Raw genomic sequence first — 144179 nt, 5'->3', positions numbered from 1 at the left:
CAGACCAGCTTTCAGATTAATTTCATTTTTTTCATTTGGGACTGTACTGCAATTTAGTGAGATCAATTCAAATTATGAAACTGTCCACCAAGAGCTGCAACTCTTTCCACCTTCACATCATCTGCAAGCTTTGTAAGCATACCCTGTTTCACTGTTCAATTCATTAATGAAAAGCTGCATAGAAGTTGGTCCGAGGTAAACTTCATTTAATTGGAAAAAAATCTGTGATGATGAGTTCTTGGGAGTGCAGAATGCCCATAAAGTGCAGAGAACTGAACCAGAAACTGGGTTTCTCTCAGGGGTGAGCTACTACATAGTTGTGATGTATTCAATAGTATCACTGGGTGCCCATCTCCATGGAGAACTGTAACAGTGACAGAAATTTCCATCCAGCTGAAAGAGGCATAACGTAGCTTAACGAGTTCCAATTAGACAGGCTTAAACTAGAAAATGAAGAATCAAACTGAAATGCCCAGCAATTTGAGTATGAGAAGAAGTCAAAGAGAAGAAGTATTTGTTTTAGCTTTATGACATTTAAAGCATGTTCATGTTTTCCTTTTAAAAATTGTTTACCAAAAAACCTATTAAGATGGGCTGTCTCACTTCCAAAACACCCTGGAGCAACAAAATTCAGTTACACCACAAGACATAACTTACATTATAGAAACAACAGACACCAAGATGAATTTATACCATTTTCTGCAATTACATACTTACAGTATTTAAGTCCAAGCAATTTTCTTGTATCTCTTTTAAAGCCATTCATTGTACCAAGCAACTTTAATTACTTGGATAATTCATTGCATGCACTTGAATTCAGCTACAGCATATGCAAAGATTTCCCCTGTTCCTAATTCCACTTTAAGCGTATTTAACTAGAATTTTTCATGTAACTAATGTAAGACATGTTGTACCAGAGTACTATTAGCTAGCTGTATGCTTCTTGTACACTTATTTTGACCAGCTTACCACAATATTAAAAACTAGTTGGAATGCCTGGGAATACAGTTTTTCTACTGTTATACAAAGATCTAGAGCTGATGGCCAGTTTAATTAGCTAAGCGTGAGGATGTTTTGCTAACTCTACCCCATGTCACACTGTGCAAAATAATAAATTCCATGCCATTCTCTTTTACAGTTAATAACTTCATTCTCATTATAAACAAAACTGAGAAAGATTAAAACTTAACCAAGTTACATGCTGAGAATTTAGTTAATTTTAATACCACCTTGATTTTTCCCTGCAAACGCGGAGATGAGTGTTAAACACTCCTCTTTAGGACGTACTCGCTCTCTTCTAGGCTACCAAAGGATGATTCTTCACCCTTAGGCAGACATGTTCTGAATCTTTCCATGAAATTATGTGCTTAAAAAAAACTCTTTTCAGAGGATTTTTAAGCAGCAGTCCATCCTTCCATTTGAAATACTGCCACAGGTCAAGTGCTAATGCCTCTCCCCATCAGACATATTTTAAACTACTAACTCATTCATGAACACTCTTGCATTGTATTTAGGACAGCTAGATTTATGCAAAAGGAGAAAAACAAATCCAGGTACCCCAAACCGCATAAAGGTTCCAATTCAGCTACTGAATTACTGGCTATAAGGTAGGGGTTGTATATAACTATTACTTGGTCTTTCTATCACTTTGTGTGAAGCATAATTCATAAGGCATCTTTTCAGACCATCTACCAAATGAAATATATCAAGAAGAAGAGGTAACACAATATCTACTTCATAGAGCTCACTGGGGTTTAAGTATGATCTACCTACCAACTTGTTCACTCTCGAGACTGCAGCGTTTTTAGATATGTCCTTAAAATAAATCTTCATAGACCTGAAAATCCTCATTAAGCAGTACAATTAAGTACCTTTACAGTTTAAGAAACAACTATGCAGGAGCTTAGAAGAATGCAGTTTCTAACTGAAACACCTGAAGCAGGAGTTTGGAAGCACCTCAGCATTCAAGTCCTTTTACAACTTCAGCTTTTTGTTTCTCCTGCAAAAATTAAGGCTTCTTTCCTCCCCCAGTGTCACATAGCTTAAACAGGTGGGGAAAAGCTTCTAGCATAGTGGAAAACTTTTATTCTTTTAACAGACTCATTGCATTAAACTAAGTTTGCCAACAACATTTGTCTTTCAGCAAAATGTAGCCATGTTTTCAATATACAGGAAATTTTAAAACCTCAGCCTAACACAGGGATTGAGTATTTAAAGTACAAAACTATTTAAACTCCGCAAAGAAAAACCTTGCCTATCTGTAAAAACTACATTGAATCAAAATCCACATTGAGTGTGGTTTCATACACCAAAGTTAAACCACAAACATCATAAATGCCGAAACAGTAAAACCTCAAAAAAAAAAAAGAAAAAAAAAAAAGAAATCACAGTAGGGTTAAACAGAAAGAAAAATCTAAATAACTATGTTAAGGACGTGCATAATTAAGGAACCAGAACAACCTTAATTCCACCCACAAAAGCAATTCTGTGGACTTCAAAAGAACCAAACATTTCTTTAAAACTTCGCTTAATCTAAGACGGCAGCTACCAATGTGCTCTCTTACAGTGACACAGCCCTTTCACAATGTAGGAACATTAACGGCAATGATACTAGTATCTTTTCCAGGAAACAAATCATATCCTCCAGTGGTGAATCTCCCCTGTACCACAGTGCCGGGGTATTGCAGCTGCAGAGCTATTTAACCCAGATAGAACAGATAGCACAGCCTACTGCCGACAAGAACTATTGCCGTTTACATTCTGCCTAGCTGCAATGGCTGGCAAAGGGTGTACACAGCTGAAGGAAACTCTGTGCTTCGGTTTTCAGATTTCAAAGTAGGCAACTCAAAAAAAGCTGCAAAACTTCAATATCTTCTTATAGAAAAATCACACATTATATACTAGTTGTGTTTTTATAAAAGTAGGAACAACCACATTAGAAAAAACAGCATAGGATAATACACTTGAGCATCAAGGACAGCCAGTTACAAACAATAAGATAGATACTTCCCCCAAATTTGACAGAACAACAACATGCTTAAATAATGTACACTGTGGAAAACCAGTCATAGTATATTTAAATACTCAATGTTGAGCAAATGTTTTATAAAACTAAGATAAAATTTAAGTGATTGCCCTGGAAATCTCCAGAGATAAGACTGTCCTGAGACCGACTCCTCTTGCTGCTGTTGCTTTAGCTGAATGAGCTCTAATCTGACACTCAAAAGTAACAATCCTGTTTAAGACATACATGAGGATAAACATTATGGCACAGCTCTCTACATCAGCAGCTAACCTAAAGGACTGGTAGCAGAACTAACAAGACAGCTACAAGTGCACGGGATTGGCTACAGACATTTAAAATCCTTCAGCCCTTTACTTACAGCATGCTTTTCATAAAGACTCAGACTTAGCACTCAATTTTATTCTTCATCTTCTGTGACGATTGTTCAAGTTAATACTCTCACGTTCTTGCCTGTCTGCAGTCAACTACTATCAGTGAATTTTGGGACAGATTTTCAGCTAACAGTCTCAATTAATGAGCAGTTAGCATCGCTCAATTAATGCCAACTACATTGCGTCAACATACACCAGATCAGTATATGGCTCTGTCAAACGGTACAACCTCCTCTATAAAACAGAGAAAGGGATTCACTGACTAGAAAAGTAATTCAGCAATTTCTTGTTTAAATAAAGTAGACAGCATATAGTCCATTATCATTGGGGGACATTTTGTAAAGAATGTGCATCAGGCATTTACGTATTTTAAACCATTCCTTTATTCCAAATATAAGAAAGTTTGAATACACAAGAAGAAATTCAAAAACATTTCAGAGCATGGCAAGTTTTCTTCAGCTTCTCCCAAACACTCCAGGATACCTCGGTTCTCTCATTTACAACACATTTGGAAAGCAGTGATGCTATCTTTCTTTGCAACAGCTTAGTCCTCAATTTAAAGCCCTACAGCGTTTGTTTGCATTTAGTTTCTTCAAAATCATTTCTTCTTTTCTCTCCACCGATAGAAGAGCTCTGAAGGCCCTGAGACTCTAAAACATCTTCACATGTGCTTAAGTAATGATTTAAAGCTGTCATGAGTCAAGCCTTCCTTGAGCCCTATGTCACAGGCAGTTTGAATGTAAACTAAAAGGGAGTCCAGAAGAAAACCTTCTTCCCTTCCATTACAGTAAACATAGTAAGATCAAGTAAGTGAACAAAAGTTCTGTGGAATTGGAATTGAAAAGCATTAGCCTACTTGTGTTACATATTTCTGGCCTTGCATACACTGATGGATTACTTATGGACTGTATAACAGCAGAAACCAACTCGGATTTTGTAAGCACGAACGTATTATATCACTAAAAGTGTGTATTACTTTTACAGCTGTGTTCAGGTTTTTCTTTTCCCCCCACCACATTGTTCTCAAACTTTCATGTTGCTTTCTGAATTGCAGCAAACATCTATTGGGTTCTTATAAATAGACAGATGCCCCATTTGCAGAGTGAAGCGAGTTAATTTTCAGACTATGTCTGGATTTTTTTAGAAATATTTCTATTTTCTTTTAATATAAAATGGGTAAGAGACTCGTACAAAATCATTCCTTGATAAACTAGTAGCTGGAAGAGCAATTTCTTTTCCATATATGGTATTATGATATTGTAAGTAAAAATCCAACTTCCAATGAATAGGAAGTTTTTTATTTATACAGTTGGGTTCTTCTTGGGAAGGATCAATAATTTTATATAACCTTCATCAAGTAAAAGCAACAGCTTTTTAAATTAATTCTGCAGTCCAGAAAATACGAAACCTTCAACTAAAACATTCTTGGCGCTAAATGTAAATGAAAAAATACTTTCTGGCCTCTCACTTAAGGGCAGTAGAGCCACTAGTTCAGGAGTTTGCATTTAACTCAACCATGAGAAAGTTCATCTGCAACATCTGATCATCATCCAAATCATACTTGATTTTAATTTATTTTTAATGCAGAAGTAGTAAAAGTATCACAAAAATATTCTTCCAGGTAGAAGACGTTAACTCCCTTCAAACCCTTTTTGCTTTGAAAACAAAACTGTACATTTTTCCTGGATCAAGGGTAAACGTGAGCTGTAGCTAAAAAGGAAGAAAATGAGAAAAACCTTAAGAGCAGAACCCTGACACAATACAAATACTTTTTTTTCCAAATGCAACATGTAATCTACATAAAATGCAACTGAAGTCCAGTTTTACTATAGAGGAGAGTTGTGAAAAGGTTAAGCACTCAAGAACTTGCAACAAATCATCTTTATAATCCAAAATAGACTCTCATCCCAACTGCTGCATCTCAGCAAACAGACTAGGTGGTTTTTGATTTTTGGGACCCAAGAGAACTACATATAAATGGAAGAGAGACTTGTCTCCTAGACATCACTAGATTTATTTCAACTTGGAAGACCCAAATCCCAGTGACAGTGAATCAGATCTTATTCAACACTTCCTCAGAAAAGGAGTGAAGCAGATTCAAATGTGCTAAAGATAAAGTGATGAAGAATTTGGAGTTACACTAGCTCCTTTTCAGGTTGAAATATTGCAACAATGATGTGTGATTTAGGGAAGAATCTTTTGCAGCTAAGATTGTCGTTGCCTGTGCTGGTGGTTTAAGGGTACAACATGCAAGAGATCTTCCACATGGAGTGATGGCAGCCATATGCAAAACATCACATCATTAACAAACTCATACTTTTCAGAGCCCAAAAAGCACTATGCATCCTCTATCAGGATTGCTTGGCCACAATCCCTCTGCTTCAATATGGATATTTAGGATAAAAATCTTGGAGACGCGTTATTCAAGTTGCTCCAAATGCAAGTTTTCAAGCAAATAAAGCACTAAGATATTTTTAAGAGATTAAATTTAAAAAGAGCAATTTGCATGAAATACTAATGCTGCATTTGTTCCTGTGTGTTTGCATGCACATGGTAGTGGCACATACTGATATTTTTCATTGAAAAGTTTGATGTTATATGAAAGATATATCCTGCCTCTCCCTTTGTGTGTAAATTGGACAAACGTGTTTTTCTTGGAGCCATGAACCACAGAAAAAGCCAATGAAAACGAAATAGGATGACTAATGCATTGGTTCTGTTTTTCATCTAACCAACTTAAATATGCACTCGTTACACATTACGCTTCTTTGCGACATACTGTTCTGGGCAAGGCAAAGTTATTCTTAACAATAAGTGCATTGCCATTGTCACTGACAACTCAAAATATTTTGTTTCATCTGAAGGGAGCACAACACTAAACAAATATGGAAAAGCATCCTTAAATTGATGGGATTATAAAGATCTGTCACTCATTGTTCTTGTAAAAAATTTAAAATGCATCATTTGAAGCAAAGAAAGCTAAATTCGTAACTGAAGATGCTGCAAGCAAACAAAAATATGGAACAGTGACTATGTCAGGCACATACATTACAAATATTCTGTGATAAAAGCCACAAAGTTGCAGTCAGATCTGGTATCTACTCTAGTTGTACTGTCCAAAGATGCCCACCAACTCACTTTAAAATGCAATTACACAAGACATGAACAAAGCTTGGACTTCAGTCCTTTCAGCTCTGTTAAAACTTAGACATTGATAATTATCTCAGCTATCCAAAGGCACAGTCTAGCAGCAGATTCAAACCCACATTTCCTATCCTTTATGTTGTGGAGGTGCTACTATCCAATATAAATATTGCAATAACAGCCAACCGTTCCAGTCTGGAATGAACCCTATTGTGAGATGCAGCATACTAAATACAAAGCCAAGATCCTTAACATGTCCCATGATAAGACCTTGTTTTAGTTGTGTAAAGGCAATTCCCACCAACCATTAAATGTCCGCCCCTAAAATATACATGGAGACGACTACCCTGAAAAACTGTTGTTTTGAAATAGGTTAGATATTCTTAAAGAAGCTTCATTAAAACATAGGGGGAGACAAAATCAAAACTGAAATTTAATACTAAACTGCACAGATCATCCCAATCAAGATTTTCTTTTCAGTTGCTAGGTTATGTAAATACAAACAGGTCCTATTAGGTGCCTGAATAGATAAACAGTGGCCAGGGATTAGAGTGAAGGGAAGAGAAGGAGAATCGGAGAAAAGAACTGAATTTTCAGCAAAATCCCACGTTTATCTTTCATATCTACTCCTTGCATTAGATGTACATCAGCGACCAAAAATCCCAGTCAAAAGGATTCAGACATGCATCTTCCACTTCAACTAATCCCAAAGCTCTGTTTAAACAATATACACTCCTTTAAGAGGGGGGAAAAGTCTCAGGCTTCATGTTTCATCTTGCCTTCCTTTATTATTAAGTGATAGGATCATGCTCCTACCAAATCCCAAACAAATTTTTCCCGAATATTTTTTTAAAGTGTATTGTATCAGTCAAATGGACATTATCAGAGTGGTATTTTACCAATACTAAAATCATTTGCAGAAATTAACACAACTAGGCATATCTTAGCACCACATCTGCAACTGAAGATTACTCTCTCTGAACTTTTTATTCTCAGTGTTTCTTCAAGCATAGAATAAATCCATGTTTTCTTTTGATTGTCTTTAAAAATGACAGTGTGGCTTCTTGCAAGTCAGCCAGTTTTCCTAACACAAATCAATTATTGTATTTAAAAAAAAAAATCAGAATTTAGCATTTGGCTTTATAATATAATGCTTAAAGAGAATTTATTAGAGAGTTTATTTTTCTGTTTGCATATAATTTTTTCCTTTGTAACAGACAACATATCACAGGGGAAGATAGGCATCTGAATACACAGCAACTCGGCACACAACTTCACATTTTCTAGACAAAAATAACCTTTCCACCTAAAAGCGCATCTACGTGTCTTATTACCAAGTCAAGTCAAACAAAGAGTTGTACACATTTTAAAAGAAACCTGAGCTAGCAACTTTGTCTCAAAATGACCAGAACTCATTTTAGTGTGACTCATATTCCTAGTTTTAGTTAAAAACCTAAATTACTCTATTCAGAATTACATATGTTTATATTCATAAGGGATAAAAAAATATTTTGTTAGAGTACAGTTACATTAATACACTACTTCTATTTTGATTGCAAAATAAACACTTCCAAAGTAAACATTTAACTGAAATCTAGAGTAGCAGAAAACAATAAATCTGCCCGCAATGTAAGTCAACATCAAACCAGCATCTCAATGAAATCTAGATCAGACCTGAGTGGTCAAATTTGACATAACACTTAAGGCACACTATTTCCCAGTAAGTAATCATTTCTGAATGTTTAGTCACTATGGGATAAGTGACCAGTTTTTTTATTTAAATAAAGCCAGTCTATTTATAAGTACCATTACTTGAATACGTTATTAAGCAAATAAATAACAACACTTTTGTGCATGCTACTGTAGCTTTATCGCTATTTTATAGCAAAGCTAAGGCAAGCTAAAGAGAAGCAGTGGCAACAAAACTTACAACAGTCACACACACACAAAAAAATATCATTACAGATTTACCTAACATCAGTAGCAAGTATCAAAGGCCAACAATAAAGAGACTCCAGTTTCTAGCTCATCTACACACCCTTGAAGGGTTTGTGTTCTGGAAAAGTGCCAGCGTAAGAGCATTCATAACTGCATTTAAAAAAAGTCTGATCGGATATTCAGTATCAACTAGGTTTTGAAAGCTGTTTCGAGGGGCATATTTTTTTTTTCAACTCATCCTCAAAACTTTGGGGCTTTTCCCCCCCCTTATTGTTGCTATTTTTAAACACACCTTCTTAGACAAGCTTACTCAAGTGACCGGAAAAAAGCCCAGCGAATTTAAAATTCATCTTTGACTGTCTCTTAGGCTTTTTTTTTTAATCAGATATTTAAAAAAAAAGTTCCAAGTTCTGAGAATTGCGGTTGGCAAAATCTCCTTTCTAAAGCTGCTCTTTGCATCAGCAGTAGCTTTAGGCAACACAACAGCTTTTCCCACCAAAGCAAAAATGGAGAAAAAAAGCCAGAAGTTGTCTAGTTTCTTTTAAAGTACACTTCTGTTCTTCTGTAAGCTAACGGTATCATAGGTTTCTATACTGCTGAGCTGAGCCCTAATTAAACATAACAAAAAAATTAGTTGCATGTTTTGAATCTCCTTTTGGCAAGTACAACAGTGCAATGTTAATAAAAGAAGTAAATTTAATAAAGAGGAACACTTCATCCAAGGCAGAATAATTAAAAGACATACTGTGCAGTCAGCTAAAGTGCTAGATCCTCCAAGTTTTAATCTGCAAGTTATTTCATGAGAAATACTCAGTGTTATGCAAAGATACCAAGAAAGTACTACAACATAAATTGGACCAAATTTTTTCTTAAAACAAACTTGATATTTATTTGTATCAGTTACACAAACAGTGAAAGATTTTAAAATGTATACTAGACATTTTACAGATAAATAATAAAACAAGGTTCTGTCCTAAAGAACTCACAATTTAGGTTACAAAAAAAGATATCTTAGAGAATCAAACATACACAGCTAGGTCCTGTTCTAAAGAGCTCACAGTTTGTGTCTTGGGGGAAAGGAATAGATGAGCAGACCGAAAATTAAAACAATGCTACTTGATTTCTGGCAGTCACTACCCACCTTTGCCTTTGGGCAACATGAGATAAGACAATTTGTTTAGTTAAGCAGCAGAGGAAGATTTAATACAAGAGTCATTTCAGGATCCTGTGAAAAAGAACTGAATATGGGGAAGGTGTAGTTCATTGTTCTTTCTAGTGCAAGCAAATAAAAACAGCAGATGAGAGACAGCTACCAAAGGGCAAGATAACAAGACGTGGAAGTTTGGGAATTTATACAGTCCTGGGTTACCTCCTTAAATTCTAGTTTTTCTGGATTAGATGGTATTCAGGATGGATACCAACCTCCCAAGGTTCAAAACTGGCAAACCTTTTGGGCGTACTTTAAACTACGAAGGAAAGAGGGAGATGGGAAGCTGTTATGTAACTCAAATGATCCATCATGTGGTTCCGACATACAAAGTAGGGCAGGAGATGGAGTTCTGAAACAAAAGATGAAGAATAAGAACAGTATTAACAAAAAGTGTCTGTACACAAAAGCAAGAAGAATGGAAAACAAGCAAGAATCAGAAGTCATTAAATTATAATGTAAGGCCATGGGCAAAAAAAAAAAAAAAAATCAAAGACCCTCTTTACTGCACTTTCAAGAGGGGCAAGAAAACATACCATGCATCTTCTCACACCAAAACTAATGTATATTTTTTTAGATGACATTTAAGGTCTACCTGCTAACAGCTGGAATACCAGCAACCCACCCAACAGCTCAATGACAAAATCTTCCTAAGCAAATGACCGATTACAGCTGCATGTTCTATACCAATTTTTTTCATCTTCCAAGAAGTTAGACCTTGCCAGTTTGGGGAAGGGGATGTTAAATCCAGAAATATATATGCCTACAAAACTTTACATCTGTAAAATAGGAAAAACTATAGGTGAACAAGCATACTAAACCTTTTCTAAAACCTACCGGTTTTGTGACAATATTGTACTCCAAAATCTTGAGTCACAATTACTGTGAATTAGGTAAAAAGCATTACTTCTACTGATAGTCAGAATCTAGTGTTGAATAGTTCACTCAAGATCACACAGAAATCAGGCCGTACGATTCCTGATCTCATATTCAGTTTGCCTTGCCCATGACAAGTTCCCCAGCAAAATGACCAAATCTTAGTTTGTGTGCATCCAGTCTAGTAAGTGATATTTATTCATCAAATTACATCATACACCATTATGAAGCATATCTCTGCCTTACATTCTAGATATGTAATTTTTGTTTTGCAAGAGGCAACTGTTTAAAGTACCAGATACAAAGAACAGAATCAGGAAGTCTAGGTCTCTACTCCTTTGACCACAGATTAGATTCAGAAACAGATACAGTAAGATACCTTCTCACAGATCACAATCTTCATTCACTCAGGATGCCAGAAGTGTGCTGCCAAGTAGGTCATGCACATTTTTATCTACTCTTCATTGCCTTCTTAGTAAGGCACAAAATAGTCCAAATTTACCTTCAGAGTTAAAAATCCTTCAACAAGAATAAGATTTATACCCCTCAGTAACTGCTCGCAGCTGGACACAGACCCAAACAAATAAAGCACTTTTTGGAAAAGCCTTATTTACACATTTCTAGTTGCCATATTTTCTACTCTTAATATATCTTAATTACTCCTTCTGCTAAAGAATTAGAATAGCTTTCAGAGGAGTATACTTTTTATCCTGTGACAGAACAATTCAACTCCCACTTTAAATTGGAATATGGACATGGACATAATCTGTAAACTTAGGTCAGTTACTGCAGGCATATGTTGCTCCATATGTAAAACAAGACTAATCACCCATTTCTCAAAATCTTAAGTAGCATAGTTAATGTCCATAACATACAAATGTATAGAAGCAAGAAATGCTGCTCATGCTTACCACTGGCAGAAGAGGAACATAACCAGAACCTCTCTCAGTTCATGGATCTCTGAATACCCAAGATAATATTCTTTTCTTCAAATTGGTTGTGTTAGAGGACAACTACAGATCCTCCTCACAAACTTTTAAACAGTGAACTTTTGCACAAAGGCAGCTTTTTGACTAACCATCATGAGAGGAAAATGCCCCATAAGTTTTATGAACTTGAGTTTAGATACAAAAATAAAGGAAACCTAATTAGAGACCGTGCTGATAAAGCTACTTGGATAAAGAATAAATCATGAGAAGGCAACAAACATACCTTCTACAAAGATAAGGTAACCTGGAAAAAATGAAAAATTTCTAAGCAACACTCATTTTTCTAAACTTCAAGTCACAGCGCATGCAAAAGATTTAAATAAATACATCCAAGACTGAACTGTGACAGTTCCTTGTTCACACAGATATTATTACTATCAAGAAAGTATGACAACAACCAGGAAACCTAACTTCAATAGTTTTTTAGTATAAAGGAGACACTAAGAATAGGAACTTAGAAACAGTGACCAAGGTAACTATACTTAAATGAAGGAAAGGAAACGTACAGCGTATTACTACAAAACTATTTAGATTTGAAGACAGCTGGTTTGTAGGGAGCTTTCTGACACAACAGCTAAAGCACTAAAAGCCACCATGTAAAAGTACAGCAAGAAATCAAAACCAGCTAGATGTTACAGAAACGAAAAAACTAAGGTTAGCTGAACAGAAGGCTACAAAGATCTCACATATTAAAAAGAAAAGCCTATAGAAGAAATGGAAAAAGGAGAAAAAACAAAACAAAAAAATCTTTCACTCGCAGAAGAAAAATAAAAACCAACAGGAAGGCATAAGACTGTGTGCGTGGTCAATAACAGAACTAAGAACTGCAAATATCATCAATTAAAAAAAACATCACAGAAGACAAAACTACTTTTGTTTTTGATGGTCTTCCCTTGAGAATTATTAAAGGAGTGTGACATTTGATGTATTTATTTTCTTAAGTCACACACCGTCTTTTAGAAACGTTTGCATATCATAGACTTTAGGATGATTAGAAGATCAATCTCTTTCTCACAGTACTATTCCTATTCTATAATTCAGGCAAAACTCCAGCCTAACTAATTCTGAAGTCAGTAGCAAGACTCCTGTTAATCAGGTCAGGATTTCGATCTTTATCTTCCCAAGCTCCTTTCACTTCCTTCTTGGTAGGGATTTACTGTTTCAGACTTGAGTTTCAAAACCTTATAAATCCTCGACACAGTCAAGCATGAGCAGTTTGAAACGGACACAAGATACTGAAATCCTTTCTTCTTGTGACCCTACTGCTTAGCATAGGTATAGTCACCAAGAAATTTTCTGCTGGTAAGCCACAAATATCATGTCCGTTAATGTACATCTTTAGGCTGTAACTAGAGTTGACAGTTGAAAAGTCACTAGATGTCTCAGAAGATACTGTAATTAGAAAACAGTATACACTTATCAACCTACTCTGTCCCCACCATCTACCAAGCATTCCAAAAAAATACAAATGTACAGCTGAAACTATTCAAACAACTCTTGCCACACAGTTAGCTTTCAAAACATGAAGACACAAGATGATGCAGGGAGTAAGTTCTGTGTTACAGACATGACTGAATCACGCAAAAGGTCTTTTCATCTCTGGACTATGCAATATGCATAAAATAATGAGAAAAAAACTTTGTGAAATTAAATATTTCAAAAGACAGAAAAACAATCAAGTTATCTTGCGGCCCACTGAAAAGTCTTTTTAACTCTTAGGTAACAGACAAGAAAGAAAGTACCACATATGAAGGCTCCTGTTCTACAAATACGTTATCCGCCTGTAAAAGGAGTACCAGAAAGTACAACACAGGCATATAGCTCAATCCCATCCTTTGTGAAAACATTCCATTCCAAGTAGTAATCATTATTGAACCTTTTAGCCCAGATGTAATTTCTTACATGTTACAACAAGTTTCACATGCATTGTGAATTTCAGCCAAGGTTGATGAAGTTCAATAACTTGGCTAACCAACCATGTGTACTACTCATTATAGAAGTAATAAATAGATTCATCAAAACGGACATGAAAAAGCAGTATGAACATCTGACACCATTTTCAGCTTACTCAGTAAGAAAAGTAAGTTACAGAAGTCCAAGAGGACCTTTTAATATTTACAATATGTAACAAGTAGACAGTTGGAGCCTTACGTAAAGCAGAGCGATATTAGTATTGTACAATATTAAGCCAGAGTTAAAACAGAGTGATGGTACTCATGGAAAACTCAACCGCTATGACCTATCACAAATTTTCAGAATACAGCACTGTAAATTAAAGAGAACCCTTTTGTATTAACATTATTCAAAGTTTGAAAATAATAACTTTTAGTAGTTTTTTAATGGTTCAAAAACATCAGTACTAATCCCTGACTGACAGCTACTAACATCCTGCAACAGAATGAGTTAAAAGTTCCACCCCACAGGCATGTTGCCCTCCATAAACTGTGCTTTTCTACATCAATTACCCAGATAATATACTCTGGCCAAAAATACACTTCCTGCAAGATCCAGGCTCTCCTGGAAAAGCACTGTACTCCCACTCCCCAAAAACACTGGTACAATAAACTTCATGCCTCCTACAAAGTTTTGGACTTCCACAAAGAAAATACCTGAAAAAAAAAATCAGTGAAGCGTAAGTTTGTTTTTTAAGGCATGTTTAAGAAAGAAGCAAACAACAAAACTTCTATACAGACATCAACATTTTTATGGTAGGGCTACTCATGTGGTTTAAGATAATCCATACTAAGTTTGGTCCACAGCACATGGATCACAGGACATTAAAAAGTCAGCTTCTAATTTTTCCCATTAATTCTTCATTAAGCAAGCAGTTTTTCCTCAGGAGAATGAATAAGTCTGTTGAAGCCAGAGTAACAACATGAAACTAAAATACATAGCTGTATATACAATACCAAACTGTACTAGGCTGAAGGATGATTATTTTTTCCCCTCACCTTCGTCACCCAACCACATTTTAAAAGGGCTTAACACCAAACCTTCATTGCCACTGTTTTGCTGGCGAAAGATGGCAAGAAAACAGACCCTAAACAACACAGCTGTGTTGGCAGAAGACCCTGCTGTAAAAGTTACATCTGCAAAACGACGTTTTTATTAGGTAACTTATTTTTCTCATGAGAGGTTATTCTATTCTACCAGGGCAAAGCATACACACACTGGCTGCACCCAGGCCAGCCGTGCTTTCTGTTAACATACTGTGGTGCTTATAATAGTGAAACACGTGATACATGGAGCCTAGAATTCACAAAAAAATTAAAACATACATCAAGGAATAACTCTTCCATGCTTTTAAAAGCCCAATAAATACAAAAGTATCCCATGAAAACAATCTCAGGGACAGCTAGGACTTGGCCAAGAAAAATAATCCAAGGTTATATATTGCTGATCTTTCTGTCTGCCTCACAATAAGCTTTGAATCCAAATCTCCATGAATAATATCCACTTGAGTTCTCCACACGTGAAACACTTCCAGCATGAAAACATACAACTGTGCAAAGGCTGTAATAGTTCGTTCACCGCAAGTTATGCTGGTGTAGTGAGAACGTAAGATGCATCTCCTTAGCAAAATCCCTGTATTTCCCTTCTCTCTGCACCATCACGCTACAACAGAATTACATACAGAAATTCTTCTTGATAAAAGCAGGCAGAAGTTTCAACTTACTAATCCACAGGAATTCATGCATTTATGAAAAATAATTTTGACTTAGACAACAAATTCTCTTCACTAAATTGGGGAAAAGACCATTCAGAAGGCATTGTCACAAGCTTGCTCCCTCATGTCGCATCCCTTTTTTCTGCTCTCATAAGAAAAAAGGATGCAAATAATAGACAATTACTGTAAAGCAAACACCTTGCTGTTTATTCATCATAATAAAATATACAAAAAAGAAGTTTACACTTAGAAATCTTTGAGAAAAGTTAACGTATGAATAGAATTGAGAAAAATAACAATACAGACCAAAACCAGGCAGATATATTTTCTCTTAAAGATTGGTTTTTCCAAAACAAACTATCTAACAAAAACTGACTGATTTTTTTCAGGGCTGACAAAATTCAGGCGTTACAGCATAAGAAAAATTCCAAAACCATACAAGAAATCATGAAGTGAATCTGAAACAGAGGACTATCTTGAACAGATCCTTTGTAGAAGTCCTTCCAGTTGTATAACCTTTAAATACTATTTCATCTGGAAACAGACAAGAGAAATTAGAAAATAAACTTTGTGCTTTTAAAGAAAAACGTGCACATTTTTAAAGGAAAATTTGCAATCTAGCTCAAAAATAGAGCTGAATAATTCCTTACTGACAGATTCAGACAAACATCTGTGGGCTTAGACCACCAAACTCCATGCAATACAGTGAAAGACAATGAACATATTTAAGACAGTCAGACTAATACTATTAAAATGAGAGTCCTCAATGGTATTTGTAAGGGTCTGTTTTATTCCTCCCATATGATCTGAGTTCGATTTAAATGAGACCATTCACTGGTCTAATTAGGATTCAGCAAATGTTATCTTCTTTGTGAAGGCCAATAAAGCCAGCTTCAGTAAAAACGCTATGTCACCCACAAATAATCTCAGTAACTTCTGCAAGTAGAATAGTTCCCCATATTCACAAAATTCTCTTCTCTGCAGGTACAGAGCAGTCAATTTTTTATTTCTTAAGAAGTGTTCTTTTTCATCATACTTTTCATAGCTCTCCATTGCCAATAGATTTAGGGCATAGTGGTGAACGCTAGCCAGCACCTATTAAAGACCTTAAATGATCTTCACGAGAAATTTAGAGAAGTTTTAAAAGTTTAATTTTGCTTCTCTTATGGGTAGCAGCTTAAATAGCCATTACTTGATTAGCTATTACTCAATTGGCACAAGAAATGCAACAAAGGTTAACCACACCTACCTCTATCAAGGCTATGAAGGTAGATTCTGGTTTTTAACTACAAGAAAGATTCAGAACAATACTAATACAGGAAATGCTCAAACACTACTACACGACATACAGAAACAATAGCTCAGAAATCAGGAACTCAGAAATTCTGAAGCTATGCAATATGTCACTCCCCCAATAAAACAAACTTTCATTAGCTTCTGCCAGTGTGAAGTACAAAAGCACACAGTCACAGCACAGCAGTCTGGCCATGTGTTTTGTATCGTTTATGTACAGGTCTATTTATTTTTTATATTATTTTGAGAAAAAAGTAAAAAGCTACCAGAAAAAACGTCTTTTTTTTTAATACAATAAAATGATGACAGCAAAATACCTTGGGATCCTGAATTAATGTAAGCACTGTATGCTTACTGAAAAGAGAGATTCCTAGCTTTCCAATAGTTTAAAGTTCTATTTCCACTGAGAGTATCAGATCTTAGATGCTATTGGTCCCAGAATTAACACAGTTAATCCCACATCCCAGACTATTGAAACTTCATTGGTTTTTTCCAGTAAGAGAGACAGAAAAGTTTCTAGTATTTTTAAGAGGGGTAGCCATTCTACATTGCTCACAGATGTAAAGTGTTCAAAGAACATCCCATATGAGAGACACTTCTGAATTAAGTGCAGGTGATACAGTGAAAGGCACATGATAAATTGCAGAGCTACCTAATTTGTATTTATCACAAAAGCACCACCATGTGTGAACAAAATCTAATCATCTACATGTTACCATGATGATTAATACTAAGTAAATTATCAAGTTACCCATTGTCAAAATGTTACCTTCTACAGTTTCACAATGTTAGTTATGTTTGTGTATATATACAAAACCTCACTGCAATTAACTATGACATTTGATGCTGGGAATACAGCTCATTAAATATACAATGCATTTCAAAAGCTGCATAGGCTCTATTCTGATAGTTGAGCTCAAAGCAGAGTTTTAGCGCTAAGTCTCTTCCCCTGTTTTCATATACCTGATCCTCAAGTATTGGCTGCATTTGTTTAAGGGGATGCAAATCAGCCACGGGTGTAGCATAAATCAATTTAAAAAGAAAGAATGAAGGAATATAGCTGCTAACTGTATTTTAGTAGTTAAGAGAAAAAAAAGTAGGTTGCTTTGCATTTCCTTTGTTTGTAAAAACATGTTTTAATAAAACACGTCATCTTCTGCTAAAATTTACTAATCATTTTTAGCTGTAACTTAATCAGACTTTTAGAGTTTAAAAGCCTAAGTGATATGCTACAATGTAACTTGCACAAGTTTTGCAATAACCATTTTTTATTATGGTTACTATGTCAAGCTAGCTCTCCACACTTAAAACATAATACGCCCATAGTTATCAGAAGAAAAAAAAGCTATGAGAGAAAGGAATAAAAAGGAAAAACTTCTGTTTATCATTTATAAATTAAAGGGCCAGTTATTTAAAACAACTTTTTAAATCATTAAGCAGATGTTTAATTGCAATAACTTATAAGCATGTTTCCCAACCTTTTGCATCGGTATGACAAAAGTTGCTAATACTGAAGTTCTGTACAAGAAATAAAAGAAATACGATAACTTCTCACACCAGCAGTATATGCAGACCAAAAGCTCACCGGAGCAGTGACTTTTCTTTTAAGTACTGATTAAAAGTACCTAACATATAACTTTTCTCCTGGCTTAGGTCTCTTCATTGCATAGCAATAAAAGTGTCAGAAAAAAAAGATAATTCCATTTAATCAAACATTAACCAACAATTATTTTGAAGAAATAATCTAAAACATTTCCACAATTATAAAATTACATGCTTCACTCTGGTAAAACATAATCAAGAAAAGCAATATAGGAAGCCACATTATGACTAAAGCTTTTGGATTTTCTTCAGTATTTGAAAAAAATTAAGCTGCTCAAAGCCAAAAGTGGTTTTCATTTGCTTGAGATAATTTGTGCTTGTTCTGGGCATCCCTTACAAAAGCAATTAACAGATTTCTTTTGACCTTCATATAGCAGAAAAATTAGAATTGCAGTTCGAGCAATGGTTTGGTTGTGATTATCAATACAGTTTTGTGATGAAATCCTGGAAAAGCGTTAAGAAAAACCCTACTTTGTGGAATCTGCCTTACTGCACAGAACGTACACATTTTGCCCTTCCATAACATACTGCAATACTACTTACATTTCGCTACTCATGCATACTCTAGCAGTCACAATAGGTTAGATGCAACTGCACCCGATACAGAAAACAGAACATGTAGTTTCAAGGTCATATAGCTATATGAATCTTAAAAACAGATAGCAGTATTTGTACAAGTCATAGAAAAAAATCACATTAGCTACACAACTGTGCCCCTGATATTAAAACAAAGTAATATTCTTTTAAAAAAAATTGTTTAATTTGAGGAGATTCCTTAGAGATGCAGTTGAAAATATCACATCTTTTTATAAAATTAAACCTAGATGAACAGCTGACATGCTTTTTAAAATTTCGGATTCTAGACCCAATTAAGAACACAAACAACAAAATTACAGGAGCATTTACCACAAACAGGAAAAAGCACTAGGGCTCTTTTGTTTAGTATTTTCAAAGAGCAACACAGCCCTCTAGTGGAAAAATTAGAAAGTATGACTTTATTCTATATTATACAAGAAGCATGCTAGGGAAGTATTTTCTCTGTAACCTAATTAATGTTGAGACCTTTAAAACAAAAAAAAAAAAAAAAAAAGAACAATGCACACACAAAATTGCATGGTATCTTTAATTCCTCACAGTAGAATAAGTCTTACTGACTTTAAGAGAACAAACTGACAATTTACACTACTCATGTTTAAACGTACATAGAACAGTAAGTTTTTAAAACCAGAAGGACTGACGCAACAAGACTAAACTGTTCAGTAAGTCAGTCTTAGTTCTTTTTACTACACCAGCTTTACTATGACCAAAAGTTACCTCAACTTCTAATGTGATACTTAGACTAAAATTCTGATTGAGCTTAAAAAATAGATGAAAAAAAAATCCGAAGAATATTTGGACTGCACTGCCAGAAGAAAAAGTTTCCAAAGTAAAAAAAATAAGAAAACATTTTACTAATAACTCTTGATCTGCTATGATCTTTTTATATTGTAAGAACAGAATAATTCATTAACCTTTTCCAAGTTGCTAACGAAAATTAATGAAGTGTTTATAAATCTAATTTTTTTCAGTAATTTTTTCCCCCCCCACACACTTTTTGCAGCAATTTTAAGGACTAAGTTAAGAAAGAGGGTATGTAACATAGGAAATTCTTACAGTCCATGTTCCTAATCAGTAATGAAAAGAACAACCACAGCGCAGACAGTCTCCCCATTTCACAGACACATTAAGGGAAGTTAATGGCAGCGAAGTAATATTTGAGAAGCCAGTACGTGCGATACCACTAAAACTCTACCATCGCTGAAGCCATCCAAAGTACTCCCCTCAGTACTTAAGTAAGCATCTCTATTTTTCAGAGGATGAGGAGATTTTTCAACTGGGAGGGGGGGCAAAACAAACGTTCCTGGCAAGCTACTTTGGATTCCCTGTATTAGATTCACAAATAAAGTCAATTAACATATAATCTCATCTTTGTTTATCTGGTTTTGACTTTGCTATCTTAAAGTGGTGTATATGGATGAACAAAAAAATAACTTCTATGTTCATCCTTCAAGGGATTCACAGCATTTTCCAAGCATCCAGCAATTTTCCAAGCATCCACATTTTTCTGCATTTTGATAGACTGCAGTCTACCAACTTGATCTTTGTCCTACCCATCTTGAAATGAAAAATTTCTCAACAAATGTACAGATACCATAAATTGATATACCATTGAAACTGATTTTGACAACAATGAAAGGGCTGAGTGATTTTTTTTCTTACATTATTAAGTACAAATGCTCAACAAGTAATCCATTCTTTCTCAATCACTTTCTACTTAATGGACAGCAATATTTCCTTGGAAATATTTACACTTACCTCTTAAAGAAAGCATGTTACTGTTCTGAAAACACAGTAATTGTTTACTTCTCAAAATACTCAGGGAGGGAAATACCAGCTCCAAAATACACAGAGAGTTTAAAAGGAGTATCTACAACACAAAGAAGAGCACAGCACTGAAATTCTAAAATAACTAGGGAATAATCTCCAAAACTGGTAAGACTCTGCTTCAGCTAGCTAATCAGTATTTCCACATGGAGTCCCAAAGAATTGTGTAGACATACTAAAGCTCACAGTGATCTCTATATTGCAATCCATTACGACACTGACATGTTGCAAGCAATTTGCCAAGAGTCACAAAGCATGGCTAAGAGTTAAGCTAAGACTGATACATTTTAAAGACTCAGACCACAGAGTTTCAAGAAGACTTCAAATTCTGCCAATTATGTCCAAATTAATTGGACAAGAACACTATCAGCCAACCCCAAAGGGGGAGCATTCCCTTCACACAACACCAAGGAGTTTGAACCTTGCTTTTCTCCATCAGACAGGTCCATCAGAAGTCATAACCAGCACAAGGCCAGCTCAGAGTATATCCTCTCTCAGAAGCCCTTAGAGCTAGGAAAAAATTAGATTACATAAGAAGCATAAACCCTAGAACTGCTTTCTCCTTAATCCATGCTCCATGGCAATTGGAACACAAAGCCTAGTACTATAGCAATATTAAATGCAACATGGTATGCAAGAGTTTTGAGTTATTTAGGCCATACCACCACCTTAATCACATATTTGCTACATCACCTTCATATTTTTGGACTCCTTATGTCCTAACCTTATATAGCAGCACAAGCCCAAGGCTTATTTCACTAATGCTCCTACTCTTCTTGGTGCCTTCTGACCAGGGGTGATATCCTGCCCTCACCTACTAATAGAAACCAAGAAAGCATCTATGTGTATGTGTATATGTATCTGCACATATATGCCACAAGCAAAGAAGATCTGGTGCAAGGATATGCTTGCTTACTTATGACCAATCCAGCTTATAAGCTAAGGGAGAAACAGGAGAAAAAAGTCTTGACAAAAGCATCATACATCTTGGATTAATCTTTTGCCATATATGAAACACTTTCAGCTCATTCAGCAAGTCTGAATGGTAGCTCTTCTCCTGCTGAAGGCAAATCATTTGAGCCCAGGTAATTCTTAAATGTTCTGAGACTGCACAGTTGCATACAAAGCAAATTCTACTGCTCGATGCAATATAAAGTCATGCTGTACTAAGAATCTGGAATGTAAACCTCACTAGAAAACACAAATTCCTCATTGAGACAGGTAAGCACAACACTTGCTGCCCTAACTGCAATACCAGCTGTAGTAGCATATCATGTAATGACTGCAGGACATGTGCTGTTCATGCCTAAATTGCAAGCTACAATAAAGCTCTAAATTCTTCATCTGACTCCTGTGGGATAATACTCCCTTAAATAATTAAGAGGTAAAGACCAAGAGAATTCAGAGTGATAAGTCCTGCTATTAACCCATTTTCCAGAACATCTCCAAGGTTTTCCGATGTCCTCATAAATGCATTTAAGTAAAGATTCTGCACTAAAAAAAGACACCAAATAAGGACTCTTTCAATATTGATGTAATCCCACCATAAAGAAAAATGCAAACCACAAAAGGGAACAAAAGATTAACAGTCATCTAGGATTTAGGTAGATCCCCTCTCTTACCAAAAAAATTCAAATCTAACACCAGTTTTGTAGTATTTGTGGCTTCTCCACAAATTTAAGCCACAGAAAAAAATGCATCCTGTGCAGGTTGCTTAGTGAAACTTCAAACAGCCTAGCAAATTAAGTTGGAGAAGAAATTCTGTCTTCTGAGAAGAAAGGCAAAGCCCCTAAGCACCAAAGCTTCATTATAAAATGAAACAAAAGCAGCAGCTAATTAGAATCTCTCAAATACTCACCGGCTATAGAAGTAATACTATGTAACAGATACCTAAACAAGCTGAGTGTCTAAAAGGATTTATGAACCTGCTAGAAAATACAACTAACAGGGATTTCAAAAGGTCATTTTTTTTGCCCTAAAGGAGCATCGAGTATGACATTCTGACATAAATTCATCATCAAGTTGGCTTGAAAATACCTTCAGAGATAAAGATTCCACAGCCTCCTTCGAAAATCTTTACCTGAGTTTGTTTGCTGCCATTAGAAAGTTTTTCTGAATACTTTATATGACCTTCCCTGCAGCCATACAAACCTTACTCCTTGTCCTAGCCACCAAGGCCATAAAGAGAAACTTCCCTTCCCTTTCACAGCCATCCTTTATATACTTACGTAATGTCAAATGCCTCCATCAACATTTTTCTAGACAAAAATAAATTGTTTCAGACTTGATGTCTTTCCTGTGGCTCTCCACGCTCCAAATTCTCCACATTTTTTTAAAAAGCAGTACACAAACTTGAAAAAAGTTTTCTAACTAGGGGTTTTATATGGATATAATGCAAACCAAGTTTGAATACCAAAAGCACACAGATATTTAAACAACAACTGATGTCAAAGTAGCCTGTAAGATAAAGGTTGCCATATTTTAACTTATGTGTAATGTTAACCTACCTATTCCTGAATTTGCTCCCGTGATTATAACCACTTTTCCACTCAAGTCACGACCCTGGAGTATTTCCATTGCAGTACTGTTTCCATCATATTTTTGTCTAGTAGTCGGTTTTACTGGATTATCTTCAACTGTAAAGGCCAGTCTTGGGTCAAGGTAGGTAGTCCTTTTGTTTATGTGGCTGCAAAAGAACACAAAAATTCAACTGCTTTGACCCTTCTGTACTCTGCATTTAGATTTTAAATGTATTTCAACCACTGTTGTGTACAATTCCAGTGGATTTTTAAATTCCCAGAAATCAAATTTTTTTTTTCAGTTTTGTTAAAATGATCGTAATTACTTTTTTTATCAACCATTTTTCCAATTGTGACAGCGTCCATTATTAATTGTATTCACTTACTTCACAACGCCATTCTGAACTTCATGTGAACCCCTGACATAGAAAGCAGAATTTTGTCACAGGAAAAACCTCATTATATTAGGGAAGATCATGTTCTCTTAGGAGCTCTATAAAAGGAGCCTACACTACTCCCTTGAAACAATATCCCAATGAGAAATGTAGCTCAGTACTTTTTTCTCAAACAACTGAAAACAAATAGCTTCACATCAACTCAGCAAATGGCACAATTTGGGTCAGGCTCACCTTTCTAAAATGGAGTTTTAGTTTTCTTCAGACAGTTATCAGAAAGAGACACTAAGCAACAACTTTCAGTTCTTCAACCCTTAATTATAGGACAGAGAGGCTACACTTACTATTTTGGCCTGTGAATATTTTTCATTCTGCCAAGTCAATTTAGGATAACTACCCAATTTTGACCCTGCCATTGAAAAGATACAAAAGGAAATGTTCCCAGAAATCTCCTTCTGCTTCTATGAACTTCCTTCTCCCTTACCCTTCCAAAGATCTTTGCTACTCTGTCCTTTTTTCTTTCTGTGCTTTAGATTGCAAGTGAGTCAGAGCTGCAGCAATTTTGTTTTCATCTTGTATGTTTAAAGCACTACTGCAATGTTAACAATCAGCCATGAAGTTCTGGATATGTTTTTAAAGTTATATGTACAGAGTTTATCTATAAAGGTATAAAAACAAAATGAGCCTACCCTGCCTGAGGGTCAGCTCACATTTTGAGATATGGCTATGCAAGTCACTTCAATCTGCCACCCACGTTAGTATTTCTGTGCACATGGAAGAATTCAGAAAACCACAAATGGGTGTTTAGACACTGCTACAACTGTAATATCTGCATATGGATTCTGAAGTTGTACTTATAAATTTGTCTTTCCAGCTGATAGTGTCATAGTATCATAACTCAAAAAGGCTACCCAACATGAAATACAGTTGTGCTACTTGTCCGTATTCTACACTTCACATACTTACTCTACAAAATAGACTTGTCCATTTTCATCAGTCTCCTGCTCCCATCCATACGGCAGACCTAGGAAACACATAAAACATTATCTTTTTGCAGGCATTAGAGTACACTCAGATTTGAAGTTTGAGTGATTTCTCAGACAGACATGGCAAAATTCTGCATTATTTCCGTAGGTAATGCAGCTACCTGCTGCACTTGAATATTCGAACTTGAAAGAAGGATTGCTTCCCTAACCACACGCAATTGCTCTCTAATAAGAGGACAATGTACAGGAGATCTGGTACAACTGTAGTGACTAGCATATCAAGTGTAATCTAAAAATTCTTTATAAAGATTATTTCATGTTATAGCACAAACTGGCAAAATGCAACCATGCTTCCTAGTACATACACATGTCTATATTGCGCACAGTTTAGTATCTATCCCTGATAAAATAAACTGCAAAAACATTAAACTAAATGTAGGAAAAGTTACATGTAACACATAGCAAAAGTTGGAAGATCCCTCAAATTGGTATGTGATACATTAAATCGAAGTTGGAAGGACAGATAAAAGAACAAAAATGACAAATCTTTACAAAATAAATTCTTATATAAAAGACCCTATGGAAGTACTTGACAGATAGCATTCCCCGTATTTCTAATCCTGGCTGAAAAGTATTCAATTATAATTCAATTGGCTCAAAATCTACTGAAAACATTCCCATCAGTTATAGTCACATTACCAATGCCAAAAGAAATCGGTTTGCCAAAGTATAATACCCCTGGGTACGTCATATAGAAGCTTCTGGGAAGATCTAATTCATGGCACTGATCCAAGGTCCTTAAAAAGTCATATACCTTTGGAAGTGTCCTGCAACACTGGCTGTCTTCTGTTCTGGCACAAACATTCAATTGGTTTAGGGAAAACAAGTAAAATGAAAACTAATGATGCTTCCTTCTGTGCCAGGGATATTCTTTGATCAAATATATTCTTTGAAGAATATAATCCAACTACAAATATTATCTCATGGACACCAGGATATCAGAACCCAATCAGAGAATTCCAGTCTTTGACTATATGCTTTACAAGCCACAGTAAAACAATCCCTTTATCCTGGAATTTGGCTTTATGGAGCAATACAAGAAAGCCATAAAACTGCAAAGTGATCACTCTACACAGACACAATCACATAGGTAAAACCCACTGAAATCAGCTGTATTTTGCAAGCTCAGTTTGCCTAGGTGATTAGAGTCAACTAGAAGATCAAAACAAGATCTAGTTCCTGCACGAACTCCACCTGATGTTTGTAACATAATTTCAGTTCATTACAAAAGCTTAACACAAACCTCCTGCAACACGTTTCCTCTTCCCAGACTTAGGATGTTCCCACTGTGTTTTTTCTTCCAGGTGACTGTATGAAAAGAAAAGTTTAAGATTTTTAAAAATTGCCTAATAATTTCTCTGATGCAATCCAGAATTTTTTTTCATGCAGTAAATACAGTTTAACTACTTTTTTTTTAAATACGGTTCAGAAAATGGCTTGTGTTCCACAAAAAAAAAGAAACATGTTGATCCCTCATTTAAGAAAAGTCAAAACTGCTGTTAGAAGTTATCAGGCTTCCATATTGCCACAGTTCTGAAGGAAAAGTAACTAACCAGAGAGCATAGGAGTCTACAAAAATTGAAAAAATGTTTGACTTCCAATCTAAGTTTTGTTGCTTACGATGAGAAGAAAGAAAACCCAAAAGTCGTTAAACAATAACATTAACAGACTCAGAAAATGTGTCAAAAAGATGATGATCCTTGGTAGGAAAAAGGAAGAAAGAAGGAAGAAAATAATTTATCAGAAACTAGTAGAAATAATATTAGAAAGTTTTCAAATAACAAAAGCACCTTTCTAAAACTCTTGTCTAATAATATTGATTTGCAAGCTCTAAGGTAAGTAAGACCGGATTTCTACACAAGCAATTGCAGCTTTGGACAGATAAGTTTATCCAAAGGCCTTGACTAGCAGACTGTTTATTTAACATGGGTGATAATAGTATCACATTTCTTCTTCTAATTCAGAGATTTTATTCACTTAAATCACTATAACAGAATTAATACACTCTACCATAAGGTATTCTGCACTACAGACTAATAATAAGCAAAGTGACGTACACATAAACAAAGTCTTGAAATACCCAAAGTGCTGAAATCAGGTTCGATATTAAAAATCTCATCTTTCATTAAATATTTTAAAATAATAACCAAGTTCTTATATTAAAAGTCAGACAGGGATTACTTGAAAGAGTAGTGAGAGCAGTGATAGCTGCCCAAGTACGAAATAAAGACTGACAGCATTATTGAATAACATACACAGGTAATCACTAAACTACAGCTCTCGTACTAATAGCAATTTACACACAACATAAGCAACTTTTCCTTCTTATAATAATCACACAATTAGCCCACAGTGACAGCATACTGTATTACAAGAATCACAGCTGGTGGTCTGAGACTAAATGAGTACATGTGTGTGACCTGCAGTAGCACTTGAACTTCAGGACACTCATACACTAAAGATACAAGATCCTGAGTTACTCCTGTCTGATGCGAGATACATAACCAAATTACCATTGCTTGACAAATGCATGCCGACCAAGCTTCGGTAACTGACTGTGTTCATACCTGACTCATCACAAAGGCCTTTAAAGGACTTAGACTAAAGTAACCCTACTCCTGCTAAGTTTAAAGTTCATATTGTTGATAAGGTTTAAAAACAAATTTCCAGAATATGCAGAGGTATCACAGATATAGAGCTTATGTTAAAGGTAGCAGTAGTGTAACACTCTTCATGTCACATATTTCTAGACACACTGGGCAAGACTTTCAACTGGTAAAGATATATTAACGTCATGTCATTAAATTAAACGGAATTAGTTCTGTTTCACAACAGTTAAAAAACAGAACTATTCAATTAATTGTTTGTGTAAAAACTACTCTCAGTACTACCTTATTGTTTTGTAGGTTTGCTACTTTCACCAAGTGATTCCTTTTTGAAAGGGCTTTTGAAGTCAAACGAAATATACAGAAACTTGACCCAAGAAAAACAAACATCTAGCGAGAATTTACAGTGTTTATAAACCAAGTGCGGATAAGCCAAAGCATTCCGTCCAGTGTTTATAAAACAGAACTTGGGAGGAAGATGTCAACTCACCACAGGTGAAAATGCACTATACTTTTCCCCTTTTTTGTTGAAGGGAATAAACCTTGCAGCTTTAACCAGACTGAAACAGATTCCAAGATTAGCATGGTTACAGAAACCACAAGAGAGGAGAAAATATATAAATATATATTCCACTAAGTTAGTTAGCCCTGTAGCACATCCCCTTTTGTAACGGGTGAGGATGCAAACATTTTTAGAGTGGCACATGCACATGTGCCACAAATGCAAATTTTTACCTCTTGTCAATGCTGTGGTATACCGAGGGGCTGAGGGAGAGCATTTATAACTTTTAACTTCCACGGTACCTGTTTCTTCCCTATTCCTACAAGGAGGAAAACTAAGAAAACTACAATACTGTGTAAGGCTCAACTGCCCATATGTATAAAGATCACCCACAGGACCACGAAGCGTACTGCACAGCAACAGCTGTGTGACAGCTCACTCCTGCACGCAGCAGTGTCCAGAGCTGCTCCAGCACCACTCCCACGCGAGGCAGGAGGCTCTGCCCGGCGGCGGTCAGCACCGCAGAGACCTCCCTGCCCGCGGACACCCGCGGGGCTCAGCACAGGGAGGCTGTCGCTGGGAGAGGCCCAGCCCACACTCGACGCTCCCACGAGTCAGGGGGGCACCGCACGCGGAAACCGAGTCAGACGGAGACCGGTCCCGCCACCACGCCCGGCTCCGGCCCCAGCCGCCCCACGGCGGCAGCTCGCCCCTGTGGTAAAGGGCGGGAAATGGTGGCTCCTGCCCCCCCACCCCCCGCCCCCGCGCTGAGGGGGCAGCAGCGGCGGCTCCACGGATGCTGCCCCAAGGCAAAGAGGCGGGTGGTCAGCGGGCTCCAGGCATGCTCGCCCCCCTCCCTTACTTCGCGTAGTAAACCCAGCCGTCCTTGGTGGTGCGCTCCTCCCAGCCCGGCGGCAGCTCCTCCTCGCTGTCCGTGTCCTCCAGCCCCGCGTACTTCAGCGCCGCCATTGGGACGGGCGCTCCGCGCAGCCCCGCACTGCCGCCGCCGCCGGCCAGCGGCGGCGCGCCACACCGCCCCTTCCGGCCGGCCCAGCCAATGGCGCGGCGGGGCGGCCCGGGGGCACCATGGGAAGTGTAGTCCGGCGCCGCGAGGCGGTGGGGGGGAGGGAGGCGTTCTCCTCAGCGCGCGGGGGCCGTGGCTGAACAGCGACTTCGCCCTCAATCGCGTGGTTTTTACGTGTGTCACCGAGTTTTTTAACCCCAAAGGGGCCCCGGAGTGAGTTGTAATCGTCATGGATGGCACAAGAATCTCAGATTTTGGGGGCATTAAGTGTTTCCAGCCTTCTGTTTTCAGAGACGGGCGTGAATACGACGAGGCCCTGGAAAGCGATGAAAAATGAACTGTTCTTCAAGCTTTTTGCCGTTAGTTGTCACCTCCTGATCTCTGGGACAAGATTCTCCTTGTAGCTGCGTTAGTCAGAGCTCCTCCACATTGCTTTGCTTGGTGAGGAAGGCCTGGCTGGAGAGAAGTACCTCGCTGAGCTGAATGCCCGCCCGGGAGGCTGCAGGTGCCTCACCCACCCGGCAGCGCAGGCCCCTTTGCCAAGTCTGTGTCACCTGGCGACGTAAATACAGCCAGCTGCAAAGACTGAAGCGCTACAGGTCAGTGAACTGACAGTAACCTATAGTAACTCCCGTCCTGGTAGCTGAAGCCCAGGCAGCCCACTTTGCAGCTGTGACAGATGAAGAAGTACCTTGTCTGGTAACATTACTCAGCTGACATGGCATATGCCCCCTGACCTACCTCAGTGCTTTTGATCCTGTACCCGTATGCTGACATATTCATATCTATTTATATAACCAAACCCAACTGTCAGCATTTGTAACAGCATCTTCCCATTGTAGTCCTTTGGCAGGTGTTTTAAGCAAAAAAAAAGCCAAACCCAGTGTTGGACAGAGACTGTAATCACTTAGGACTGCACCAGGTGGCAGTGCAACCCCACAAATGCAGTAGAGTGCTCTGACTCCTTTGGGTAACATTTTTATGCACTATTTGAGGCACTAACCTATATGGCTTACTCGCTCCCCACTAATGGCATGCATATCTGTCTAGAAAAAGCAGCCTGAACTTTTTTCTGCTCTGCTGCTCCCATCACTTTGCAGGTTCCCCTGAGGAATTACACCTACTAAATTATCTCCTCCTGCTGGAAATAAAAACTCATGCATCAACAAGAGCCAGTTTTCATGTGACTGTTACTGGGAGTATTAAAAAAGGCTGTGACCATACTCTCTTGGGTAAACATATGGGAAGGGAAGCTTCAGTGACATGCTCACTTCTGGTCCAGGAAGCTGCTGAAATACTCCATAGGTGACTGAGTGGACAGATGTGCTAGGTCTCAAGAAAATAGATTATTTAAGTCAGTATTTGAAGTACAGAAAAATAGTATTAATCTAGCAGTAGTACTGTAAGAAAAGGTAGTTGTTAGTTTTCTTCCTGTTGCAGTCTGTTAGTATTCAGCATCCAGTGTTCCATGAATTGTGTTCGGTGGGAATATGGAAATCATTTGTCTGACAGTTATCCTATCCCAACCATCTGTGTTGCATAAAGTATGCATTATGTCCTAAATGTAAACAGCAGCACTACAGTATTTCAGTGCTAAGGGTGTACAGTGTACTTTAGATTAGAAAGAGAAATAGAATCTTAAAATTATGCGTATATATGTGTATGTGCATATACTCATTAAATAGAACCACTGCCTTTCATGTAAAAATATGTTGAATGAAAAAGCAAAGGCTTTGTTTGACAGAGCAACGCGGATATTGACAAATTATCTTGAAGTCCTTGGTACACGAGTAATATGATACCACAGAAGTCCTATGGGTTTATATTGTTTTCAGTGCAATTTCAGTTTCTACAAAAATATTTAAGAAACTCCACAGTTCCCTTTTTGAAAATTCAGAATCAACAGCGACTCCAACAGTTATGACACTTTTCACAAATATCTCTTCCCCTCTACTTTTAACTACCTCCTACTTTTCTGGAAGTTTTCACTGGGAAAAAAAAGATCACAAATTTGATAATTTGGTGACTTATGTTACTTACTTAATTGTTTCAAAGAATGTTGAAATTCAACCATGTATTTCAATTTCAAATTCTGGCAAATGGAAGATTAATTCTCTTTCAGAGGGTCAGAGAAATCCTTTGCCATCTTTTCCAGCTTTTTCTTTTTACATCAATTACCTAGATATCTTACCTACGTAATCCGAATTACATCAAGAAACTTCATGCAAACATATGAGATTTAGGTATGATTTCAGTGGGGGTCCATGCAAGTTCAGGTTTCTGTCCATTTATATCAAATTGCAGAACTAGTTCTGTTAGGTTTCTCAAATGCCAGAAAGCAATAGCCATGATTTCCTTAAGAGCAGGACTGTATCTTATCCCCTTTAGGACACAAACTGAGGTCTGTAACAGTTTTACGACAAATGAAGACACTTTTTCAGATCCTAAAATGATAGCAGCCTTCCTCCTTATCACTTCTTCCCCATCAGCTCTGTGTTAGGAAAGCAAGAAATTGTATATAAATTGATTGAGTGTACGCACTTATCTTTGAGGTATACAGTATATGCATTGTTCTGGTTGGTTTTCTAGGTTTTGGGTTTTGTTTGGTTTTTTTGGTAATAGCAGTTGTGCAAAGTTACTACTTGTTTTCTTGCACTGCAGAAAAAGAATGGGTCTCTGTATTATTACAGTGATCTCAGTCATCACGTTCATTGAGGCAAGGTAGTAAATAATCCATTCTGCTTAAAATCTTCTGTCACTTGCTTTCAGGGTCATATTTTAGCAAATAGGACTTCAAAGATATCATTCTGATCCATTGCTGCAGCAATCCTGTAAATTAATTCTTCTGATGATTCTAAGCCTCACAGACCAAGATTAATTCCACAGCCTGCCAGAAAGTGCATAAATTAAAACGAGAAGACATTTAGAAATGGTTGTTGATTTCACAATAACACAATAACACAAATGTCAATTAGAATCTTAATCTCATTTTCTGTTAGCCATACTTTAAACCATCAAAATGAAATGTATGTCTAGCTTCTCCATGAGAAACATTGACAAATATTGGGTCATATAATTACACTGGCAAGCCTAAGGCAGCAAAATCTTAACATTTCCTTAACGTTAGTCACAGGCTTATGTGCTTTGCTGAATCATGGCCATTGTCTGTCAAAGATCTGAGTATGATTTATCTGACAAGGATTTGGGCACTGAGAGTTATCTGGACAAGAGAAAAATAATCGTGACATATTGCAAAAGCATCCAGATGACACAGCAAAAGGTTGATTCACCCTTTTGATAGAGCATGTGTCTATTTGTTAGAAACCATGATTCAGGAATATGACAAAAATCTGAATAGCCCTCAGATCATAATTTTTCAGCAGCTGCCAAAACATGTTTACATAGGCTACAGCTGTTTCTTTTCAGGTGAAAATTCCGCCTCCATGACTCATGCCTTTCTTACCTCAGCATTAGACTGAAGCAGTGTAGTCTGCATAAGGCTATGACTTTAATCCACTGGGACATAATAAATGAATATTTGAGCTACTGCCTAGAGTGAACGTGCCATGTCCTTCAAGTGAACAAATTAATGTGTTTTTTTTTGATTGAGTTAAACTCAGCTTTCCATAAAAATGTTTACAAGGTCACTTTTGACTTACTTTCATAACTGTTTAAACTTTTTAAATCCCTGAGTTTTTACCCAAGTTTATTTTTAGAAATGTCAAGAATTTTATCCTCCTTCCTTACATATAATAACATCATTTTCAACATAATTTCAAAGTTAATAGGATTCAAATAGACCTTGTTGTTGATGATCCTCCAGTTTCCTCTGAAAACAACATAAAGAACATTTTGCATATGGAATATGTCTATGAAACCTTTGTGGAAGCTGCAGAGTTGGAATCCCAGTCATAAGAGTTTCTGTGTCCATTTTTTTTTTTATTATATTTCCAGAGAAAACAACATACTAGTGACATGCAAAAAACTGTGGAATACAATTGTGCCTTGAAATGCTTGTGGCATCAGTAACCTCCGATAGGCCGTACTTTAATAGTGTAAAGTCTACCTTTTGTATTTAATTTAACAGTCATTTGTTAAGAACATGCACAGTGTGGAAATTAATGTGCAGGGTCATATTAGATGTCCTTACCTGCAAATTCTGATACGTTATTAATAGAAATATTAAACTTGTTCAGTATGATTTAAAAAATAATGATAGGAAGTGATATTTAACAGTTTTGGCATAAATGCTAAAAAGAACAAGATTTTGGCTTTTTATTCATCATTCAGGCAACAACTTTATGTCACTCTCCAGGAGCAAACCATACCCACTGCAGAAAAGTCAAATAATCTAAAAAATGAGGCAGTGTTCAGCCAAACTTTCAGCCTATGTGTATGCTATTTCAAGAGCTTGTAAGTTTTTGTCTTATACACTAGTAATTTTTCATGCTATTTTTTTCTTTTTAAGCTTTAAGTATCCTTAGTCTTGAGTGCTCTGGTTCCACCAGTGGCATTTATAGGGACAAACACACTGATAATAAAGCATTTCCTTTCTTGCATGTTGCATGATCAAGAAGTTTCTTTTTTTTTCCATATCTTTATATGTACATCAGCATGCATAAAAGCCTGTAAGATAAATTCCAAACTTACCAGTGTCAGAATTCGTCATTCTGGGAACTACTTCTCCTGCAATGACATTGACCCCCTCATTGAAGGCAGTTGTAAACCTCCTGTGAGACACCGTATCTCAGTTAGTCTCCTGCTACATTGGATGTGATGCAAAGCCAGTTCATTCGCCCTGGATTCTATATCCATCTTGGAGGCATTGAAAGATTGATGGAATATTCTTCACAAGCTGGTTAAAAAAAAGAACCAACAACAGTCAAGCCTCCCTAGGTACAAAACCCATATTTGAACATACAGAGAAGTATTTAGTCACACCTACTAAGTAATTATTCATCTTCCAGCTGCAAAATTGGACACTGATAAGCTAGGAGAAAAAAGAAGTGGAAGTCAGGTATCTACACTCCTTTAAACATTTGGCTTTAATTGCTTTGCACAGACAAGAAAGAGAGAGGTAAATAAAATTAATTAGTGAAAGAACAGATTAATGGTAAAGTTCTTATACCACAGTGTGATGAACACTTTTATTCACTCTTGGTTTTGCAATCTCTCTCTGAGTTCAGGGATACCACTCACACACCTAAAGTTAAAAATGGAAATGTTTGCAGCATCAGACCTGAAGGGTATAGGAGAACATCTGGTTCATTTTTCGTTATTAGTCCAGCTCCTACCTCAGGCAACAGTGAGAAAGCTAGAATATGCATATGTGACATTACTGGCAATGGAAGAAGAAGGGGCAATACAGTATATTTTAAAATGAAGACGAGAGTTGATATTTGACCACAGACATGAAAAAGATGAAGTTTTCATTCTGAGAGATTTAAAAACATTCAGATGTTTTTTCTATAATTACTCAGGAGAAATCAAAGAGATGGAGCGTAACTAAAAGAAAATAGAAAAATCATTATAACTGTTTATAAATATTAATCGTGAGTACCCTTTCTTAATCAAATTAGCTATCATTCCTGATTAATCTCAACTTTAATGAGCTTCTTCACACTTATAACAATGGATGCAGTCCATGCACAATGAATACAGTTCAAACACAGTTGTTGTTTAGATTACAATCTAGCATTTTTCTTAGAAAAATGGTTCTTTCCTAAAAACTGTTCTCTCCTAAAATTATTTCAGCACAATAGCCCATTGTAACTAAGTAATTGCATGCTCCTTTCCTTGATCTAGCAGGTTAGTGACCAGGAATGCCTTATTTATGAAAGCAACTTGTTAGGATAAGTATTGAGCACTGATGATATGCAATGATTTTACAGCACTATGGAAGAAAAGGTATTATTTAGATACAGGGTCAAGAAGATCAAATGGAAAATACTTTATCTCTGCTAAACAAAGCTTCTAATCCATATCAAACTGCTAGGAAAAAACAGAACTGCTACAAAGAAAAACAATATTTCTGATAAATTTTACAAAAATATTGTGGTGGACATTTTTTTTTTTCATAGGACTAATATGTCAGAGAAGTTAGTGCAGTATGGACTGCAGTAAACTTATTTTGGAAATACTCTGAAAAATCTTGAGCTGATTCTGATCTTGCTTGTCTCTAGCTGACCTAGAGACATTTCACTTGTGAGAGATTTGATCCAGCGTATATTTTAAAGGAACTTTAGTGTTGTCGCGGTTTAACCTGGCAGGCAGCCAAATACCACGCAGCCGCTCACTCACTCCCCCCACCCCCAGCGGGACGGGGAGAGAATCGGAAGGGTACGAGTGAGAAAAAACTCGTGGGTTGAGATAAAGACAGTTTAATAGAACAGGGAAAAAAAGGAAAATAATAATGATAATGATAAAATATACAAAATTAGTGATGCACAATGCAATTTCTCACCACCCGCGCTGACCGATAACCAAGTAGCGATCGGTACTTCCTGGATCACGCCTACCCTTCATATACTGAGCATGACGTCACATGGTATGGAATACCCCATTAGCCAGCTGGGCTGGCTGTCCTGATTATGTTCCCTCCCATCTCGTGTACCTAGCTCAGTCAGTAGGCACGGGAGCTGTCCTTGGACTAGGAGGGCACTTAGCAACAACTGAAAACATCAGTGTGTTATCAACATTCTCCTCGTACTAAATCCAAAACACAGCACTAGGAAGAAATTTAACCCTATCCCAGCCGAAACCAGGACAGTATCCACCCCTTATTCCATACCATTTACGTCGTGCTTAGGTCTCACATCTTTTTTAATACATTTCAATTAACCACCACTATCTTTCTTTATATATATACACATATATATATATGCACGCACAGGTATCATTCCCTCGGTCTATGGACTATCCCTCTAAAATGTCCACTGAGTTCATTTAGTCCATGACTTTGGGCTCCATCTGTTATAACAGTCTTTCAGGGCCGAAGAGATGGTGTGCGGTGCTGGGCCGTTGCATCCTGAAGCCAGTTCTCATTTCGGTACTGCTGCGCTCGTCCAGTTCTATCATCGTTGCACTTCGCTCGGTTTCATTGGAGTTAGTTCATTCTTCACTAATCTGGGTGATTTTCACTGCTATACCACTGCTATATCATAGAAATAATGACATACAATATCATGTAACAGTTGACATCAAAATTCAGTTCACTGGCTATTTTCACCCAAAATCAAATCCCCTTGAGGTACACACCGGACCTCCCCATCCTTTCGCATCACCCACCAAGTGTACCCAGGTCCTTGAGCAAAAGCAATCCCACAGATCGGTTTTCCCTTGCCAGAGGCAGGAGTAACCCAGACTGTCTTCCCCAGCATATTTCTCATATGCACGACAGGGACTTTATCTCCATCTACAGTACGTAAGAGTCTTGATTGGGCAGGGCCAGCTCGATTGGCAGATCCCCTGGTATTGACTAACCAGGTGGCCTTTGCTAAATGTGTGTCCCAATGTTTGAATGTCCCACCACCCATTGCTCTCAGCGTAGTTTTTAGCAGTCCATTGTATCGTTCGATTTTCCCGGAGGCTGGTGCATGGTAGGGGATGTGATAGACCCACTCAATGCCATGCTCTTTGGCCCAGGTGTCTATGAGGGCGTTTCGGAAGTGAGTCCCGTTGTCTGACTCAATTCTTTCTGGGGTGCCATGTCGCCACAGGACTTGCTTTTCAAGGCCCAGGATGGTGTTCCGGGCAGTGGCATGGGGCACAGGATATGTTTCCAGCCATCCGGTGGTTGCTTCCACCATGGTGAGCACATAGCGCTTACCGTGTCGGGTTTGTGGGAGTGTGATATAATCAATCTGCCAGGCCTCCCCATATTTATATTTCAACCATCGTCCTCCATACCAAAGAGGCTTTACTCGCTTGGCTTGTTTGATTGCAGCGCACGTTTCACATTCGTGGATAACCTGTGCAATAGCGTCCATGGTCAAGTCCACCCCTCGATCACGAGCCCATCTATATGTTGCATCTCTTCCTTGATGGCCTGACGCGTCATGGGCCCACCGAGCTATAAATAGTTCACCCTTATGTTGCCAGTCCAAATCCACCTGAGCCACTTCAATCTTTGCAGCCTGGTCCACCTGCTCGTTATTTTGATGTTCCTCAGTAGCCCGACTCTTGGGTACGTGAGCATCTACGTGACGTACTTTTACAGTCAGGTTCTCTACCCGGGCAGCAATATCTTGCCACAACGCGGCAGCCCAGATGGGTTTACCTCTGCGCTGCCAGTTGTTCTGCTTCCACTGCTGCAACCACCCCCACAGGGCATTTGCCACCATCCATGAGTCAGTATAGAGATAAAGTACTGGCCATTTTTCTCGTTCAGCAATGTCCAAGGCCAGCTGGATGGCTTTCACCTCTGCAAACTGGCTCGATTCACCTTCTCCTTCAGCAGTTTCTGCAACTTGGCGTATAGGACTCCATACAGCAGCTTTCCATCTCCGATGTTTTCCCACAAGGCGACAGGACCCATCAGTGAACAGAGCATATTGCTTCTCGTTTTCTGGTAGTTTATTATACAGTGGGGCTTCTTCAGCACGTGTCACCTCCTCCTCTGTGGATATGTCAAAATCTTTGCCTTCTGGCCAGTTCGTGATCACCTCCAAGATTCCTGGGCGACTGGGGTTTCCTATTCGGGCCCGTTGTGTGATCAGTGCGACCCACTTACTCCACGTAGCATCGGTTGCATGATGTGTGGAGGAGACCCTCCCTTTGAACATCCAGCCCAGCACCGGCAGTCGGGGTGCCAGGAGGAGCTGTGCTTCAGTACCAACCACTTCCGAAGCAGCTTGAACCCCTTCATATGCTGCCAATATCTCCTTCTCAGTTGGAGTGTAGCGGGCCTCGGATCCTCTGTATCCCCGACTCCAGAATCCCAGGGGTCGACCTCGAGTCTCCCCTGGTGCTTTCTGCCAGAGGCTCCAGGTAGGACCATTCTCCCCGGCTGCGGTGTAGAGCACATTCTTTACATCTTGTCCTGCCCGGACTGGCCCAAGGGCTACTGCATGAACTATCTCCTGTTTAATTTGTTCAAAGGCTTGTTGTTGCTCAGGGCCCCATTTGAAGTCGTTCTTCTTCCTGGTCACTTGATAGAGAGGGCTTACGATCTGACTGTAATTTGGAATATGCATTCTCCAAAAACCCACAACGCCTAAGAAAGCTTGCGTTTCCTTTTTGTTAGTTGGTGGAGACATGGCTGTTATTTTATTGATCACATCTGTTGGGATCTGACGACGTCCATCTTGCCATTTTATTCCTAAAAACTGGATCTCCTGTGCAGGTCCCTTGACCTTACTTTGTCAATACCTGCTTCCCTAGCAAGGGATCCCAGTTGTTTGGCCTCCTTCCCCTCTAATTCCAGGCTACTGGCCCCATTATCCCAGCATCGGAGCAGCCAGGTAACAATATGCTCGCCTGGACGACGGCCGAAATCTTTCCGCATATCTCGCAACTCATTCAGGGATAAGGATCGGGTGGTTTCCGTCTCATTTATGAGTTCTTCCTCTTCCTCCTCCCCTCCTCGTGATGGCCCTGGTTTTCCATCATCCTTTTCTACACGACCTGACTTCCGCTTCAAAGATTTCTTCTTCTGTACAGGGGCGACGGATACCAGCGACGGTTGGTCCTCTGGTTCAGCTGTAGTACCCGTCGTGAGGGTTTGGGTAGCTGCAGTGCCTGTTGCAGGGGTTGGGGTAACTGTAGTGACTGTTGCCGGGGTCTGAGTAGCCATAGTGGTTGTTGTGGGGGTTGAAGTAGCCACGGTGCCTGTTGCAGGGGTTTGAGTAGCCACAGTGGTTGTCGTGCGGGTTGAAGGAGCTACAGTGCCTGTCGTGGGGGTTTGAGTAGTCACTGTATCTGTTGCTGGGGTTGATCTCTGGACAGTATTCCTGAATAGTTGTTTAACTCTAAACAAGGCCTGAACCACATTCAGAAGACATAGCAATATGAACATGCTCGTTTGAACATCCCAAGGATATTCAAAATTCTCAGGGAATATTGTAGACGTCTTCATGAAGAGGATAGAAGAAAAAGGAGTTTCTGAAGATATGGAGGGGAAGGTGAACAAGTGGGAGAAAGTGTCCCATCCTGTCTCCGCCCTAAATTCATCCTCTGAGGTGAAGACGTAAAAAGTGTAATTATTAATAGTTTCCAAAAGATAGCTCCTGAAGAACAGGAATGATGGCAGTGCTGAGTACAGGCTCGTGACCAATAATTTTATCATAACATAAAGCCAGGTCACACAGTATAGCAAAGCAATGACCTTAATCCATTTCCCAGAGATGACCAACCCCACATACAAACTGATAATCAGCAGTATAGACAGCCAGTAAGGTGCTATATACCACAACTGCAAGAACAGATCCAAAAACTCTGAGAGCAAATAAATCAACATTGTGAACATCGAGTACTAAATTGATATAATGAATGCTTATAACAAATTTGTTTTAACCCGTTCGGGTCAGATGTGTCGTTATCTCAACCCTTCGTGCCCCACGTTGGGCGCCAAAAAGGACTGTCGCGGTTTAACCTGGCAGGCAGCCAAATACCACGCAGCCGCTCACTCACTCCCCCCACCCCCAGCGGGACGGGGAGAGAATCGGAAGGGTACGAGTGAGAAAAAACTCGTGGGTTGAGATAAAGACAGTTTAATAGAACAGGGAAAAAAAGGAAAATAATAATGATAATGATAAAATATACAAAATTAGTGATGCACAATGCAATTTCTCACCACCCGCGCTGACCGATAACCAAGTAGCGATCGGTACTTCCTGGATCACGCCTACCCTTCATATACTGAGCATGACGTCACATGGTATGGAATACCCCATTAGCCAGCTGGGCTGGCTGTCCTGATTATGTTCCCTCCCATCTTGTGTACCTAGCTCAGTCAGTAGGCACGGGAGCTGTCCTTGGACTAGGAGGGCACTTAGCAACAACTGAAAACATCAGTGTGTTATCAACATTCTCCTCGTACTAAATCCAAAACACAGCACTAGGAAGAAATTTAACCCTATCCCAGCCGAAACCAGGACAAGTGTGTACTACAGTTGCATAAAGAAGTATCATAAGTCCTTCTACACCCCCCTCTCAGTTACCTTTGGATGACTGTACACTGTTTGTTTATCTATTTAAAAATGTTGCTTTTGTTTCCTTCTCTCTCTGAATCTCTTAACGGCCATCCCAGTGAAGTGCATCACATCTGGTTTGCGGTAATAACTTTATTTCCTTGATAAGACTGTGGGAATTCTTCCTCAATATATGTTACATACAACCCTGTCACAGCATTTCAAGCTGTCTGATAGAACTCAATTTTAAAGATGCTTCATCAACTGGTTCAGAATATCCATATGCTTGGCGTGAGTGATACTGTACCTCTTAGAAAAATATCCACGAATGCAGGGGAAAGGGACCAACTATCTAAATTCAGCTGGATTTCATTCATACTGCACATGACCTTCTGCAAAAAACGTATCATGCAAATTTTGGTGTAAGGCCTATAACACAAAATCATGGCAAAACAATTCTTAGGGCACGTGTGGGTTATGACGGGCTAGCCCAATAGAAAAGGGCTCCTCATATAAGGCTTACTGAGTGTGAGAAGGAATAGAGAGAAGCCTGGCAACACAGACTAGTGACAAACACCTTGTTTTTGTAAAATTTCTGTGTCAATCATTAGTTATGTTTCTTTGTTTGAAGTTACATGGTCTACAGTCTCACAGAGCTGAAAATGTGTCCTGTAGAGTCAGCCTTGTCATCTAAATAAAATGAATTAAATAGCGTGAGGCCTAATGCGTGTCCCTGAGGCATTTCACTGGGTACTTCTCCTCAGTGGTCTATTATCTTCTGTTTATGGTCCTTCAGCCAATTTTCGTTCTGCCTGAAAATCAATTTGAATTCAGTAAAAGGCTAGCAGTACATTCATTTACATTCCTGACATCTACTGATTCTGTAATTCAGTAACAAAAAAGCAGTCACAGTTGCTTAATCTACTAACTTAGTGTTAAGATGATCTAATGAGAACAAAAGCATTTATGGAAGTGCAAATTAATGGATACATTGGATTTCATTTCAAGTGTTACATAATGACCTGGAAAACACAGTGCGTTTCACTGAATTGTATGTCCCTATCGGAGGAAAAATTTCAAATGGCTAAAATTTCATGTTGGAACCAAGTAGCTGGATTTTCAAAAGGGCTTAAGTTATTGAGTGTTGAATGCTGTTGAACGTTGGGTCTTGAGTCTGAATGTACTCTTAAAAACCTGGTCATGAGTTCCCTTGAAAGTCTAGCTTTTATTGTACAAGATGTTTGAATTAAGGTATTCATCTTTCCTTACTGAATGAGAATATATGTTCTGTGGATTTGAAGAGGGACCAAAGGGAAAGCTACTTCCAAAAATAGTCTGTGCTTGTGCAGCCTTTAAAAATGAAAAATAGATCTTTAAAGAGTAATGGTTAACAATGTGCCCTCATTACTCATGTTTAAATTGCTTTTCTTGGCATGAAACATTTCTATGCTGGAGCCTCTATTCTGTAGTTGGAGAGAATCCAGCATTTTAAATCTCTGATGAAACTCACAAAACTCTTCACAATTACTTTATCTTTGGTGGTAGAATGAAACCCTGAAAATGTGTTAATAAAAATCTTCAAAAACACACTTTTGTATCGCTAAGCCAGACACAAGACTCTTGGGGATCTTCTGCTACAAATATTCAACAAATGTAGCATATGACAGTATTAAAAAGCAGTTCTCAGTCCTCTCAGATAAAGATCATATTCCTGAATGTTTTTCACATTATACATTAGCTTCTAATAACAAGTGTGATTCCTTTGGGAGCAGAGCTTGATAACATACTATTTAACTTTTTCCTCAATAAAAGTCAATTGTATCTTGATCTTACACAAGAATGTGAGGACCTGTCCTAGTTGACACAAGAAGGGGAGCAGAGATGCCTACGCAGTATACATACCACTATTGAGCAAGAAGGTCGGAAGAAGCACAAGAGAAGCAGAGGCTCTTACATTACCAACATATTCCCAGCAAAGTTTACTGTACCATGACAAAAAGATAGTATTAAAATCACATTTTAATACTGCCTGGTTGACATGGCAGCTAAGGAAGACTTGTGAAACAGTCACAGATTATGGCAGTTGGTGTGCTTTTGCTTTCTCAGGATTGAGTTTAAAGACAAAAGGTGCACCTATAGCATCTGAGGCAGACAGTTGTCGTCAGCAGAGCTTCTCAGCTCCATGCTTAGTGACTACATAGCTTCCAAAAAGGAAGCTCATGTCTATCTGTCTCAGGACATGTAACTTAGAGGATTTAGATTGTGGACATACCCTATTCATTCTATCCTGAGAAGTATCTGTTATCATCAGCTGTTTTGGAGAGGATAGCTTGTACAATTGCTACCAGGCGAAGCTGATCAAAGATAAGCTTTTCATTTTTTTTGGTTCCTTTTGCCCTACCCCCCTTCACTGCATCCAATCTCTCTTTCTTCTTCCCTCCAAGAAAATAAAATTTTTAAAAACCCTAAAAATTTTCTGCTTAGTTTGATAATTTTTCCCCTCCTGGCTTTTTTGGTTTGACCACAAAACCAGACAACCCATTATTCACCCAGCTCTACTAATGAGCTCCTTTCTCAGAGTTTTTGTACCCTGCATAATGAAGAACATCTGCATCTTGTGTAAAGCTTGACATTTCGCTGCCTATTCACCAATGGCCTTTTTCTCTTTTCTTTCAATGACTGAATGGATTAACACTGCAATACTACTAATGCAATGCGTGGGAAAGGAAACTGTAAGAGTCTCGAGAACATTCTATTCTTATCACCTTCCCTTAATATTTCAGTAGAATTACCCAATTCATATGGTAATCATTTCCTTCTAATCAATGTTTCATATGTAACCTTGCTTACTCACTCCTACTTATTTCTACTTGCCAAGAAAGCTGAATGAGACTTGGGGGTATCTGTCTTTCATGATATTGAGAACAGATTAATGATGCTGGCCACATGCTAACAAAAAGATGTTTTTCATTAATTAACACTTATAAATAATTTGTTAAAGGTTACAGAATGCTTAATGTATGCCTTAATAAACAACTATTACATGGACCAGCCAACCAATAAATTGCTTATAACTATAAAAAGCTCTTCTGATGTGCTTAGAGTACTTCTCAACCTTTCTAAAAACAAAGGGCCACCTACTATCCTGAATAAAATGCTGACTGCCTAGTCCTGTAGAAATGGACTATTTTGTGCATCACTGCCATAATGTCTTTCATATTAATTTATTGTATTTTATGATTCATATTAACGTATCCCCTTTTATTTTGCCCTGATAATTTGGTCATGCGTATAGGATTGTTTGTGAGACCATTTTTTGGATGGGAGAGAGACCATTTAGCAGGCTACCTTGTGATGTCTGGCAAACCATCAGTGATCCAGGTTGAGGCATAGTGATGTATGGTACACACTGCTCATGTAAGGTGCTATTAGCAGTTTCTTTATTAACTCTTACTAGAAGTGTACTCATGGACTTAGATTCCAGTCATTAACATTATTGAACAGTTGTGTACACACATGCGCGCACAGATACGCTTTATATTTCCTAAGAAACCATCTGGTTTTAATTTAACACTAGTAGAATATCGAGTTTCAGTAGGGCATCTAATGAAGAATGAAAAATCTGGATTTAAAAAGTTGAAAAAAAGCAGCAAAGCTTGTTTTCTGGTGGGTAAGGACTACATTATGTCTCCTAGTGTCTCTGCTATGTCAGCAAGATCCAGTGGATGTTACTTAATTGCCGTATATTGGCAAAAATATGGTAGGAAAAATCGTAGTGATGAGCAGACAAAAGTTTGGGAAGATTCACATGCTTGTAAAATCCCTATGACCCCATTGTCTTCCATGCATCACAGTGCCTCTATAGCAGAGTGTACAAAAGAAAGCTGAAGCTGTTTTCTTTGTTACCTGTCTCTGATCTCAAAAGTTGCATTTGCTCCATATGCATTCCAAGATTCCACAATGTAATCTGGGCTGATCCTGAGAACTGAACTGGATTCTCCACAAGATCCATCCACTACCAGAGGTTTTTTTGGCCAGTCTCAAGATAAATGCTTCCTTACGGGATCACCTGAAAAATAATTTTTTAAAAAAATGATATTCCTACGTCATTATTTTACATTTGCTAGGGAAAATGCATTAAGTGGTTCACGTTCTTTATAATAGGTATACCAGCAAAACAACCTATGAAAATGTAGTCCTATGTCAGTTAAGCTCATTAGGAATAAGTTACAAGAAAACATAAACAAAAACATTACACCTCATTTGAAAGATCCCTTGTCCAGACTAAACACACCTGCCAATTCTTTAGAAAGATCTCAAAGAACTGCAGCAGTATTAGTAAAATTTTGCACCTGATAACACTTTGAACTAGTTATATATGTTCCATTTTATAGACATGGGATGCAGCCTAGGTGATTAAGCAATTAGAATTTAATTTCATTCAAAGCAGTGGAGAAATTCCACTGAGGTCTTTGCATAGAATTAGTACCAAAGTTTTCATGAACTGGAGACTAAGCAATGTTCACATAATTGTCTTTACACAACAGATTTTATGAAATGTGGGATTTATGGTGGCCAAAGGGCCTCTTAGCAATGCCTTGCAACTATCTTTTATAATGTTCCAAAATGGTTACAGTAATTCTTAGTAAGCAATATTCTCAGCAAATGTTGTGTTTTAATCAGCAAAAGAACATACTGGATGGTTGCAGGTAATACGTATGATGATTAACAATAAGAATGGGTTGATAATGTCAATAACTCCAGAGCCAAGATAAACTTAAGCATGAGTAAATACCTTTGAAGATAATGTTTGAACTTCTGACCTTGGTGCTTGGAACAGAGGAGGCTGTTTCTCATCTAGTGTACCAACATAATTATACCTAGAGACTACAGACTACACAGTCTTAAATCTTTGCATTAGCCATATTTTTGTAAGAAATGGTTTAACTTTGTGTAACATTTATGCAATAGGAACAGAATTAGTTTTCTCTTCTTTCCATTTCTCTAACCAATTAAAATTGTAACATTATAAATGTACAATACATATTTGAACCACGACAAATATCTCAGTCTTCAGCAGACTACAGTGAAATTAACTGAAATAGTGCCTTCTCAAACTTGGACAGATTTCCTAAAATAAATTCGCTTGCAGTATCCATGTTTGCACTTCACCGTATTGTTCTCTGCCTAATTAGATACTAGCCACAGTTTGTTTCATGGTTTTAATCTTGATATTTTTCACATTGCTTTAGCTAGCTTAGACTGATTGCTCAGCTAAAAAATATAAGATGATAATTAGTTTAACAGCATGTTAGATTTATAGAGCAGTTCAACTGTAACTCAGTATTGGCTATACTAATCACATAGCTCACACTAACATAATTATTCTAGATGTACTGGAGTAAATATGAAATACAATGTTTATCAATTGAATGCTTGACATAGCATTACCTGACCCAAGAATCAAAAATAAAGTTAATTTGATATGGGCTTTTTCATAGGAGGATGTCATGGTTTAACCGCAGCTGGCAGCTAAGCACCACACAGCTGCTCGCTCACTCCCCCCCCGCGGTGGGATGGGGGAGAGAATTGGAAGAGTAAATTGGGTTCAGATAAAGACAGTTTAATAGGTAAAGCAAAAGCAGCACGCGCAAGCAAAGCAAAACAAGGAATTCATTCACTGCTTCCCATTGGCAGGCAGGTGTTCAGCCATCTCCAGGAAAGCAGGGCTCCATCACGAGTAACGGTGACTTGGGAAGACAAACGCCATCACTCTGAACGTCCTCCCCTTCCTTCTTTTTCCCCCAGCTTTATATGCTGAGCATGACGTCATATGGTATGGAATATCCCTTTGGTCAGTTGGGGTCAGCTGTCCCGGCTATGTCCCCTCCCAACTTCTTGTGCCCCCCCAGCCTCCTCGCTGGTGGGGTGGGGTGAGAGGCAGAAAAGGCCTTGACTGTGTGTGAGCACTGCTCAGCAGTAACGAAAACATCCCTGTGTTATCAACACTGTTTCAGCACAAATCCAAAACACAGCCCCATACTAGCTACTATGAAGGAAATTAACTCTACTCCAGCCAAAACAAGCACAGAGGGAAATTCAGGGTCTCTGTCAGAGGAGAGGGTAGTTCTGGCAGGAACAGTGCTTGCCCTCCTCACTCTCCCAGCTGCCATCTTTGTTATCTGGCACCTGGATCCTTCAGCCTGGCCAGTCCTTGTGCTACTCCCACATGTGCACACTCAACTGCTGCTCTCGGGATGGGGGTATTCATTTCATCATCACACCTCAGATCTGACTCTTGGCAAAGAAAGTTAACCTAGCAGCTGAGATACTGGGTCCAGAAGATTTCATTTTCTCTTCCTTGCTCGACAATGCTTTATTTCAATCCTTAATTTCTTAATGCTTCCGATTCCCCTTTGTAAAATAGGGATGATAATCTTCCTTTTGTCTATCTAGACTTTTTGGAACAGGCACATTGTTTTACCATGTACACAAGAAGGTCCTGAACACAGGACATGCTAATATTTTAAGTTGGAATAAGTAACTCTGGTTACATATAGGGAAAGATTAAACAAATCAGTCATCTTTTGAAAAGGGCTAGTTCTGCAGCTGCTGGGCGCTTCTGGTTAAAGCTGATTCTGCCCTAAGAAAACAACTTGCTTTTTAAATCCTTATCTCTTTCCTTTCTCAGGATTCTTAAGAAACTCCTCTTTCTCCTCCTTCTCATATTCTTATTGCACGCCATTCCTCCAAAAGCAGACAGCAGGACTAGCAGGGGTACATTTTCTTACCAGCATGTTTAATACATGGCGAATATCTTTTTGTCTAGACAGAAACTGTGATCAAAGACACATTTCAACTGATTTTCTAGATGTCTTGAACAACATCTCACAGAAGAGCAATACTCCTGACATTGCACACTAACTCCAGCTCAACAAAAACTTGGCAAACGTTACCCCAAAAACTTAACTTAAAGAAAATTTCCTAAAATCCTACATATTTCAAAGAGTGATAAACTGGTTTTGCCAACGGGTGCCGCGCAGGAGATGCAGCACTCACGCAGGAGCAGAGGCTGGAGGGTAAAGACTCCGGAAGGAGTCTAGGGGCTAAGTGTAGCAGCCCTGCTCCCAGGCGGGGCTAGGGCCGAAACCCCACCGAGCCTCTGCCGTACAGCCAGTGGGAGCCTTCCCGCTCTGCGAATCCCCCTTTGGGACAGTCGCAGGGGAAGGGGCGCCCACCACGGTCTCCTCCTCTCCGCGGTGCTCAGCGGGTGACTCGCTCCTCGCCTCCAGGGCCGGACGCTGCGCGCCTCCTCCGCGGGCAGCTTCAGCACCGGGCGCGGCGGACAGCGCCCCGCGCAGCACCGCCCCGAGCGCCGCCCCGCCCCGGGGCGCTGCCTGGGAGTCCAGGCCCAGCGCTTCGGCGTGGCCACAAAAAAATCAGCTAAAAAAAAAAAAAAAAAAAAAAAAAAAGCCCTCCTAGTAGCCGGCTGGCCATTGCGGAGCTCTGCGTTTCCCGGACCGGCAGGTCCCGGTGCCCCGGGATGCGGCTCTGTGCCCCGGGAGCCACCGTCGGGTGGACGGTGAGTGCTGCCTGCGTGTACGGGGGAAGCGCAAAAGCAGCCTTTCACCACCCTCATCATAAAAAGTTTCTTCCTTATATCTAGTCTGAATCTACCCTCAAGCCATCCCCTCCTGCCTAAAACTTGGCTGGGAGGAGGAATGCTGTATCAAGACCATAACTCCAGGGAAGTTATCTTTTGGGTAGACAACACTAAGTGAGATTGGTGTTATATTTATCAGTGCAATAAACTGTTTCTAAGGTACCCATCATTTAGTTTCCAAGATCTACTACTGCTTTTATCCTTCTCTAAAGTGATCCACAAGATGGAATTTAACAAGAAAAGAGAAGCTATGGAGGCTTTGTAGGAGAAAGTCTATCAAAAACTCCTATATAGTAAATAGAAAATCAATAAAGAAGGAAATATTTCCAAACTTTGAGAAGTAATTGCAGGCCACAGAGGGGAAGAAATAAACAGAAAAAGAAGTAGAGTTCCTTTAAAGAAGAAAGTATGCATAGTTAAGCCTTTGTTTTTTTTTTTTTCCAGAAAATAGTGCCGGAACTGTTAGAGATTTAGCTAAGCCTACGTGGGCCAAATTCTGCCTCAATTTGTAAGCAGTCATCCAGCTATTAGCACAAACAGAAATCTAAGATTGTGCATCACATTTTTACTTTAAAATGTGATCTTCAACAGCCTATCTGCAAGTTACTTGGTCACCAGCAAGGCTAGTTTGATTCATGGCAGATATTCCTTTTTCATGTGTTGATAGTGATCAGTAAGAAGATTTGGGACTCCTTGAAGCAGATTGTTTGCCTCTTTCCAAAGGTGGAGCGACAAGGCTTGTACTAATGACAAAATTCTTGTGCAGTTCAAACGAGGCACAGCAAAACCCCTATAATACTTCTGTTCTGCATGGCACGTTTCTCCTCAGAGAGGTTGCAAGGCAGGAAGCTTTATGCCTGTGATGCAAGTAAAGAGGGTTTTTGTATACAGGTGGTGGCTGTGCATGTAACCCCCATCTGTGTCCTGTGCTCAGTAGGCTCCTGCTCCCAGTGGGCTAATCCAGGCTATTGAAGGCTTTGAGCTCACCTAGGTACACATATGCCTGGTCTGCTGAGCACAGAAAGGTGCTTCCAGCTGGGATGCAGAAATTTTATCTGGGATTACATCCTCCAAACTAGTACAAGAGGAATTTCTCCTTTTATAAACACCCCTGCAGTGGAAGGAACACAGCTTTCCCGATACCACAGCCATCTCTGCGGTCTGTAGAGCTAGCTTAATCCCAGAAGAAGGCTTAAATTGGATATTAAGACCAAGAAGCTGAAATTTGAAACCATTTCCTAATATTTTAACAGATTTCCATTTAGTTTTATTTTTAAAGCTTCTGCTGCTGAAATCCACAGCACACATTAATCCATCAGAGAACCTGTGCCTCAAGCACAGCTGAGAACTTTTCACTGCAACCCAAGCATAAGGGGGGATGGGTGCTTGATGTATGCTAACAAGCTTGAGCTGAGCTTAAATATGAGCAGAGGTTCCTGTTAAGGCTCTTTGCTCCTACCGAGGAATCCCCCTTGCTCATTGCTATTCAAAGGTAAGGCTCTCTGAGGTTGTTTCATGTTGTTCGCAGATACAATTGCTGTCCTTCAGTAATTACGCAGATTTAGGCAGTTGCAGTGTGTGATTCAGACAAATCATATGCCCCTGTGACATAGCAACAGGCGACTTCATAACTGGTCTGAGCTTACTGGGGCAACATCAGTGCCTCAGAAACACTGAGTGCCCCACAAGATATTAGGATGTTGCTGATGGATGGAAAGAGTTTAACAAGGTTGAATTTTGCACCGGTACTAGGGTCAGTACTCAAGAATAGATCTTTAAAGTCTTTTAAATTATAGATCTGGCTACAGAAGCAAACTTCTATGCTCTTAGAAGATTTTCCTTCCCAGGGGGTTAATGTGTATGTATGAAGACTATGGGAAAGAACATATGGAGAAAAATAAATGGAAGGAGTAAAAGTCAAGAGAGAAAGGTGAAAATACCAGTAAATAAAAGTACTGTGCTTACATTCTTGTGTGTAAGGCCTGCTCTGGGCTTGGCTTTGAATTGTAACTTCCTTCCACTCCAAACTGCTCTACTTTGAGTTTTATACTCCCCACTAAGCTCTCTAATGAAGGTCAGGGGCAAATCAGCAAGCCTTGGGCTCTGCTGTGCAGTTTGGAAAGCTTGGGAGATGCTCCTGAGCACCTCTCAGTTAATACCAGAACTTTCCCTTCAGGAGCAGACCAAGGAGGGTAACTCTGTAATACAGCTAAGCTCTCAGCTGGACATTGGTGCTGGCAGTCTTTCTTCTGCCTCAGACTCTTGCTAGCAGGCAGTGTCAGCAGGCTCACCAGGATGAAGATCAGCCTGGTATAATATACATAGGCAGGGCTGAGGTGGTCAAAAAGAAAGAGGAAGGAATGAATCTGAGTTGTTGAAAATCCTGTGAGATGTAGCACAACTGAGGCCAGACCAAATGATACTGGGTGTATAATCATGTGCAATGAACAGGATGAAAGAGTGTCTCCTTCTGACAACCTCTTGTGACTACCAGCTCTTATGCTAGAAACAAATTACTGCTAAAATACATAGCAATGCAAAGCAAAGAGATGTGAACAATGCCAGGGACAACCTCTTGCTCTAATAAGAGATGAGTTGCTTAGGGATGGAGCGGAGAGTGGTGAACTAACCCTGTGCCACCCTATATTGACTGTGAACATCTGTTATTGAGTCATAAAGGCTGGGGAGGCAACTCGCTCACTTAGGTGCCCACAGCCAGCTTTGCGTTCCTTTAGGGTGGGAAGGTGGAAGAATGACACCTCCCTTGGCGTGAGACAAAGGGGGAGGGAAATCCATGGACACATCAGATGCAAAGTAGGAGGACAAATATAAGTATGAAATAAGTGGGGAGAAAAATCACATATTATTTAACCTGTTGTGATGCTGCAATGCAAGGAATGGTTTTAGGGTTTTTTATGTTGTCATATCATATATTCAGGGAACTGTTCCTGAGGGTTTTATCACAATGACTGCTTGGTCTGTCAAGATAGAGTCCATGAAACAATTTGAGTTTTTTCCTGCCTAAAATGCAAATTTGCTAATATTGGCCATAAAAAATAAAAAGAATGTAGGTTTAGCAGATGATGTTAAGCACTTTTGAAAATTAGTATAAAGTCTTTCAAAAAATTTTATTTTCTATTTTCTTGCAAAGATGCTGATAGATGTTTGGACACGTTACATGGGACCTTTTTCGTTTAGCAAGCAGCTAGAAGCAGTATTTGTTACAGTAATTGCATTTAAGTGGCACTTCAAACTTTGTAAACTCTGCATTCTCCTGTTATACCACTAGGTGTGAGTGTTGGAGCTCTTTCTGTTGTTGGTTTTGCAGTAATGCGTATCAAAGTTGCTATCGTGTGTCCTGTTGAATTCCCAGTCACCCAAGCAATTCCCAGCTGAACCGTGATGCAAATGGGAAATCACTAAGTGACTGCTCACTCCATGACACAGCACCCATCTGCAGAGCAGAATACCCCAGTTGCATGTGGAACTCTGGCTCTTACATCCCTTTTGCCAGCTGTACATGCATCTACTGGGGAGCAGGGGTCCCTGGTGCAGAGTTTTATGTGACTTTTGCAGAGAGGAGGAACCCAGAGTTGGAATTTGAAGGGAAAGTGTCACTGGGAGACCTCACAGGATTTCAAAAACTAATTGCGGGAGAATGGTACAGAGAAGAGAGCCTAATCTGCTTGAATGGAAAAGATGGGCAATACCACATGTTTATCAGGAGAGAGGAAAGATAGGGAGCGAAGGTCTGGGGACAAGAACTGGTGCAGCAGTGGGTCAGAGCAGGCCTACCAGACAGCAAATACTTATCCTCACTCTGAGCTCACTTTGCACAGGCACATTCGGTCATTGAGAGGAAAGATAGTGGCAGTTAATTTGACAGGACAAAGTTTGTCTCCCTGCTGTGTTTCTACTTCGTTTTCTGTCTGTCTTACTCCCATTGCAGGCATTTCTGGAGGAGTTTTTTATTTTCCTGCCATCTCCTCTCCAACTCTATCCACCTGAGTTTTCCTCCATCATTTTCCTGGTTTACTTTATGTCCCTTTGTTATTTCTTAACTAAGCATTCCACAGGGAATCTTCAAATTGATTACTGATTTCTGTATGGTGGATTTTGTCTTTGTGCAGTAAATCACTACTAAACAAATAGTTATTTCTGTCTCTGGTATCTGTATCCACTGGTTGATAAACATCCACCAATAATATCTATAAACATTTTCAATTCCTGCGTACAACTTTAGAAGCTTGGCTGAAAAGATTGATTAGAACATAAATTTGTAAACTCCTCAAAGGTAAACAAGTTTTGGAATTTGTGGTGAATCTTCAATTCGACTGTGGCTGTAGGGATATGCTGAGATACTGACTTGTTTCAGACAAGCCAGAGGTAATCAAGCCATACAAAATTACTGCAGACTTTTAATCATGTTAAAATGTAGGTAAAAGGAATATTGATCCCAACCTTAGCAAAAGTTGGTAGATTTTGAAAGAAAATTGGAGATATTTGGGGACTCCTTGCTCCTTTATTTTAACTCACGAGCTAAGTGAGAGAATTCAGAATCAGGTCTATTTTACAAACACATTAAGTGTTGGAAAATGAAATTAATTACAGCACGTTGCAGTAGTGCGTTGAACAGTTGCATCTCATACAACACTTAAGCAAGCAGGAATCCAAATTTTGTCCTGTGGCATGTAGGTACACTAGTAAAAAAAAAAAAAAATAGTATAAAGTGCCCAAAGACGGTAGCCCTTTTGAATCCTCAAGAAAAGTCCTAGGAAAGAATGGCCTTCACATGGATGCATAAGCTGTCAAAAATACTACTACAATTAAATACCAGTAATCGCAAATTTATTGCATAATTTAAGAAAATCTTGCACAACTAAAAGATAAAAAGTAGGAATTAGCCTCCAAGTGGCAAAAATGAAATTCCTTTACACAAGAGAGAAACTGCTATTTATAACAAGAAGGCAAATCTCTATTGTGAGGTTAAGAACAGTAAAAAATAACCAGCGCATTTTACTTCATTTTCAAATATCAGGTGTTAAATTGGAAAAATTTGCATGTGGCCAAATAAGCTGTGGTTTGGGCCCACTCTTTTGTGCCAATCAGGCATGCTGCCTGCCATTGGGGAAAGGTGAATGAGCGGTGATGTTGTGCCCAGAAAGGGGATCTTCCTTTCTACTTGTGCTTTCAGGCAGTGTTATTGTCTGAATTAAAGCCTCTTTCTGATCCTGCAGGAGAGAAGGCTTTTGCACATCTTATTAAGGCATCACATAGTAGAGGTATGGTATAGTCCCAGGCTGGTTTCTTCTATGGGAACGTTCCGAATGACATCTAATATTTAACCATAATTGAGACATTTAGAAGCAAACATGTTTAGACTAACTGATGTTTTAGAACAGCTACTTCCCCCATTTTCTAGCAGTGTATCACTTTTAACTCCATGTGGTTTAAAAATTAACATCAGATTTTTCTGTTTCATTTGGCTTTCTTAACCCATAGGTAAAACTCCTGGTCACAGATCCATAGTGTGAAACTCTAAGGATGATGGCCATTTTTCACAGGAGCTCACATAATCCCAAAGTCCCTCTTAAGCACTGGAATTGAAAGGATCCCTACATTTTATATTGGCACATGTCACCATACAGCAATCTTTTGTAAACTTTCAATAAATTCACCAGAGTTCTGAGTTCAAGTAAATACTATCCTACCATGGAGATACAAAGTACAGAAACAGGAGGTGAATTCCAGCAACCCGAACATCAGGCTGAAATAATATGCCAAAATATGATACAATGTAGGTCAAAATATTATATATTTTCCTGTACATAATGAGAGCACTCACTAAACATAACATTTTTAGCATCTGAATAGAAAATAAATTAATAGAGAAAACTTCTGTTTCAGGAAAGAGTGAGTACAATGCGAGGAGATGGATATTTTTAACTTGCCACTGTCTAAGTGGGAGGGGTTACTAACAAGAAAAACTGCATGTTATAACTCAAAACATGGTCATTTGTATATATAATTATGGGATCAGAAATTCACAAATATATCTTTTGGCAGTACGGCAGACTTCATCCACCCACTTGCCTTGTGATGACTGAGAAAAAAAGACACAGTTTTCACGCTTCCCCCCATTTGGTTGGGCACGATCCCAATTGAAGTACTGTAGAGCCATGCCATTGACATCAACAAATTTGCCTTCATTTATCATGTCATTGACACCCAACCAAAACTCAGACACTCTAGGCATACTTTTCTTGCCATAATCTCGGAGACTTTGTGTTTCATCATTATTCCTTGGGATAGCCAGTGTCCCTCCCTTGGCTATGCAGTCTTCGTTGGCTTCATGGAAATGTCTGGTGCCTTCTGATATGAGGTAGCACTTCTTATGGGCCTTTGTCCCACGAAGACAGACTGTGAATAGATATTGGTTTGCACATTCAGTAAAAGCTTGGGCTATAGGTTTGAATAATGTTTCCTAAAATAATTTTCTAAAGGTATGTTGGGAATTAAGCAGACAAGTCCCTCAGCAAGTGAAAGGCTCGACTCCACAGAGTGGGCCTGAAAGTAGCAGTAGATGAGACTTCCCTGCTATTCATCCTGTTCATGTCAGACCATGTATGCAGCCAGCGTTTTAGCGTGCCTTTGGGAAGTCTGAACAGACTGCTCACAGGCACTCTGCAAAGCACCTTGGACTACAAGAGATGGCTAAAAGCAGAGCATGCTCTTATAGCTGCTCCAGAGAAGAGGCACTTAAGAGGAAGGACAGGCTTAACACCATATAGTGCTTTGGAGAATCTTCCCTGTGTTTATGCTGATAAACCTCAGGCATGATCTTGAGCCCCAGATTCCCTCCAGCAATGTAATTCTCTCAAGGATTTTTTTATTTTGCTGTTTCAGATTGCTAAAATATAATCCAGGCCTGTTGTCAGTGTATCTTATGTCTTCTTTTAGCAAATAGTCCTGCTTTCACATATTTTTACCTTATTTCATCAGTCTTAAAACTGATGGAATGGATGAGGTATGGATGTTTGTATTGTTGGCAGATGTAGGTTGGTCATCAGAAAAATCTATACTTGGCTTTACAGTAAAGAGACAGATCTAAAGGTCTTTTCATATTTATGATATTTAAGTGCCAAAGAAAAGTTTTATGCATTAACTAAGCCTAGTTCCTAGCAAACAAAGGCAGGACAGAGAAGTGCTTTTTTAAATGTGTCCTGCTCACCAGAAAAATATTGATTTGAAATTCATAATGCAAATCTCTGTCTGGATGATTGATAAAAGTATATTTCCACCTGCAGAAGAGTACACATTCACCTCTTTAGTTCTTAATTTCTGGTCTTTACCTCATTTGAATTTAGAGTTTGAAGGGATAGACATTGCTGGAAAGTGACTTAAATCTATAAACACTTTTTTAAAGTGTACACTTATTACTGAGCTTGCATGACAATCTGAACCAAATAATCTAAACATTTACATTTATAAATCTGTTTGCTTTTAGTTCTACTGGAACATATCAGGGAAGTCTTGGTAAAGTCCAAATGTACTAGAACATTAATTTGGCATATGCTCTGTAACTGGAATTGCATTGCAGAACCTCTGTCAGAGTTCTTCCAGCCCAGGGTCTGTGTGGGCAGGCTTGCAGGAGTGAATCCTTGAACTTTGCTTTCCAGCTGTCCTAATGCCGATATGTGAAAAACTGATTCTCCCAAGAAAAGTACGTACAAGAAGAGAATCCTCCTCAAAGGAGTGTTCCTTCTGCGCTGAGAAAGGTAGCAAAGGCCTTGAATAAACTCCTGTAACAGTTATTTTTAGAATCCTGCATGTGACTACTTCCAGATTATTTCATTTATTGCTTAAACTCATCTTGTACTTATATTAGAAATATGTCATGAAACAATATGAACATCTTCTGTCCTGATGTTTTCTATAATCTGTTTCTAATTCCTGTCATCTGTTCTTGTAAAAAAGTAATTATGTATCTGATCAACAGGATATGGAAATCCACTTTGGACCATATTCTGTATGTCTCAGTTTTTTAGTATTTCCAGTTGTATTCATTGCATTCCTTAGCTGCATTTTCAGGGTCATCCTTTTATATTAGGGCTTATCCTTCAAATTTTATCCTTTCCAACTGCTAATGGCCAAAGAAAAATAATGAACATATTTGCTAAATGTTTAACAAATTTATATTCATGAGAGAGATCAGAGAGACCTTATCTACTTCAACAATGCTGCCGTAATGATGGAGACTGGCCCTCTTTAGGGAGAAAGTATATGCTGCTAAATGGCGTGTGGCAACATTTCACAGTATGTAGAAAGGAGACCTAGGAAATTCAAGCAAAAGAAAAAATCAGATTGTAATGTGTGTCTTGGAAATGTCCATAAGCTAAAAAAGCAGCTCCTTTTTCAAGTATCATAAGGCCATTAATAAATGCAGTCAGAGCTAGAGGGGTGATAGATCTCTTTTTGCCAAATTTGGAATCCAGTTGAACAGTGTGGGTTCTGAATTTAGAATATAGCTCAAAATAAGTTTTGAGGATAGAAAATCTGTCTCTGGTTTCATTTCTAAGCCACTGCGTGCTTACTCTCAAGCTCCTTCTGGAAGCAATACAAGAATTACTTTTAAACAAGAGTTACTTGTCTAGCACAGGCTCCCTCTTTTAAGAAACTTCTGAAGTCTTCTTATAAGAAATTTAAAAAAAAAATATTTTGTAAAGCTCAAAAAGCTCTATGTAACCCAAGACGTAAAACAGGACAACCCAGATATTACCATCCCTAAGGAAAATATGTTCTGTTTCATGTGAATGATGTCATTTCCTCTGTAGTGTCCTCTTGTACATGTTTAAATGTTAAGTTTTGTGTCAACAACTGTGAAAAAGCACAACTGTCTAGTAGGTGCATGTGTATTTACCCGTCTTATTTTGTTTGGAAATTTCCATCTGGCTATTTAAATACTTAAAGGATTTTGCACATTGATACAGGATATTTCTGAACCCACAGTGGGTATTACTTTGAAGTTTTATGGCAACATTCACATTTGAATGCAACAAACAGCACACTTTAAAAAGGCTCAGTCTTTTTAACTTCCTTTTGGGGGTATTCTTAGCCTTTTCCATAAATACTTTTGCCTTGACAGTTAGCCCATGTTCGTATCAAAACTGGGGACCTAACTCATTGACCGTCTAAACTCTAAAACCCAGCAACCCTCATTGTGTTGCCTTTGTCTGATTATACCTAAAATCACAGCTTGGGGTTGTGCATAGCAAAGACAAAAGTAGTTCTTGCTCCTAGTGAAGAATCATCACTTGCATGCCATTAGTTCAGACTTGATTTTACTTGAATGCTTCCGTCAACATTTGTCTTGCCATTACAGCTACAGCATACCATGCTCTTAAGGAGTTGTATTTCTCAGTCACAAATCCCCATTAAAGAGAAGGATGGGAGTGAAGGAGAGAGGAAAGGCAGTGATAACTTTTGGAAGACATTGACCAGTGTAAGCTGCTTTACCTGTCTGAAGTGCTTGCATTTCTTTCAGAGCATTTACTTCTCGCCACAATTTGTCAATCTGGGTCTTCAGGTCATCTTTTTCTGAAATAAAAGAAATACAGAGAAATGAACAGATATGTATGCAAAAAAAAAAAAATTTAAAAATTATTTGTTAAAAGCTGTTTCAGAATATCAATGGTTTCTGCATTGCTGCGATATGTTTTGATTTCTTTTAAAGAATTTTCCTTAGTGAAAGTATTCCTGTAGGTTCCTATAAAAAACACGCACCTTTACCTTTCACCCTCATAGGTTAAATCTCATTTTCATTTGGACTGTATCCTAGTAACTGAAAACCATGGATTGTTGCTGCTAATCGTTATTTAGCATGCCAGTATCTAATTTACAGCAAACTTTGCCTATTTACTTTTGAACCTGTACTGCATGGTGTGTATATATGACATACAAATAATAGCAGGACACAAGTTGTGTTTCACACAACTCTTGTTTGAGCACAGTGAGGAACAACTATTATAATCCAACTTCACAGTCTGAATGTACGCAGACAAGCTTGCTGAGCTGCAATTTCCTCTCCCCAGGAGGAGCCTTCCTCTCCCTGTCAGTACAGAGAGGGCCTGGTGATTTGAGTCACTCAAATTCAGTCTGAATCACCATTTTGTAGCACTTACAAAAGCACCAAGAAAATGGTGGGACAAGAAAAGAAGCTAATTTGCACATAACTCCGTTTTCATGTCCTCTTTTCCATTCTTTTTTCTTAATCATTATAATACTCCACCACCATCCAAAAACTAGCAGTCATGTTTCCATTGCACAAGATGACAACTTGATTGCAGCAGTAACCAGACCTTCCAGAAGCCACAGTAATGAACATGAGGAATAAATAAGCTCTTTCACACGTAGCAGAACTAACAAAACCACAGTTTCTACAGATCTGTATTACATGACCTAATCCTCCAGCACCCCAGAAAGCTCATCTTTTCTCCATATTCTCTACTGCCTGTGGGGATAACCCCAGCTGTTCTTCGTGACTCCCTGGTTCCCCAAGGCAGGACTCCCAGTTACTAAGTCCATGCTCCTCCCTGCGATTCCCAGTTCACAGTAGCTTCTCCATGTCCCCTGTCTGCTTCAAAAGAGGCAAAAAGCAGAACAAGCTGAGCTCTTGGTGCAACCTTTTCATAGTGGGACACTAATGCAGATCTCTTTTTTTTTTTTTTTTTCCTTTCTTTTTCTTCCCCCCTCCTCTTCGTTTTTTTCCCGATCTCATTCTGAATTTCATAAAATATTGAAAAACTTATCCTCAGGAGCTCCATTCTTCATTTCAAGTTCAAAAGTAGTGGAAGGTTGACAGACAAATGTGCTGGCAAAACAAATGTATAAGCAGCCTGTTCTTAGGACACCAAACTGAAAACTGGAGAGATTCAAAAGGAGAAGGAAGTATATATAACTACAGCTCCAGAGCAGTGTAATCGTATTGTATAATGGCTTTATCAAAGCTGTGGTTTTTTCATTGACTTGGAGTTTAAATATTTGCCATTAGTGTAACCTCCATCATACCCTCTTTTGTGAGAAATAAGTCTTTAAATTAAATACACAGACATTTCCAAACAACATTCAGCGTTTTTTTATTTGCTCTGTAAGCTTTGCTCTGGGAATTTATGCTTTATCTTTTCCTGCTAATTCTTTTTCATTAGTTTGACTTGCCATTTCACAGTACTTGTCACACAGGTAAAGTAATATTCCACAAATATTAGACAGACATTTTGTTAAAATTAGGAAATGGTACAAAAATCTGAACAATAACCCTTGGAGACTGAATATTTTATTCTGCTCTTTTCCACCATATGTACATGAATTTCCATTCCTCTGATCTTAGTCAATATAACTACTTAACTAAGCATGATCGGCCAGAGTCCTCTCTCAGCTGTACTTCTGAGTCCTAAATAATGTCGACAGAGATGAGTAGGCGTAACAGAGCAATGTATTTACAACTGTTATACATCTCTATTTACATAACTCATTCTGCCACCTTATTTTTAGCTTCGCTAACTCACATAAAAATACTTTAAAGACAGATATAATATAGACTCAACTGTCCTTTGTTAATAAGCATTTGTATAATGTTAGTTTCTGGTTCATGCACTGTTATTTAAGTACATAGTAAACTTGCATAGTCTATAAGCTTCTATCCCTCCTCCTAGTTAAAACCCAGTACCTTTCACTCTACGTTTGCTGTGCTTCCTGGCTTTGAATTTGGAAGCCTGGCTGATGGTCTGATCCAGCAGTAGTATACTTATGAGTAGGAAAATCCTAAGTCCAGTTTGTGCCATGTCTCTTCCAAAGAACTTAACAAGAAGCTTCAAGAGATTCTCTTTAGCAGCTCTGAGAGCAAGTCACATAGACACATCTCAGTAGGGACTGACTGAGGTCAGTTTTATAAAAGTGTGGTGATAGGGTTGGCTGTACTCCTTGCTTACGAAATGTGTTTAATACTTGAGCTGGCAGTAGCATAAGGCACCCCCTTGTTCTCACATCTCATCTGAAATTCCTGTTTCCGTTTTGAGTTCAGCTGGGACAGGTTGCTTTTACAGAGGCTGTATTAGCACTGAACAGCGCACTGATTGCCACTAATGAGCGCCATATCTCCTGCTTTAACTTTGAAGCCAAAATGTATGGAAAAGCAGATGGATGCTCAAAAACACCTTGTGCAATGTCAGTCTCAAGGAGGGATAGCCAAAAGATTTCTACAAATATAACAGGCTCACCCAGCACAGCTCTGACCCAAGCTGGCTAAGTCATGACAATGGTCATGATCTTATTTACATTGAAACAAAAAAAGAATTTACTCACTCCTGAGTAAATGCAAACATTGCAGCTACATACACACACACACATATGTATATACACTAAGATCACGTCATGTTAGGAGTGCATTTATTAATTTATGAAGAGTTAATAAATACCTAATAGATATGACTGCATTTCTGATTAAGAACAGTGTGTGCTATCAGCAGGGTCTAGTCAGGGGAACAAAAGAGAGCGATACTCTTCCAAAGGTTCCAAGTCCTGACCATATGGTCAGAGGAAAAGATGCTGCTCTCAGAAAAGCACAAGATGCTCAAAGCAGGGCAGTGTCTCTCTGGACCCTGGAGAGTCCTCTGCATTTGGATCTCTTTCATTCGCCTTGGGCACTCGCCCACTGGGATTGCTATAAGTAGTAGAACCTCTCACTGATTTTGGTGGACAAATTAAATTGTCACAATAATGTGACCATCCATCACACCCTTTTCTTCTCCTTTGCCCCAGTAAGAGAGGTTTTGTTTAAAATGTTGACACTGAAGTCATCATTGGGTGATGGGGTGCTCCAAGCACAGTTCATGCCTCTCAGAGCTATTGTTCCAGATATCTCTCTGCCATTTCTGCCTTGGTTACACTCTGCTCACGTTGCCAGATTTTTTTCAAAATGTAACAGCAAGAGACTTACTACTTTAATAAATGAAAGCTGAGATTTAGGGACATGCTGCTATACTACATGAATGCATACTGGCTTTTTCCAATCCCCACATACAGTCTAAAAGCACTTCAGTACTTATAATGTAAAACACACCTACACCATCTGTTTTGGATACCTTTAAACAACTAGCTGTATTCTAATAATCTATAACTAGTAAGCATCTATCAACCATTAGTTAAACTTTTCATAAATGCATCCCTAGTTTCAGTGGTCCTGCTTCAAAATATTGAAGGATGTTACACTGTAGGGAAACCTCTGGATCAACAATGCTAAGCCCTCAGTGCTATTACGGAGCATAGCACACCAGAGATGGTTATTACAGGGTCCCCCCCACCCAGGACTGTCTAACAAATCACTCACACAGCTGCACAATTTCAGTACGCAGTTAAATATGGAAAAGGCTGTCATTCCAACTAGCACACCAGAAACTGAAATGTGAGCTGTCAGAGGAAAACAAGGAGCTTTGCAAGGTTCTAGTTCAAGATCTAACCTGTCATTTAGAACTAACCCTAAGTTCAGGGTTGATCCATATTTTATCCCAATAATATTGGGGCATCAATATAAGTTAATTAAGGGCAGACAGCTGAATCAATAACTGCCTCCAGTTAGTTTTTTCACTTGGTCCCTTCTCAGAGGTTGTGGAACTGCACATGAAGCTGATCCTGAACCACTGCAGCTTGTAGCCTGACATATTAAACTAGTGCTAATTTTGGGTTACCTAAAGTAAGGGAACTGTAAACCCCTGAAGCTGTTTCATGTGGAGCTTAGCTGTCCCATAGGCTCTGAGAGAGGCAGGACAAGAACTGGGGTCATCAAGCATTTTTGTGTGTGTGTGTGCTCAAGGACTCAGTACCAGAATGTATTTGTTCCTGCTCTTAGGAACTTGAGTTTTCTAACACAGACTTTCTTTTCTTTCTGTGAAAAGAATCTGACAGAAAAAGATTTGTACTCTACTGAGGCAAGCACAACTCGCTAGAAATGGAGGTATAAAGAAATTACAGATTTGGTATTCTGAGCGTTCTTGGCCAAGAGCCTGAGTAAAAACCCATGCTTTTTGGAATATGCCATGTTATGTCCTTTTAAGAACAGACTGAAACTCTGTTTCAAAAGCTTCATCCCCCTTGTTCAGTAGTCTCTTTGAGCATTTTAGGAGTCTGCAAGTAGCTCAGCTGGACTTTACACCTAATACCTGAATCACAAAGCTGTCCTTGCAGCTGCTGTGAGGGACCACAAAGGTGTAGGGGCTTGTTTGTCTAGAATTTGTCTAGAGTACCTGAGAAATAAGTTTCACACTTATGACTAATCTATAGCAACTGAGGAAGCAAGTTTAACTTCTTGTATACAGTGTGTGGGCAGGAGAATCGGAAAAATCAAAGTATGTTGCTGAGAAGACATAAACTCCCAGTGCTACTGTGAGGAAGCAGGAAATGGAACCACATAGGAGGCCTAGAGCCTCACTGAAGTGAGTACCTGGTCTGTGTATGGTCTTGAAACTAGCATTGCAATGTCATTTAGAGTTGTAATTTTTCTTTTACTAGCATAGTTATAGTAATATAATACAGCCCAGAGAGTGATAATACAGCCCTATACACTTACGTAATTTTTCCTGGGACAAATTATTCCTCTTTCCATAGAGGAAGGGAGGGGGATAGTGTGCTATACAGGTATAAATAGCCTCATACCTTTATAGCTGCATCTAGAATAGGATGGGATTTTGCATTTTATTTACACCGGTATAGCAGAACTGTGTACAGACAAACTCGTAGTTTCTCTTGAAGTGCTTAGTTCTCTTCAAAGCACTCTTGAAGCACTTTGTTTGATAAGAAATATCTTGCAAAAGCCATAGCTGCTGTACTGCACAAGCACCTGGTTTTATGGCTCTCACCTCCCCACCTCATTCCATTTGCTTTCAGACAACTGAACCATTCAGAGCATAAGTATCCTTTGGTAAAAGGTTTATTTCAGTTTCTCCACAGAGGCTTTTCAAGGTAAAAAGTCTATTCCCCTTGGAGACAGTTCTACCTTTATATGCTCCTGTAAACTAGCTCAGAAAAACTCTTCATACAGTTGTTTTTTCCTATCCATTCTCAGCCATCACTGGGTTTGTGGAAAGAACCTGCAACTGGGCAGAGAGTATGAGAAGTTTGTGTGAGATGAGGACTGAATGCTGGGCTGAGATCCTGAAATAGGTCTGGCTGCAGAAGCCATTTTCTGTTGTGTGGAGTAAGATTCTATATAGGGAGATCATGTCCTTTACTTATCTCATGAGGTAGTAGAGCTACAAATAAAACTCTACTTGTAAAAAATATCTTTAAAGAAAATTAATGCTTCAGTCTGTTGAAAAGCGAACTGTTCACATATTGCTAGTAGACAGGCTATGTTTTACTGAGATCTACAGTCCTCTCCATGCTTCAGAGCTAATTGTGTTGTGGCATGTTTCACCAAATGGGAAACTGATGGGCTATCTGCTACTGAAATCATAGCAAAAAAATTTTTTTTTTTTGCAGCATTTCAGTTGTGGAAAATTCAGCTCAGTATAGGATTTGGGAAAAAAGCTTGTATGTGGGTAACTATTTGCCCCTTCTACTCAGAGTATAAAGAGAAAATGAAAACTGACCGGAGCTGTTGCCAGGCTAAGGAATTTCAAGTGGGACAGTCCAAAGAGCCAATATAGCCCACAAAAGTAGATAACACAAAGGTTAGTAAAAAGTTTATCACCTCCCATGCATCAGTTTTTATGACTGTTTTGGGTGGTAATGGGATCCACTGGTTGATTTTCATTTGTTTCAATTACATGTAAAAAGTTTTGCAAATTCTGCTAGTCACAGATTATGTCGTGCTTGGAAAATTACTGTATGCTTGGTTTCTTTGGCCTTGAAAAGTCTTGCAAATTCTTTCTTAAGGATTTGATCTCAATCCAACCAGGTATGAGGTGGGATTATGGCTGACATCCCAACACCAAAGTTATTTTGGGGAAATTTGTACAAACAAACTATGTTTAGGAAAGGGAAGGGCTAACCTTATGGTATGTGAGGTTCTGTAAAAATTATTAATGATATTTTGGGTTTTTGCAATCAGTTCAAGTTTTTTCCTGTCATGCTAATTTGCTCTTTTGAAAGGAAATTTTCTGGCTACAAGTGATCTGCTCTGTCTATTAGAACTAAAGGAAGTTCCAGATTTATTGCAAAACCAGGCTGCCCACCAGTGACCTGCACTGAAGGTCACTGCGTGTTAAAATGAGGGCATTCATGTCTTCTTTAGATATGTGATGCTGCTATCCCAAATGCATGCCTCACCTTGGCACTGTGGCATTGATAATGGGATTGATCAATAAATAGGCTTCTTGAGGTGGTATTTTTCAGTTCCAAACCTAGCTGTTATTACCTACAGGTCTGGTGCTTTTCACTTCCCATGCTGTAAATACAAGCTTCAAAAATGAAGAAATTTGAGGCATAAGTAATGTATGTGTACTGAAAAGATGGATCAGGGCAGTAGTTTGAGCTTCCAGAACAAGGGCTTTTTGTATCTCTTATTTGGGGTCTTTGTCACAACAGCATCTCACAGCTGGGTGTTAGCAAGCAGAGAGGAGGGTAAACAATTTGCAAGAGGCAGCAGGAAGACTTGTCTTACATCTATCACACATATTTAAGGCAAATATCATTATCTTGTCTGTGTGACCAAACTATCTCACCTGTACTCCTTTCATTCTCTTGTAATGGCAGTGAATACAGATTATAGGTTGTAAAGTTGAGAAAATACTGCTTATCAAAGTCAGAAGAGATTCAGAATTCAGAAGAGATTCACCAAATCTACATGCAGCAATGTTAGCAAAGGCATTGCACTCTTTTTTTGGTTACCTATCCAATGCCACTCTGCACTAACAAAGTTGCCTTCTTACAAGGTTCAGATATCTCAAAGGAATGGCACAGTTGCCAAATCCTTTTTACTTCAGGCCTTTAGCTGCAAAAATAAGTAGGTGCTGAGTGTTTTGCTGACTGTCATTACCTATTTCTTTAGGCAGAAAGGACCCCAAAGAAATAGCTACTTATTTAGAGATAAATGTTTTGATGGCTATGTAAAATGTGCAGAGAGCAAACCATAATCCCCTTCAAAACAGAGACTTTTTTACAGATCAGCTGACTCTGTCATCTCTAAAGATAAGAGACTTTAGGAGAAAATTTAAAGCAGTTTCTTTGCAGTCCAGATGCAAACAGAAGAGTTGAATGGGGTCTTTTAAAATGCTACTCCTGTGGACTTGGCAAAGTTTCTATGTTGGGAATTACTGGCAGCAGCTCAGCTTGTTCAGCCCTTGAGATGTGTGTGAGAATGTGTCTCTCTTTCTTCTTTGTAAACACAAATTACCTGTTGTGCTAATTTTTCTCCTGTAATGTGTGCTGCCTTTTTTCCTTCCTGGAAATGATCTGAAAACATCCTGAGCATTTAATTTCTCTCTTTAAATATTTTATTTTTGATCATCATAGTGTCCCATAGTGTTTCCAGCTTCACATTAATATGATCTTAATAGGTTCTGCTCATCCTTACATGTGCCAGACAAAACGATTTGGACAAAGCCTCGATTTAGGCACTGTGAAACTCTCCAGACAGTCTGAATTGCACATTCACAGGTTCATAGCAGGTTACCGAAGTGCAGCTTTGCGTTCTGCCAGTAGGGCAGGCCAGAGTGAGGATTACGTTTTGGCTTGTGTAGATGTTTGTAGGTTTTTCCTATATTAGATGGAAAATCAGACCTTCTCAGGAGTGTGATCATGTCTCCCTTTGGTGGATGCACTTCACCGAGGACTCGAAGGTTCTGCTCAAGAGCTAAGGCCTTCTGCTTTGCCAACCCAGAAACTCGAGCTCCCACCTCATGTATGGCCATATGACCTTTGAGGTCCCTAACTCCTGTGCCATGGAGCACCCTTCTACAGAGGTGCTCTCGCAGACGCTCCCAGTGCTGCTGTTCCCACCCAGCCTGTGTGGCTGCCCACTGGCGAGTTGATGCTTCAGTTGGGGGCTGCCAGCCTGGCTCAGGACGAGAAGCCAGACCACGGCTCTGCAGTTCAAGGCTGTCACAGGATCTGCAAACAGCTGACCCTGCTTTACCGTGTCTTAGAAGCAGCACTACTCCCATGCACAGGCATAAGCGGCTCATGCACCAGGCCCCAGGGTTGGAAAACATGTGATGTGGTCCAAGTAAAACACCGTTATTTAAAATTTAAAGGAAGCTGCCTGGTCAGGAAGGAAAAATAGCACCTAAATGTAAATGCTGGGGAGATGTCTGCTTGTCTCTGAAAGCAAACTCAAGCAGTGAGAAGTGAAAAGTGACCCGGCCTTGCTGGAGGCTGGGAAAGGGGCAGATGGGGGCAGTGCCTAGCTCCTACCTGGGAAGCCCTACCACCACACACCATGCACATCCCTGACCCCATGATGGGATAAAAGTGCAAATCACACATCACCTACTGGATGCTGAGGGTGGAAAAGAAAAAATAACCTATATCAGTGCAATTTTATTTAACAGCCCAATAAGTCTATTGAGAAATAACATTCGTTTATGGGAATGCTGCCCTCTTGTGAAAGGTCAGCGGTATAACATTCCCTCCCATCTTCAGCTCTCCTACCGTTAAGGCTGTGTTTTGACGATACACAGATGAGTTATATGCTATTACTGTATTAGAAGTCGTTTCAAACGCTGTCCCTAAAATTTTCCTGATTGCAACACAGAAATCTGTGAGGGCTTTTTCGAAGTCTTGGTTACTTTTCCTTCTGAATTCTAGGTTGGGCAGAAAGATTCATGATGAGATAGCACAGCATCCACCTTTCCTGTTAGCTGCTGTCTTTAAGGATTTGAAATCTTAGTACATGTCTTGGGTGGGTATTGTAGCCAGACTAGCATGGCCTCCAGTGCAAACTAGCAAAACACATATTTACCTCTCTTTTCTAATATGTTCTGTAGCTTGTTTGCTGATAGCACTCAAGCTATCTAGTATAAAGCCAGCCTGTTAATGTCTATATAAAACACACTCACTGCACTGTCCACACTGCCTATGCAGATGGACCCTGGTTGAGATACTGGCAATATTTAATGAGGAGAATTAGTCTGTTTCAGAAATTGTGGGATGTTCCAACTCCTGCACTACATGTTTGGGAGAACCCCAGAGTTTTTAATGAAAAGCTGAAGGGATCAGCAAGAAGGTAGCTGCAGTTGCACCTGAGAGGGTGCGCTCATCTGCAGTTCAGGGAGATTTCAGAAGCAGGGGTTATAGATCTGCACATGGCATTCTTTGGGACTCAGAACTGATGGAATTCACGTTATAACATTATAACTAGCTAAAAGTGGCTGTTGGTCATGAAAAGGGGGATACAAATCCCCGCTTTTCCTCATCTTCTTTTCTTCCTGAAAAATTGAGATTCCTCTGGTAGAGTTGAGGGGTGCTATAAGACATGTATCTCTCTGTGCACTGCTTGGGCTATGGTGAACCTCATGTCACACTCCTGGATCATTGTCGATCCCCCATGTATTTCCAGCCTGGTGCTGCATCCTCTCCCTGCGCCACAACCCCACAAGCCAGGTGCCACCAGAAAACCTGAGCTGTGGGTTTATAGTGTGGGATTAAGCAGCTAAGGATGTGCAAGTGGCAGGGCCACACACCCTGATAAAATATACAATGTTCTCGGGAGCTCTTTAAAGAGGACTTGAAGTCACATTATTATTTGCAAGCAAGGCGTTTGTAAGCAAGATTTGTAAGTAAAGGGGGAAAGAGAGATTTGTGTGGTCCCCTGTATCCAACTACAAAGGCAGCTGATGCTCACATCTATCCAAAGCCTGAAACCTGACCCGTACTTTAGTGTCGGAGCTTCTTCCCAGCACATGACGCTACATATTGTGCATGTATGTCTGTTGCATGACCTTACACATCAGGGAAGAAGGGAGTTCAAAGACTGCATTCAGACTTGAAGTCTTTTGAGACTGAAATTTGATTCCTCAGTGGCAACTAGAACAGCAGGAATAAACAGGATATTTATTCAAATATTTTCAAATAGTACTTTCAAATGGAAAATATTCTGGCATTTGCCAAGTAATTTAGACACTATGGAAATGCAAACTTCACAGAATTTTTCATTATTTCATTAATCATTCTTACTGCAGTTTATTCTTGTTTCCAGCAGATGTCTTAAGAGCCCTAGGAATGATTAGGAGAGCTCTGATTTTATATTGCTTATCTATCAAAGTAAAAGAGAAGAGACCAGGCTCTCCACTGTCTGCTTAATACTCAGGGTAAATCCATTTTGTTGTATGGCCTAACACCAGTGTTACCCAGTAGAGGGTAGGTTCCATCTGATTATACAGTTTCTAGATGCTTCATTACTGTAGGAAGAGCAGTTGCAGACACCCATTAGGTCAAACATGTTTGTACTGTTGGAGTTTCAGGAGGAATGGGAGATCACTTGTACTGGCTTTGTCAATATTGTTTCCTAAAATAATGCTATGGACTCTGCCCAGATTAAATCAGCTTCGTATAAAATAGTGACATGATTTCACAAGTTACATGGACATCTGACTGATTAAATCGTCTGATTAATCTTGTAAAGATCTTTGAATCTCAGGATCATATGTGTTTGACACCACTTCATTGCGGTGGGAGAACGAACAGGTTAGGTTTGCCTGGATTTGACATTCACTGCCCATGTTCATTCTCGGTGCCTCTCCAGCCAGAGGACTTCTTTGCAGTTCTCATACCCCTCCCTGCAGGGCCAGGTTCCCTACTGACATGGAGGCCTGCAGCTGACATGGACCTGCCAAATCTTATGCTTTACCTTGCTCCTTGCCCTGCGCTTCTCCTCTTGCAGCATTGGCAGCTGTACACAGCTGCAGTGCAGTGCTGGCAAGCGCAGGCTCCGGTTGCAGCCATGTGCCTTGGTTCCTCCCCTCTTACGTGCGTTGGGCAATCAAATAGTGGAGAGAGCTGCTATTTTATGGCTTTGTCAAGCCCTGTGCTCTCCCTTGCTCAACAGACTTGCACGTTACTGGAAGGCCCTCAGTCCACATAAATGGGGAAGGGGAAGTTCCTGTGAGTTAAATTCTCACTAAAGGCAACAGAGTTTTGCCCGCTTAAGGCCAACAGCCTTTGCTCCTTCTCTGATAATTAATGGCAAAACAGTCAGGGACCATCTCCGCATGCAGAGGAAAAGTGGTGCCAGGTCACCAAAGCTGGACATGTATAAGCGAGCCAGTAATATTTGTGCAGCACTAGATCTGAGCTAGTCCGGCCTGCTGAGATGGCAAGACTGCTTCCAGATATAAGCTGGCAGGTTTGCACAGAGCTACGTGCTGCTACATAGACTTAACAGCTTGGGTCTCCATTAGTTTGAGGAACTTGGCACTGCACACTGCTGCTTGATGTAGATGCTCCCCAGGTTGCAAGCAATGAATGGTCTTTATCAAGGCAGGCCCTTTGCAAGGGATCTAATGTGACCAGGAAACAAAACAGCTGTTCTAAAGAAAGGCTAGCAAATTCATCTCTCAATGCAGGACCTGTCAGACAACTGCTTGCTTTACATATCCAAGCTTCTTATACAACCTGGCACTTCATGCAGGAGTTTGGCCGGCCTTTGCACGCTGCCTCTGGTAGGGCAGAGGGCTGTGAGATCCCTGGAGCGTCAGAAGCAGCACAGCTGCAAATGCAGAGGAGCAGCTGTATTCTCTGTGCAAGGATTTTCCATTTTGTACTTCACTTACTTGCTCCAGTGGCTCTATAAAACCACTATAAACCAATACTGCATCATCAGGACAGATAACTGGGTTTGGCAGTGCATATAGTGTATTTTAATATGGAGAACTGAGTAAGGACTAAAAAAAAGAATCCTGTTTTTTTTCCCCCCACCAAAAAGTTATGACATGGAAATAAATATTACTGCCTGAATTTTTAATACTGCAGCTATGACTAGGTTCATTTAGAGGACCAATCAGCTTGATGCTGTCCCTATCAAAGCCAGTGGTAAAACTCCTGTGAGATTCCAGTTTGAGTTGAATTTACTATCTTAATGGGAATAAGGAAGGAAGCTTGCAACAATTATCCTTTTATTATCCTGTTTTGCTCGATGATTAGCAAACAGAACACTGTAATAACTTTCTACATCACTGACAAGTTGAACACAATGCAGATCAAAAATCTCATATGAATCATATTATGTATGCTCTTAATGCATACATAAGGTATGTTAAATTAACCTACAATGCCAGGGAATGTGCTGCAAGAAAGACAATATTGAAATGAGACTAACATTTAATATGTCAGCTGTGAGAAATGGATAGAGCAAGTGTCACGCAGCATAGCCAATGGCATCTAATACATTTAGGTGAGCGGTTGCAGATTGATCGTTCAGGTGAGACCTTAAAGACAATTCCTTCTGTAAATCTCCTGTCTCATGCCTATGCTGAGTCTCTGAGTACTGCCTCTCTCTAGTGACACACTGCATAAACACACCACTGATGTACAGGTCCAACATCACCTGGCAATCAGACTTTATTATGGCATTCATTTTTACAGCCCAGTATGCAACACCATTTCCCATCTGATCCTCAGATGGAGCAAGCCAGTTCCACCCATGAGGTCAGGATGAGCCAAAACAGCAGGATCTGCAGTCTCATCTGAATCCAGGCATTGCTTGTCAGAAAAGGCTGGGTTCAGGGATCTGGGTTGCTCATTTCCCTGTGATGCCCTACCAGAGGCAATTACTCAGACATACATGGAGAGGATGATCAAGAAAATAGTAGAAAATGCTTATAATGGCCACATTCAGTGTTGGTTCAGGCACTGAGCTATCATATTTGATGAGAAAGCAAGGAAAATTTAGACTATTGTCTCTCAGCTGCTGCATATGTTTCTATGGAGCTTTGCTGCCAGGGTCTCACTTGAGGGTATTCAGCATGAGGTTCTGTGCATCTCCTTTGCTTTGGAGCAGGTATGATTTGAGACACAGCTTTCAGCCATGGAGACAAAACTTCCAGCTCAGCTGCTAAGTTTTATCAAGATTCCTTCAGCTAGTGGAGAATTAAATGCCACAGAACCATAAGTCCTTAAACCAAATGGCAATAATATGGCCTTGGACAAGTCACTTATTTTCATTTTTTCTGTCTACAATAGAAATGGTCCAGAAACTCAAAGGGATGCTTTTATAGGACCAATGAGATATTTGGTGGGTCACAGGAGACTTGGTTTGATGATTTTTTTTTTTTTTTTACGGTGGGAAAATATTCCTAATATAAAATGCAGACACTAGAAGGAAAAAAAAGAGCAGCAGAGAAACAGAAAAATAATCTGCCAAAGCAAACTGACTTAGAGAAGAAAAACACTTCACTTGTCATCTTCTCTCTTCTGTGTTAGCAACAAAAGAAATGTTTTCTCCTAGAAGCCTCTGGAAAACATCACTGATCAGACATGTCCTCCAGGCCACATGATGCCTGTATTACCAGAAGACACCCCAGTCACCATTCAGCTAACTTCACCCACCAGCCTTTACAAATACTGTTTGGTTATTAGCTTATCACCTGGCCAGCCCAAGGGCTAGCCATTTCAGGGGAAGTACAGAAATCCTTATCATAAATAATGCATCCAGCATATCTGCCATCTCACTCTGTTCTTCTAGGGCAGCTAAGATGCTGCATCATTTACTGCTGCACTATATAGCGAAACACATCTCTCCATGTGGGAAATGTATTTACAAAGATTACCCAGCAGAAGAGCACAAAATGATTTGTACTGGAACCTGCAGCTTATCAGGAAAATGATGTTTGGCAGGGACACTGCTAATGTCTGGCATAACGCAGCACATTTCCAGTTCTGGCGGTTGCAGAGGCAGAGCTGCTTCCAGCAGCGCTGCAGGTAGCAGGAGACTGATTTGAAGGCAGCCCAGCCTTGGACCTGGGACCGGCAGAGAGCCCCTGTGCCTGGCAGGCACGGCAGCTTGCAGGAGCTGTGGGCATAGGTGGCATAAGTACTTCACAGCTGCAGCTCTAAGTGCAAGCTTGCCTCCAGAGAAGTGCTCACCTCCTATTCCCAACCCCTCAGCCCTCACAGTAGAACAGTTTTTCCTCCACTGTTTCTCCCAGTTCTTCTGGGCTAATTTTAGCATCTCAGCATGGTCACTAAGCAAGAAAAAAAAAGCTCTTCCAGAGAGATCAAAGCCCTGCTAATCTTAGAAGGAAAACAAGCAGGCTCCCACCTCTGCAGCCCTTCCTCAGTCACAGACCCCATCCACCCAAACCACAACCCTCTTCCCCTTTTTATAGCTGGCAGCTGCTGTTCCTAGACTAACAAGTGCCAGTGGCATCTCTTAGCCCACCCATTTAATCCCTGGCTGCCCAGTTTGCAACTTTGCCTAGTGGTGTCTGTACCAAACATTACACTTTATGAGGGTTCAGAAGCTGCAAGATCAAAGAGTCTTCATTTGTCTCTTTAGGTTATGTTTTAGTTCAGTCAGGTTTAAAGCTTTTACCAACAACTGTGAAGACTGTTCCTTTCTAAATGAAAGCCGATCTTATGTGATGGCAGGTGTTTGAGTTTTTGAGACATGCCAATCACTAGGAAGGCTGGCAATGCTTGTTCCTGGCCATTTTTTCTCATCTTGCCCGAAATGCCTGTGGAAGAGAAGAAAGGTTCCCATATGTTACGGGTTAATCTACCTGTGTTTAGCCCACTAGGAGTTTGTCTCTCACTTTCTGTGGGGGATGAAAGTGAACATGACCCAGTATTCTTCAGGAGGTAAAAAATTAATTTTCTTTAAGTGCTACCAGAGAACAATGATGATTATTGAGTATTGCAGGGACTCTAGAAAGCCCGCAGAGAAAGGCTGGAACCTCCATGTTAAAGCTGGTGAGAGGTGGGGGGCTGTTAAAGTAGCTCCAAGGAGGATACTGACTTCAGCAACAGCAATGTCAGTGTCAGGCACCTTTTTATACGGTAAAAAGCATCTTTTGAACCTTCCCTTTTTCGGCTTTGTGCAAGCCTGGCTGGCTGGGGTAGGAAGCAGTGGTGCAGCTGCCCTGTTTCTCTCTCAGGTCTGTGACGATGGGCTGTTCTGCAGCTTTATAGAGAGAGACAGGAGCTAAACTGAACTCTGAGCACTGAACACTTTTCCTGAAGTGAGTCAGATTTCCAGTGATGTGGTAAAAAAAGAGCGAGACCAGAAAGCCTTAGAGGCTGCCACATAGGAGTGCAACAGTCTGGGCAGTGACTAAACCCCATGCCCGTAACAAACTACCCCGCAGCCTCCCTTTCAAGCATACAAATAAATCAACAGATAACTACAACTCCTACTCACTTCTTGCTCTTGGGCAGAGACATACATGATTCATTTCTCTTCATACATTCATCCTCTAACTCTTCTTCATCTGCACTGTTCTCGTACCACCTTCCAGTTTCAGCACAGCACCCTGGTGGTGAGGTGCCCACACAGCACTGTTACAAATGGCAAAGATTGAGGCAATGTTAAGAAAAACATGCCATTTGCTGCAGAAGTAGTTGACAGAGAGAGCCCAGGTAAACATGAAAGGAATGGCTTAGTCAGGATCAACTGAGTGCAATCAATCAGCATGACAGCTCAGACTAAGGAGAGAAAGCTACATTTGCATTTATACTTTAACCTGTTCTCTCAAAGGAGAACATTAGGATGTTTGCCTAGATGTTACAAACTACTTGGAAAAAAGGTGCCTTGATGCAGATAGCAATTATAGTGTTGATTGTTTTGGCTCTTTCTGCAGTGAAACAAAACACTAGCTCACACTAAGGGTCTTAGGTGCTGCCAGGGGGAGAAACTCCTGCACGGTTCTCTACGAGCTGGAGGTTTTAAGTGTGTTGTGTGCTGGCAATCATGGCCATACTAGAAGAATCTTTTTTGACAGAAAACAATCATCAGGATTAATCACTAAGCTCACAGAAAATGAGAGAGGAAGTACAACATGGAGGATGAGATGAGACCCAGGGATACTCAGTATCCTAGGGTGATTTTTACATTTTATCTGGCCAGGTGCCACACGCTGGCAGCCTGCTGCATCCCTGCTTGCCTGGTAGCAGCCTCTGTGTTAAATTTAAGACAGTTGAGTATAGATGGCCCAGTGGGAAAGCTGGTAAAAGGCAGAGCTTCATTAGTAATCACAGAGCGTTTGCAAAAGGCTATGGCTGTTTGCTTTCAGCCTTATCCTGACCCCGTGATTAGGGATGCACTGATCATTATTTGCTTATTAAGACTTGAAAACAGAGAGCAGAAATTTACTCTGCTCCTCTTCACAATCAGCAAGTGTTCATATGAGCTTTCAGATTATAGAGCAGATGCAGTAACTACTGAAGTGAGATTTTCCAGGGACATCACAGGCTTTAGAACATGTCCTGCATGATTGGAATGAACCAAAGCTAACACTTCCTTTTTGTTTAGATATTAAACTGAAGTTCATTGAATCATTTCTTCCTTTCATGCAGGGAGACCTTTAAAGCCAGGTACTCAAGTACAGGCTTGAGATGACCTGTAAGGTTTGGTAACCGTCATCAGTTCTTTGAAAGAAAATGTGTAAGCCTCATTGCAGCCCTGAGTTAAGACCAAGACCCAGGGAGAGTGGGATTTTAGATTCAATTGTGTCCTCCTGCTTTCTATTAGCTAATTTGGGGGTGGCTGTTTTGGAGACTATTTTAAGATTATTCCGTTAGAGTATCTTCATTTCTGAAAGGAACTGTCTCTCTGAGGATAACTTGTGTGTCAATCTGTCTCCCAGTGCAGTCAGAGTGCTAAAATTCTGGAAACTAGTTTCTATCTGTATCAAAATACATTTCCCTGAACACTTCATGAATGGTGCTTATATAAGGTTTTGAGTATCTTAGACTGTAACATTCAACATTTTATATCTAAATCGTTAATGTTCTGTAAGTAGCACACTCAGCCATTTTAATAACCGCGATGTACTCTGTAATAAAAAAAAAAAATCTTTGTATATCCCTCAGTGACCAAAATGGAAAATAAGACCTCAAATTTTCCTCTTAACCAATTCCAAGTCAATTCCCTAATGTGACCATAACATTAGAATAAAACATGTAAGCCAAGGATAATGCTATGCTCAATATTTTATTTATATTTTTATGTAAACATAATTTGCTTTGTAGGCACAATATAACAAAAGCTCTAAAGCAACAAATACAATTAAACAGTGTTTCAGTTCACTTCAGTCAGGCTTAAGTTAAAGAGAAGCTTTCACAGTTCCTTTAAGGCAAATTGAGAAATAATTTGTTTCACTTGAAGAAACTATCCAATTGTCTTAGAGTCGTTTAAACAACACTGTCAGTAGTAAGCACAAACCTTCATTTCTACTACAATAAGACTTGGTCAGTAACAAGTCTCAGCATCGTCATTTTGTATAGCATGCCCTCTACCACTTCAGATGCAATACTACTGTTTGTGGTATTCTAAAAGGTACTTAGGGCTTGTGGGCCAAATTCTGCTAGCACAAATCCTGCTTCCAGAACAGGTACCTGAAAAATTTCCATTCATTTCAGTAGTAACCTTCATATATGCCATATTAATACCAGTAAAACACAGAGTAGAGTTTAGCTTGCTGATGACGGTAATACTCATCTGTGTTGCACTTAAGTAGATCCAGAAGTATTCCTTTGTACTCACTGCAATTACCTGATATTCTGCTGATCAGAAAATGGCCCTAAAATTGGTATGAATTAGCATGAAGAGTATTTTTGCCTTGCTAACAAAACCAGAAAGAACTAGCCAAAATTATTTCATTTGATTGTTGTCCCTACGGTGTCTATGGCCATGACCAAGATCACCCATCTTTATTTCTCTTGAAGGGTAATTTAACTGTAGAGCCAACCATACCGCGGTTTATAACAGAAGAACGGATTTGCTATTCTGCTTGCCCTACTAATTTAAGGCCTTGAGAATGCCACTTTACTGCCAGCTCAAAGGTCACCAGCAATATTGCTCACTTTGGCGTCAAATCAAAATTCCTAGTTATGTTAAAGTTTGTTGCAGGACAACATCATTACACTAACTGCAAAACAAAATTGGGCATGTTTCCTACCGTTGTCAGCTTATGAGTCGTGAAAACTTAATGGCCCTTCTTAAAAGCCCAACTGGCAAGCCTAATACAGGGAAAACTCTCACTGAATATGTATTTTCTTCTGTGGACAAACTCCCTGTTTGGGCCTGATATGGCACTGGAAGTGTAGGCAAGTCCAGCTTGAAAAGGAAATAAACCATAGTGAAGTTCTGCATCAACATCTAGAGAAAACTGAAGTTCTGGTTCAATTAATATTTCAAAAGCTTTTTTGGCATCTCTCCTCCACAGTTATTTCTTCTCATTATTTTTGAATTTGTTTAACCCAAGGGAAACTCCTTCAGAATGAACTTTCTGCACAATTATCTGGTATTAGAACAGCAACTTCATGAGTACAGTGCAAAGAGATGGACATTAATACTCAGGCAGCAAGATGAAACAAACAGAAAAAACAAGAGAGAATCTTCTAAAACCACACATAAAAGTCATCCAGACCCACGAGTCCTCTCACATTGAGAAAAGCCTGAGAAGCCCTCCCTCTCTACTTTTCTGTATTAGTTTTCAACTTCTATCACTACAGAATACTTGTAGATTTAGGTGAACAGCTAGCCATGCCTGGGGAAATACTTTCTTTTGAAAAAAATATATTACTTCAAAGATATATGACATTATACAAGGTCTCTGACATTCCTTTAGCATTTCTACTGTAGGTGATTGCAGTCATTTTAAAATAACTGTTTTAACAAGACAATTGAGGACCTGAGTAGCTGCTGCTTGGATAGGTGAAAGACATGAAAAAAATATTTACTTTTGTCATATTTAGATATAGTTTCCACTAGTGGGAGGTAGATAAGACTAGCTGGTCTTTGAATACTTGATCCTGCAAATAATTACAAACGTAACTGTACACATGGAGCAGAGCTTTTGATAGAACTACTCACCTAGATAAAGTTATCCCTGTGCATAATTTCTGATGGGATTAAGGCCTAAAACTCATTTTTAACAGGGTTAACTTCTGTAGCAGTTCAGCTCCAGCTTGACAGTTGATCAACACATTAGCGATTTCGGAGCAGTAAACTCCATCAACAAATTTCTTTCCACATACTGATGAGTGATCCTTACCAATACGATTCAAAAATGAAATTTAAAATTGGTTTGGATTTTGGACACAGATGAGTCAATGTGTCCTTAGCAGAAGATGTTGATCTGTCAATAACAATGCTAATTGCTACAGGCAATTAAAGTTCTGGGTCTAAAAAGAGTGGCTCACTGACCTTCTTTGCCTGTAACATACAGGGCGATAGCTCAGATCAACAGGAAAGCATGGTAGTTGGCGCTCTGAATGAAGTGTTTAATTACTGGTGTTGATGACTAATGTGATTATACAATACTAATCAAAGTCTCTCAATTAATGATTTCTTGCACAATTTCAGATTCCCCAATTCTAAATGAGGTATTTTTGAAAATGAAGATAGGATTGCTTATAAAATGATAAAGCATGACTGAGGAAAATGAAAACTCATCTTTTTTGCAACTTTTATCTGTGGTTCATAAAAGAAAAACTATTTTAACACTGAAAATCCACAAACTTAAAATCTTCCCTCCAGTTACAAGAATCTTCCAGACAGCAAGTGGGGAATTTTTTTTGTTACTGTTTCCAACTTGCAAAAAAAGCCCAAACCCCCCAAATAACTTTATGCAAAATGTTGGAATTTGCATGAGAAAGATGCCCATCTAAAATTACACAGTAAGTTAATAAGGCTTTTAAACGGGAACAGAAAAATCCATGGGACTCCTACAGGGAAATTGGGTATTACACAGGAATGTCATAATACTGCACTGGATGAGAATGGCACTTGAGTTCAAAACAACAATGATCAACAGCTCATAGCTCAGCTGACTGCAGACAAATACAACACACACTGTACTACAGCATTTGTTCACTGATGCACAGAATAGATTTCCCAGTCTTGTTCCCTTCTACTTCGTCAATCTTTCTGCTTCCACCACCTCTGGCTGTTACTGGATGAATGGCATGCGCTCTTTATTCTCATTGTCCCCTTCATGGTCTTCTTCCTCTTCTCCAGCCTCACTTGTCTCTGTGCTGTCGTTGGCCATCTGTAGGATGAAAGATGAAGGACATCAGAGCACCTTTCACATTGTTTTATTCATTCTTACTTCAGTTTGATTCATTTGATAAAGTGACTTTAAAAACGAAAGAAGACATGGTTGCAACACAAAAATAAGCATTCTGTCTGTGCAAAACTTTTGCCGGCACTACACCGCTTCCAGCTAAAATTGCAAGCTGTTCCCTCATGGCTTACAGCTGAATTACCTAACAGAAAGCTGCTTTGTAAGACAGTTGTGCAAGCGGACTCTGATCTGTGCACTTGTAGCAAACTGGTATTAAGGCTCTCAGGTAGGAAACACGACTGTGTAGGAAGTTTACAGAATGTGTGAGTCCTCTGGTTTACAACTCCTCCTCTATCTGCTCTTCCAGAAACAGGTAACACTATTCTTTAACTCCAGCTAATGGATGGGATCTGGTCCCACATGAGGCATAGTGTCATGAAAAGTCAGAGAGCATATGTTTTATATAAAAAACAATGTAACTTTATAGAGCAGTGGATATGTAGACGCTGGCAGAATATACCTATGACAGAGTGCAAATCTTGGATCATACAGGAGTGGGGAGAAACTGCACTGCCATATCTTATTGAAGATGCCTGTACAGGTAGTAGGCAGTTGCAGAAATCTGTAGTTCAGGATAGCATTTAAGGAGCACATCGTGTTTTTTCACGTGAGAATATTTATTACAAGCTGTGTAAAGGTGCAAGACCCTCCTGTACTTCACCTCGTCGGTGTGACTTGTCTCTGCAGGCACAACAAGAGTCTGGCTCACCGGACAGGTGGTAGTGTTTAACAGCACAGATTAGTATGACTGAATTTTCTTATACACCAACATTACGTCTCTTAGGACACAAGAAGATTCTTGTATTAACTGATTTCAAAACCAACTAAGCAAGGGACCCATTTGCTTTTTAAAGAGAAATGCAGTGACGTTATACCTTCCCTGTTTGATTACTAGCCTCTGCTGGAAATAAAAATAAAAAGCTCAAACACAACCTGATTTTAACGGAGAAAAGCAACGCTCGTTTTTTTTAAATTAACACCCGTTCGTGAAAGCGTATCAGATTTGTTATCACCTTATAACCAATGGCTATTGTGAATATACAAGAGAACAGATGGAATAAATGTATCAATGTTGTGTTAGGGATTCTTGTTTACAGTTTTAAGATGCAATCAGCTATAATAATGCCTGATTTCCATGTGTGAGGTCCCAAAGCCTTCCTTTTCCTTGCAGCAATTTTGTATGAGATTTGGGGCCAATTTTAGAGTAAGAGCTTAACTGTAATTCCAGGTTCTTTTCTGTTCTTTCAAAACAGGAGATAATCTCAGGTCTGAAATCAAACTTCATACATCAGTATTGATTTGAAGTCAATTTTTCATTATCTTCTTTCCTACATCATCAGTGAATGTTTAGGCAGGAGCCTGACTTTCATTTACTACTGCTCTCTGTAATGTTTCAGTACCACGTTAAGTGCTCCAAATCCAGTGGACCAGAGCTCCATCATAACTATCTTCCTTCAGAACATTGCTAGAAGGAAGTATTTTGGTATTATACTTCATATATTATAATACAAGTAAAAGAAATTCCTACCAAAAGTACACTCCGACTTCTGTATGGGAATCAGAAAGCACTTCTACGTTTGTACACTGGAGTAATATTGACTGTGTCTTTTTCTGTTCAATCCACTTATTAATACAGGAATTTTGTATTACGTGAAATGTCTATTTGTTTTCCATCACAGGGACAGAAATAGATGTGGCAGTTTTATCCTGATCTAAGACTTGCAGACACATTTTTGGAGAGGCAGATAGCCATTCAGTATAGAAAATTAACTGCTGGGACTCTAGGAATTACAATTGCATTTCACTTTGGGTTAAAAATATGTTATGATTATTGGTTCTATTTAGGTGCTATCGATTTAGAAGAAACCAGTATTAAAAAAAAATCGTAAGGGACATTTCTCCAAAGATTAATACCATGCTTTAACTTGTGTGACTGTACACCACCTATGTAGTTCTTTGCACTCACCAGGGGAGTGGGGGCTTTCTCCACATCCAGAATTAGTTTTCCTATATTTCCTCGGTCATGGATTCTCTGCATGGCCTCTTTCACCTGAAAGAAAGAGAACCTATTTTCAGGCACACGCTAAGAGAAGCCTGAATTCCTTCCTTCCAAAACCAGCAATACATTTAAGGCATGCTATGTGCAAGGTCATTCAAACAGCTGCTTGAAACAAAATTAATAGTTAAACATTTTTTTAGTGAATTTGTAAGGCCTGATTTTTGCATTATGTTTGCAAAAATGGGATGCGAGTCTTGATGACAGTTTCTGAATAGTGTAATACATACATAATGTTAATGTAGTACAAAAGCAATGGTTAATTGAGGTGCTGAGAGAAATACAGGCTCAGGGAGTTAATCCTTACAGGTTGTTCATTAGATTTTCTCTTTGCAGAATATTTATCAAGAAACCCTACTTTCACTGGAAGTATGAAATGTTTTTCTAATTGACCTATGATATTTTTCAATTAATTTCTTTTGCATTCCTATAGAGGGAATGCCATATCCAGGCAGTGGCTGTGATTAATGCAGTACTGTGGTTCTCACTGCATAAGTGAGTATTTCTTTCCTTCTTTTTTCCACTTTTTTTTTTTTTTAAATTTTAAGTAAGTAGTGTCCTACAGATACCACTAAGATTAGAGATTTAACAGCTGGCTGCAATTAGCACATATGAAAAAGGAACAAAAACCTCCTCTTACTATTGCACTGGAGAGGAGCTTATTTTGATGTATGAAGTTTCAGAACTCTTGAGAGCTAGGTGTTGATGAATTGAAATTATGTGTGTGTTGCACTGAATGTTCAATGTGCAGCATGCAGACCACTATTAAATCACTGAAAATTGGAAGATATCAAGAGTTTCCTCACTTTCATTGTGGGAAACTTCAGGAACTGAAAATGTACACATAAAGGCTGTTTCATATCCTCATCACACTTTTTTGCTGGCATAACAGGATATGTTGAGACAAGAAAGAGTTTTATGTTAATAGGATCTACCATCTGTGACATAGTTGTATTGAATATTTTAAGAATAATGGCATAGAAGTTTGAAACAATATGCTGAATTGGGAACAGGTGGGTCCCACAATACATTTAAAAGCGTGAATTGGGGTCCAGGCACCTAAGATCTTTACTGAATGTCTAATACAGAAGAAGGTATGAGATTTTTAAAGATACTAAGTGAATTCAGCTTTCAACTTCCAATTATATTTAATGGATGCTGGGCACAAAATGTCTTCACCATCTGTCAGCCTTATTTTGAAAGCTGACTGCAGTGAACTCAATATTACAACCTTAATTTGGCCAAGTGGTTCCCTCAATTAGTAAATACCAGACTTAAAAAAAAAAATATCTGTTAGAACAAAAGAAAAATTGCACCGCAAAACACAATGATTTTCTAACTTAGGGCATAATTGTACATTAACCTTGGAAAACGCAGTCTTATAAATCCCACTGGATAGAATGTCGACCTCTAAATGTAGTCTACAAAATCACAATAACTTTTATGAAGTTACCTTACAGCATAAAACAATACCTAACTATCCTATAAGACTTGTTCTGCACTATGGACAATATTCCTTTAAGAATATCCAACAGAGACTCTGAAGAAGCAGCAAGCTGTATTATTATTTATGACTCTTATTAGCCAAATCAAGCTTTTAGGAGTCTACAGCATGGCATAAATAACCAACGTAGATGTGACAGAATTGGAGAAATCAGCAAACACACTTGCCCGTCCATTGAAATTTATTACCAGCACATTATGTGGAAAGCAGGGCATGCAACATTTATTTTAATTTGTACCATATCATATTTAGCGAGGCAAATTTGAGAAAATGTGCTTTCCCTGCATTTTTCATATGCACAGTATCAAATTTAAGACTCTGGAGAAAGGTTCAAGAGTTGTTTCCAGGACACTTGTAAGTAGCTTGCAAATGCAAACAGCAGGCAGAGGCAAAGGGAACAATAAAACTTATAACAATAATAGTGGCTATGGAGTCCAGATGGAGCTATTAAAATATATAAAAAATTTGAAAAGAAGTTTGAAGAGCTGATACAACATCTGTATATTTTAGTGTTATTTGCAACTTACCTACCCAGTTAGTCAAATTCTGTACTAGTGCAATGCCATTCAGTACGCCATGTCTGAGTTAAGAGACCATGAGCTATTTTATAAATGAGTAATTTTTACGTTTATGGCTGCTAACAGTCCACTTATTTCAACCAAGACTGCAACTACTTGTTTCCCAAGGGGCCTGAATATTAAAACCATTCCCTCTTATACTATAGAGAGCAGAGAGCATTAAAAACCTTCTTTGCTATGCAAGTATGGTTAAGGCTTAAGTTGTTCTATGCAGGCTATATAAAAGCATTTACTTTTTCATGTTAACATTTAAGTGTTGCATATAGTCTGCCTTTCGCAGAGTATGGTATAGAGCTTATGCCGAGTCTGTGCCTGCGTGTTTGCATGTTACCAATGAAGATGGTGAATCACCCTGCACTTGGTTATCAGACCCAGGCTTAACTGGTAGTACAGTGAGGTATGTGGAATTTATTGGAGGTTCTCTGAAGTGGTTGAAGTTTGATTCAAAATAAATATCCCTTCCAGTAGCAAGGATCAAAAGGGTTTCTCTCTTCTTACAGAATTGTGTCCCTAAATTACTTTTCATCAATTATTCTACATTGGTTGCTATTTGCATTTGTCAGCTCCAATCCAAGTAAATGGATCCAATGTACTTTTGTTTGTATAGACCAGTTAATTGAATTTCTTCTTGTGCAGTATCATCAGCAAAGGGCTCTTGGATTGGAAATAGTGCAAGGCAGTGTTTACTAATATAAAGAGTTTCCATTGGAATAAAGGACACAAATTCTATTGGCCTTTGTTTGCTTTCAAGTATAGCTCAGCCCTTAGAGGGTTTGTGTCTAAACTAATGCTGAACTACAGATTTTAGCCTTGAGAGGCCCCAAATTGACACAATATGTATCACAGAGCTCTGCACTGGAATCAGAACTATTTTTACACATTAGTGGACAATTGGAAAATGCTTCCACTTTCCATGTTATTTATGTAAGGAAAGCTGGCAAACCAGTTACCGAGAAATAAGACCCAGAATGCTGTACAGCCATGCACTGTCTGATGTATCCAACACAGGCCCTCCTAAGCAGCAGTAGAGGAAAATGATTAATAGCAAAGGAAAAATAAAAAGAATCCCAAGTTTGCCCTTTCCCTCAAGCACACTTGCATTAATTCGTATTTTAGTTTGACATACTGTTTTTAAACATACTCTAGAGCAGAATCACCTTCCCCTATCTGTTCAGTCTAGTGGAAAATGACAACAAACACAGGAAAAGGATCTTGCTAACCCAGTTTGAAACAATTTGCATATGCTTTAGGGAATATGCTTTTGTAATTGGAAAAACAATTTTGAACAAGTATATTCCTTCTATCCCTTTCAGCTCTACAAATGGTACAGTCATGGATATGTTATATATCTTCATTCAGGTGTTTTTCAGCGATGACAGTGAATCTGGAAATTAAGATGACCTATGCAATAATGAGGTCATCTGTAAAACAAAAAACATGGTCTAGAAAGACAAAACCAATGTACCTCCAGGTCCTTTACAAGTCATGCTTACCATGCCCTGCAAGAAATATTCAAATTCTTATTCTCCATCATAACTCCCCAAGTGCTGCAGATTTTCTGAGCCTTCTATGAGCACCTTCCTCATACCACTCTGCTGGACCCAAGCAGAGAGGCAAGGAATATAAAATATAGAGACCTTAATTGGGAACATACAGAACCATTGCACTCTGTTAGCATTATAGGCAAAATTTAGCAGCTTTAACATTTCTTGAAAATTTTAATCTATTAACACACACTTGCACATTTAAAGAGGTTTTATGCTACCAATGCCATCAACAGAATTCTTCAAAGAATTGATACAAACACAGGTTAAAAACAAAAATCACAAAGCTGGCAAAGGTGGCCTGTTGTGAAAAAGCCTATTCAAGTGTATTTTCCTGAGGGGATGTTATGGCCGGGATCTCAGAGCTTCTCTTGGACCAGAGCCACTTCTGTCCATCTGTATTGTGTATCACACTGAGAAGAGCAACAATTACTGTCAATAGACCTTGGTAGGAGAGTAAGGGCAGAAGCGCCCTTACTCTGTTACCGGTCAGAGATGTTCTAAAAGAGGTTTCACGACAGCTGTGTTCTCTGGAATTATAAAGTCTGACAGCTGTACGGAATCCTCTCCAACACCACCGTAGTCTCTCTCTTGGGGTACTCCTCAAAAGTATCAAGAAGTTTGGATATGGTGTCCTCTTTAAAAATTCTTATTCTACTTCAAATAGGCTCATCTTCTCCAGCCTCAAATCTTTTCAAAATCAAGCCGGGGCACTTATCTTAATCAACAATTGTAATGTTCAGAATACTGTTTAATACTTTCATCTCCTACCACACTAGATTTTCTCTGTCTTCAAAAACAAGCTGTAACAGTGAGGCCTCTCTCTAACAATATTTATACAGAGAAGTATTGCAAAAAGTTAGTGTTTTTAAAATTCTGCATGCAAACTAAAACAGAAAAACAAGGAGAAAGCAAGCTGACCAGGCACAATGGGTTCTAGATTCAAGGGACGGATACCTGTCTTGTCTTCCTACTGTGAAACATCTGAGCACTACAGGCTTTCAAAGGCAATGCAGATAATGATACACACTAAAGAACAGGATTTTGGAAATTCTAACCATGGATAAGTCCGGAATTCCATGTGGGTCTAACAGACTTTTAAAATCTGGATTGAGAAAGCTCAATACTTGTTCCTCCCAATGAGAACTTTGACAATAACTGGCTGTGCTAACTGTTTGCAAATTCAGAAATGATGCCACACCCAGGGTAATGGCATGCAACATTCTGCTCAACCTTCCCTCACTGATTAAAATATTAAAATTATTGAATATTATAATCCTCTCCAGTTCATACAAGAGCAACACAAAGAAATCAACAGGAAAATCTCAGCACATCTCAGGACAATGCTTAGACTAGGCAGGTGTATGTATTTTGGGATATTCTGTTTGTGTGTTTTGGGTGAGTGTTTATTTCTGTGCTTTGTGATGGGGAAAAGATTAGTCTGGTCTTTACTTTTGTGTGTGTGTGTGTGTGTGTGTGTGTGTTTGTTTTTTTTTAAAAGATATCTTTCCAATGGAGTAGGTTGCTAAAATGATTCATTCAGTGTTGCTGATTCTATTGGATTTGGGGAATTTGATATCATTTTAGAAAGACTGATTATGTACCTTGAAATTACTGATACTTAGGTCTTGATGCTACCTATTACCAAAATAAGCCAAAAAGAAGAAATTTAATTTAAACATAATTTAATTTAAAAAATAAATAATTTTTAAAGTTTCTCTGTGCAATTTTAAAATGGTATCTTTTTGTAAAAAAAATGAAGTTTTCACTGCAGCAAAGGAAATGCTTCCCACTAGGCTGTAGTCACGGAGATGCCTATATAGTCTCAATTTAACAAAACAACTAATTTAGCAGTATCACATTAGCTCTAGAGATTGTTAAAGAGAAGTAGCATGGTATTATAAATACAAAAGATTTCCTGTTCCTTGTAGCAATGATACGCTAAATTGATATAATATCTCTAACAGAAAGACAGATTTCCATATTTCTTTAGCTAATACCTCATGGCAGACCGTATGATTTGCAAAGTTTTTATTTCACTAAAAGCAAAAAAGAATACACTACAATAACAACCATAAATTATTTTCCTCCACTGAATACAACAGCAGTGTATGCACTGGAAACATGGTATGATTTTATTGTAGCCATTCTGTCATTAGTGAGCTGATAGCAATTCTAATTTAAAATAAAGTACAAGCTTGCATAAAAAAAAAAGAGAAAAACAAAAATGATTTTGGTTTCTTACTAGCATTTCTAAAACAGTAAAGTGCTAATAATAGCAGAGTACTAATAGTAAAGTACTAATACTGCAACTAAGAAACCAGCTCTTTTAAGAATCGCATTATATCCACAAATGACTTACAAAAATTTAATGAAGTGCTCTGTCAGCACTCCTAACTAATTTGCAATATATTTCTATGTGGGAAATACATGTAAAAAAAGCACAAAATTAAGCATGTAATATTACCTGTAACCACTCAGACCAGAAAAAAGATCTTCATACTGAAATTAAAAATAGCAGCCACAATACATTTTTTTATTCAAGTAATTTCTACAAATCTAAAATAATGTAAAACAAGGTATATTCCAAACAGAGCAAGTAACATAATATGCTATCAGATTATGACATTATATTTGGATATTTGCAGCTAACTTCTGACTGCATTGGTTTTTTACAGCTTTTGGTAGGAGTGTATAAAAACAGTCCATTTTAAATTGACTAAAAGACTTTTTTTCCTGAAATGCATCTTGTACACCTGCCTTAGTACTAGTTTTTTTCCTATGTTCTCCTTGGATTTTTCTTGTTTGGTTTTAGCACTATGTTTTCCCCAGGTAACTAGGGAATGTTTCCCATTAGTAACTGGGACAGATTTCTTGCCTGGCTTTTCATCTTAAGTCATTCATTTCAGGCCTCCACCTCTACTGTCCTGGTAGTCATGGCACTGATCCTTCAATTTGCTGCAGACTGCAACCGAAGTGAGATGAAGGGAGGAGCGCAGTGCCTTACAGAAAGTATCTTATGATTTAACCTTCGATCTCCATTACAGAACAAGCTTGCGAACTGTGCTGAGACCATGATTACTTTGGAAAGTTCCTGAATAGAGTTGTTTTCCTGGATGTAAGTCTGACCCTTTATAAATAATATATGCCTGAAACAAACAATTATGCTTCAACTTGGTATTGCTATAGTCAAGCCTCCACTTATTTACCCATTTTACTTCAAACTAATTTGTTGGCTGTTCTGCCAAAACAATTTCTGTTTGAAATCAAGAGCCAACAGTAATCTCTGCTGCGGTATTCATAAATGCTTGCTGACTTTCAGTTGTCTCTGGAACTTCATTTTGTTGTTCGAATATAGCAAAAGCGTTCTACTGCTTTATAAATATAGGAATGTTAAATGGAAAATGTATTACTAATTATCTGTTGCACCATTTCACAGTGTGAAAGATAAATGCAGCCTGCCTAAGAAATGGATGCTATTTTCAAGCCTTTGGATATTATTTTAAACATAATGATCCGTTTCTGTATTTGGCTCTTATAAGGAACTAATCGGAGGAGTAAAATAAGAGAGACTGCAAAGTTGGAACACTAAACCACTCGCTATGCCAATATAACACATTGGGGGTGTTAGGCCCATGTTATTAATACGGATGTTTAGTAGAGAGAAACAATTAAGGCAACATGCCATGGAAAAACTTCCTAGTGTGAACGTCAAAACATAATGATTTCATCATCCTACATGAAGCTGTTCAGCTCAGTAATATCATGAATTTTATCTTTTTTTTTTTTTTAGTAAAGTTATACATTTACTTCAGGGAAAAAAAGAGAATAGAAAGACACTGGTGCAATAGAAGAGTGGATATTCTTTTAACTCCATGATGTTGAAAGTAATTTGTTGCACAAACTGTCATCTACAAATTACAGTTTCATTCTTGCAGATGACTTCTTTACCCCCTTGCTCTCAGCTAAGGCAGGTTTATTGGATGGAGGCAGAGGACTGTGTACTATCTATCACCCCTCTGGTGATACTGGCTTTCCCTGAGGTATGTGAAAGGATTTCTGCTTACAATAAAGGAATCCTTCATTCCCCTTGTTGGTAAATTAGGCTATAGTATGAAAGGCTAAAGAATCTTATGCCAAGGTTACAAATTTAATCCAAGCCAGAAGTGAAATTAGTTTAATTATCTCAGTGTAATCTGTCAAACTCATCAATCGTTCTAACGCTGTATCACTATGTGTTGTCAAAATGGTGATCAGCACCCAAATAAAAGGAACGTCCCTCATCTCCAGATGGGCGCAGTGGAACAGAGCATCAATTTAGTTTACGATCTACAACTGTAATTTTTCCTCTCATTAGTTCCACACCTTTAGGTTCAATATTGCTGTTTATTTTCACACATTACCTCAAAGAATCACCTTTTGACCTCTGTTTACACATTGAAAATGTCCAAGCCTTCCAGCATGTCAAGACAGTTCCCCTCTAGCCCTGCAATAATCCCCTCATCCATTGAAACCTGTGCTGCAAAGATCAGCCCAAAGTCTTACTTTTCCAGCTATGTCCCTTTCCTCCTTAATCCTTTAGCCGATCCTTCAGACTAAAAGTGAAGACATAAGTAGCAACATGTACTCTCTGCATCTGGCCATCAACCCAAGTCCCTTCTGCCCACATCACCTCCTATGAGCACCTTTACCCAGTATTATTTTAAGCACCTGCACGATTTTTCCTGTGCTGCATTTACACATAAGAGAGAATCCAACAAAGACATCTCCAAAGCTGGTGCTTTAGCGATTCTTTACAGTAATCCCCCAAATGGTAATGTCACTACACCCCTCGAATTCTTCCTAAGTCTCTTTTGGTGTATATGGGAGGCTAAAACCAGCTGATTATTTGAGAAGTAGCAGCCATAGTCATGTAACAGTTATCCCATGCTCCCTCACTGGCTCATTCCATGCGATCCTCTTGGACAGTTTTTGAAGCAGGGACTGTATCTTCTTAGGGGTGTGTATATCATGTCAACAGGACCCCCACCTGATCATAGCCAGGCCTGCTAATCACAGCTACAGCACACAGAAATAGTAACAGCACCTTTTAACCATCCGTCATTGTACAGCCAATTTCATGTGTAAGTAACAGAGATGGAACAAAGCATTTTGCAACAGCAAATTACCTTTATCCTGAGGCTTTCTTACTTCAGTTCTCCAAATATGGGGAGAAAGGAGGGAGCACCCATTTAGCCTGCTTAACCATCAGAAACAGAATCATGTCTTTCCTCCAAAGTTTTGTTTGTTTGAACTGTATTGTCAACAAAAGAACCTTCAAGTTCAGGAGAGAAAGAAATAGCAGTAACAGAGGCCAAATACAAGAAATGCAGAAACTAGCAAAGGGATTTAGATAATTGTCTAAACATACAGGCATGTGCTAGAACTTAAAATTAGAAGCCTTAGTTCAGAAATAGGTTGGAAAAGACACAGAAATACAGATTATCTCACAGGATCTTTGTAACACTCAGCATAGTCTTTGGTTTGGTATGCTGTGTAGAACAGGTCCAAAACCTACTTTGTAATGCTATTGTCAGGTTCAGTAGATGTTGGAAAGGAAAGCACATAGTATGACAGCTACTTTTTGAGGAGAATTTGGAATATTCTGTGTATATGAACAAATTTCACTCCCTGTTCCACTGGTGTAATTTCCCTGACATCACTAGGTTGCATGTGAATGAGAAGAGCAGGTATTAGGAGAGGATAAAAGTCTCAGTTGATAAAGGAATACCAGTAGTGTTCAATAAGCTTCAATTACTCGAGCGTATATTCTGTAAATAAATATTATCCTTCAAACATGGTTTTCACACAGCTCAGCACTTTCTGACCACTCCTCCAATCTCGGCATAAACTTTCCGTTAGGAGAACTCAGTATTTTCCTTACGAAAGCCACGAGATCCTCCTGCTATTACCCTTGCCCTAGTCCTCTATATGCAGCTAAAACAATAAGAAGTTGTTTAGCTTCTGTATTACTTCCGTGCAGGCCCTCTCTGACAGAGAGAAGAGCTGTCTGCAAGAGCATTCCTTACCAATAATTAATTCCTCTCTTGCTCGCTGTCGTGTGTCTGAGCAGCCTGCAACTGCATCACGTCTGCGAAATCACATGGACAGGATCTCCATGGTGACAGTGTCATGCGGTATGCAAACATCAGCTGGCTAGTCAAGGTTACTTTGGCAACCCAAGTGTCACAGGTAATGATCCAAATCTTGTTTAAATTTATGAAAGAATAATCTGAATTAAAAACTTGCCCGTTTTTCATTCTACAGCTGGTTCTGTTCTGTTATTGTTCATAACAGACACTATTTCAATGAGCCCAGAGCTATCTCCATTAGAACTACAAACACTAATATCAGTAATATTTATTTAAGCATCATTTGTATGCAGTAATGAAGAAAAAGATGCATACTGCAGTCTATTCTAGCTGACATACCGCATAAGCAAATCTTTAATACTATAGCATTCATTAGTGCTCTAAGGCAACATGATTTTTATTATCAGACTCACTGCTGTGGTCTATTACAAAACTATGTTGTCTTTAATATGAATTGTGAGCTGCATTATAATTGCAGATGCTCTTCTCAGACCAGGAGAAGAGTGTTCTTTCATGTCATTGACGTATATGGTGCTTAAATCCCAACACAGCACTCCATATGAAGAAAAATCATGTAGTCTGTCTTCTAGATTATGTCTGCTTAGCTTTGGTCTGTGGAAGGGAGGAAACTCAAGAAACCAAGGATAACAGTTTCTTAACTTGCTGGCAGCTCTGAGGGAAGTGAACTGGTACACTACTTCATGCAGATTTCGCCAGGGCGTTAGGGCACAGGAAGTATAGAGCAAAAGTAAATCTCCCTTTCAGGCTACATTTGCCACAGTCCTGTCAACATGGCTTGGGCCAAGAGAAGGGACAGGACACGGGCTCCCTGCGGATCCTGTGACACACACACGGTGAGCAGTCACTGGGCTCCTTTGCACTAATGACTGTGTCCTTCTACTCTCAAAAGTGACATCTGTCAAAATTTAGTCCTATTGTTTTGCTGACATATTTCCTCCTCGCTAATCTTGAAATGTCTCTCTCATGTTTATGCAATATGATTTAGTGGAGTAATATTTCATTGGGAAACATGCTGACTTTTTTTTAAAGCTTTTTTTTTTTTTTTAAAATGAGTTTGCAATGCTTTCCTTTCTCAGGCTAAGTCTTCTGTACAATCTTTTGTAGAAAAGCTGTTTGCCTGTATGTGATCACTGACAATTACCCTACCACAGACACAGTTATTTGGACAAAACCATCCTTTTCCTTGTAGGGATTATTTCCTTTGGGAGGAATGGAATAACCTGTATTGACCACAACACACTTCCATGGGAATAATATGCATTCATGATAGGAATATTTTCCTTGCACTGTGTAGTAGAATAACTAGCAGAAAAGTGCTTCTAGTATTTAATTGACCTAACTGCTGTGACAAAGTCCTCCAATTATCTGTTTGCATGGGAGCTGGGTATATGGGAGACTGGCAAACCCACACCTGCAATTGGCCTGTATTACCCTCTCTTTCCCAGGCTGATTCTCCTCTCTTACCTACACCATTAATTCTAAAGAATTAATTAAACTCTCTTTGTTCTCCTGGATGCTGAGGGTATGCAGCATCTTGCAAGACAGATGGAAAAGCAGCATAATATTTACAGGATTTTGCATAGGCTCTATCCCTGCCCATGGTGAATACTGCAAGCTCTTAACATGCAGAAATCAAGCACTGAGCATATGCAAGAAGACACATCAAACTCGGGGTATCTGGGGCCCAATTTTCACAAATACCTACTGAAAAAAAAGTTTCACGGGAAAACATGGATACAACCAAAATCACCTGCTACAGTGTTAAAAAGTCAGTCTCGTTAGCAATGATTTTGAGCTGATTAGAGTATTTTAGACACAGGAGTAGGAAAATAACTTGGGTCATGGAGTCTACTTCCTTGCTGTGAAGCTCACATGTCATGTCATCCTGCTAGTATCCATCTGAAATCAAAAATTATTTTATTCAACTCACCTGCTTATACTTTGTTACGCTGAACTTTTGCACCAGTGGTTTTGCCTGCATACATACAAATAGAAAGTACTTTTTAAATCCCTTTCATTCCTCCATTGCTACTCACAGCTGCAAACAGCAGCTCTAGCCTCTATTCCCTTCTGCTGCCCGTCAGCGACGAGAGACCTTTTCTCTGGAATACCTTTTAGCCTCACTGTATGTTGCCATGGCAGCGAGACTAAAACCAGACCCAAGACGAGAAAAATGTCAAAGGAATAAAAAGTGACGCTACAGGCAAATTCTGACTGAGTCCTCCCTCAGCTACTGAAGATATCTATTAAGTTATACATCTTTTAGATGGAGAGCTACAGCTGCAGAACTGTGCTGTTTTCACTCCTTCCTTATTCCTACAAGCTCCTGCTGACGTCAATGAGTATTTGTTTTGCCTCAGTAAAATTCAAAGAAAAAGAGATTTAAAGCCTTGTAATTACAGAATAACTGAGCCAAATCTTGCCAGCTTTTACTTACAGAGTCAACAGGGATAAAGCAGAAAAAAGGCAGAACCAACATAAAATTAAATATTTAGAAGTACTAAACAGCAGCGCCTAGATTATCAATTTGGTGGGAGCTTTCCTACATGGTAAAAGAGGAGAAAAGACCTTGAAATTTGATCCATCAACACGGAGAATTCCAGCTAGTTAGGACAGCTCAGGAGTATTCAGCACTTTGACAGTTAAAGACTAGTTTTTGGTTGCAAGCGAAGTGCTATAGAAAGAACATCTCTATAAGACTACGTGTATTATCTTAGAAAAACCTGCACAGAGTGAGAAGGAAAGCTATTTTTGATTTAAACTGGCACAGCACAGCTTTTCTCATTATCATTTGTTATTAACATAAGCTTTAAGAAAAAGAATTTTTTCTGCATTAATATGGGAAATAATTACCTTATTACTTTCAAAGTCAAGGGTTGTTTCAGGAGTAGAGATTTGGTGAAGAAATCCCTGGAACACACTCGAGCAGAAAAGCCCCGTCTTGTGAATCAGGATGAAGATTTAAGGATCCTTAGCTGGAATTTCTTTTAGAGCAACAATAAAGCCAGAACTCCTGGACCCAAATCTTCTGCAGCAGACTGTCTAGCTGATAGCACAATACAAACATATTGACTCTATACTGAGATTAACCAGTCTGAAGACGAGCACAGTGTTGCGTGGAAGGGATATAGAACTACGTGATTGAGAAGGTCCTCAAATCCACTGACCAAAGGGGGATCCCTCCTACACCACACTTCTGGTTGCCACTATATGCCTGTGAGCCACTGACTCCCAGCTGCTGTCCGAGTCTTTGGGATTGCTGGTAGAAATTACTATAGCCTGGTCCCAATTTATACTAGGAAGGTGGCTTTAAGCACATCAAAGCCGCAAGCAGAGGAGCTCAGAACTGGTAACCTTTTTGGTACCTTTCTCCATTCTGAGCCATAATGCATCTTATAGTAAGTTGCAGCCAACTGTGCCCCAGTGGGATGCCCCACATACTCCTGAACCTTGGGGTATTCAAAAGTGTAGCGGTTCAGATTCCGCTCTAGTGAGTCTGGTTTGGTCCGCAGCAGCAGCTCTTACACTGGGGAAAATTCCTTTGACTGCAAAGGAGTTCTGGCAGTCGCAGGCAAAAGAAACAGGCCCTCTGTATTTGGTTAAGATGCAGCAGTCTCCTGCCTAAATTGAATTCGTATACAATGTTCAGTTTGGTGTATTCCTGTATTCCATCACAATCTGTTATAACAATTTATGGCAGGAAATAAAGTTTATTACATTCATCACTATGCAATTTAAAAAAAAGACATTTTTATGTGGTTATTGACTATCAAGCTCCATGACATCAGTTTTTAAACTCTTGCCTCAGCAATGTTGCGTTGTAATCTCTGAAAAAACGTTTGGAGAAAAACTGCAGCAACCCACAACTATGTCTCATTTGTTCTCTTTCACATAAGCATGCTCCAATAGTTAGAGTGTCATTAAACTCCCCCCTCCTCCACCCCCAGAACATGCAGACTTAATTATAAGCATACTGCTTTGCATAGTGTTGTATTGTTGTCTTTCTAATTACAATGCCTAGCCTGTAGAAGGTGAATGTTGTTGATCTCCTCTGCACAGCCTTGCAACAGCAATCCTGTCTGGTTACTTCTCTGTGGGAGCCTGGCAAACAGAGATCCCTCTTCACACACAAGTGAGAGATCGGACAGCCTTTCTGGAACTCTATTGTTTCACAGCCATACAAGAACTCAAGTCTGAAATACTTCCAGAACCACAGCTTTTCACACAGACTGTCTAGACACTTGCAGGACACTATTTAAAGACAGAAGAATCTTTTCTTTGACACAATATTCTGAATTGCCTCTGAGCTAACTAGCTTCAAGGTGTTCCAGGTCAATCCATGTCTTAATTCTGCCTCTGGGCAAATGGGCACAAACATTGCCACTTGGGGGTGGGGGGGAACCCAACAAACCAGCTTGCAAAATATTAGGTGATTCTTGAACACACATTTATCAAGAATCAATGCCAATTCTACCATGTTTTTGTACATGTATGCAGTTACACCAGAATATAAACGAAATACCAAAGACTAGGCTCTTTTCTACAGGGACTCCACTTCATTTAAGCAACAATATAGGGCCCTGATTCCTGAGGCTCCCAGGCACAGCAGACTTTACATTAATGGCAGTGTTAAACCTTCACAGTGACAGCACCTGTGAATATTATTTGTGGATTTAACACTGCTTCACTGTATGGGTGTGTGCAAAATATTTGAATTGCATGCCTTGGTTTCTTTGTCTTTACAACAACACACAATATTTACATAGTCCACAGGAATACTGCTGTGTGCTAGTGCATCAGTCAGGTGGCCCTTTAAACCATACCACAGCTTTAGCGTACAGGCTATTACAATTTTTAGTGTTCAGAGTCAAAAAAAAAAAAGAAAATTATTCCAGAAAGTTCAAAGTGCCTGTTCTATATGCTGCTTCTTTTACTGTCTCCCTAACCAACAGTCCTTGTCATGTTAGAAGCTGGATATTGGTGTAGATGAAACCCTGTTCTGACCTCGTATGACTGTTCATATGCTCCAAATGCAATCAAATTAGGGATAATGCAACCTGAACTCACCCAGATACACTGATGTTTGAGGCATGAATAAAGACAGACATTTAGCTCCGATGTGTTATTAGTACTGATTACTCTCTGCCTCATTCCAGGATGCAGACCTATACACACCATTTGGGTTTGTGTGCATATGCAAAAGATAATTTGTACTATCACTTTTTTTGCTACTATGGTGAAAAAACAGCTATTCTTTTTTGCAGTTGTATGTTTAGACCAAAAGCCCTTCCAAGTACCTTCTGGATACCACAAAACCAAAAACCCACATGTGGTTACTTCCTTGCTCTTTCCCAAGCTTTTATCGGTACCTGTTTATTCAAATTTCTGTTTACTGGCAACAAAACAGTTTATTTTATATAAAGGAGATATTTCTTTGTGTGTACCTCACTAGAGAGGATTTGCTTTGTTTTAGGAAGCTGCAAAGCTACAGAAAGCTTTCCAAAAGGAAGGTCCTTTTTTATCTCTCATTATTTGACCAGCACTCCATGCTAAAGGCCTGTATGACTCCCACCTCATTTGTCTTTCAGGCTTGTTCCAGTTTTCTAATCCACCAGAACCATCATTCAATAACCGGATCTTCACAAAAAAGTCATTTCTACAGTCTTGCTATTAGAGCCTTCTCCATAGCTTACCAGCACCACCGATTTTTTTCAGTTATTTCTCACCAACGCTTTTACACCCAGACTTAAAGCACTACAACCTGCATGACAGCAGTTTCCCTTTTTTCTCCCTTAACCTTCCCTGTCGTGGCCTCTCTTCTTTGTCTTGCAGTAGTAGGGGGTTGCTGACTGTGCCTTGCTTTCTTCTACTTGAACCTTGTAATAAGATCCTGCCTTATGAAACCGTGCTTCTTCCCATACCTTTCCCAAATGGCAGATGATCTTTTTGGAAGTCGGGCACAAAACCCATGGCCAACATGACTTCTGCCACTGTAACTTTTCACCATATTTTCTAAACAATTCAAGTGAGTGAGTCAAATATTGTTACTCACAAAGACCTTTTATCACATATTCCTCAGACTCTCCTTGAGCTCTACTTTGAGCTAATTATTTCACAGTATGTGATCTTAAAATCAGTAATAAAAAATTAGAAATTCCTGTACTACCTGTCTGCTTATTCCAAAGAACTTTAAGTCTTCCTTTATTATTACTATGGAGAAGAAATTGTGCTCTATTCCAGAACCACTATTCCAAACCATGGGAACTAAACTTACTGGTTACAAAATACAGTAAACATTCAGTCTTCCAGACAGTAAAGACGTAATCATTAAAAAGCCTTGACACAATAATTTCCAAAGTCTGAGAAGCTTCATATACAAATCCTCCTACTAGGACCAGATTACAAGACCACGTTAATATTGTCTTTGAAAAAACTCTCTGTAACAATGGATTCTCTCCAATAAAATCCATCCCTAATCAGTAAACCAATTATGTAAATTCTTGAAACTCATCAAGGTAAATCCCAAAGGTCTCTAAAGATCCAAATGAGAAAATATTTCTCCTTTGATTTCTTGTATAATTTTTTTTTTCTTTCAGAAAGTAGTACCGTGAGGACTGCAAATCTAACTATTCATAAGTCATCATCGTATTTTTTGATTATTCAAAAAGCTCTCTAAGTCAGATCCTATCCTTGGGTGCCACTCTGTAACTTCATTAAAATTATAGTTAAACAAACCCCACCAATATATTAAATTGTAATACAGTTGTAATGTTAGAGAGTATGATTCATGCTTATCCTCAGTTTGAGCTACATCAGTTTACAGTAAGACTGAAATCGTTCATCTAGGTAAGATGAAAGGTATTTGAATTTATCTTGTTTGTTAGTTAACAGTTTTACAATATATTTTGCAGTCCTATTTGCTTTATTACTTAATATTTCTACTGGCACTGTTAAAAAATTCTCATTCTAAGCCTATATTAAAGATCTTAACTCCACATAAGTATTGTACCAATGTGATTGCTATAAAAATTGATTTCGTTTACAACAAGTTTAATGCTTATGTGTGAATACTCATTCAGCTTAGCATTACATTGTATCGACTGAAATCAAATTGCTATGTAATTGGTAGGAGGGAGCCAAAGCAGAAGTGTTCATGTAATAGAATGTCACTGATTCAGCTGAGACAGTTTCTAATCTAATTCAATTAAACTTGCATGTGTAGATGCACCAAAAAAAAGTAAACGGCATGTATACTAGCTACAATGACTCAGGAAAATAGGCAAGAACTCTAATAACACACATTTTGTTAGCTCTAGGCTAATTAGGCTCAACTGTAGGAACTCTTAGAATTACGCTGGATGTTTCCTTTAAATTGAAGGAAAAGATACAGCATTGTGTTATTTCTGCTAAAGAATTCAAAGGTTATGCCCTTTTTCCTCAGGAAGGTTTAAGATCTTTAAGATATTTTACCCAGGACATAACCGAAGCATATAATAGAAAAAAACTCGGGTTTTTCTCAAATTCTTGTTGGTATTTGGTGATGGTAGGGAGTTCACTTTTACACAACCTTTATTCTACTAAACTGAATGCATTTAAACAAATATTTGGAGCTGTCTGTGATGTGCGAGGCACGATCTGTGATCTATTCTTATAGATACGGCCTACATTTTCAAATGTGCACTTTGATACCACATTCAAAGCCTGAACTTTGATATTCAAACTAGCATATTTAGTAAAATCAAAACAGTGGAAAACCAGTTGCTCATTTGAAAAATCTTAAATTATATTGCTGCCTTTTAGTATTGTTTTCTCTAAGTCAGTGATCGTAACATATAGATTTGCCCCTACAAAATATCTTTGTGTTCAATCATTCGCAGCAGGCTAATACATATAGGAACCTTTTAGTATCGACAATGTATCTGCTTTGCTGCCTTGGTGTTAATTTCTATCATTATCTGTAATGAGCAATAATATCCTTACTAAACTGCAATACCATATAAAACTCTCAATTATCACATTAAATTTGGATTATATTATGCTAAGAGATGTCTTTATGCCCAAGAGTAATTTTGCTTTTAAAACTCATCTGTGTTTAAAACGATTGAAAAGAATATATGAGCCATTTTCATTAGGTGAGAACATTTATCTTGATTAATGATCATTATGCACTAAAATAAAGTGTTATTTTGGATACAATCATTGCATTTTGTTCAGGGTAAAATTACGTAAACCAGAAAAGTAAACCTGCTTCCAACTGAAGTTCCCCACTCCACTTAGAAAAGGACAATTTAATCATAGTATGCATTAATGTTGTAATATGTTATAAAATCTTAAACCTTTAAGACTTTAAAAATCACATGACAGGGAATCTTGGACAATCGGGGAAAAAAATCCAAATCGGAACAGCCTAATAATCAGGTGGCATCAGAACAGAGTTGTACATAGTGTGTGCTGCTACTACTACTAAGTGCCCATGACCAACTCTCACAGCCTTTGGGGAAACTGCACGAGTCTCTTGGTGAGCCCCAAGAGTGGGCTTAAAGCACAACATGGAAGATGCTAGTTTCCACTGACTGGGATATTCATTCTCTTGCTCTCTAGAGAGTAATTAATTGGTCCATGTTGTGATAAGCCAGTAATGAATCTCAAGGTGTGTAAGGTAGGACTCAAACACCGGAATACGTTGACTCATGTCCTTCCTAATTACAATCAATGCCAGCAATGGATCATCTGGTTAATACGTAGAAGATTATCTACATAATACTACAAAATTATCTTATCTACAAGTCTTGTAGTTAAGACAGTAATAAGTGCGCTTTTTTGGGATATCGGCAAAGTTTTATGAAATAGAACACAAAACTTGTGTCTTCTTTGCAATAAAGAGAATTAGACTATTAGTATGAAAATAAAAAAAGAAAAGAAAACAACAACCCAGGAGATGAGTTTTGTGCTACTGCTAATGAGATTTCAAAAAATTCTACCAGTCTGCCAAAACTAGTCATCAACATTAGTTGCTGAGAGACAAAGTTGGTTTTGCTGATGGAACTAATAATTTATTTTTTCTTTGGCTATTGTTACACTATAGCCAAACTGATAAGCAGATCCCAGGAGAAGAGCTAGAATGTTCACTTGAGAAAGGCATTTCTAAAACCAGAAAGGCCCAATTAATTTCATTTCAGTACTACTTTAGTTCAACAACTAAACATCCTTCTACTATAGCTAAAAGCTTATATCAACGTTATCTCTTTATAGGCCAAGCACCCAAAATACCCAGAGGCAGAAAAATGTGAGCTAGAATATACAGCAGAAATGCTGAAGGCATAGTATCTACTGATGTTTCTTACACAGTAATTTTGCAGTCTCTGAAAGCATGTCATTCCCTTCTGCTCTGTTAACCTTTCTGCTCACTGTCAGTCATAGAAGATGGCCACAGGGACCAATGCTGCCAATGTAGCATCATTTAGACAAAATGGACCTATCACATTTAAATATAGAGGGTTTTGTTTATTCTTATCTCCCACTCCCTTTTGATTCTTTTCAGTGACTCCTTAGATGGCTTTCTAGGCGTTCATTAATTAATGAAGTATTAGACTCATAGATTATAGCCAGCAAAAAAACCCAACAAAATAACTAGTCTTATTTTTTGCAAATCAGAGGCCAAAACTTCATCCAAAACCATCAAGGATCTCTTCCGAGTCTGAAAATGGGAAGGTTTCAAAGGCAGGAGGAATCTGAATTATTTGTATTCTGTACTGTGCCAGACAGATAAGGATGACATCTCTCAGCTCTCTCAACATCACCAAGTAGACTTCATTATTTCTATCTCAGTTTTTTTTTAAATCCTTAGCACCTGGGAAAATAGGTCTTTTTAAATTTGAACTGAGACCAAAAAAGTTTCTGAAAGAATGAAAACAATCACTAGAAATTGTTAACACAAACCTCAGATTTCTCCTTCATGATACCCTGGGAGAAAAGCTGAATTTCTCACATTAGCAGTCCCTGCCAGTTCAACTTGAACAACCGAGAGCTTTCTTTCCAAGCCAGTCAACTAATTAACAAAGAAGCGTGAGTGGAATTTTTTGACACAGAGGAAAATCCCAGGTTCCATTCACAGGCTCCATGGCTTAAACTACACATACTAACAGCACATAGCACAAAAATGAAATAGCATCTAAATGTGTCTTTGAAAACTTAGTTTCTAATATTTAGTACCTGCTATTTATCTAGTGGTTTTCATTTATGGCATCCGATAGTTATTTCTCTGAGTGACAGAAAACACTCTCTGTTCCAGATCTTAAGAATTCCTTGCAGTTAGTGGTGCTACCAACTCTGTGGAACAGGAGATGAAGTAAACTTTCTGTTAGAATCCATTTAAAATTATTTCTGCTGGTGGATGTAATGTATTGGCATACATTTAATCAACCTGCATGCAAGACTGGAAGAATACAGGCAGATGTTTCACTGCATTATCAGGTAGAAACAAAAAGAAATTGATTGAAGCATGTTTGGATTAAGGGTATAAAAGTAGGTTTTGTTCTCTAATACTTCATGAGGAGTCTAGGAATTGTTTTTGAATAGGGAAATGACTCCATGAAACCCTGTTTTCCTGACTCTTGAGAACAGCTTAAATTCTACGACAAACAGTAAAAATGAAGTGTAAAACAAACATGTTAGAGTCAAAACATTCAAGATAAACATAGAAGAAATATACTCTTATCTCCTGGAGTTATGTATACATGTTGGTGTTTTTGAAGGTGTTCCTGTTGTCTAAAGTATATCCCCTCTGCTTTGGTAAAGCTTTCCTTAGCTAGGTTTCTGGTTTTTTTCTTGCACAAGTACCGTATCACCATATCAGTTCAATACATAAGGAATGTGTGCCAATTTATTACTTAAAAGCCAGCTAATATATTTCAGTAAGCAGACTTCTCCTGTAAAATACTGCTTCTTTGTAGTAATGAATCAGTAGCTTGCTCCATGTAACAGGTTTATTCTTATTTTTTCTAATGAATGACAAACTGGTTTTTCTCATATACAATCTCCTGTTGCTAATTTAATTAACTGGAAGCATGTGACTAATTTATCTTCAATAGTGCACACTTTCTTGAGTGGAATCTATCAATGCTCCCTATATTATTTTCCTGCCTATTTCCCCTGGCCCTCACATCATCCGTCAGGAACCAAGTCTACACGTTGTTTTCCTTTGGCCTGCAGTTACAGAAAGCTATTATCTCTGTGGCACACAAGGGCAAATAGAAATGACGATCTGTCCTGACCCAGAAACACGTATCATGACTCACCACCGCACTTTCAACTTACAGTGTCTCATGCCTTCTAGAAAAGTATTTTCTGCCTGTGTATCTCCATAAGTAATTAATTCTTAGCAGAGTGCTTACTAAGTAGATTAGAAAAGTGCTGTAGCTGCAGGCTGTATTTATGTTAATTGAGAGAGGTTTAGTCTCACACTAGTCAGCTTCTAACCTCTGTAACAGCAACATTTGAACACGGAATCAATGTTCATCAGAAATATTGCCAAAATACTTTTCCATGTCTGCTACTTCATTCCCAAACATAAAGATGCCATTCCCCTGCAATGAAACAGCCTACTGGAATTTGGTAGAACACATACCATTCTGAGATTAGAGCCCCCAGTAAACGCACTGAATCACAAAGGCTCGCAGAGATGCTGAGACACAGCCCAAGGACTTGGCTGTTAGAGGCAAGAACTGGAAATTAGAGATTTTCAGGCTGATCCATGATCTTTCCACTAACATGCTGCATGGCATCAGGCAAGTGAAGATATCCACCATCTCTTTTGTTATTTATCTATTAAATGAGTATTATTGCATTAATATCCTCAGCATGCACAAAGGAACATTCTGAAGACTCTAGATAGCAAAATTGTTTAAACACAGGCATTCAACTAGCAGGTTAGACAAAACAAGCGGAATTTCAGAAGAACAAGCGGAATTTCTCTAAAGAAAATAAAAGAAAAAAAAGCACAGAACTGAAATAAATTACTTGTTTAATTAAATTACATTCATGTAGCTTGAATTTCATGCAGTGTTTATGAATAATATATAGCAATTGAAAATAACTGACTTCTGCTTACACACTTAACAGACTTAACAAGTGAATTCTGAGTTTTGTAAAACAGCTCATTTACCCAACTTGATTTTGTGGTAATCATAGCTAATGTCATGTATCTGAGGCCTTATTATGGAGCCACAGTGCCTATATCCAAGTCTTGTCTTGCTTCTTTCTATCTCACTCTTTTAATAAAATCATAATCACGTTACATTGCCATCAACAGTGTGTGAAGCCAAAAAGACTACTGGGTTATGCCATCACTTGCTGATACAGGTAGGAAAGGTAGAATGAATTATGAAGTAATATGAAGTCCTGTTAAACAGCATTAAACAGGGAAGAAATGTAAATGAAATTATATAGGCATTTAGTAGGATCTTAATAATTAATGCAAGAGCAGTGAGGATCCCATAATCAGGTATACATAACGTTTTAGAGGGAAAAAAATTGCAATACTTAATTAATCTCCAGTACTTTCAAGGTATGTTTTATTCCTCTACGCATACAGCACCGAAATTATTTGGAGTTTTAATTAATATTTACTTCAGCTAAGCATCTTGGGAAAAATTCTTTGCAAAGTCTTTACTAAAAATTACCTTACTTATGGCTCAATTTTCATTCATTTAGAACTTGTGTTCATTACGTTTCATGTTAGTGAGGTAAAATTCAAGTGGAATAGCTTTCCCCTTGCTCTTCGCAAAATTTGAAAGACATTTTGGCCTACAACTGTGTATAATTTGATCGTGAACACACAAGCAAGCTACCCTGAATTATTCAGGTTTTGCTTCTCAGTCTGCTTTCCCCACATCTCTATTTTGAAACCTGTTACATCAGTAAGACATAGCTCCTTGCATTTTTGTACACTTTCGTATCTGCATGAAGTTTGTATTAAATTTGTGTTAGACTTGTTTGTATACAAAGAAACAATGCTGATGTAAAGATAAAACATTTAAATTTACTTTGAACTACAGATGTTTATTTTATACAGTCAAAGGGAACAGAATCTCACACATAGGAAGAACAAAGAGTTCTAAGGCAGTATTACAGGACAATACATATGCAGAGCTAATACCTGTAAATCAAGAAAGCAGTTCATGAACAACTGCAAATGAAGTACTGACAAAGAAATATTCGCAGCATCACAACAAGCAGCCTCTGCACTGTAATGCTAGAGGAGCAATCATAGCAAAGGAAACACCGATATGCTTGTGCGAGTTTTCACAGAATGAATTACATTTCCCTCCTTCTCCAATATAATACTGCAACGTAAATTGTTTTATGCTTATGAAAAAATTACTCTTTTCTGTATTTCAGGGTGGGTTATTACTTTGGTTATAAATGAACTTCCATTTTTATCATGTTACTCTACATTATTTTGCATACCTTGAAGAACAAATACAGATTTTAAATGCTATAGAAGTCACTTGACTTCAAAAAATGTGGTTTGTTCAGCTGAAGAATCTGTTTTCATGCAGCAGAAAAGAAAAAAAAACGTTATTATGTTATCACAAAAAAAAAAAAGACACGAGATGGCTTTTAGTATTCATAACAGAGTACCAGCCTGATCTGATATTATTAGATTGCCCTCTTACCATGTTAAAAGTAACTAATGGGTCAATTTTCTCCATGTCTTACTATAGTGATACATGAAAGGCTTTTTGCCCTAAAGCTAAGATCAGTGAAAGGCATGAATAGCTTTTGATGAAATTAAAGTCTCTGCTTTAGGGGGTTCACTGTTATTATTCTGCTATCATGGGTTTGGTATTTCCCATCCCTCTGCCCCAAATAACATTGATATCATTGATATCTAAAAGCATGCACTGAGATGGTAATTTATACAAGAGGGTAAGTTCAGGCTTATAGTACCTGAATCCTTTGAAGCCACACAGCAGTGCTAAAAACAGACATACTGTGATGGCTTTGCCCTCCCCAAAACATGCTATAAATTCTGTATGGAAAGTGTTTCTTCATCCAGTTCTCGTCACTGGATTGCAACTCAATAAGGCTGCGATCTTAGATGTAAGGTTTCTAGTGTTTTCCTTTGTATGCTAACAACATTGAAAGCTAACGCAGAGAACAGAAAGTATGTGAGAACAGCAACATATGAAAAAAATGTTTCTTTTAAATAAAATTATTCTATCAGCAGGTATTCTATAATGTTACTATAATGTGATCAGTTGCACTGCACTCCTTTAGGTTTAGGTTGTTAAACACAGCTTGGTTCTTCCTTAGCAATTTACTATAGAGAAAAGCTCTGGTTTCAAGACAAGGAAATCTCACTTACATAAAAATTGTATTTACAGCTAGACCTGCAACATCTCTTGTTATTCAGCCAAAAAAAACAGTGACTGATAGTGCAATGATCCTGACAAACTAAATTAAGATGCAGGGCTCTTTCCAGCCAACAATACTCTATGCACTGACCACGAGGCACTAGAGTCATTAGAGTCCTCTGATACTCGTATCAAGATCCACAGGGCGTGATCCATAAGTGTATTTAGTGCCTTGATTCCACTGATTGCCATCACAGCTGAGTGCCACAGTATATTCCCGGATCTGGGCTACGGTTGTTGCATTACTATTTGCTAAGTAAGACATCATTACATTATCACTACAAAACAATGACATGGGGTGACATTCAGTGCCTACTATAAGGTACCAGCCTCATCTTGTTATATTATCAGATCATCCTCTTACTTTTTAAGAATAAGTAGCAACCCTATTCCTCAGGTTTCAGTTACCGTCATCATTCTTACTGGCCCTAAGGCAGTACAGGTCTTTGAGACCATTATTACTATGTAACAGTGTATTCCTTAAATCATCTGAGAGACAAGAATGCAATGAATCCTCTGGTACACAACAGAGATCTGTGGTCAGGATGTTTTTCCATAATCTCACTGGTTACCCACATGGACCAAAATAGCCCAAGTCTGAAAACTTTCTGACACACCGAGGGTCCTTTTTGAAACAGGTAGTCTAGCGTGAGGGAAAGGGGCCTACAGATATTTTGATGAAATGGACCATATTTTGCATTGTTGCTTTCCTGACTGGCACTTCATGTGCAAGAATTTGTTTTACATGCTATCAGTGCTACTTTTAACTGCTGTAGATCTCCAAAGAAGGTGTCAATAACCCATTCTACCTGCAGTATATATTTTCTTTTGCAATTATAAAAAGCTGAAGAAAACAGAATTTTAATAGAAAAGTGCAACATGTACATTTTTATTCAACACACTAGATTTTTTGAGAACCTTCAGTTTTCATCCTGCTTAATAATCTAGAATCATCTACTGTGTAAAGCCAAAGACTCACAGACCCTCAAGAAGAATGCTAATGCATAAATGCACACTACAAATTAATCAGAATGAAGAAGAGTGACTAACTGCAAATTAAGGATTAGATAAGTAGTTACTAACAAAGAAACAACCACAAAGCTCAACAAATGTTCACTGAATACTAATTTTGTTTTAAACTCTACTATTTGTAATGAAATGCAATCTTACCAATCAGCTTTTTGCTACAGAACAGTATTTTAAGCATGCACCATCTACAAATTATCTCATCTTTTAAACACTTAAATGCATAAACAAATAGCTGCAAAATAGCGAGACATCTCAACAGCAGCTAATTTATCGTATGACTCCACTCATCTCATGATGAATAATTCCCCAGTTAGATTTCCATTTCAAAGTATCTACGGATTTTGTTACTGTCTCTCTTAGTTAAACTCTTTCTTACATTAATATCATAAAATGGCTCTAATGGCCCACTTGAGAACAGACTTGACTTTACTAGGATTTATGGATGTAAATTTGAGATAAAAATTGCCCTTCCCAAGCCAACACCAACAGATAACACAGCAATACAAATAGTTTTGCTCCACAGCAGTAGTCAATAGTCTAGATCCTGATCTCCCTTATGTCAGCAATAATCTGATGCACTGAAGAAAATTAAGTCACTTCTAAGTTTCCATCCAGAATAAATTCTATCCCACTCTCTCTTCAGTCAATTGGTAAATTCATTTAAGCAGCCTGTACTGAAGAGGCAGGGCAATCCTCATCCTAAAACAAAGGCCAGTGAAACCAGGAGTCCTTCCACGGCCTTTGGATGAGGCCCTAAAAGAGAGAAATCAGAACACCGGAAGGGATTATATCCTAATTAGAATGATCTCATTGACACTCAGACAAACCTTCATTGTTCAACACGAATAGTATCAAGCTAAGTCTGCCTACTAATTTCTGAACACTGCTATCTTGAATATTATTCGACAATCAACTAGATATCACTTAACGTATACTACGTGATAGACAAGTAGGAATCTAACAACTTTAAACCCTGTATTACTGCCACTTGAAACACTTTAAAATGCAGAATCTCGCTGCAATTACAATATTTTCTAATCAGTATATTCTTTTAAATTCAAACTGTGTACTCCTGCAGAAAGCATTAAGAAATAAATGCTGCTCAAGGAACCACACCGGGCTTTTAGAACAATGAAATCTTTTTTTTTTAACACTGTTCTGGAGATCTATTAAAAACAGACATAAATCCTTTCTCTGGCTGTTCTCACAAGCACTAGAACATAAAGCCCTCAATTTTGGGGTTATCGTGCAAGGAAGTGGTCCTGTACAACCTGCCTTAAGCAGCAAAGGGGAACATCACTGTAGATATAATTCATTGTCTTCCAAGACTGCAAAGATGCTTTTCAGCTCTGATACATAGATGGCTATTGCAACGGATACAGGACTGAAAAGATAAGTATTTGTACTGTAATACAGTTCTGGAAGAAAACCAGGTGTCTTCCATGTTGGCTTTGGAGAATCTGCATTAATTTGTGAATTGGTATTTGCACAAAGAAGGAATACATGGAAACAAACGCAGATGCAGAGTGAATAAAGCAAGCTGAAGGGATATGTTGGGGATATGCCTTTCATGTATAGATCAAAACTTTTACATATGCGATGATACATTCAGGTATTTAACATTAAACATTTGGAAAGGTGTCCCATGGTTAAGGCTCCTCTGAGATTTTTCCTTAAAATATTTTCATTTTGAATGTCCCTTACTGGATTCAAGCTCATCTCTATGGCAGAATTACTAGTCAGAGGACAAATGGATTCTCCCGTGAGCCTCTGGAGAGCATGGTATTCTTCCATAGAAAACTATTCAGTTATTCATTTTCAAATGTCATGCAGGTGTCCACCTTTCTGCCACTCTCTAGTTAAACATATTTATTCTCAATGCTCTTAAGGGTCAGGAAATTTCCTCAGGAAACATCAATGGTAAAAATTGGTCATATTGGTTTCGTCTCTAATGAAGATTACTGAGAACGGTCAAATGAAAGTGGACATTTGGAGAAAATCAGGCTTACTCAACAGGAAATGAAAAGCAATCACATGTCAAACTCTGAAGGGGGGAGATGTTAGAGCTATGGAGTTAAAAAAAGAAACCTCCCGAAACAGAACAAAAATACATACCAACCTTTCTTCAGTCTTGTTCCATTTAGTCCTCAGCTATGACACATTTTTCTTTGTATCATATTAACTTGAGAGTCAGCCCTAAGTTATTTTTATACCCACAAAAATATATCTCCAAAATGATAATGCCCTGAATGAGTAATATTTCAGTAATACTTTGCAATCGATTAAGGACACCTCTAGCACTGTTATATCCCTGAAGATACTAGCCAGACATTTCCTGTGTAAATTACCAGATAGCTCATGGAAAGTGAGCAGGTGTGATAAATTAGCTGTAGTTTTCTAGACCGTGGTTTTAACAGATTTATTTACACACTTCACAATCTACGGGTAGGGATGGTGCTTGTTACTGCCAAATGTTAGATGAAATGTTATCAAACAGAAGTCTCCCAACAAATTCCCATCATGTTCACTATTAAGATCAGCCTGCCATGTGTAATTTTTCATGTTACGTCCTCGATCAAGATTTCTTTTAAGCTATTGTTACTATTTTAGTTATCCTTTTCTTACTCACCAATACATGAAAAATACGTATTTACATGAAGAAAGAAATTGCACAATGCCTATCTAGAGACTTGTGCCACTTAAATTTTTAAAATACTTTGTAAGTTTATTCAATAATTAAATAAAAAAAAACCCCACATCAAGAACCTAAATCTGATCCCATTTCTATTTTACACTGCTCTTCAAAGGGCTCTCCCTTTCAGACAATAGCAAAGGATTTTGTCTCGCCTGAGCCCACTGCTCTTTATCACAACATCTGATTTCCCTTAAGCAGCTGATGGTGAGAATTAGCCACTCCCACGCCACCGGCTGGTAGAACCCAGGTGTTACGGAGTGGCTATCAGTGACAGCGTGACCTTAGGTAGACATTTTAGAGAAACAGGAAGAGATTCCTGGGGAAGTTGTCATTCCTCTGTTCTGCTGGAGAGGAACAAATGGAGTCCATACCGTGCTGGACCATTTGCATCTGCTGTACCACATAAAGCGGCATGTTGGGGTACACTGGGGAAGATGTAGTGATAGCACGAAGAGACATAGTGTCCACATTAGCACAACCTAAGGCAGTACACGCCTTGACATATAACCTGGCCCAGGCACGTGCAAGCCCCAGTGAACACGCAATGCATCCTACTCCAAGAACTGTCACAGGCTGTGGAGTCCCGCCACGCAACTCAAGATACCTTACCTGTGTCCATGACGATGGTGGTGCTATAACGTCACTTGAATAATGAACAACATGCTGGGCTGAAAACCCTGCCCATAGGGTGTGCAAAATCTTAATAAAATACAATATTATTAATGTATTAAGCTGATGGTTACTATTTCCTCATGGATGCATCGTAATACCAGCTAACGTGTTCAGACACACAATGAATTTTGTCGCAGCACCTTCTGAATAGCAACCGTACAATGATACAACCACAATCCACACTCAGCAGAGCTCTTACAGATCTTGCATCTTAAGTGATGTGTCAGGCTCAGTTTGCTTCACAAACACATAAAACACAAATATTAATCTGGCGGCACTACTATAATCAAGCTGTTTCTTTATATGTTTGTATGTTCACACCTCCAAAAAATACTTACATTCACTGATCAGCATCTTAAGTATAAAGGTCTCAGAAACAGTGCTTTGGTCAAGGGGCTTATAATTGCCCAGGCTATCATCAGATTAGTTTCTTTACATGTCTTTAAGGAGAGCTGAGCAATTAGAAGGGAGAAAAGAACCAAAAGCCCACACTCCACAAATGTAACTTACAAAAGTGATTTCTGATTTGACTGCCTGTGATACGTTTTCAGTAACTTCCTGAAAACCTCCAAGCTTTCAAGGTTTGCTAGTACAAATATTACACTGAAACTAAAGCCTATGTATTTCCTCAGAAGAGATTTTAAATTGTTTTCAATTATAATGTCTGCATTTCATGCCGCACTTGTTAGTTACATGTTTCATGCACTTTCTAAGATTGAAAAAACACATTTATTATTAGTATTTTCAAGAACTTTGCACAGAGTATTTGAAACTCCAGAAATATTTATTAGAGAAATGTGTGGATAACTCTGGATCACGGAGTTTCTAGCAGAGGCTTTGGAGACAACTTGTGCACAAACTAAAAAGCAGAATACATTAATAACTAGAAAACATATTTAAATCTAATTTTATATCTAAAAGTGCATCTATTTCAGAAATTTCAAAATGGGGAAAGAAGTTTTGCTCCTACCTCTTCCAAAGCCCATAATGAATCAACCATAGGCTTGATCTTCTTATTGTTGTACAGATTTAGGAGTTTGTCCATCACACCCTTGATCAGGCCACCTCGATTCTGTTTGAAAAGTAGATTCAACAGGGAAAATCCAGCAATGACTTTGTTCTCCTCATACAGCTTGATAGGATTTACTTTCTCAACCTGCCACCACTGGAAAGCAATAAACAACAGCAGGGTTAGAAAAACATTTTTCAAGAAATGTACAGGAAAGTTCACAAGAAAACTGCCTGGGCAAATATGATACAAGACTCATCTGTCAGATCTGAAGCAACAGCCAGGAGAAGCAGTAAGGATTTTATTTAAGGAAGAGGCAAAAAAGTATGCAGCTGACTGATATGCAGAAATAAAACACAGACTTGTGTTGCACGAGATTAGGGTGCTAGAAGAATGATGAACAGATCCGGTTTTAGGACATGGGTCTAGAAGTAAGGAATTTGGACCTCCCTTCTTACTTCTGCTATCCTTCTTTGTTATCTCAAGAGAGCCATGCAATTTTCCCAAATGTTCGCAAGCAACTCTTGACTATTACTCTTCTCTCAAAAACAAGGAAATCATGCGCTGCTTATCAGCTTCCATTTACTTTTCACCCATTATTATGTTTGTGATATTTGAGCAAGCCTCATAAAATCTAATGAAATTATTTTGTCTCATTTAGCCCAAGAGCATTCTTGAGACTGAGATCCCACTTCCTAGCAAGTTTTATTTGAATGGGTCAATTCTAAATTAAAGTTTTCATACAATTTTGATGAGTTAATTTTGCAGTATAATTACATAAAGAAACTAGTTATACTTTTATAGAAAATTTGATATGTTTTTTTTTTTATTAATTCAATTTATTCATATTTATTCAGTCAATAAATACCAGTACTATCTGAAAAACATTTCAGTTGAAATTGATTTCTTTGGGCCAACCTACCCTACAAATTATACTCATCTGGATATGTTTATATTAACAGTAAAAAGGCTGCATAGTAAAGATTATCTTGTTTTAGTTCACAAATGCATGACAATAACAAAGATCGTGCCACTACAACCATTATGAAAATGTAGGAGGCAAAGAATAGCTTCTTGCTACAGTTCTTGATTTATCTTGTTTTCAACTACAGAGACTTTTTAAGCTAATTTCTCCTGGGAAGGGGTTGTTGCTGGAAGCTGTAAATGAGCTCTTGGCAGAAAGATCGTATGACAGATCTTCAGTCAAGCCTTCTCCCTCTGTTTTTCTTGTCTGAAGGAATCACTTTCACTCCTGGTTAACTTATTTCTCACTGGCAGTTTATTTGAAATATTTGTCCCTTTTTCGATCTCTAGGATTTCTGAGCAGATTTTTGTTATTGTAGTAAGCTGAAGAAAAAAAATTTAACATTTGAATTTTGGATTTGTTGACATCATCAATTAGGAAACAAATGCAACATCATCATCTCTTTGATGTCAATTGAAATGAACATGGAGAACTCAAAAATGCATTTCTGTATGGAAATAACTTCTGAAAAGCTGGAACTGAGTGGACACAAGACCCATCTTAAGAGACGTATCTCCTTTAGTATCTCCTTTAATTCACTGCACTGTCCCAACAGTGTTTTCAGACATGAGGAACCTACAGGGTACAGTCATCCATATCCATGAATATGATATTCTGCCATAAGTAAATAAATAATGCAGTCTAACTTTAAACTTAGCTGTATAAGAGATACACGTCTGATAGCTAACAATTTAAATATGCATTGCACACAGATCCTATTCCTGTCTAGCTGTGGTATCAGAGGAAAACATGTCAGACCACACTGCAGTCAGAAAAACACTCTCTTTAGCAACATCAGAAGTAACAACTTAGCAGAGATAAATGAGAATGATAAAGATGAAAATGCTACAGAAAAGACTGAAGTTACAGGAAAGAGCACTGGGACAGTTAGAATCACAGCACTGGGACACTTACTGATTTTGCAAAACTGAAGAAGCTTTTTGTCTCCCCAGTAACCATGTTAGATGAACCTGTAAAAGATCAGTACATTCACACACAACTTATTACATGCTAACAAGCAGACTATTTATTGTATGTAAAATAATTTCTATGATTCATATTTAAGAAAAAAAAATTTCCCCATGTTTAAAAGGGATTAGTGGACATCCTTATACTTTGGGAATAAATAACAGAGGCCAAGGTGACTGAGCCCTACAAGTTTATAGATATTCTGAGATGACAAAAAAAATCTATCAAATCTTCCAAAATCACAAACAGGTTAAGTGCTACTAGGCACCTGGACACCAAAACTCTTCTATAGCTCTCTCCTTCTCTCCAGTAAAGTGCCATTTGTCTCTGACACATTATTATTTAGCAGCAATCGCCACACAGGTGTCCTTTCTCTGTATCTGTAAAGATACATTTTTCTGACCACTACATGTGTGAACATACACGCATTGTACGCTACAACCTGTTAACAAACGTAATGACGATTGACTGGCAGGGACCTCATTACAAACAGGCAACCAGGTTGGCTTGTACAGTCCAAACAGATATCCAAGTGACAATGCGTTCGTTATTGCCAGCCTGCTGGCTACATGAAAGCCCAAGGAAGCAGGTATGCTTATCCATGATGCCACTGCACCTTCCACTGCGATACAGATATATTCTTCATTTCAAAAGTTTAGCAATCCCTTCAGCTGTCCTCCTACAGAAGCTTGGCCTGCTTTATCAACACGCAACATGGCAACCTGGCAGAACTGTAGGAAAGACATGTTTACCCGGTACGTGGAGCAGTCCGTACATGAATGGAAATTTGTGAACAGAAGCCTGGGCTTGAATTCCTCAAAGTCATGTCAAATAAAAACGACAGCATTCTTCCTGAAATCTTCCTCCAAGCTTCCCTCCCACAAGAACTATATTACAGTTTCCCTGGCCACGCTGTGATTCCTATGGTGTGTAGAATGAGAGATCCAAGCTTTCTCCTACACTTCTCCTGTATCACCTGATAATGTCGAATAATTTGAAACACGTGTTAAGTTTCACTTTGGGATTTTTTTTTTTTTTTTAATTTTAAGAGTTTCTTTGTATTATGCATTGTTTCTCAATAATTTAGCCCATGCTCAGCTTCACTAAAATCCTTGATTTGAAATGGTCAAATTGAGAAAGTATAAATGGCGGCCTCAAGTTCTGGAAGGAGTGGCATGGGTGATTGTAAGAGGTTTTAAGCTTTGCAAAGCTTTAGTTTTGAAATATGTACCTGGCTTTTTCCACTCACCGTATAAAATGTAAGTCCCAAGTGGTTTGAGAAGACTGAGGCCTTTCCCAGTATTTTCTCCACAAAGACAGTCCAAAACAATATCTACTCCATCTGTCGAGATTCTAAAAAGCAAGAAAGAAATCTCACTTTGCAATAAGGTCCACAGGAACTGGTCAGCCACCATGATACAGGCTGATGTTAACATACCACTAACATTTTCCAGGTACTTTAGAAAGGACTCTAAGGCTGAGGCTTTGACTACGTGAAAACTTTCTCCTCATCAAAAGACAATTCAAACTCATTCAGTGCTGGAGTGTGAGTTTGTTGGGCTAGCCAACCCACACCTTTCAGGCTTAGAACAGTGGGAAACCATCTTGTTCCTCCTTTTTGAGGGCTTTCAGTAAAATTATATTATCAAAAAACAGGTGATAGATACAAAGTTCTTTTTGAGTGAATGTCAGAGAATGTCTTTTTTTTTGGTCAATGAATGTTATAGAGAAAAAGGACATTTTTGTTATTCACATCTTTTTATATTCTTTTTCTGAATTCGTAAGGAAACAGATCTTATCCCAGTTCTTCTCAGATAAAATGATGTCCTTGTAAAGTTATTTAAAGAGTCTTCTGTTTCAGACTAGACGTCAGCAAAGAGTTAAATCAAGCATAAAGAGAAGTCACCAAGAGCTAGAAACCCAGCTCTAAGGATACTTTCTGCTTTCTATAATATGGCCTGATTGTATTTATACTATTTCAATAAATAGTTTGCATATTTATAATTTTCCAATAAATAGCTTTGTGAATGCAATGTCAACATGATGCTGAAGAAGAAAAAAAATACACCCAAATATCCTGATTTAGTTATTTTTTTCTGGCAAAACATCGGCCTGCAAAATCCTACCACTAGTTTGATCTAAGTCTAATATCCTACCTCCTAACCAAGTAAACAGCCCAAGCAGTAGTAAATTCTTGATTAATACTCTTAAACAATTATGCAAATAACCGGTGCATACACTACAAGAAAATCGCAACCTGGAGACTATCAAAGGTTTAAGGGACAGTCAATAGCATCTAGTCCCCAGCAACATCGTTTAGCTCCTGATGACCATGCCTTCTGCAGTGTATAACTGCAATTAGAAGTCAGGAAAGAGGTAAAGCTTTATGGCTTGTAACGCATCTTTCTGTTTCCTTACAAAACAGAGGTGGTACTCAGACATCCACTGGTTACAAACAGCAACAAAATCGGACAGCTTTACTCCTTGGTACTGCTGCCATATGTGGGGTAATAAACTGTTTATATTCAGGCCCTGGGTGAGCTTTCGCTGTAAATGAATAATGACTTTGCAATCAAACAGCTTTCAGTGGCTTCCACGGCTGAACTGATTCCTCATCCCCTAGGAACATTCATATCACCTCTGGATTTTTTGTTTGTTTGTTTGTTCATTTATTTGGGGTTTTGGAGGTTGGTGGGGTTTTTTTTGACTTTGCTCCCTGATGAAAGCTCTTCCCTGGAATACCCCAGTCACCTGCAATAAAGCAGGTTCCTACCACTATCCTCTCTCAACCACAGGCCAACCCTTTCCTGCTCACAAACGCTCAACAAATGAAGAGCCTTCCCCTTCCCTCAGGACTCCCCGACCCAGTGTGCAGAGCAGCCGTCTTCCCTGCTGGCCAACCAAACATTTTAAGCAGAACATAGTATACAGCTAATATCCAGCAAACCAAACAACTCCACTGTTCCCCACACTGCCTCTTTCAAAAGACAATTTGTTTTTATAGCATTCTCAGAATTACTACTGTACTTTTTTTTTATTTTTTTTCAGTGAGACGTGAAAATACACAGATCTGAGCAACAAATCAGAGTATACTGGCATATTCTACAGGGTGCCAATTCTAACTTTTAATCAGGACTATCAATTGTGCTAATACTATGCAACTCTATACCGGGAAAGAAGCTTGTTGCATCTACATTTTATCTTTTGTACCCACTAGTTCTCTGCCTCATTGGTCTATTGTGAGGTGCAGGATCACCAAAAGGGATTTTAACAGACTTAACAGAGCAGAATTCCACCCCTTCGTAACCAGATCTCCCTTTGATTTCAGTAGTTACGGTCCGTTACACAGAGTCAGGGGTGGTGTCAGGGAACTGTCCCAAAAAGAACTGTCCTGATGAAGGGCAGAAGCAGCCAACGTTATCTGCAATCATAAAGTTATCAGAAGTTAAAGGGGCTTTATCCCTTTTTTTAAGCACCGATTTCTGTTGTATCTGCTTCCACATCGATCAGATCTGCTGCTGCCCCTGCCAAGAGTTAGGATTAAGGTTGGTGCTGAACTCTGATTAATGTTTTCAAGTGTTCCTTCTTGCTGAATCAATGTTTGTAAAGTGGGGACTGCTAGAATTCGGTCTTCATCTCACTACAGCGATTTTCCAGGGGCCGCAAAACACTGAGGTATGTATACTTCCCCAAGAGAAAAGCTATCAAAGGGGCTGAAGAAACATGCTGCAATTCTTCTGAGCTGTAAGAAAACGGTGGACAAGTCCTATCTTTTTTGGTGAAACTTCCCATACGTAAAATTTTCCTTTGATATAAAACGTCCTTTGTGATGGATCGTTTCAAATGTTCTCCTAAGCCCTTGGGAGTGCTCCAGAAACAGTAGCAAGACACCCTGCTTTCTCTTCAAACACCAGACTGGATTGCTAACAGCTCAGACAAAAGTCTGCTATATACTGGAGGCCCTCTTTGAGGGCTGGTAACCCTCCTACTAAGAGACCTTCTGAGACTTTGCATATCGCTCCGAGGACTGCGTAAGTTTGACAGGAAGCCTGTCAACTGTACTACCTTGGGGTGCCCCTTGGAGAAATTTCTTGTTTTATGTCCAGCTACATAATCTAGTATTTTGACAGATACAAGATGAAGGGAAAACATTATTCTTATCTGTCTGACAAGTAAAATCAAAAAGATATTTTTTACTAAGATTTTCTTATCAATTTTAAAGTTTTGCCACCTGTATCAACATCAATATCTAAAAACAGTTAGACAAATTGGAAAACAAAGTATTTGAAAGCATGTAAATAGAAACAGACATGATGACTTCAAAAGGCAACAGAATGATTCTAATCTGAACACAAACAAACAAAATCTAAGGATCTGAAATTAAAACAGACATCATGTGCTCTGATATCAATCCCTGGCAGAGGATAAAAACCCAGGCAGATAGAAACACACCAGAGAACTCCAAAACCTGGATAACTTACAGATCCACTGAAAATATTAGTGCATTACGGTGAGCTACTACATATGCAGATAATAGCAAAGTACCTCCTTTTGTTAAGACGTTTATTCTTTTTCACTTAATTTACTTTGCTCACAACAGATGTCCAAGCATGAACATGGACTAACAAAGCTTATGTTGCTTATAAAGAAGTAGGGAGATGCTTGCTATCCTGTCCTTTGTAGTGGGCAGATGGAATATCTGGAATAAACTACAGTTCCCAAACTCACAAATGTAATCTCTTCCCATAAATATGATCAGCCCGGTGTCTGTCTTAGTATTTTGCCAGATATTATACAACCCTTACTCAGGAAAATAAAAGATTACCTTTTTACTTCTTGAACATAGTCTGCATTTCTGTCAAACAGGTGAGTTACTGAGTCTTTGATTGCTTCATGTTTGAAAGATGAAGCTGTTCCAAAAACAGTAACATTGGGAATAGTTGAACAGAGCTGAGCAACAGCTTGACCCTGCAAACACATTATGATGTTAGTTCACTGACATGGAAATTGGTTGACAGACTTTGCAGCTTCCAGTTCACTCATGACACAGCAAAATCCAAGACCAAACATGTGCAAGGACTTCCCAAACTATTTTCTTGCCAGAAATGCAGTTCAGCCACAGGAAAAAATATACTTAAATCAAAAAGAATATTCTGAAGACAAAGCAACTGCAGGGATGAAAGTAATTTAATGCATCAAAAATTGTATTGGAAAAGAGTTCTTCTTGATCTTTTTACAAAGGCAGTGTAATTTAAGGGAAATGACACCAAAAAATGATTACTCAAAGAGTGCCAGAGAAATATTTCTCATTTGCTACGTGCATCCTGTGTGCATTTTGCCCAGAGCCCCTTGAGTAACATCAGCAGCCCTCTTTGCACTTTGTTTCTCAGAACAGTGTTGACTGCTTCTGCATGTGATTCAAATCCTCTCTGCTCACGGGGAAGGCCTTGCAGCACCTGATGCCAGAACAGAATTTCTGGCAGATAATGTAAAAGTGGCTCCTCTGGTACTCAGATACAGCTCTTATGCTTCAGGTTTTTGCAATCCTAATACAGAAGGTCTCGTGTAGTCAGTCCCAGGACAGCATGTAGTCTACCATTCCTAAGCAATCACATTTTCTTATGGTTTCAGTGGGAGACAGCAAGTCGGTACAACAAATACTGCACAGTAAAGCAAATCTGGTTTACCTCTTATTAATAACAATAATTATTACTGATTATTCAAAGTGCAGGAATAGCCTTGCGTCAGACTAACAGGTCTGCTTAGGCCAGTGCCCCAACCTGAAAACTGATCAACAGCAAAGGGGATAAAATGGCCTAGAGCACGTATAGGAAAATCGTTCTCCTAGTACATCCCTCTGCATATGGGCAGGAATCCAGTGGAGTCGATCAGATGCTATGTCAGTGTTTAGGTAGGACTTGGGGCAATAGAGAATTTGTACTTCGACTTTCCAGCTTCGGGCCCCAGGCGGCTTTAACTTCTCTAAGTTTCAACCTCTAATTTCATGAGGCTGAGAGAAGAAGGGAAGCACTGCATAAATGCTGAGCCATCTGGATTTCAAAAAAGATCCTAACAGGTCATCTTTTTACAACCCTTGGTTTTGTTTTATTCTTAACACACTAACAAATGGAAGACAGACTTTTGGTAGCCACATCCTGCCCTGTTGTAACCACATTATTCCACTGGAGCTAGCACAGTTACACGGATATGCCCAGAAGCAAGAAATGGCACTGCCATTCTAAAAATAACATCTGATGGAATTCAGCAGATTCTTACTTATATTTACAGCCAAAAGATTGTCATTTGGAAACTGTCTGCATGACCAGTAAAATCATCCATGGATAAACGCATTTCTGCTCATTCCAACAAAAAACCCGGATTATTAGTATGTAAATACCAGTAATCAGTGCTCGGGTTTTATTTACAGTAGACTAATTAGATAACCCTGCATACTCTGGGGGTCTTGGCATCCTCACATATAAGGCTGAATGTAATCGTTAGTGACAATCCTCTGAGCTGAACATCGCAAGAGAGGACAATATTATTATCTATATATGGCGGCATCCAGGAGTTTCAGATTGGTTTCCTACTGGATTAGTCAGTAAACTGCTACACAGCAAGGCGCAGTTTATGTGATCCTTCGAACAGGTACCAACAGACATAAGAGAAGAGAGCAGGAGAAGGGATGCATTCTCATTCTTACTTTACAGACAAGAAATGGAGTAGCACAGCAAATTGAACAACCTGTCCAACAGCTCAGAGAAACTTATAGCAGGACTCAGGTATGAATGCTGATTTGTAGCATGGTAATTCAACACCAAACATAAATGACCTTTTCTTTTTAAAATCATCCAACATTTCTCTGGGTTCGAATCCCTAATCTCTTAGAAATCATAGGAAAATCCATTCCTGAGGGGCCTCTATCTCACAAGGTGTAATGTTTCCGGGGAGCAGAAAATGTTCCACTCTTCTCATACTTCATTTCTCTATTACTTACCGTCTCATTCTGAAGCCCAGGTTTTAGTCTCCATAAAATTGTAACATAAAATCACAAGAAAAAAATTAATCTGGATTTTGTATCTCTCCTCTTCTCAGTCATTTTCACTAGCAATCCTCTTTTCTCACTTTCTGTGTCTCCCAGAAAACCATCACCCATAGTGATTTACATAAGTCAGTATGTTATAGTCTATGCTAGTTGAGTGAAATTCTGACATTATTGATCTATTCTCTAATTAGTTTTCTGCATTTTCAATCTAACTTGGGAAGACGAGGGATAATGAGTATATCCTGAATCAAAACCACTGAATGTTTAAAAGGTCAAATATTAGAGTAGAAAACATGTTGATTTTTATCCTGCAGAAGATGATTAACATTTAACAAACTGACAGTCTGATGAATAGGAGAAATGCACAAAAAAACCCAGGATGTGCATAACCTATTTTCCTCCTGACTCAAACTCATAGTACACCCCTCCCTTCCCCTATAGAGATAAGCCAATCTAAACCCCCAGATCAGAATACTTTCCAGCTTTCTGGAGATATTTAAAGCCTGAAACTGACTCATATGACCAGTACTTTTATAATTGGATCAACAACTCAAGTATTTTGAGGCAATTCCACAAAACATTCTTCCACAGCTTTCTGAAGATCTTAATTTGACGTTGACTCTTACTTATTTTTGTGCAAAGTATTCTTAGTATTCATATTTCAGAAATCTTGGAATAAAGGCTGATACTGGACCTTTCATGCTTTCCCCACCAAAAACAGGAGAATTGAATTCAACCTATGAACTCAAACATTTCACTAATTTCTATGGAATTCGACTAAGCTCCAAAACAGCACTGTGGCTACGCAAGTCACTCTTAATTCTCTTTTCTAATCCCTCAAGTCATGTAGCTACCTCTGGATTAGTAGCTAGTGTTTACAGGGCTATACATTTTAATTGCAAGTATCTGAGGCCCCGGTGTTCAGAATGTCCATAGTTCACAAATGAAGCATGCACAAAGGGTTTTGCAGCTGGAAGGGAGAACATCCTCTTCCCAAGGCCGTGGAGGCGCAGGCGAGGTATCCATGCCGGCTCCTGTCCCCCCGCGCACTCTCACCAGGAAGCGTCCTTTGATCACGGGGGCACACAAGCCCTGTCCTGTCTTTTGGATTCCAAAGCCATTCGCCTCCTAAAAAAATGCTTTGTGGTAGACAGAGACATGAGGGCTTTCTGTCTCCTCGCTGCCCAGACAAAACCACATCATCTCTGCTACCAGCTTTCACTGTGGAGACCACATGGATATGGAAGCAGGCACCATGTTACCAGAAATAGTGTATGAACCTTCCAAGAAGGTGTCTAATTAGATAAGCATGATTTGAAAAATGAAAATAAAACTCTTCACACATCTAATTATTCATATACGATGCAGATTTCCACGTATAAGTATAGACTAGATTCTTGCTTCCTGAACCTGGGAAAATTAGTAAGTGGCAAAAAATAATTCTCACTTGGACAATTAATTTTACCTTTAACAGGATTTAGCAGTCTTTGAAAAAACTGATCAATTGCTTCACTGAAGGGATAGACATGGTTACAAAATATTCCCTTAAAATGGAATTCATGTCCTCTAAAAAAAAAAAGTATATTTTATATACTATTTATCATGCAGAACTCCACATGGTGAGTCCTCAAAGAAATTAATAACTTGGATTAAAGCGTTCTGTGGAAATGAAGCATGCCTCCTAATACTAGATTTAGCATAGGAGTCTCTTGTCTCTTTAGCTTCAAAGTCTGTTTGATGGATTCCTTTTCAAGGTATCCTGTCAATTTATAAAACCAGTATGTTGAACCTAATCTATGCATATGATTATTACAGAATTTATTATAAATGGATATGCTTATAGTAGTTTTAGATCCAGTAAAAGATTGAGATTTCTTTACATTCCTTTGCTTTAAAACCCAGCTTTAAACCTGTAGGACTGGAAACTTCTCATACTGAGATAATCACATAAAAATCTACTTTTCTATTCTTTTAAGAAGTAAAAATGAAATAGACTGTTCTGTGCATTTAAACAATTTCAAAGTAAAAAAAAAAAAAGTCCTTGACATTTAAAAGTCAATATAAAAAGCATTAATAGAAGAAAACTTACTAATCTAATTAGCTTATTAATACTAACTTAACACTACATGAAATATAAATAAGGGGTATAAGTTAGTGGATTTCTGAAAGGGTCTGACCTAATGGCACAAGCCAGACTTCATTCTGTTGTGCAAACTGTGCAGTGAATTACAGTAGTTATAGAACAGTATACTTTCTTGAAAGCATCTTTTTTGCTTATTATTATGTAAACTGAGCCCAGCTTTATAGCAGGAGAGAACAAGGATACCACCCTGCAAAACTACATCTATTAGAACCAATAGCATCAGTAAGAAACCACCATTTCTAGGATATATTTTTGCAGCCCAGAGGTGCTACAGCATTTTTTAAAAAAATCATTCAGACTTAATCTTGCACAAGAAACCTGCCTGGAACCGAACGTGAGGAGAATCCACATTTCCAAAATGTGGCTTTGATGCCACATAACCATATCCGAAGGTGGTACGAGGTACACAAACAGTAAGAAAACAGCAAGAGGAGACATCTACTAATCTCCTGGCATCAAGGGAAACTTTTCTCTGGTGTTAGGAGAAGTCAGATACACAACACTCCATCTCCTGAAGGTGTCGTTTTTCCAATTACAGCAGAGGAAATTGGAAACCAAACACTAAGGTGAACATTGCAGAGTGGACAAACTGAAACGTGATTCTTGAACAAGCGTAAGGCAGCATCTGCTACGCTCAGTGCTCCACAAATAAGTTTTGGAGTAGAGGGAGGGGAAGAAAGAGTCACCATGAGATAATCATCTCTTTTACCCTCAGAATCGCTTCTTTTCTGCAACAATTTGCAGGGTGTGTTTTTTCCTATCCCCTTACAAAATTGTGCAGCTGAGGTGCATCCAAAACTCCGGGCTGAATCTCCATCTGGTATAAATCCTCTTCAGTTTAGTGGAACTATGACAACATACCCCAGCTGAGATCCTCGCCCGGAGGATATAAGCTCTATCTGAAAAGGTAGAGCAGCCAAGGAAGAGTTAAGCACGGCCCGTCTGTGACATGACTCAGCAGGGGATTCAGGGAAGGGGCACGTCCTCTGGGGAGTGCAGGGCTGTGAGAGGCAAAAAGAAAGGCCTTCAGAGACTGCAGCCTGCTTTGGTCAGGGAAATTGCGTTTTGTGTATGACTGGCCAGGCTTTTGTGTTTGATTAACAGATTATGCTCTGAGGCAGCGTCTGGAAATAGGGACTGGGACTCTCCTGAGCTGCTGAGGGAGCACATCCATTGCTTTAGAGGCATTCAGCGGCACAAGGCAGCTCAGCATCAAGATACCCTGTATGGCTTTAAGTGAGATCGCTTGGGTACTTAAAGCAGCCTAGACTTGGTTACATAGAGCTCTGCGTGAGCTGATTTATTCCCTTCCTTGGCTGCTGGAGATGAAATAAGAGGAAAGCACTTCATCAAATGCAGAACGGCTATGAACTGCTAATATGAAAATAGCAAGTGCAGTCCTGGGAGGTATCGGGTAAAGATTTCAGCAAACTGGGAAGTATAAATGCCGTTGTTCAGTATGCTGGCCGGGACCATCAGAAGAGTGGAGTAAATTCTAATTATTCACATTCAAGAAGGACTGACTCAAACACAAGAGTGCTATTTAATGTGCTCCTACCTGCTAGGTGCAGACAGACTTAAATTCAGTCTACCCATACAATGTTTAAAACGATCAAGGATGCTGTGAGACCTAGTTTAAAAGGCTCTAGCTTTCATACCAGCTAACTAACGCTTTGCTGCCAACCAGCTCAGAGCCCAGGAAATGTGTATGTATCTGCCTGGACCCGTGTCTGTAGGATGACCAAGGAAATGGACATCTGGCCTTACAAAAAAGGGGTATGAACAAATAAACCTGCTTTCAGCCTGAAAAATACAGGCCAAGGAGAGATTTGATTCTGAGCTTGTTCTAGCCATATACACATATACATCCCACCAAAAAGATCTGAAAGAAGTGCCCCAAGAGGAAAGAAGAGCTAATTTTAATTAATGGACAACACCAGCAGAAGAACAAAGACACATTAACTGGCCACAAATAAAGTCTGGAAATTGAGAAAGATTTCTCACCAAGCAAGACAGAGCAAAGAGAATTTGAAGGGATAAACACATAGGTATTTTTTTAAGAAGAAATTTGATAATTCTCTTGAAAGGGTTCCTATATGCTGCCTGTGATAGCGGGTGACTAGATCTACTAAGGAGTGCCAGTTCTTTGTCAGATAAAATAGCACCACTTCAGTGATTCAGTTTGGAATACATCCTCAAATATTTGCAATTTATGCAGGGGAGACACAATAAAAAAGAGGGTTCCTGCCAAGCAGTAACCAATCCTGCCAGGATGACCTAAATCTGTTGCCAAGTCAGATTTACCCTTCAAATTCAAACATGAGAGCTGCATCTGTAACTTACTCTGCTTGCATTTCCTTTGCTGCTGAGCCTGAAAGGGAAGGTCAGATCACAGCTTCAGGTTAGCAATCGATGCTCCTGCATGAAAGGCAGCTTAATTTTAGCATCTGTAAGATCGAAATGCTAAAGAATTGGCTCATAATTCTGCCTTGTGTTTGAGGGGTTAAGTGATGAAATTGAAGTGTTTACACAACCTTGGTAAATGACCAAAGTTTTGTGCTCTAAATATTCAGAATGGGAAGTACATAAAGAACAAACAAATAAGCAAATGGGCATAATGGCTGTCTCTCACAAATCTAAATCCCTGAAAGAATTCCTTTTCTACGTAGATACCATAGAGATAGAGACTAGATTTATTAAAGCCAGAAGAGAAGAGCCTAAGTTTTTTTGCTTTGTTTTTGTTTGTTTGTTTTGTTTTTTAATAGAACAGTCCTGTATTTATACTAATTCAACTAATCCAGGATACAGTTTACAAGTTTACATTAATACTTTTAAGAGCAACTTTATAATCTCGTACAAGCCTGTGTTGTGACTTGCATTGAATGCACTGACTTAAACAGTCTTCATTTTAAAGAACTAATTGCTTCATACAGCAGATCAGTCCCAGCGGGGTGCATGCTACTGCTCAGTTTTCTCAGTGTACTTTTTTCAGTCATCACTTTGCTTCACTTGAAGGAAGAAGAAAAAAAAAAAAAAAAAAAGACGTGGGAGTATATTTGTGAAGGCAGCTACTCCACCATTGTCTTACAGTCATTTCAAACATTAATTACAGGATTTTACAGTTAAGATAGGCCAATATATGTCCTACAGCAAGTCATATGTTCTTGCAAACTCATTTCTGAGCATTAATTTCTATGTATAGATAACAGGAAGTTTTTGAAGTTCAGTGTTAGCTGACTTTCTCCTTATTTTAGCAATCAGTTGAGAAGGGCACTTAAACATTTCCGTAGCTTTAAGCATTTAAACTCTATTTGTACTACACAATGATATCTTTTGTTAATTATTGAAATGCCCTGCTACTCAATATAATTGTTTAAGCAGAAGTGTTCAGCATCCTGCCAAGCAGAGGCCTGAAAGACAGCGTATGACAACCCTTGTCCTTGTTAGATCTTGGTCAGTAGCAGCTCGAGCAATGATAACAGAATGCTTTGCAAGGTCTTAATTTCTCATGGAAGTCTGACTGAATCATGCAATGCAACTGTGAGCCTGTACCACGCCTTCCTAGAAGGTCCCTAAAATTTCCCCAGCCTACTTCACTGTCCAGGTTGAGAGCTGAGAGTTAGTCTCTCTTAACCGCCCCTATCTCAAGGGGCAAAAAGAAGATACAGAAAAGCCAAACCAGCCCCCTTTTCAAACAATCAAAATCAAAAAGCCAGCCTTAGGAAACTAAGGCAAATACAATCTCTCCTTTCAAACCCCCTTTCTAAGCACTGCAGCAGGTTCTCCTCTTCAGATGGAAGGCTACAATATACCAACAGCGTCAGAAGCAGAGTTTGTGAGTGTCCACCTCTCTCCTCCTCGTTCAGAGAGACAAGGTGCTTCCCTACAACTAGCCATGTTTCCTACCATGAACAGAGAAGATTGCATGATGCCCTGCCCACTCAGTTGAGTGGGCAGCAGGGAGGGTACTCATTTGGTATATGGAACAGGATTCAAGCGTCTGTAACAGAGATACAGGTACATAAGACTTTTTTCAAGATAAATTATCTTGGAACCTTTCCTCTTCCTCTACATCACCTTCTGATGTCCCCTGGAACTTCTGGAAACAACTAAACTGACTTATCTAAAGCATCCTGTCAGACATTAAAGGATACAGTCACATACTAATCATACCCCAGGCACAGATGGGAAGACAATTGCTATAGTTACCTCACTACCAAAAATATCTATAAAGAACAATAAGGCCACATAAATAAACTGAGGCAATACATAAGTAAAGGTCCTAGAGAATTTTCCCTGAGTCAATTTATTGAAAAAGCTGCAGGATCCTCCTAAAGGGGGCTGGGGAGCCAGAACAAAGAACCTCACAAACATTTTTGAAGCAACAAGTTCTTTTTCATAAACTGCCTGAAGCAGCTAAAATAATGATCTTGCATAATGAGAAAGGAACAATTACAAACTTCTGGTCCCACAGGGAGCCTATTGTCTCACTAAACTATTCTGGAATTTCTATGACATTTAGAAACAAACTGGACAGGTTTCCTACTTGCTGAAAGTGGGAATGGGCCTTCTATCTATTAAAGCAACAGCACAAAAAATACCTCTTCCCACAGCAATTTCAGTGCCAGTTTTCTGTTTTATTAACTAAGAACTTTGTGAGAGTGATTTGTTCGATTGAGGCTGTTAAACTTTTAAAGGATTAACAGACAGATTATTAGAGCGGTTTAAAGAGTAATACAGACCCCTCTGAAATCTTTATGTCTAGTTAGCAGAAAGGAAAAAATTCCATGCATCTCCAGAGTGATATTTTACCTGTAAGACCTATCAAGCAATGGGAAAAGTCTTTCCTTTCCAATACTAGCTATACATGCTCTTCCCTTCCAAGGAACAACAGGCTGCATGAGGCATTCTCCACAGTGACACAGCGATCAGCACCCTGCCTTGCAGGCCCGCCAGCTCCATCCCCCTCTTACGTACAGTCCCCCCTGGATTGTACGCAGACCTATATCAGTTACTGGCCAACTTGGCTGTTCTACCTGCATCTCTGGTCTTTCCCTTGGAAACTCTGTTTTATTTAACTACTTCGCAGGTGATGGATCTGGTTTCTCCTTGTTCTCCTGGCAGCCAACCAGGATCCACCTTTCTTTAGCTTCTCTCAGAGAAGGTCCACAAGCAGCCACAGCAGAGGACCAGTCAAAAGCTGCTCATTAAGCATCTGCGATAAAAGAGGAAGCCAGCAGCTCCTTACAGGAACAGCCCAGCACAGAGGGTGGACACTAATGAAGAAGACTACATGATAGTTGGTAGAGCATTAACAGTGCTTCAGGAAGAGAAGGAAGTAATAACAGAGGCGAGTGAGATTAGAAAAAGGAAGAGAAAAACAAAGAAATTTAACAAGGACGCTTTATCTTAATAAGGAGGAGTTCATTTTCTCTAGATACATGCATACGCACAGGGATTACTTTTGGGTGTTTTCCTAATTCTGCATGCAAAGCCTGGGTCTGTACAGTGTCAGCTGGGCACACGGCCTTACAGCTAAAGCTGAGCCTTCAATTCCTGTAGGATATACAGTCCCCCTGAATGTGTGGCCTCGTGTTGCTCTAACAGTTCTAAATTCCACATGAAAAAAATTAGTATTAAAGAACAATAAAGTCAGCCATAACGCTCTTGGTTGTACTGTGCCGAAGCATAATACGATTATAAATTCCATTCATTTACAGAAGTATTCCAAGAGGACCATTTACTGCAAGTAGGATTATCGTTAGCTAAAAATACTTTGTACAGGGAACTCATGATTTTATTCCTTTGATTACAGTCTCTTTTATATGAGAACCTGAAAGAAGGTCTAAGGGCACAGAGAATTAGGGATAAGGTGTTAGGGGCTGCCCACCAAACCTCGATATACCACCGAATATTAATTTAGCATAAATAAAGCATAACAGGAAAACAGAAGAGGTACTCCAGTTTGAAAGGCTGAGATCTGCTAATGTTCTCAGGTCATAAAAATCTGTCTTATGGAAAAGGACTGCATAATTTCAAACGTAAACAAACTCCCCTGTCAGTATATTAATATTTTGCACTAGCTTAAATATTTTCCAAAGGAGAAACATTTTCCTAAAAGGATAGTTAACACAAAATGTTGCCTTTTTACTTCATGTGTGGCCTGGTATTCCACTGAATTCATCCTACCGTTGCTTTGCTCATGCAACACAACGCCTCCTTACTAATGATCCAAACTATGACATGCAGCAGCCACCACGGACTCAAATTCAGCATTTGTATATCTTCCTCATGAAAATTGGCATGATAATGCTTTTCATTGTTGTAGAGGGATTGAAAGCAAAGGGAAAAGAAAAAAAAAATAAAAAGGTCTTTCACAGAGAAAGCATCACACACACTCACACATAGTATTTGGAGGAGTATTCCAAGATGGCCATTTACTGCAAGCAGGATTATGGTTACCTACGTATACCTTTTGCAGGGAGTCGATTTATTTATTCTTTTCATTACAGCCTTCTTTTACATAGAAGAAGTACAAGGTGCATAAGTTCAGAAACGCAATGTTTGGGACAACTCTTGCTCCTTGATCTCTAACAACCAATTAGGGGGTTTTGGAGGGGTTTTTGGGTAGAGTTTGTTATCAGAACATTTTTATTTCACCAAAAGCTCCTGCCAACCATTCACATCAGCGTTTTAATGTGAAAACAGGTGCAGTTCCTCCCACCGCAATCCCCCACATAGGGAAGTCTGATATCGAATCAAACTGCAGGGTCGGGCTCATTTCAGAAATTGAGATGCATCAGACCGGCTCACTTACTTGAAGACAAGAAAGAAAGAAAAGTTCCAACTTACCACCCCACCTCCTGCCGAGTGAACCAGCACAGACATGCCTTCTCTTAGGTTAGCAACTTCAAAGAGCATCATGTAGGCAGTTACAAAGTTCATGGGAAATGCAGCAGCTTCAGAAAAACTCATGTCATCCGGGATCTTGTAGACAAATTCTACTGGGGTACATACTACTTCAGCCCATGCATTGTAGTTTACAAAAGCCATGACTCTGTCTCCAATCTACAAACAAGGAAGAAAACAACGGCTGCAATTGAGACCGTAGAGAGCAGCTTGTAAGACCTGCAACTCTCCCTGTTCAAGCTGTGGGTCACTCACTGACTGTGAAGATAATGGTGCTCCACATCTTTGGCAAAATAGCAGTTAAGCTGCTCAGCTTTGGGCTTTTACAATTTTTTAATTGTATTTATTTAAAAAGTTGAATTTAACAAAAATATCCAAAGTTAAGTCCACCTCTTCTTTTTTGCTACACTGCTTCTCTGACAGAGCAGTCTTCCATCATCACTAATACAGATCATCTTTTGCTAGCAGAGCTCCTAAATAACAAATGGGGCTGTAAACAATGAAAACAATATTCTTACTAATAACCAGGAAATTTGCTTACAGAAAAAAGAAAAAAAAAAAAAGAAAAAGGAAAAAAGATTATTCCATGCATCTCATCAATACCATTATAAACAAAATTACACCTAATTTTCACTTTGCTTTCTCAGTCTTCACACTAATTTAGAGCTACTTTTCCTCTCTGCGGATTGAGAAGGGGTGGCCTTGTATTCTGGTAGACAGAGCACATGAAAGGGTTCGGAAACCACTTGTTTAGAAGATAACACCATCTGTATCCACCTCCTATTTTTATTATCTTAATAACTGATTCTACCAAACCATTTCCACAATTGTCATTTCTACAGCCATGTATCAGAGCAGAATTTGATCCTGCAACTTCAAATAAGCCACCTTAAACATCAAAAATATACCTCTGGATTCTGAGGCACTACTAAGCCTACAAAGTGAATTTGACAGGATTTAAAGGGGCAATGAAATATTCTCTTCGAATGCAACATTTCTCTACTCAATTTCTTTGGAAAATATATAGTAGTGAAAGGGTATTTCACTATGGAGAAATAAAGACTTCATACAGTATTCGATACAGTAGGTTGCTCATAGGAACCTTTCAGAGGTCCAGGGACATCAAATTCATACATTTGTATAATGGCCTTCATTGCAACTTCAGGTTTTTAAAATGGAGATAGTGACTCCCCACAGATGGACAAGAATAATAACAGGGCAACTGGAGCTCCGAGGCTCCTGCAGGGGTACAACCAGACTTGGAAAGCAACACTTGTATAAAAGTAGAAATTGGTCTATTGGGGCAACTAGGGAGAGCCACAGTGAGCAAACGTTTGGCGAATATATATTAAAACCTTCACAGATACAACTCTTACAAACTCTTGATAATGGCTTGTCCCCAGCAGCCCCTATGCATTGTTTACCTTGTCTTAGACCTCTTTGCCTTTCTATAATACACCAACAAATACAGCATCCTTAACCACAAAAGGACCTCTTCAGTGGAGCCACAGTATGAGTAATAAGGCAGGAATAGCATGAAACTTCAGGACTTCATGTTTTACCTAAAACTAACAGAAGCTGTCCCTCTAAAATACCTTTCCTTATCTGCTTGATACTCTCTATCTTACATTCTTCTAATACCCACTAATGCTTTAGAAATACTACAGGTTGTTCTTGGACTATTTCAACTATTTTCCACAGTAATGGAGTAAAGCACAACACTTCTACCTTCAGGCAAATGTTTATAGCACAAGCACATTTTGGTCTCCCAAGTAGTTGTCATCACTTTGGCTTTGGGATACTGTGGGTTTGCTAAAAGCTAAGGTGCTGCTGACAGTTCTGAAGGATTTGTCTCTTTTAGAACGAGGATGCTGAAACAGAACTGTCATTCCAATTTCACCTAAATGCCGCCTCCTTTTGAAAAACACATTCAAATTAACAATGCCTCACTGGTAACCACTCTGTGGTTCCCTTCTGCTGCTACAGAAGCATCTAAAATCTAAAGTCTGCTAGGATTAATTAGTGAAGGTGTTAATGTGTCCTATATCCTTGCAAACAAACATAAATGATTATGAAAAAGAATGCAGAAAATGATTACCAAAAAGAAAGTCTCTCTCGGTGATTCCCAAAGGATTTCTTAGTAATAATAAATACCATGTTTCACTACAAACACTATACAGAGCCTAGTCATCACATCAGACTAGGCTGTAGTTCCTGAGAATCATCCCCACAACTAGAGAGAGATCAGGCCCGATACATTTGAGCTCAGTAGAAATCAGCTTTTCCTTTTAATGGGAGAAGGAATAGGCAGTTACACCATTATTCCATACAAAAGGCTTTCTTTCAATGTAAAATATGTTCTTACACATCGCTGCCAAAATGGACTGCCATTCAATGCTGTCATTTGTCATAACGCAATCACAGCAAATGAAGACAATAAGTGGCTGGCAATATCTCAGCTGACTGAGATTGACGGCTACAGGCCAGTAAGACACATTTTTCCACAGCATGAAATCCCCATGACTTTAATGTGACTTGAACTGGAAGAGATCTACAAAGGGAAAGAAGGTCAGAAGATGTAGGGTGCAATCTTTACCATTCCTGCCATCACTATGGACAGTGGTAACAGCATATGTCAAGGAGGCAACAAGCATCTGGCATGCTCCTATGCTGTGCAAGAAATCCATAAAAAAACATTCTTCATCTTCCTCATGGTACGTCCTCCTGTTGATGGGTTCATACCTGTGCACAGCAGTTATTCTGAGTGTCAACCCTTCTTTTAGATCACTCAAATACTACCGTGGCTATGCAGATCATAAGCAAAAAACAAAATACCACGGCTTGTTTCAATTTCAGGGAGTAACCAGAGTACAAACATGCTCTATAGTCAGAACAAAGATATAACTTTGAAAGAGACCCGGTATATACAGTCAGGTGCAATGTTTTTCACGCAAGCACCATATGCTGTAGCCTCACGATGCCCTTCAAAAATAGCAAGAACTTTTAAACTGAAAATGCTGATCTAGAGCAGAGACTTTCTATACACCTTTCACAGAATACTCTTCGGTATGGAGCATAACTACAAAAGACAGATACTAGAGCAGAACAACTAAAGCAACAGAGTTTTTCAAACAGCAAAGTTACTGTTTGTCACAAAAAGCACTGGAAGATTATGATTTGTTTCATGGCAGAGATGGGGCAAGAGGGCAAAGGTAGAGAAATGTCCTAAGAAGAGCTCATCACTGAAGCCCTACTAGAAACTGCATTGGTCATTATCTTTACTCAAGTGAGAAATTTTACAGCTCTTCTAGAAGAGCAAAAATGCTACCTTTAAATAAAATATTTCAGGTAACTGCCTGAAGATCAAGATACAATAAGAATTCAGAAAACGCAATTACTTGATGACATGACTGACTCCGTAAATAGCTAAGACAGAAAAATTTTGAAATAAAACTGAGTTAATGCACGTCAATCCTATCTACTTAGGAAATAAAGTGCAAGATTAGAGGGAATATAGATGTCTAACATCAGTAATGGAATAGGAGGTAGGACACAATGCTGTTTATATGTAATAAGAGATACTGAAGAGTACATAATGCCAACCAGTTATAAAAACTTTATTATATACATTAACTATTTGTTATTTATCACTATTCTGTTAGGTAAAATAGATCCTTTTGCTGAGTGATCAGAGTAAGTCACACACCCAGAATCAGGGTCCCAATTTTATCTGCGTCTCCTGAATGCACGTGGTTGTAAGAAGCAATGCTTATTGTAGATGGGGGTCTTGTTAACTCAAGATCAAAAGCTGGAACTAGAATCAGCAGTGCATGGGCTTCGAGGAACAGAGCATCGATGAAAGCAAACATGGCCAAGAAAAGAAATTTAACAAGTTAACTCAATTTCTTTTACTTTCTTAAAGCACATCAGTCATGCTTTCCAGTTCCTACTTAGCCATCTGGATATGCACATGGCACAAGTGCCTTTCCAGGAAGTATTTGAAGGAGATGACAGCGGTGGCTTTAGAAACTAGTTCAGGAGGTCATTCTCATGCTTGGGAAGCAGCAAGGAAAAATTGCCCTTTCAAATCTCATCAGGGTGGTGAAGGCTGCTGTCACTGGCAGAACAGAAGGGATTAGGGACAACATACTCAGTGAACTGGTGATTATTTAGTCTTGCTCTGCAAATAAAGACAATATTACCTCAAATCCTTTCACGCTATCTCCAAGAGCTTCTACAATTCCAGAGCATTCAAACCCAGGAACAAGTGGTGTCTTCGGAGGGTTGTCGATATTTCCCTGTCGCACCATCAGATCAATAAAATTCAAACCACTGCAAAACACAGGAAAAAAGATAAAATCAAGACTATTACCATAGATCAAAGCAGAGGAAGAAAACTTGACATGACTGATGGGAAAGCCAGAAAACTTCAGGGCAGCATTAAAAAGCGTAAGAGGGACCCAGCAGACATTCACATTCCTCAAGTGTGGAACAGACTGACTTTACACCGTGCTCTACAGGCCTCGGGCAGAAGAGTACACATGCAAGGCAACCGTATCTGTCATTAGCCCCAAAGCTTACAAGACTGTTTAGGAGTCACATGTAGAAATTCACAAAGGCCATTTAAAAATTCAATACAGTGAAACATTATGATTTCTATTAATGCATTACTAGCTGGCAAGTAAACCCAGTTCTGTTTAAGAAGAAAACCCCAAACCTCACACATTATAGATGTTTCGAGCCAAGAGCAACCTGACATAACTGTCCTAATCTCTGATGTTACTCCAGGAATGAATCTTGTGTTCGCCCCAGGCAGGAGTCCAAACTTGGACATAAACTTAATTAAGTATCAGATAGGCTGTTGTTTTAAAACTGTTCGTCCTGGGTCACTTTTGTTTTGCAAAGGTTATTTAAATCTTTGGAGCCCTCAGGGTTGCTGCGTAGAAAAAATACTGGTCTTCCCCTGTAGTCTCAGTTTTGCAAAAAATTTTGAAGCGTCTTTGCTTTGTCTGTTACATGCTATCTAATTTCACTAAATAAAATTCTGTGGTTTTCTAGGCAGCCACAAAAAAACACCCAAAAGAGGTACTGTGTTTATCTACTGATTACTGTGCATATACTGATTACTGGCACAAATGCCCTACATACAGTTAAAACTTCTAAAACTCCTAACTAGCTAAAATATGTTTCAGCATCAATCCGTTGTTCCAAAACACAGCCCTGTATTTATTGTTAGCCAAAATTGCTGCATGCTAACTCCCCCGACTCCATGAAGCTATGCACAGTCCTACTCACGCATACGATACCAGCAACTGCTTGGCTACATAAAATTACTGATGTGCACAAGTATTTATAAGATGGAGCTTTAGTCAGATACTAATCAAGACACATACAGATTGAACAGACCCAACAAACAAAAAGACAGAGTAGACACACAGCGCACGAAGACAAGACAGTATTCATGAGATGTAGGTCATGGGGGGGGGTGGGGAAGAAGGGAATTCCACCAAATGTAAATATTTGTAATTGTGGTGGAGGGTTTAAGAACCTGAACCCACAACTTTTAGCTCTGTAAAAGCAAGATTATAGATTATTTTTGAAAAACATAATTTTGACAATCTAGCTTGACAAACTCAGGAGAAAAATTAAAAAAAAAAAAATACCCCAACATGCTCATACACAAAGCTCATAACATTAACAATATGGAAGGTTAGGAGGGGTTTTAGCACAATTAAGTTGGGAGCTTCGAAATTATTTTGGAAAGGCCACTTCTTAGCTAGTGGCTAAGACCACCTCCTATATTGCCACTGTAATGTTGATAATGAAAGAGAAATTCCAAATAACAAAATGCTTGCAAGGCAGTCATCATTTGGAGTGGGGGGACAAAACACCACAAAACCAAAAAACCAACAACATACATGGTGGCTACCATTGTCTCTGTATATTAACTTCAGTGATGATCTTTGAATACATCTTTCCACACTGTAAGCATTTTACAAAAAGGTAAATTTTTCTACCTTCCTGCAAGAAAAGGCAGCTGGAGGCAGAACTGTGATGCCTGTGTAGGAACACACACCACGACATCGTAACAAGTAGGCAACAAGCAGACGGATATGGCAAAGACCATAGCTATTTGATAATGACATATGATTACAAATACATTATTGCAGCTCTTTTTCTAGAAACAGTCATTCTTACGAAATAACTTGTCAGACAATTTTTGAAAGGGCACATATTCACTTTTGCATCTAACAACATAACACTACCAATTCAGCTCTGTTCCAGTTCCATTTCTCTTTCGTCTGTCTTTATCCTCAACAAAAGGCAGCAATATTAAATAAAATAGAGAGTTCATCTCTATTACAATGAACTTACAAGACCTGATACTAGAACAGGTGTGATAAGGACAGGAAAAAACACTACACAAGGTATGTAATACCTAAGTCACATGTTTTTATCATTTTAATTACTAGCTGGAACACAGAGTGTTGACCAGCATTTCTAATCATTTCTAGTCACCTTCCAGACAGTTTCCTCTTCAATCACTTCATCTTTAATCTCCTATATGTCTATGTGTTGTCACATCCCTGTTACTCTCATACATGCATTTGTTTCCATTCTTCTCCATGTAAGGACAGAAATAAGTTGTTTTATTTTACCTGCCAAATTTGAACAAGCCTTATCAACACCAATAGATCTGAAAGCACAATTACGTTGTATGGCAATTTATATTTTTTTTCCTTTGAATAACCTGGAGGGCCCAAAGATGAATGGCTAGTTCAGTAACTACCTCCAAGACACCCAACCTTACCAAGTCCTTCATTGAGATTCAACCTACAGCAGACACAAGAAAAGGGAAGTTTGGCTGCACAGAGTATCATAAGAAAATGTGTCTCATGCAGAGTGATGGTTTTGGAGAATAAACACAATTTATTTCTTCTATCAGTACAAACCAGCATAGCCTGTTCTGGTGTGTAGCCAGAGAAAGTGACTCCTGAACTTTAAGTAAGGGCATATACAGAGGGACAAGTGTAAATGCAATGTGATCCAGTGACAAAAACTTCTTGCAGTCATGTATTTTTAATCCTAAATCAAGAGCTGGATGCAAATGAAGATAGGGAAGGATACGAATTACCAAGATCAATACATTGACATAGGGGTTCTGCAAGAACCTTTCTGCGAAAGAGCAGGGATATTGGTATGAACTGCATAGACTGAATTACCTGTGCATCTCTGGAGGCAGAGTTTATCAAACATGGAAGTATCTTTGAATCTGACTTTCTAAGTCTGCAATGCTCTGCCTTAACACCAGTTCTGAAGATCTTGAATATTATTTTCTGTATTTGTGGTTTAGCTTTGCTGCATTTTTATTTTCTTTTTTTTTAAGCGTGGAAAGTCCTGTGGATAGAAAGCTGTATTCTAGACTTCTTTCACCATCAAACCAGCAACCGTCAGCTTGGTTCTCCTTGCTTTGTCCCAAGCACTCGAGGATGCCCAATACCTTCCACTGCAAATTACCAAATCATGCAGACCATACTTCACACTTTGGTTTGGAGAGGTGCTGGTTTGGATCTGTCTTTCTTATTCCACTGTAAGACTCCACTGAAATTAATTACTGAAGTTAATGAAATACAACAGAGCAAATAAGAGGACCACTGAGTTTTACATTCTTAAAATCCCTCCTCTTACCCCTGGCCAGCAAATTGCCTGACAACCTTTTAAAAAAAAAAAAAAGTGGAAAGGTTTAAAATGATTGGATCTCATGCTTTTTATCCAGAAACACCCACAGTATATGAACAAGACTGCCTTTAAGGACAAAACTGATACACTGTCTGCTACTCTGCTATACTAAGGATTTCTTTCATTTGCTACCAGTTTTTTAAAGTGCTGTTATCTCACAGTCACAGTCAGAAGGGTCACTTCTGCCTCATTCCTCATGACGCACATGTATAGCGGCACAAGGAAGACATAATTATAGCAGAGAAAAGAAAAATAAAGGGAGGTAATTACAGGACACCATTCCTTATTCACACACCCTATCTGAAATACTTCAGTTTGTTCTAGCTATTTGTCTAATCTTTTAAACAATATGTATACTAGTGTTTCGCAGACTGCAAATTATAATACAAACAAATACAGCAATTTCAACCACTCCATCATTATCAATCAAAAATTATTTCAGGAAATATGCAGAAGCTGTGACTCAGCTTGGACATCAATGGCTGTTCCATTTCTTAGTCACTGAATGAGGCTAACACATGACTCATCTCAGCTGACACATTTTCAATTGGATCATTGATATTCCAGACCTTCAAAAGAATTATTCATCTGGCTTAGTGCTAATAGCAACATATCCTCCATCTCCTCCATTTATAGTACCATGCTACAAAACGTACACATAGGATTTAACTGGTGTATACATATAATTCAACTGGTTTCATCTCCCAGTGAATGCAGAGACCACATAGAACTTGCACTTTTTACTGATATATGCTATTTATCATGCATGTGCACATTCTTCTTAAAATAAAGACTATTTTTCTCCACAAGTTGATGGTTATGATAATCATAATCTATAACGATGACCGCAAAACTGATTCAACTAAAAACATTATTTGTCATGAATATGTCTTACTAGAGCAGCCCATCTTTGGCAAGTTCAGCACTGCGTGCATTAACAAGTGCATGCTACACTGGGCAAAGCCAACAGACGTTTTTCTCACTCAGTCTCCCAGACTAGACCGCAAGTCCATCATCATCCTGATCAATCTTCTGTATTTACGGACTCGGGTCAAGAAGATCAGCAAATTGATTTTTGCCTTGTTTGGAAGCACACTTTGGTGACCAGATCGCATTTCAGCCCTATGGCCATTTCCAGCCAGGAATGACAAGCAGATGCTACACAGGCTACAGGCTCCTCTGACCTCAAGGGAAGCTTCCAAAACACACACGGTATTGTGCAACCTGCAGTAACTATGAAGCAGTTGAGCAGGTCTACTGATGTCAAACAGCAAGTGTGCAACTCGCACAGCTCACTAGTGATAATGCAACCCTGGAAAGCAACTGTAGTTGCAGAGCTGAATATTTCTATTTTATAGCTAAGTGTTCTTTTGCAGGTAACTTGCTATTTGTGATACTACTGCTTTGATGAAAGTGGAATTCATACAGGTACTGGAGAGTGCGCTAAACCACTCAGGCATTTAAAGGAATATGTCCATACACTCAGAACATTTTAAGTTTTGCATGTTAACTTCTGTAACGCAACAGCTGAAAAAAAATCACTCAGAAAACAACACAGCCTATTCTCAAATGCAATTACAGCCCTGCTTGATAGCAAAATGAGCTACCCAGCGGCTACTAAGCTACCATTATTTCTTATATGCACCTACTATGGAATTTCTTGCATTTCCCATTGTGACTAATAGAGAAAAAACCAAACAAATTAGAATGCAAAAAATCTCAGCTGTTCATTTATTAGTTCTCATTCAGATTGATGGATATCACCATTTTTCATGGGCAACACCTTGGGGTGGCAGAGGAAAATACTCGCATAGGTCACAAACCTTATGATCCCCATTAAGTACAGGATGGAAAGCCCAGTGTCTGAACAGGCCAAGACATTCAGCTACATTAACCTACCGGGGTGTTCCAAGATATGAGGCACGTCCACTGCATACATCGTTCAAAACAAGCTCACTGCCCCATACCAGTATAATTTTTGATGCAAGTTACTTCTAAAATAAACAACTTGGCCTTCACCTTGGAATTTATCTTCCAGAAGCACCATGTTTTCACATAGCAGAAGAGGACAAAAAAAGATAAATCCCCGCCTAGGCGAGATTAATTTGGTCTTTGGTATACATCAAGTTGTGTAATAAGACCCTAATGTTGCTTCTGTCACTTAAAAAAATAATCCTATTTTCATGAAGGAACGTGCGCACTGAGAACCAGCTATCTAGGAAGAACAGTCTGCTCCAATTGTCTGGGAAAAAAAATTAGCCTTCTAGGAAAGCTCGTTTCAGGATGCTACCAGATTGCTAGCCACTTGTCAACTGGGCACAGGAATTAAGCACTGGTAAGTTATCCTCAGCTCCCGCTACGCCATCACACCAGCTCCAAAGAAAAATTATGAAGACTGAAGTAAGTGATTCCCAGGAGAAAAGTAACAGCTACTATCAGAAGGGAAAGGGACAGGTGCTGAGAAACACACACAAGCTGGCGTCCACATTTCAGAACGAAAATAACAAAACCCCGAACACAACTGGCCAGCTCTTTCCCCCATTTCTCCCTGCTGGTACCGTGAAAATCAACGATAATTTCTTTCCCTTCACAGCTGCTGCTGACAGCAGACAGACCCCCGGCTTTACTCCGTGCCCGCCTTTTACCAAGTGACTCGGAGCTCAGCCCCGACCCCGGGGCGGGTTTCCCGGGTGCTGCCGCGGGGAACGGGGGTACCTGAGCAGCGGCGGCAGCGGGGCAGGAAGCTGCAGAGGCAGCTCGGAGCGGGGCCCCCCACCGCGGGGGAAGCCACAAGTGAGGGAAGTTAGCGCAACAGCCGCCCGCCGCCCCGGGCGGCGGGAGGGGAGCCTGCGGGGCTCACCCCGCACCCCGGCCCGCCGGGAGCCTCCGCCCGCCGCCCCGGCTCCCTCCGAGGCCAGGCAAGCCCCGCTGCAGGGCGAAGCCCTCAGCACGGGGAGAGGCGGCTGGCGCGAGGCGGGTGTGCGTGGGGGAGCCCCCCGGCCCCCCGCCCGCCTGAGGGGGGCCCGCACCCCGCCCGCCCCCCGCGGGGCTGCGGCCCCCCGACCGCCCCAGAGGGAAGGAGAGGGCGAGAAGCGATACTGGACCAGGCTTTGACGCGGATCTTCAGCTCCCCCTCCTGCGGCTCCGGCATGGCTTTCTTGGACACGCGGAGCTTGTTGAGCCCCCCGAAGCCGGACAGCACCACGGCTCTCATCTCCTTCGTGTCCCCAGCCCGCAGGCTGCCGGCGGCGCTGCCCTCGGCGGCTTCCTTGCCGCCCTCCTTCTCGATCATCTGCTCCGTCTCCTCCGCTCGCTGCGCTCCCTCCTTGGCCATGGCGGGGCTGCGGCGGCGCGGCTCCCGCCGGCTGCTCCTGTGCGAGGCGCGGTGCCGCCGTCTGGAATGGCCACGGGCGCGGCGCGGAGCGGCACGGCGGTCCGCCCGCCGCCGCAATGCACCGACTAGCTGCGCAGCGCCATCCGCCGCCCCGGCGCGGCGGGAGGCGGCCGCGGGGCGCCTCCCGCGGGTCCCCTGGCCTTGCCCGGCCGCCGGAGCGGGAGGAGGGCGCCGCTGGCGTCGTGAGGGGCGCGCCCGGGGCCGCCGCCGTGCCGATAATCGCACCTGGCGGCCGGCGGGGCGGGCGTTCCCCTCAGGCGGCCTCAGGCGGGCCCCGCGCTCGCTCCTGTGTGAGGGGCTGCCGAGGCTGGGGGCGACCCCCGCCCTCGGAGACAGCCTGGCTCCTCTCCTCACCGGCTGGGCCCGCCAACGGGAGCGAAGCGCCTGAAGCCGCAGGTAGGAGCCTGCAGCCGCGGCCCTGCCTCTCGCCCTCCTCCCCACCGAGCAGGGGTCCGGCGGTGGAGGTGCTTCCACACCCCTGCGAGGCAAAGCCGAAAAATCCCCCCCCGGTACTTTCACCTTAGACCTGGGTACAGCCCGAAGCCCCTGGGGAGCTCGGTGGGCGAGCTGGGGCCGGGTGAAAGGCTGTCTGATCGGACCGGCCTCCTGCCGACACCCTTGTCCCCGCCGTGCCCCACACCTAGTGGCATCCTGGCTTCAATCTCCACTTAAGGTGCCCAGGTCTTCATCATCGCTGGGGAACCGGGTGTGCAAAGTCGCTCCTTGCCCATTCCTTGTCCTGACGCTGTTCTCGGGGCCAACTAAGTGAATACTCCTAGCATCAGGAAAATCATACAGGTGGCCAGCTGCCTCACGACTGACACACGCACTTGCGAGCAAGAGACCCAAGCTTGAAACTCTGCTGTAATGGACATTTAAGCCTTTATACAACAGGTCTCTTCCTGGTGATCGATGCCCGTGTTTGCTGGCTTCTGCAGGGAGCTTAACCTTTAATGCGAGCGCAGGGTGTGCTGTAAGACATCCACCAGCTGGAGCTTCCTGGGACTGGCCTGCTTTGGGGGCCCTAACGAGGCTCAGGCATTGGCCACTTAACTCTGTGTTAATGAGGGTGGGTGCCTGCAGCTTCACCCATAACAGCTGAAGGCGGATTTTGGGGGATTGCTAGTTCTGGTTCCATGGGTGTCTAAATTTTGTCTGTTGGGTTCAGTATTAGATGCCTGCTTCAGTTTGTTGATGGCCTCTCACTCTGAATAAATCCACTTCTTACATGCCTAAAATTATGCATGTATTTATGGAGTTTCAAAATTCATTGCAGCGTGCTGTGTGTATAGCGAGCGTTCCTGCAGACCTCTTTGTGGACGCGGTTCTTCCATCAACCCCTGGACAGCAACTGAGTTCTTAAGTTTCAGGACCTTTCTAACTCATGGTAGGGATTATCACCTCCATCTCTTTGGGCTGTGGATTTGTTGCGGTCTGAGTTCATCAATATTCCTTGATTTCAAAATATGCATTTATTTCATCTTGGGTTATGTATTCAGTGTATTGTATTTAGAGGAAGCAAAAAAACTTGGAAAATGTCTTAGCTATAAAGAGTAATGGGGTAAAACATTTTCATTCACATTAAGAAAGTGAGATAGTGGAGGAATGGATAGAGTTTTCATATTTCTTTGTACTTAGTATGTAACACTTTGGGGTTTTTTCTGTCTAGTCTGTAAAAAGTTTGCAAAGTATTTTTTAAAGCCCATTTCTGAGAATTTGTCATCTAAGCCTGTCATAAATGAAGCGGTAAACAAATACATGTTAGGAACAAAGCAGAAGGAGTACTAGCCACAGGAAAGCTTCACTAGCTTCATTGTCTCAGGAAATTCAGATTTTATCAAAACTGAAGTCTGATGCCTCAAACACCTCTTATGTTGTCCTTAAGATATGTTTTGGACAAAGATTCAAAACCAGATCATTAACACCATCAAGAATTTTCTATGCGACGTATTAAAGTGATGCCATCCGCCTCATTCTAAATAACAGCTTGTGGAGGGTTGTAACCGTTTTAAAGGAAGTTTTTTTTCCTCCCATGCTCCGCTGGTAATACCATGAATATTCCCTCCCCTGTTCCCTATACGTGGGTAATTCAGTGCTGTAATAGGGAATACAAAGTTCTGTCACTTTAGATCTGGCCATTTGAATGCATGACCAGGCGGGCAGCAGCTGAATAAAGAATAACGTGCATTTGACTCCAAATGATTCACTCAGCTGGCATCTTATTACACTTCTAACTCAAATGAATGGTAAAGTGCAGAATGACTGGGGAAAGTAAAGCAGATAGCATATGTCAACTAAGTGACATCCAGAATAATGAAGAGCCTGTGGGGCAGCTCACTTGCATCACTCTAGCAGTCTGAAACATCCAAAGAAGTGAATCCGGACCTTTAGACTGCATTTGTTTTGCATTGGTTTGTCTGCTACTGTAGTCCTGTTTTATGCTGATGACTTGGGAGTTTTCTGATTGACCCTACACATAATGATGTAAAGCTATTTAAAGCTATTCCTACTTGATCCGGAACCGAAAGTAATTTATCCTAAGTGATTTAACCATGTACTATTTGCAAGTCAAAATGATTGAAGGATAGCCATTTTGTAGAAACATAATGTCTTGCTTATGGTAGAACCAGTAGTTGTACACATCAGTTGTGGCAACTGAGGTAACATGCAGCAGATATTTTTGCATAATCCCGATTCCATTATTTTGATTTGATTCATAACCACTTCTTTAAGAATATTAGATGATGCAGTACAGAAGCTTACACTAAGATGTAAAAGCAGGATTTATTCTGATTTTAAATTTAACCACTCTAGAAATAGGCTGTGGGATGGCCATTCATATCACCCAAGACTTCAGTAAAAACATTCTAATGGTGGCTTTCCATTGACTTCAGTGGCCGGTGAATTAGACCTGTAAAAGTCAAAACATAGGACTCGATTTGATGGGTGTAGTCGAGTAGTGACGATATTAATGAACACGCTGTGAGAACCTCAGCAAAAGGGAATTAAGAGTTCTTTGATCACCATCTTTATCTGCTGGTCAAGTTGGGGTGATCTATGCACTTTGCAATAGTGATTTTTAAAAATGCTATCTAGAAAAGAAGGGAAATGGGACAGTGTGCTTGGAGATACATGCTGGCAGTCAACATCTCTTCCTGATTCAGGTCCTTTACTTTCAGAACATAATCATTTATTCAGCAAAAGAACCTATGTCAGGGGCAAAACAGTCATCTTCACACCTATTGTTCTGAGGGTTTGTTCCTGAATTTCATGGAGCGGAGCAGCCATTCATGATGAATCTAATTGTAGTATTACCATACTTTGGGAGTAAGATAGCTGACGAAATAGAAGTTATTACTGGAAACACAGACCACATGGAAGGTCAATCAAAAACTAAAGTAGATGAGTTAAATGCAAGGTTTGCTTCTGTGTGGAAATGAAAAAAACCAAACTAAACCAAACCAAACCAAACAACCCTTGGACCTTTGTGGACTAGAACTATCCTATATTAGATACCTATTATGTACTTTGTGTCAGGTTTTTTTGGAAGAACAACAACGAGGTTTGTGTTCAAGAAGGATTTGATGTCATTGTGTCAGTTTCCCTTCTTAGCAGGAACAACATTTAAGACCCTGAATAATGGCTAATCACTTTGCTCAAAGGAAGTAACACATAAATGGCAAAACCAAACCCTCAGTTAGAATGGATAATATTGCATTTTTTGTATCAGTAGTTTTCTCTGGGGCATAAATCACATTTTGTCTTAAAGAATAAAGTATTAAAAATATTTTTAAGCTAAATGATGCATTTTTCTAGTAGTTATAAATAACATTAGTAAAATCGTATTGATATATGTTCTGTCTGCTTTAATGCATAAACGGGGCAGCTTTTAATACATTGTGTTCCAAAACATTTTTTTCTTTACAGTCTACTGTTACAACATTCTGTTTAGTGCAGAGACAGAAAACAAATCCTCAGGACTCTCTTAACTTTTCAATCTTATTCAACATCTTCTCCCTACAGCTTTGTGTGCTATAAAACATCCATATTGCTTGACAGAAGATGCATCTTACGTATTATGTTTTGAGAGCATGTTCAGAATACCTATTTCAGCTGTTATAACCTATAGTCCACAACATCTCTTTATCAATAAGAAAAGGGTTTTAGTGACTTTTCCCCCCTGTATTCATGCGTAGAATGTATTAACAAAGAAAGGAATTTTCGAAGGAATCTCTAAGAGTATAGGATGCTAGATTTATTTGTTTGGGTTTTTTAAAAACAAAGGAGACCTCTATTTCCTAAGGTTAATTCACATTGAGATAATTGTTTTCTTTTATTTTCTCTTAGCCAGGGGCTTTCTGGTGAAGCTACGTATGAATCATAGAAGCAATGCAGCAATTCTCTGTTTATAGTCACTGAAAAGAACTGTACATTTCCCTATAGTAGACAGAAGCCATTTAAAGCTCCTCAGAATACTCAGGAGTAATGAAAATGTGTTGTGTTTTAAATTAAAGAGGAAAATAAATCAAAGCATTTACGCAGGATTTGGCAAGGCCAATATATGCCAATATGACTTATCCTGTTGACTACTCAGTTATTGTATTCCTTCATTATTTTACCATTTGTCTGGTATAGAAATGGTGCTCAGATAATTCAGTGATGGGTACAATAGAAATTAAATAAAGGGATCACATTATTGTTGATCAAGAAATAATACAATTTAAGAAAATTTAAATAGATTGTGAAATCTTTACACCATGGTGATGATAACCTTCAATAACCAGAGACAGACCAAAATAACCCTTTTTAACAAAGCTTCATTTATATATTTATTTTTAGAGCCATACTATCCATTTGTTTGGCTAACTGAATACATGGTATAATGAAAAAAATACTGTTCAGTATCTTTGCCTGCTGTCTGTACATTCTAACACTGAATGAAAACTATCCATTTGTTTGGCTAACTGAATACACGGTATAATGAAAAAAATACTATTATATTATTTTTTATAGTAAAATTGAAGCTGTATGTTTCCTTTTTGGACTCAACTCTGAGAAATGAAGAAAAAAAGGGCAGGAAACAATTACAGAGATGGATAGTAAATCACAATGAGAAAAGTTACAGGAGATGAGTACAGTAGTACTGTCATTGCTTGAAAGTGTCACTCAAGACATAAGCAGACTGGCTAGACTCTCCCGACTCCATCATTTCAACTCTTTATGGCTTGTTTCCCTCTTTGTAAAGCAGAGGTCAACCGTGTTTACCCCATATGAATCATGACTAGTAATATACACTTACAGTTCACTTGTAGTACTGTGCAAGCACTAAGTACCCTTAGACTTTTTTAGGATATTAATGCCATCCCTGAATTCCAGCAGGTTCAAGACATTATTCATACCTTGTTCTTTAAGGTAATTTGGAGCAAAAGTAAAATATATTGCACATGTTAAATCTCCTCTTGAAAGTACTGTGGTCAGTAACTGGACTGTTACATATCTGGGAGTGCACACGATGCTTTATGTACTTATTCATTCTGTGTGACACCAGGCATTGAGAAAGAGTAATCCCGCTTGGCATTTTGACTCAATTTGGTCTCAGTAATTATG

At 39.1% G+C, this 144179-nt stretch overlaps 3 protein-coding genes across 11 annotated transcripts in view; all 3 read right to left on the bottom strand.

Moving 5' to 3' along the window:
- Positions 1–28629, bottom strand: part of WWOX (WW domain containing oxidoreductase) — a 532897-nt gene extending 504268 nt beyond the window's left edge. For 8 of the 9 annotated variants that reach the window (XM_075161454.1, XM_075161459.1, XM_075161456.1 and 5 more), the window contains exons 1-4: positions 28467–28624; positions 25740–25804; positions 24417–24474; positions 23044–23222 (exon numbers count right to left, since the gene is read on the bottom strand). In XM_075161454.1, coding sequence (XP_075017555.1) covers positions 23044–23222; positions 24417–24474; positions 25740–25804; positions 28467–28573 — 409 coding nt within the window. In that variant the 5' untranslated portion in view covers positions 28574–28624. Of the gene's footprint in view, positions 1–23043; positions 23223–24416; positions 24475–25739; positions 25805–28466 lie in introns of all 9 variants that reach the window. The other variant, XM_075161455.1, reaches the window with a different exon arrangement.
- A 24819-nt stretch (positions 28630–53448) lies between these two features.
- On the bottom strand, positions 53449–59260 carry CLEC3A (C-type lectin domain family 3 member A). Its single transcript, XM_075160727.1, has 3 exons — positions 59146–59260; positions 56937–57017; positions 53449–53840 (listed from the first exon to the last, which is right to left on the bottom strand). The coding sequence occupies exons 1-3, from the start codon at positions 59258–59260 to the stop codon at positions 53449–53451; spliced, it is 588 nt and encodes a 195-aa protein (XP_075016828.1).
- Positions 59261–74537: 15277 nt separating this feature from the next.
- On the bottom strand, positions 74538–138703 carry VAT1L (vesicle amine transport 1 like). The gene is made up of 9 exons (XM_075161453.1): positions 138283–138703; positions 131641–131770; positions 127382–127597; positions 116167–116309; positions 112591–112694; positions 111288–111343; positions 109310–109504; positions 79659–79742; positions 74538–77617 (listed from the first exon to the last, which is right to left on the bottom strand). Exons 1-9 carry the CDS (start codon positions 138510–138512, stop codon positions 77519–77521), a joined length of 1257 nt encoding a protein of 418 aa, XP_075017554.1. The 5' UTR covers positions 138513–138703; the 3' UTR covers positions 74538–77518.
- Positions 138704–144179: the final 5476 nt, after the last annotated feature.

The sequence above is a fragment of the Calonectris borealis genome, chromosome 12, assembly GCF_964195595.1.
Source record: "Calonectris borealis chromosome 12, bCalBor7.hap1.2, whole genome shotgun sequence".
Lineage (NCBI taxonomy): Eukaryota > Metazoa > Chordata > Aves > Procellariiformes > Procellariidae > Calonectris > Calonectris borealis.
The sequence above is the reverse complement of the archived record's forward strand: the minus strand, read 5'-3'. Positions and strand labels throughout refer to the sequence as shown.

Coding starts and splice junctions, on each gene's coding strand:
- CLEC3A (XM_075160727.1), bottom strand. CDS start 59,260: ATGGCACAAACTGGACTTAGGATTTTCCTACTCATAAGTATACTACTG. Junction 57,018..59,145: donor CAGCAAACGTAGAGTGAAAG/GTACTGGGTTTT, acceptor CTTTTATTTCAG/AAAAAGATGACCTGAAGACC. Junction 53,841..56,936: donor AATGCAAGCACTTCAGACAG/GTAAAGCAGCTT, acceptor ATCTATTCACAG/TCTGTCTTCGTGGGACAAAG.
- VAT1L (XM_075161453.1), bottom strand. CDS start 138,512: ATGGCCAAGGAGGGAGCGCAGCGAGCGGAGGAGACGGAGCAGATGATC. Junction 127,598..131,640: donor ATAGCGTGAAAGGATTTGAG/GTAATATTGTCT, acceptor CCTTGTTTGTAG/ATTGGAGACAGAGTCATGGC. Junction 116,310..127,381: donor ACTCGGCAGGAGGTGGGGTG/GTAAGTTGGAAC, acceptor ATGTGTTTGCAG/GGTCAAGCTGTTGCTCAGCT.